Source organism: Sceloporus occidentalis, unplaced genomic scaffold (genome assembly GCF_023333645.1).
Source record: "Sceloporus occidentalis isolate IW3139 unplaced genomic scaffold, rSceOcc1.0.p SCAF_124, whole genome shotgun sequence".
Lineage (NCBI taxonomy): Eukaryota > Metazoa > Chordata > Lepidosauria > Squamata > Phrynosomatidae > Sceloporus > Sceloporus occidentalis.
In genome coordinates, this window is record NW_028317104.1 from 1,395,472 (window position 1) to 1,525,953 (window position 130,482).

Consider the following 130,482-nt stretch of genomic DNA (forward strand, 5'->3'; position numbering starts at 1 on the left):
GAAGATGCCTCCACTTAAAATTAAGAGGGTAGCAGAGGCATAATTAAGCACACATCCACCAAGCAAGCCAAGAGAACTGCTTTTCCCACGCAAATCTAGTAGTGTCACCACTGCAAAGGTGCCAGTATATAACCTCATGCTGATGAGTCCCATTAAGGATGAAACAGCTGTCCGTGAAGGGAGGTCTGGCTTCTGCACCTCTCTCCCTAGCTTTGTTTAAAGGCTGTCTAGTACAGCATACATTTGTTCCAAGGAGTCCAAGTGTAAATTTGATATAGAGGTAAAAGGTGATCATTGTTGACCTTATTTGCTATTTTAAAGTATATTTTTCCATTATTTTCAGTTAGAGTATAGGTTTGTAACAGTAGTAACCCATATAATATATATTTCTGAAAACCCTGACCAAAGCCATTTCTTTTGGATTGGTTACTACTTTTTGCACAGGTTATTTCAAAATGTATTCAGCTGCCTCCTTCAGATTGCAATGGTACTCCTACACATGTATTGTTTATTGTATAATTATTTAAATCTACAGAGTGCTCTACATTACATGCTCATAGCACACAGTATATGGCAGGGTAGGCGCACAAAATAAAATGGGTTAAATGACCATACGCTATAACAGGGCCGTCCAACCTGCGGCCCTCCAGCTGCTGCTGTACTACATCTCCCATAATGGCTCTTTCAGCTAAGGGGCTGGCTGAGGAGGATGGGAGATGTAGTCCTGCAGCAGCTGGTTGGACGCCCCTGCACTATAAGATTAAAAAAAAACAAAAAAAAACACGTGCTGGCATAGTGGGAAGGCTGGTCCAAAGGGCTGGCTTTTTATGAAAAATGTTTGAACCAACTTGAGGAGGCAGGAACACAGCGTTGTCATATAATGTCGTAAAAGCGAGGCTCTGAGCAACGTTTTCACTGTTTAAGCCTCTACAGAAAGTACATTTGCTAGCCATTATGTAGAAGAATGTCCGCGCTGCATTATTTTGAATTTTCTGTTTCAAGATTTATTTCTTTTTTTGGATAAACCTATGTTGTGTTTGCAATTCTTTGCTCATATTTACCAATATTAGTGGAGGGTATTGTATGTGGCTGGTCCATCACAAACAGTGGCACTTACCTCTTACCTTGTATGCTCATTTAAGCAGGACTTTCCTTACCTTTTGCTAGTGTTGGTGAAAATTGTTATGCGCTATTTTTTATGTCCTGTTTACCTATTGTAGAGCACTGCAGAATATGTTGGTGCTTTATACATCAATAAATATTTAAGTTGGTACACTAAAACTGAAAACTGGGTAGTGGTGGTAGAACACTGTAAAAATGACAACCTACAAAGTACTCTCTGTAAATAAGGGTTCATTACGCTAGGTGATAAGTGAGAGATTTCTTTATAAAATTTGTTCTTACCCTACCTTTGATGGGTGGAGTTTCTCTCTCTCTCCAGAGAGTGCTGCCTAAGGATGCACTAGGAAACTTTACAGATACGATTTTACAATTTGATTGTACTAAAACGAATACATTTTATAATAAAGACAAATAAATCCTTTGTTCTATGTATGTGGTTTACCTGCTCCAGTGTGGCTATGTTGGTAGGACCACAAGAACACAGAACAGTTTTAGAATAATTTTAAATTATAATGAATACAGTTTCCCTATTTGTTGTAACAATTGCTCCTTTAATTTAAAAGTGTTTATGTATTCAGATTGAGATCATGATTAACTAGAGGGGTGGTAAAAGGTCACAAAAAGAAAAAGTAAAATTAATCTATTTAAAAATATCGGCGTCTGGGGGCTAAATACATTAGGGCTGCAACTAACGATTATTATAATAATCGATTAGTTGGCTGATTGTTTTTTTCGATTTTATTATTATCACAATGGCATTTCTCTAATCACCTTCCTATTTTACTATGACATAATAAAAGTTAGATTTTAAAGATAGAAAAACCCAAACGTAATATTTCTCAAACCAGGTTCTTGGGTTTTATTTCCTTTTATTTTCAAATCTGACCCCAGGCTTGCCACTATGCAACCAAATATGCCTTATACCCCCTGATATGCCACATCCCCTCCAGACTTGTTCCTCGTGCTCCAGACTCCCTGGTGTCTAGTCGGTGTCTAGCCGGTAAACATTCGCTTTTGCTGGAGCTTCTATGACTGAGCCCCAGAAGGTCACGTAACGCCGGTGCACCATCATAGAAGCCCCAGCGGAAGTGGAGGGCAGTGGCGGGAGATATCTGCGCACAACGCACAGACTTTCTGCCAGAGAGGAGGATCCAGATCCCCTGCAGCGTTGTGGAGAATGCTCTTCTCCAGCACTTGGTGAATGTACGCTCAATGCGTGCAGACAACCTCCGCTGCTGCTGGCCGGTACTTCCACCGGGCTTCTATGACGGAGCACCGGAAGGTCATGTCACGAAGGCGATCCATCGTAGAAGCCCCAGCGGAAGTGCCGGCAGCATCGGAGGTTGTATGCGCGCATCGCACAGACGCCTACCGGCTGCCGGAGAGGAGGATCCAGGTCCCTTGCAGCGCTGCAGGGGGATCTGGATTTTGGTGTTATAGTCCGACCTCTATTTGAGGTCTGATTATAAGACGAGGGTTATGTTTCAGAGCATTTGCTTATTTAATCTTTTATTAAATAAAATCGACTCAACTAATAAAACTATAATAAAAATCGTTGACAGAGTAGTTTTATTTATCATGACACCAGAATTGATACATTTCCTTTGTGTTTTCTGTCAATTTAACTCATTTTGTGAGGATTCAGAGTGGAAAATATATGAAAAGATAGTTTTTTTTATTTTTCTCTAGTTTTTACTGAAGTTATCTGTGACGGACCGACCACGGACCTCAGGTTGTCCCTCTCCGCCAAGAGCGACTTCTCCACGCAATCCGTAGGCAATATCCCCAAGCAAAGTAAAGGGATATCTAGTACCCAAATAACCAGGCAAGACTAGTCTTTAGGTACAACAAGAGGAGAACTGATTTATTTTAGACACAGACGGCTGGATATATCCAGCAAAACACACATTAACATAAAACAAGATACTGGGATACAAACCGCCCCCTTAATCTGCCTCCCAGAGACAACAGGGGCAGTAACGGGATTAACAATACAAAAGGATACAGACGCGACTAAAATAAGGAATACACATTGACTTGATTAGATCATCTCCCAGCCCTTAGTGTGCTGTGGGTAAACAGTTAGGAAATAATAAAATAAATTTTTATTAATAACACACAAAAGGGCTTCATGTCACTGGAAAACATTAACTGAGGGGTAGGGTGATTCTAGGCACCATCACAGTCCCAAAATGCAGGAACTCCAAATCTGTTTCCGAGCTCCATAGTCTTTAGAGTTTCTTATGACTTGGATAACGTGGCACTCCTTACCAGGGCGCATAGTCTGTAGTAAGGAGGCTGGCACTCCACTCCAGGAGCCCATGGCACAGAGGCTTCTGTGACATTATCATTCTAAAATTTCAGCTAATCGTGTAATTATGGTATAAAAATAAACCCTTTTCTCTTCTTGAAGAAAACAATATGGGTACACTATTTACAGGGAAGGGGAATAATAGCTAAACTAACATATAGAAAAAAATAGCACAATTGCTCTTGGGCTTAAGGTACCAAAATCCCTGGAACTGAAGGGTTTAAAAGGCAAAGCAGAAGCAGTATTAGGGTCCAAACTGGGTAACTATAAAAACCAGTTATGCCCAAACAAGGTATCAAAAGATGCAGTACAAAAAATAAAAGCCACAGTTCAAGCATATGGCCAGGAACCAATCAAATAATAACTCAACTGCAACTAGGGATACATGGCAGGGTCGATGCTGCAGCAAGGGAGACTGTGAGGAAAACTGTTAAATAAAGGCCGCTGAAGATGGTCACAGATCTCCCTGGAACCTGAAGAAGAATGATAGGGGACTTGGGGAAACAAGAATTTTAGTGACCACGGAGCTTCCTGGTGGTGACATGGGCAGGAGAGCGATCTGGCTTTTATTTTTCCTATCTGTGAGAGAGTCACATCACAAAGCCAAAGTTTATTGAACTGTTTTGATTGGTTCTACTTGGTCTGCCTCATTACGAGGCAGATATTTTGTGTTGGACAGTATCATTCATCCACTTGTGGTGTCTATTTTTTTTATTTAGCACAATGGACCCTCCCAATCCGCAGTACACAAAGAGTTTGATATGCTGGAAAAAGCGAGTTCGTTTAGAATTTATGCGTCTTCAGCAGCTAAAACGTTTTCAGGCAAATTCAGCAGCCACGGTAAGTTTACTAGGTGTTTTTTTATGATTAACTGGTTGGTAAGGTAGTCTTTGCTTTGGTCTTGTGTAACTTAATTCAACGTAAGTCTAACTTTTTTTTCTTTGACAGAATGTATCCAGAAAGGGAGTATACATATGGTGGTGGCCACAGGGGAGCAAGAACCTTAGATTTCAAAGTGTTAATGGAGGTTTAAAACCCTGGTCTAAATTTTTGTGCTGAAAGCTTTTTTTTTTTTTTTTAAATATTATGTGAAATTCAAAAATAGTTATTTTATTTTTTACACATCATTCTATCAGTCTATTTCCCATCTAGCAGGCTAGTGTGCCTTGGCGGGGAGGAATGCTAGGAAAGAATATATTGGGGAATGTCATCTTCTGGTAAAATTAGATTGGTAAATTAAATGCTGCTAATTTAAATATGAGCATCAACTAAGTAAAATACTCATTTATTTGATCCCTCAGAAGAAACAAAATCTCAGTTTAAATGTATTAAACTCAAAAGGATTTCTCTTGCTTACGTGTGATTTTAATATTTTTTGTCAGACTCAGTATATAGAAAATTTCTCAAAAGTTCAGGAAAGGATAAAGCTTTTAAATGAAGATTGGCAGAAGCTAAAGGTGCAACCGGTTCCAGTGATGACGCCTTCACATGGACACCCTTTTTTAAAAAAGGTAAACCTTTCTGTTTTTCTATTTAAGCGGAAATGCAAATTGTATCTTTTTTTATTTTTTTTATTTTTTTGTAGTGATGTGCCTGGTTTGTTTGTCCTTTTTATTATTTTATTGATCGACTAGGAAAGTGTGCTATTTGTCTTCAATACCCTATGGCTAATAAGTCCAATCCCAAGCAAACCTTTTTATTTTTATTTGGTCTCAGTTCCTCAATACATGTGCTTTAAGAATCAAAAATGCTGTTCACTGGAATAGGTAATTTGTGTTTAAAAAGTGTGCTTTGCCGCATTTGATTTAGTTTATTCACTTAAAAGTATACTGCACAAGCCAAACATAATTGTGCAAATTTGGGTTTATTTTGGGAACAGAGGTAGGTATTAGGTGTCCTTTTGACTCTTATACCTCCATATTTAATCTTATAGCCCTATGAAAAATATTAATATGCCTAAATTGTTACTGTCCTCAATAAAGAAAAACTTGTTTGTCTAACTAATCCCCTTTCACAGTGAAATGGGTAGTGCTCTTAAATACACAATTTTTTGTTATTTTTTTTTTACTTGTATCTGAATCAATGCACAGACATGGGGGGGGGGTGCCCTATCAGTGCTTTCTGCCTAAGCAGCAGGGCTCAGAGTGAACTCTTGCAAATGTCAACCATTGTGGCATGCTTAGAGTTGCCCCTTTGACCATTTTCTAGAATTCAAATGCTGCCTTTACTGTGTGTGAAGGGTATGGATTATACATATTGTTGGGTACAATTTCTCAGGGTGTCCTGCAGAGTGCCATCAAACAGTGACAGGGAGACACAGTGTAATAACCTGTAGAACATTGATAGACTGAGAAGATATATTTAACTGAAAGGGTCTGCTATATGAAAATGAAAATACTTGACATATTTTAATTCACTAAGATGTTTGCACCAAGACAAAACATTTTTATTGCACATATGAAAACACGCCTTTTTAGTTTAGTCAGTGAGATTATTTTTTTTCTTTCATCTAATTTGATTTACTAAATTATTACCATTTATGCTTTATTTTTTCTCCACAGTGCACTATGGAAAGTACATTTCCTGGTTTTCCTTTCCAGAGTATATACATGAGGTCTCTGAACACTGTGGCTCTAGTTCCCATCATGTACTCATGGTCTCCCTTGCAGCAAAACTTCATGGTATGTTAATTTAAAGGGAGCTGTTTCCATTATGGCTTTCAGCTAACCTTATTAATTCCAGTTTCACTTGTGCTTTGTGTATGCCAGTTGTAATATTTGGGGTGTTATTTATTTTAAAAGTTCACCTCATGAAAGCTGAAATCTGTGGTAGAATGTGACAAAACCACAGAATTAAATTTAATTTATGATATTTACCTTCCTACTCCTTACATTTCCTTCATAAAGCCTAAACCAATTAAAAACTGCAACTTATCAGTAGGTGAAAGAAAACATGAGGAAGAATACACAAGTACATCAAAAGAACAAGAATAAACATATCTTAATACCGAAGCTGAATTTTTAATACAAATGTACATGTTGTTTAACCAGTAAGCAATATTACATGGATTTGTTTGGCGTATTGAACTTTGAACTCTGGAATGTAGGATATGGGGAGCGCTGAACTGCAAATATAAATCAGCACTAGACAAATTACACAACAACCCCAAGTATGACAGTTGTGCCGCATATTTGTGGGGTCTTATCCCCATAAATGTGTTTACATTCATCTCCCTTAGTAATTCCCTCTCAACCATCATGTCTCCACCACCTTGCATGAATTTCTCTTCAACCTTATCACTAGCACTAAGGATTTTAAGGACTCTTTCTCTTTCTTTACTAGACACATAAGAAGTAGATCAATACCTTATAAGCTTGCAGTCTATTCTCTGTACACATTCTACAGCAGCTGTTATATATTTATTGTATGAAGTAAAGGTTTCATAAATACTTCAAATAATTAACTTATGGTTAAAGGAAGTTCTACACACCAGTATTTAAGACGTTAAATCATCGCACACATCGCTCTTAGGATGTTGCAGCTCCAGTCTCCAGATATGCGCGGTCACGTTATTTGACCCTATGGCCAGCCATACAGAAGATCTTCTAGACCGCTACAATGCAGGCAGTAACTTTTCAATATCCTGGTAAGCCAGGCCTGTCCTGTATATGGAAAAGTCACAAATCTGCTTTATACCACATCACTGATATTTTGAAAGATGTCTTATAAAGTGCTGAAAAAACAGTATAATCCATCCTCAAAATGCTTCATCAGTCTCCTCCCCTTAGTTGTATACAGGCCCGGACTGGGACAAAAATAGGCCCGGGCATTTAAGACTGAGCAGCCCATTTTTATTTTTTTTTTGTAAAAGCCCACCCTTCATGTACCATCTTTGAATTTCCCCAAATCACTTAAACATTCATGATAGACACAAACACTTACTCACTCATTCACACAAATCATTAACACATACTCATTAATGCAGTCTCACAAATCATTCAAGCAATTCATCCACACATGAATTCATTAATTCTCATACGCATTCACACACTTCATCCACAAATTTATTCATTCATTCTCATAAGCATTCACACTACCCCTCTCCCCATCCCCTTCTTATCTGCCCCTTCTAACTATGTTCCCCCTTCCCCATTTCTCAATATGTACCCCCTTTCACTATCTATTCCCTCTCCCCCCTCTGCCCCTTCTCACCGCATCCCCCTTTCTTACCCTACTTACCTTGTTGCCGGAGTAAGCAGCAACTGCGACCGGGTCCGCCACTCTAGGAGGCCAGGCAGCCCCCACCAGGGCTGGCCTTAGGGGGTGCGCGGCCGCACAGTGCTTAAATTAAAACATCGGGTTTTTGTTTTTTTTTTTTTTTTAACTTTATTTAACATCCTCCATGTTAAATAAAGTTAAACAAACTTTATTTAACATGAAGGATGTTAAATAAAGTAAACAAAAAAACCCCAAAACCCCGATGTTTTAATTTAAGCCCTGTGCGGCCGCGCACCCCTAAAGCCGGCCCTGGTTGGGGCTGCCCGGCTCCCTAGAGTGGCGGACCCGGTCGCAGTTGCTGCGGGCTTAAGGGGCAGGTGCTGACTGGGCCTATTTTAAGGTAGGGGCCTGGAGCTGCAGCTCCATCAGCTCCTACGTCAATCCAGCCTTGGGCCGCCCGGCCCGGTGTGCCCGATGGCCAGTCCGGGCCTGGTTGTATAATGGTCATCCTCGCATGTTAATTTTAGCCCCTCCAGTTCGTTTTTTATTGGGATTTCTCTTTGTGGTTTTAGTATTATAATGGTGATTACTGTAGTAATATCAAGCTCAAATCCAGCAATAAGACAACTGCATTTTGTTTCTTGCATAGGTGGAAGATGAGACTGTCCTATGCAACATACCCTACATGGGAGATGAGGTGAAAGAGGAGGATGAAACTTTTATTGAGGAACTTATTAATAATTATGATGGAAAAGTACATGGGGAAGAAGGTAGATTCCTTAATTTATTTATTAATGTACTTCTAATATCCCTTCATGTATTTCTGGCTCTGTTAATTACTAAAAATAGGGAAGCTGTCTTTATTTCAGCATGCACTTGCCTACAGTTGTGAATGATGAGATCACTTTAGAGAATAAGTGATTCTGTGTGTGTAATCAGTATATTTAGTAATAACAATAAAAAGTAAACGCCTGCAGTGTTTGTTACGTTCATGTGCAATAAACAACATAAAAACATAGTAAAATATTAACTGTTCAAAAGAAAATATGCAAAAGGCTTTTAAAGCACCTATCATAGAAAACTATGTTGAACATATATACACTAGATGGACAAAAGTATTGGGATATCTGACTATTACACCCACAGGAACTTTGAAATTGCATTCTTAATACATAGACATTAATATGTAGTTGCCCCTCATCCCTTTGTAGCTATAACAGATTCCACCCTTCTGGGAAGGCTTTCCACAAAATGTTTGTGTTTCTCTGGGAATTTTTGTACATTCATCCAGTTATAGCATTTGTGAGGGCAGACACTGCTTTTGAATAAGAAGGCCTGGCTCACAATCTCCGTTCCAGTTCATTACAAAGGTGTTCAATGGGGGTTGAGGTCAGATCTCCGTGCGGGCCAGTCAAGTTCTTCCATGCCAAATTGATCCAATCATGTCTTTATGGACCATGCTTTGTGCACTGGGGCGAAGTCATACTGGAATAGAAAAGGGCCCATTACCTGTGCTTTTAACCCTTCCTCTGCCTCTTTAGGTAAATACATTTTTATTGTTTTCAGGAGAGAAATGATGGGAAAGGGATGGGGAAGACAAAATAAAAGATAAGGGGGAATAAGGGGATTCGACAAATAGAAAAAGGGATAAAAGGGAAACAAATGGAAGGATAACATTTCCACTGAACAATCGGTTGACAAGTTACAGCAAAACAGAACAACATATTTGATCTGTGTTTGATCCCTAACCTCTGCCTCTTTAATGTCAAGTTTGTGCCTTCATAATCAACGCAGTGTGGAGGTGACAGAACTTTTAAGATCTTTTAGTTACGGGAGGCGTGGCTGGCCTGGCGAGGAAGATGGCCACATAACCCTGTAGCTCCGTACCACCCGCTCTATAAAATCGGCGAAAGCACCTTTATACTCCTGCGATGGGCAGAATCAAGAGGGTTCCTGCGGACCCGACGACTCCGGGACCCAGTACCAGACCTCAACCTCCGTCTTTGAGGGAGTACTTTGATCCTCCCAGACGGTTCTCCGGACCCTACCTCCAGGGACTGGCGGCGCATTTTCTCTTCCCTCCCCACGAAAGGTGACTTCAGCCTCCTTGTCTCGGAGGTGAAGCACACGGTCCGTACGGAAGTTACGGCCTTACGCACTGACATGGCACGCCTGGACACGAGGCTCACGGCTACCGAGACTAGGGCGCGGGAAGTGGATCACCGGCTTACCTTGATCACTTTTACTCCGCTAAACTGGCCGATTTATTCTACCGTCTGGAAGATCTCGACAACCGCGGCCGCAGATCAAACATCCGGGTGCGGGGTTCGCCTGAAGGTGAACGCCCTGAAGACCTCCAGGAGGTATTGAATAAGCTCTTCTTGATGATCCTTGGTCTCCCGGTGGACCCCAGTAGGTAACCCATTAAGTTCGATCGCGCACACAGGGCGCTAAGATACAGCGGTGGCCCGGGCGATCCTCCCAGAGACGTCATTTGTTGCCTCCATAACTACACGGAGAAAGAGGACATTATGCTGAAGGCACGCTCCCGCAGATCCTGGGACTTCGAGGGCTATCAGGTCCTGTCCCGCTACACCCTACAGGCCAGACCTGCCCTTCGTCCGCTTACCACTGCGCTCCAAGACCATAAAATCGTCTGTAGATAGGGCCATCCCTTTGCCCTGCCACGCTACGCTCCCCTGATGATGTGCCATCCTTCCTGCAAGCCCTGGACCTACCCGAGGTAGAAGTGAGCGACTGGCTCAACGACAACGCCGGTACCTCTGGACCGCGCCAGCAACGACACCGAGCCCCCGCGACCCAGAGGAGTTCGTTCCCACGTGTACCGGAGAGTTGCCGAAGAGGACGCCCGCGCTCAACCCCTGGAGGGGTGAATGTTTCTTTTGACCTGCACCGTGTGTAATGCATTTTACTTCAGTTTGCCCGCAAGACTGTACAGCCGGGCCACATAGAGACTTGGACACTCTCCACCGCACAGCGCTTGGGGTTCACGTGAGACATTCGTCTGTTTGTTTATTTTTGCGATTTTGTTTTTTTGTTTTTTACACTCCCATACTTATATACATATTTATTTTTCTGCCTCCCACTGCTACTTGTTAGGCTCCTGAACCTAGGTCGCCCCATACGCCACTAGGCTCCCATGCAGCCCACCTGACTGTCTCTGCGTTGCCTTCCCGCACTCTACGCTCATGCGTAAGCGCTGCAGGGCCATCAATCTTTTTGGTCCCGTGACCTACCACATTGCACCACACATGCACATACACACCCCCCCTTTTTTTTTCGCACCCGCCTCCTCTGTCACCCTGTTCACTAACAGCTCCCCTATCTGCTCCAATATGGCATATGCTGCCTTCTCATGCCCTCCACCTGTGCGTGACGACCTTGTGTAGGCACAACTGCCATGTGGCACAACACCGGCGGTCTTCTTGGTCCCCCGTGGACGCCTCAGTCTGCCTCGGCTTAGCCCGGATGTCGGCCTCTCACAACATGCATTACATCCATACGAGTACCCCCGGAGCTGTGTGTTTGGGGGTGAATTATTTACTTTTTTTTTCTCCCTCTCACACACTATATCCCCCTGCGTTGGGGTAGTTCATTAATCTCTGTGACCGTTATGTATGCTGATCCGTGCCTTAATGTTGGTTAATTATACCTGCCTACAAGTTGTTTTACAAGGTGCTCACCTTTCGTTTTGTTGCACTTGAGTGGGTGGTCGGATGCTGTCGTTACTTCGTCGTTTCCAGACACCTCCTGTCGTTTGGTTTCGCTTAACGCACTCTCCTCCGCCTGCTCGCCTTTCAGCCCCTACAGGACCTGGTGTCGTACCCCATCTACCGGGGATCCCGCACTCTATATTTGGAGTGTGGAACTGCCTCCGGCGATTGACACACATCCCCTTCCTACCCCTCCCCCTAGTGCCCGTCCCGGTGTCCCCCTAATTCGAGGTTTTCCCCTCTTCCACCTCTCCCACCCCGTTCACGTTCATCATGACGGCTTACCAGCCCTCTCCGCTCACGTTCTACTCAGCCAACGCCTCAGCCTTAACTTGCCCGAAAAATGCTCTAGAGCTCTCCCTGAGTTTAAACAGCACAGGGCCTCCGTAGTGATGTTGCAAGAGACCCACTTTAAAGCAGGGCAGGCCCCCAGTCTCAGAGATACTTACTATCTATTGGGTTTCTTCAGCAATAACGCGGAAGCCAAGACTAAGGGTACGGCTATTCTCATAGCCCGCACGGTCCCTTTCTTAGTCAAAGACACCTTACTAGACCACTCTGGCCGTTATACGTTCGTTAAGGGTTCCATCGCAGAGGTCATGTACACCTTTTGCCAGCACGTACCTTCCTAATACTGGCCAGGACGTGGCTCTCTGGTCCATTGCCTCCTCCCTTTCCGACTTCCAGGAGGGTATCCTGGTTGTAGGGGGTGATATGAACGCCCCTCTGCACCCCTTGACGGACACGTCGACCGGCAATAGTAGCTTACCTGATAACTGTTTACATTCCATTCGGGGCACCCTAGCAAAACTCCTAATCGACTGCTGGCGTTCCTTGTACCCTACGACGCGTGACTATACGTTTTTCTCGCCACCACACAATCATTACTCCAGACTTGACTATTTATTCCTCTCTCACGTTCACTTGGACTTACTGCCGATGACCTGGTCGGATCATTCCCCGATGCTTATGACTATGGCGTCCCCGCTGTATAAGGCACGGGAATGGACATGGAGACTGAACGACTCCTTCTTGACTGATGAGTCCCTGGTGGCCCAGATTGAGACGGAGCTAGGAAGTTATTTTCAAGACGACACGCAGGAGATGTCCCCTCTGGTGTTGTGGGAGGCCCACAAGTGCGTGATACGCGGTTTCTCATCCGAAAGGGTGCAGAAAGGAAGAAAGCATGTTCGAGGGAAATCAACCAATTGACTTCGCAGATAATGCACCTTGAAACTCTCCATAAACACTCATTGTTGCCGGACTCTTACCGTGCCTGCTGGCTGCGCGAGGTCAACTTTCTGATATGCTAAACTCTCGCTTTAGGCGGGCTTCCCTCTACAGCCAACGTTTCTTCAACGAGCATGGCAACAAATGTGGCAAATTACTTGCCAGGATGTTACGCTCCCAGCACCGCAGATCGCACGTACATAATATTAGCCAGGTCTCCCCTTTCCCCGCCCAGATTACCGAGGCCTTCCATTCCTACTACACATAGCTATACAATATACGTACGTCCGATCCCCAGGGCACTCAGCCTGCTGCACGAGATCGGTTACGCCAATACCTTGACAGACACGTTCGTCGCAAACTCAACCCTGACCAGGCTTCTACTTTGGAGGACCCCTTGTCCGAAGCCGAACTGTCGTTAGCACTGAAATCTAGCCAGCGGGGCAAATGTCCGGGTCCAGACAGCCTGCCCCTTGGATATTATAAGACATTTTCGAAAAAGCTGTTCCCCTATTTTGTGCGGGCTCTAAATTCTATTCGGGAGGGTCTCCGCTTGCCACCCCAGGCCATGGAAGCGATGATCATGGTGATTCCCAAAGAGGGCAAGGACCAGAGTTTATGCCAAAGCTACCGGCCGTTTTCGTTACTTAACGCCGATCTAAAACTTTTTGCAAAGATGATGGCCCTTAGGCTTGGCCGGTTCCTACCTCATCTGGTACACTCAGATCAGGCGGGATTCATCCCCCGCCGTGAGGCCCGTGACAATACTGTTAAGATTCTCAACATCATCCATAGAGCTAAGAAGGAGGCACGACAGGTAATGCTCCTGTCCACTGATGCTGAAAAAGCATTCGACAGGCTGGACTGGTCCTTCTTACGGGCTACCCTGGAGCACCAAGGCTTGGGCCCTTATATGTTGACATGGATTGATGCTTTATATTCATCACCCACCGCCCGCGTCCGAGTTAATGGCGTCTTATCGCGACCAGTGACGATACGGAACGGCACCAGACAGGGTTGTCCCCTCTCGTCGATTCTGTTTGTCCTATCTCTCGAGCCCTTCCTAGAGGCCATAAGGTCCAATGTAGACACACAGGGATTTTGTGCAGGGGAGGTGCACCACAAAGTGGCGGCCTACGCAGATGACCTCCTTTTTGTAATTACCAATCCAAGAGTTACATTGCCGAACATTATGCATGAATTTTAATTATACGGAGATCCCTCCAACCTTAAGATCAACTATTCCAAGTCTGAGACCCTTAATATATCCATTCCGCTCATACAGACCTCGTTGCTTAGATCCATTTTCTCCTTCAAGTGGTGCTCGACCCAGATGCGCTACTTAGGGGCTGACTGCTGACCTGTCACAGGTCTACCGCGCTAATTTTGCCCCGCTACTCACCGCCCTGTCCGCTGACCTCCATAAATGGTCTCCCCTCTATATTTCCTGAATGGGTCGGGTAAACGCGGTTAAGTTGAATCTGCTCCAAACATTACCGACCCGAGTCCCGGGGCTTTCTTTGCTCAGCTTCACTCACTCATCACCAAATTTATCTGGGGCAATAAGAGCCCGAGACAGTAATTTACACAGCTTACACGCTCAAAGGGCCGGGGCCAGGCTGTCCATTTGTTGCGCATAATTGAATGGAACATCACGGGCCCTCACGCTAAGCCCTGGGTCGAGCTGGAACTGGGGGACTCTAGGGGACGAGTGCTCCACGCTTTATGGGGCCCCAGAGCTGGCTGCGGCGTGACACAGCACCCTTTACTTTCCGCTAGCTTGGTGGTGTGGAGAGGCTCGGGGCGTCGGGCCCAGCTCTTTACGTCGCCATCCCCCATGCTTCCCCTCTCGCGGAATCCGGACTTTATACCGGGACGGGATTGGAGACGCCTGGAGTTTCTGGGCGCCCCTCTCCCTGTCCACTTGCATGCTCTCCTTGGGGAACAGGGGGTTCTGCCTTTAACGGCCCTCCACGCTCCTCCTTTACCCTCCTGGCGGGACCGCTTCACGTACCACCAGATAACCCACTACGTTGCCACTCTCCCCAACCAGCGCTGTCTATACAGGGACCTCACGAACTTTGAGCACTTGTGCGCCCGTGACCGCTCGCCAGAGAGGGCCATCTCCTTGCTTTACGCTATGTTATTGACACCATCTTCCGACTCCAGACCCCCCTTCTGTTCGACTTGGAAATCTTCTTGTACGACACAACTCTCAGACGCGGACTGGACTAAGATCTTTACCCTCACGCATAAGAGCTCTCGGGTGACTAAATATCAGGAGACGAATTACAAGATCCTTTCCCTTTGGTACCGTACACCCCAGAGACTTCATACTATGTTCCCGAACATTTCGGATCTTTGCTGGAGGTGTGGTGGTGACGTGGGCACTATGCTCCACTGCCCGGTGATCCAGGTGTTCTGGAAAGAGATTTATCGTGTACTGTTGGAGCTCCCTGACTCCCCCCCGCCCTTCCAAGCGTTGTCAATGCTCCTGCACCATACTGCACTGTCTATTCCGCAGTACAAGCGGTCTGTTGCTAGACACCTGCTCGATGCTGCCCGACACCTCATACCCTTATGTTGGAGAGATGTTCACCCCCCCACGTTGCAGGCATGGATGTCTAGGGTTGAGGAGATCCGAGTGGTTGAGGACCTCTCCGCATCCACCATTAAACTCAGGGATGCCTATACGACTACCTGGTATTATTGGCTCTCATACGTGGGTAGACTCCCCCCTTAATTGTCTCGCCCCCCCCTATATCTGGACTGGTGGAGACCGCCAGATCCTCTACTTGCCCTTTCGAGGTTTATGGCTTGCCATTGTTTGTCCCGCTATGTTATTCTGTGTCTGTAAACTCCTCACTGTCTATTGTATGGCTACACTACACTACACTACGACTATTTGGAGATATTGTTTTCCATGTTCTGTACATGCGCATTGATGAAGGTGATATCCCTCCCCTCTTTCCTTCTGTATCCCTCCCCCCCCCTCTTTCCTTCTGTATCCCTCCCCCCCATTATAAAATAAAACCAAATAAACATTTGATTTGGAAAAAAAAAGATCTTTTAGTTAGGCCTCTAAATTGGGCTATCTCTTCTGAGGATCAGGCCCCTGTGGGCTTGGGGTACAGATTGGGCACCGGGGGGCACACAAGCTGGGGACCAACCAGTGCAGGTTGGGTCCCACTAGTTTAGATTGTAGGGCTCAGCTCAGCAGCCCTTGTGAGGAGGTTGGGGCTCAGTTGATCCTGTGATGGGCATTACCTTACTTATAAGCTACCGATGAGCCGTGCTGAAACATTCACATCACACAAATCAGGTTCAGCCACCCTGATGATCTCAAAAACTCTGAAATGCACACTTTAACCCCTTAAGCACCAATGGGTTGTCCTTAAACCCATTAAAAACAATGCATTGTGAGCCTGTACATGCACGGTCTTTGTCATGAAGGGGTTAACAACATTGATACAAACATATGTTTGACACCACAATGATGCACGCTCAAGCATACATACAACTATCAGCCATAACTTACACACGCTACTCAACTAGGCAAAACACTCTTAAACACATATTATTGCCAGCCACACTGGATTATCATTTGCAACCACATAGATGCCTACACGAGAGGGAGAAGGAGAGGAAGGGAGATTAGTGTGTGTACTGTACTGTTTGAGTCAATGTGTATGTATGTGCATGTATAGTGCTAGAGTTAGTCTATTTGTGTGTATGGTCATGGCCAAAAGTTGTGAAAATTACAAATATTAATTTTCACAAAGTCTGATACCTCAGTTTAGATGATGGCGATTAGGATATACCCGCCACGTCAAGGCACACTCTCGATAGGGTGAGAACCTACTCTCACCTCCTAAATAGTGGGCACACAAAGCAGTTTATACTGCTACCAAAACCTTATTAATGTGTTGGGGGAGGTGCAATTAAGCCTCCTCCCAATGAACCCCTGGACAGCAAGCTGCAAGTAGACTGATGAGGAGCCAACAACCTCAAATATGTTCAAACAGGGAAAAGATAAAAGGAGCCAACAACCTCAAATATGTTCAAACAGGGAAAAGATAAAATGTTGGTGCGCTAAGCTAGTCTCAGGCTCAAATAATACTGTAGTTTGGGGTAGCCGTATTAGTCCAGTGTATAAGAATGCAAGAAAACAGAATGTTGCAGAATCTTGTAATACCTTTTTTATTGGACTAACAGTATTTAAAATAATAGACGAGCTTTCGGGAGTCCTCCCTTTATCAAGTCAAAAGCATTCGAGAAATGCTTTTGACTTGGTAAAGGGAGGACTCCCGAAAGCTCGTCTATTATTTTAAATACTGTTAGTCCAATAAAAAAGGTATTACAAGATTCTGCAACATTCTGTTTTTTTGCATGCTCAAATAATACAAATGTATAATACGAGTCCTACCAAACAGGTGCAAATACAGTGTATTGGCTGTACAATGTATACAAAAACAAAAACTGTCTGCGCTTACCCTAATAAAGTTGACAGTTTTTGTTGTTTGTATACATTGTAAAGCCAATACACTGTATTTGCAGCATGGTTACTTGGTAGGCCTCGTATTATACATTTGTATTATTTGAGCCTGAGACTAGCTTAGCGCACCAACATTTTTTCTTTTCCCAATTAGGATATATTCCAGAATGTTATGAAGAGTGATCAGATGAATTGCAATTAATTGCAAAGTCCCTCTTTGCCATGAAAATGAACTTAAAACCCCAAAAATGAACTAAACCCCAAAAGGATCAGCTGACATCATGTCAGTGATTCTCTCATTAACACAGTGTTGCTGTGGACAATGCTGGAAATCACTCTTGTTATGGTGATTGAGTTAGAATAACAGACTGGAAGCTTTAAAATGAGGAGGATGGTGCTTGAAATCCTTGTTCTTCCTCTGTTAACCATGATTACCTGCAAGGAAACATGTGCTGTCATCATTGCTTTGCACAACAAGGACTTCACCGGCAAGGATATTGGTGCTAGTACGATTGCACCTAAATCAAGCATTTATCGGATCGTCAAGAACTTCAAGGGAAGAGGTTCAATTGTTGTGACAAATGCGTCAGGGCACCCAAGAAAGTCAAGCAAGCACCAGGACCGTCTCCTAAAGTTGATTCAGCTGCGGGATCGGGGCGCCACCAGAATTTGCTCAGGAATGGCAGCAGACAGGTGTGAGTGCACGCACGGTGAGGCAAAGACTTTTGGAGAAAAACATAAGGGACAGACTGATATTCTGCAAAAGGTACAGGGATTGGACTGTTGAGGACTGGGTTGAAGTCATTTTCTCTGATGAATCAATGGGCTCACTCAAGAACGCAGTCATGAATAAAGAATGGTACTAACACATTCCTTCAAGAGCAACTTCTCCCAACCATCCAAGAACCATTTGGTGACGAACAATGCCTTTTCCAGCATGATGGAGCGCCTTGCCATAAGGCAAAAGTTATTACTGAGTGGCTTGGGGAACAAAACATAGAAATTTTGGGCCCGTGGCCAGGAAACTCCCCAGGACTTAATCCGATTGAGAATTTGTGGTCAATCCTCAAGAGGCAGGTGGACAAACAAAAACCCACAAATTCTGACAAACTCCAAGCATTGATTATGTAAGAATGGGCTGCCATCAGTCAGGATGTGGCCCAGAAGTTGACAGCATGACAGGGTCGGATTGCAGAGGTCTTGAAGAAGAAGGGTCAACACAGCAAATATTGACTCTTTGCATAAACTTAATGTAATTGTCAATAAAAGCCTTTGACACTTATGAAAGAAATATTTTGGTATACCGTAGTAATATCTGACAAAAATATCTAAGAAGACTGAAGCAGCAAACCTTGTGAAAGTGACGGCAGATAAGAACCATTCGGCCCATCCAGTATGCCATGGGCCTTAGTAAACTGGCCTTATCCTATATCTATCTTAGCCTTATACCTATCCAATGCATGCTCAAATGTCTTCACTGTATTAACATCTACCACTTCTGTTGGAAGGCTATTGCATGCATCCACTACCTTTTCAGTAAAGTAATATTTTCTGATGTTACTTTTAAACCTTTGCCGCTCTAGCTGAAGACTATGTACTCTTTTTGTCATAGTATTTCTCCTTTTAAATAAACTCTCTTCCTTTATCGTGTTGATTCCCTTTAAGTATTTAAATGCTTCTATGATATCCTCCCTGTCACATTTTTCTTCCAGGCTATATGTATTAAGATCCTTTACCCTTTCCTGGTAAGTTCTATCCTGTTATCCATGAACCATTTTAATAGCCCTTCTATGAACTTTCTCCAACATATCTATATCCTTCTGGAGATACAGTCTCCAGTACTATACACAATACTCCAAGTGTTTTTGTGGGGTGTATGTGATTGTATGGCGGCGGACGCCCGTTTTAAAAGTGTTTAGGAGGCGATCAACGATCAACTCCTAAACTTCAATGGTGTTGCTGAAATGCCTCGATCAGGAGGCATTCAGCGACACCAAACACTTACTCCAGGACGGGCTGTGACCGCTCCGGAGAGTGGTCACAACCGCCACTGCAAGTGATCCGCCATCCGCTCCAGACCCTCTAGAGAACTCTGGCTCCACTTGCAGGTTGAATACAGGTACTGCATTCAACCATGCAAGTCAATGGAACCCAGCTTTCTAATCACAGTGTGATTTGTAAAAAAATAAAAATAAAAAATAATAATAATTAGAAAAAAATAGTTTAAAAAAAAAAACAACAGTAAAATACCAGCATTTAAAATACCCTGGCGTGTCTAGTTTTCAAAATTATATGGTTTTATTGGGCACACTGGTATGGCCCGGCTCAAATTGAAAAATGTGCATGCCCCAAATGTGCCCCCCCCCCCAAACAGCCAGGCAAAATCATTCATGTGAGGTATCGCTGTACTCAGGAGATGTTGCTGAACACATATTGGGGTGTGACGTATACCAAAACCTGTTTATTCATACCTGAAGTAAAATGTGTGTGAAAAAAAATGCTAAAAAGACTACCACAAAGTTTGACAAAGACTGGTGGTAGAATTAGTCCATGGAAAGAGTTAAAATACCAGCATTTGAAATACCCTGGGGTGTCTAGTTCTCAAAAATATATGATTTGATGGGGTAAATTGCATTGGCTGGCTTCAAAGATACCCGAAATGGCACATGGGGGGAAGAATTACCAGATTTGGAAAAAATGGCTTTGAAATAGCAAAACGCTACCTGTACCTATAACGTGTAGAAAAAAGCAAATAAACATAAAAACATTGGGTATTTCTAAACTCAGGACAAATAGTAGAATCTATTTAGCAGGTTTTTTCATTACCTGTTATAGATGAGTAAAAGATTTTTCAACTAAGAGTTAGAAACATTAAGTTCTACTTACCGAGAGCTTCTTTTCCCTGCCAATCCCTGGTGACACTGATGAGAGACTCCTCCTCCGTACCTGAGATAGGGCAGGACTCAAAAGGTTAAAAGGCCCCTCCCCTCCTAGCACCCTCAGTGAATACCAAAGACAACACAGAACTGCTGCAAAAAACATTTATTGAAAGGAATGGAGGGAACCAAACGTGTCACCAGGGATTGGCAGGGAAAAGAAGCTCTCGGTAAGTAGAACTTAATGTTTCCCTGCCATCCCAGGTGACACTGATGAGAGATATACCAAAGAAGAAGGGTGGGAAACAAAGAACCTCAGGGGGAAAGAACAGCCCCAAGAACCGTACGACCGAACAGCGCATCCTCCTGCGCCATCTGATCGAGTCTATAATGTCGTATAAAAGTACTTAGAGTTCCCCACGTAGCTGTCTTGCAGATGTGTTCAGGCGAGACGAGACATCGTTCAGCCCATGAAGTGGAAACTGCGCGGGTAGAGTGGGCACGAATCCCGGGAGGGGGAACCCTGCCAGCTGCGGTATAAGCCAAGCTGATAGTTGACACAATCCATTTTTGCCATTGTACGCTTAGAAATGCTAAGACCTCTACTGGGACCAGAAGAGGCTATAAACAAACTAGAAGATTTGCGCAGAGGCTGCGTACGTTCTAGATAAATTGAAAGACATCTTTTTAAGTCCAAAGTATGCAGCGCTTCTTCCTCCGCCGATTGAGGGGACGAGAAGAACGTAGGCAACACAATTTCTTGGTCCCTGTGAAAAGCCGTCTGAACTTTGGGTGAGAATTCTGGGGGCAAAGCGAGGATGACCTTATCCGGAAAAACCCGCAGGAACGGTTCCTTTATCGAAAGGGCCTGGAGTTCACTAATACGCCTCGCAGAGGTAATGGCCACCAGGAAGGCCGTCTTCAGAGACAACAGGTGTAGGGAAACTGATTGAAGAGGCTCAAAAGGTGGTAACATGAGCCTGCGAAGGACCAGGTTCAGGTCCCAGGGCACCATCTTGGAGACAGGGCGAGGACGAATACGCACCATAGCCTTGGAAAAACGCCTGATGACTGGAACAGAAATCAAGTTGAAGCCAAGTAAAGCACTGATGGCAGCAATCTGGACCTTGATGGTAGAAGGCTGAAGTCCATGGTCAAACCCCATTTGTAAAAATTCCAGAATGGCAGCCGGAGAACTGTCTGAAGGATGAATTTTCCTGGATCCACACCAGCTACAAAACTTCTTCCACACTTTAATGTATCTGAAGGATGTGACCTTCTTACGACTGCGAAGAAGAGTTTCCGTAACTGACTCAGAGAAGCCTCGAGACCTCAGAATTCTCCGTTCAACCTCCAAGCCGTCAGCTGAAAAACCGCAGGATTTGGATGAAGGAACTGACCCTTGTGAAGCAGGTCTTTCCAAGCCGGGAGCCGTAGGGGCGGTGCGTAGCTGAGTGCGACTAAGCCCGCGTACCAGACACGTTTGGGCCAGTCTGGGGCTACTAGTATAACAGACGCCCGGTCGGCCTTGATCTTCTGCAGAACCTTGGATATTAGAGGAAATGGAGGGAAAACATAGGCGAGGCTGAAACTCCAAGTTTGGGCGAAGGCATCCACCGCCAGTGGCTGGTCCTGAGGATTGAGAGAAAAGAATGCTGGAACTTGAGCATTGTCCCTGGAGGCCATAAGATCTATTTCGGGCATTCCCCACCATTGGACAATCATGTGGAAGGCTGCAGGATGCAAAGCCCATTCGTTGTTTTGAACGGAAGTCCTGCTCAGAAAGTCGGCTTGGGAATTCAAAGACCCCTGTAGGTGAACCGCGGACAGAGTCATTCGACGTGATTCTGCCCAAAAGGAAATCCTGAGAGCTAGGCGCAGCAGGCGAGGACTTCTCGTACCACCCTGCTTGTTGATGTAGGCGACCACCGCCCGATTGTCGGAACGAAGCAGGATGTTCTTGCCGAAGAGCCGCTTTTCCCAGTGATGTAGGGCATTCTCCACCGCCAGCAGCTCCAGGCAGTTTGAGGGAAGGAGCTGAGTGGCAGGCGACCAGAGACCTTGAACAAAGCTGTCCCGATAAGTGGCTCCCCAGCCTGTTCTGCTCGCGTCTGTGGTAAGGAGCTCCTTGGATGACCAGGCCCATCGTCTTCCCGAGGCCAGAGTGTCTCGCAGGAGCCACCAGGAGAGGGATGCCTTGACATGCGGAGGAAGACGAACCAGTCTGTCCAGGGCGAATGGGTTCTCCTCCAGCAGATGAAGAATATGGTTCTGAAGGACCCTCATGTGAGCCAGGGCCCAGGGAACTGCATACCTTGCTGAAGTCATCTTGCCAAGAAGAGACATACATAGCCTTAGTGGAGTCTTGCGTGCAGAAAGTACCTTGCAGGTTAGGGAATAAATACCGCTGATCTTGCTTGAAGGAAGAAAAGCCTTTCCCTCGCAGGAATCCAGGCGAAGGCCGAGGAACACCAATTGTTGAGCAGGAACTAAGTTGGACTTTTCCCAATTTAGAATCCAGCCGAGATCCTGAAGCGTATGGACCACCCAGGAAAGGTGAGACTGAAGGAGAGCTGCTGAATGAGTGTGAATCAGCCAATCGTCCAGGTAAGGGATGACCGAAATGCCCTGGCGTCTGAAATGGGCCACCACCACTGCAAGGAGTTTTGTAAATACTCTGGGGGCTGGAGACAGTCCAAATGGAAGGGCCTGAAATTGAAAATGTCTGATTCTTGAACCCCAAAGAATAGCTATCCGCAGAAACCGTTGATGGGAGGGGTGCATAGGGACATGAAGATACGCATCCTTTAGGTCTATGGAGACCATGAAGTCTTGAAGGTTTAGAGAGTCCAGGGCCGATCGTACGGTCTCCATCTTGAACCTTATGAAACGAAGGTGACGGTTCAGGAAACGCAGGTCTATAATGAGACGAAACCCCTTTGGTGTTTTTGGAACCAAAAAGACACGAGAATAAATCCCTTGACCCTGTTCCTGCAGGGGCACGGGAATAAGGACTTCTGTATCTACAAACCGTTGGACGGCAGACAACAGGAATCCCCGCTGTTCCAGGTTCTGAGGAAGGTGGGAAATCAAAAACTGGTCTGCAGGCTTGCTCTCGAACTGTAGTCGATAACCCTGGGATATGATGGATCTCACCCAGGAATCTTGGGTGATGAAGAACCAATAGTCTATGAAATGCCGAAGTCTTCCTCCCACCGGGATGCCTGCCGAGTCATGCAAAACCTTTGGGGTCCTGGGCCGCTTTGGGGAAGGCGAACCTGTCATGTCTACCCCTTTCACAATGAAATCTGCCCCGGAAGGCATGTTCCCTTGCAGGACGAGAGAAACCGGAACCATAGCCCCTGGACTGGCCTGGAAAGTATGGACGAAAGGACTGCCGCCTCCTGGCAGCAGTTCTGCGTTGTGGCATCCAATGTTTATCACCAGTCGTCTTCTCAAGCAGGGACTCCAGCTCCTCGCCAAACAGAGACCCTCCTTTAAAAGGGATATTAAGCAGTCTGTTCTTTGAGGCATTGTCAGCCCCCCAGGCTTTAAGCCATAAGGCCCGTCTGGCCGCCACCGAAAGTGCAGAGGCCCTGGCTGACATCCTGACATTTTCAATTGAGGCATCGCAGAGAAAATCCACAGCCAACTTGATAGCAGCAATGTTCTTGAGGATAGTCTCTCTAGGCGTCTTTGCTGCAACGTCTTCCTCGATCTGTGACAGCCAGATTTTTACAGCTCGAGACACTGAGGCAGATGCTATGCCAGGTTTAAAAGCAGCAGTGGAAGCTTCAAAAGATTTCTTAACGGCCGCTTCAGCCTTCTTTTCCATTAGATCCGAGAAATGAGAGCCATCCTCCAGCGGCAAGGCAGTCTTTCTGGAAACTTTCATCACCGCGGTGTCAACCAGCGGGGTTGCACAAAATTTGGCAAAGTCCTCCTCAAACGGAAAAAGGCGTTTCACCCGCCTGGACAGGTTAACTCTCCTCTCTGGATGGTTCCATTCCTGCTTAATGATGTTGGATAAGGCAGGGTGCACAGGAAAAGCAGGTGACTGCTTGGAGAAGCCGGAAAAGAAGTGATCCCTTTTAGGTGTCGCTGTATCCTCCAAGTTCATGGCAGACTTAACAGCAGAAACGAGAGTATCGATTTCTTCCACCGGGAACAAAAAGGAGCTTTCCTCCCGGATTTCACCTTCCTCTGAAGAATACTCCTCCAGCTCCAGCTCGGAGTCAGAGAACTGCTGGTAACCCAGGAGAGATGGTTCCCGTACTGCCGGAAGATGGGAAGGAGCAGGAACTGACTGACGAAAGGCAGAAAAGGTGGACTGCATCTCTTCCTTAAGCCAGGCTAAAAACTCTCTCCCACCAGAGGCTTCAGAATCCGCCACGGACTTTAAACAGGCGGAACAGAGCTTTTTCTTAGCATCCTGAAGAGGCCTGTGACAACCAGAACACTGCGCATGCTTAGTTTTAGCTAAAGCCTTTTTAGGCCGCTCCTCAACAGAGGGAGGCTCAGAATTATCTGGAGCAGACATAATCAGACAGAATGCAACAGCACTGTTAGAAAAATATATAACAATCCATTCTCAACTCACCATACCGCTTAAATAGCTCCAAACCAGGCTGCAAGCTGCAACAGCAGCAAATTTGGCGCCAAAATTTTGAATCTGAATGAAAACGAGGCTAGGAACGCCTACCGGACATGCCTAGCAATCCTAGCCGGAAGAAGCAGAGACGCCATCTTGAAAAATGCCGAGACGCCGGACCGCGGCGTCTAGGAATGCAGAAGGCACCGGCAGAAGAGAAAACAGCGGGAGCTGAGGGAAGGAAGCCGGACGGACCACCACACAGCCGAGGTGAGTATGCGCCGGGCAGCGCGGCACCAGCCATCCGGCTACGGTGCAGAAAATACCCCCACCCGAGGGGGCTTAGCCCTAGGGAGAACCGGCTCAACCTAGAGCCGAATAAAAACAACAAACGGGAGACGAGTCCTCCCTACCTGATGTAGGGCAGGAAAAAACACTGAGGGTGCTAGGAGGGGAGGGGCCTTTTAACCTTTTGAGTCCTGCCCTATCTCAGGTACGGAGGAGGAGTCTCTCATCAGTGTCACCTGGGATGGCAGGGAAAAAGTCATTTTTTTCTAAATGTTTCACCATATGTTATACTTTTTTTAATAGTAAATAATATGATACAATCAAAACAATGTCATTTAACCCCTTCGCGACCTTTGCCGGTTCAGGACCGTCATAACAAGAAGGTCACTAAATGACCTTTGACGGTCCTGAACCGTCAAAAAATTAAATAAGCTTAGAAAGTGATCAAGGATCACTTTCTTCGCTTAAACGGCCTTGCTGCAATGCCTCGATGTCGAGGCATTCAGCAAGGCCGAGATCGGCATCGGAGGCCATGTCTGGCCCCTCCCCGGGGCGTCAACAGCCGCCATACATTGTATGGCGGCGGACGCCCGTTTTAAAAGCGTTTAGTTGATCGCCTCCTAAACTTAAATGGTGTCGCTGGAATGCCTCGATCAGGAGGCATCCAGCGACACCAAACACTTACCTCTGGGTGGGCTGTGACCGCTACGGAGAGCGGTCACAGCCGCCGCTGCCGGTGATCTTCGCCATCAAGCAAGATGGCGGCGGCCCGGGAAATAAAACAATAAAGACGAAAAAGTTCGCTAGAGGGTCTCCAGACCCTCTAGAGAACTGGCTCCACTTGCTGGTTGAATACAGGTACTGCATTCAACCATGCAAGTCAATGGAGCCCAGCTTTCTAATCACTATGTGATTAGTAAAATATTCAAAAAAAATAAAAATAAAAAATGGAAAAAAAAATTTAAAAAAAATGTGCTAACATTTAAAAATAATTATGCAGTGATGTCACTAGATGAACCATCCAGTACCAGCAAAATGTGTAAAAAAAAATATAAAAAAAGTATTAAAAAAATAAAATTAAATTAAAAAATAAAAGTTTATTATTTTGAGCAAGTGCTAAAATTTCTCAAAAATCTCAACAAAGAGTTAAAATAAAAGCACTTCAAATACCCAAGGGGTGTCTAATATATAAAAAAAATGGCTGATGGGGTAAATTGGAGTGGCCTAGCTCAAAGATAGGGCATAGGTACAGACTGACCAAAATGGAGAAAAAAAGCGCACTTCCCAAATGTGGCATTTTAAATCTGAAACAACCCGACAAACCCATGCATGTCGGGTATCGCTGCACTCAGGAGATGTTCCTGAACACACATTGGCGTGTTGTTTGACAGTGGCATATACCAGGACCTGTATATCTATAACTAAAGTACAATTTGTGTGAAAAAAAAAAAAAAAAATTACTATTACAAAGTTTGACAAAGTGTAGTTCTATAATTGGTGCATGGAAAGGGTTAAAATAACCGCATTTGGAATACCCTGGGGTGTCTAGTTTTCAAAAATATATGGTTTGAATGGGTTAAATTGAGTTAACCGGCTTCAAAGATATTCCAAAGAGGAGAGGGAGGCACGATGACCAAATGACCACCTGAATTACGCATGCCCCAAAAGTAGCCTTTTACCAGCAAACAATCTGACAAACCCATGCATGTGGGGTATCGCTGTACTCAGGAGATGTTGCTGAACACATATTGGGGTGTTGTTTGACAGTGACATATACCAGCACCTGTATATCTATAACTAAAGTACAATTTGTGTGGGAAAAAAAATTACTATTCCAAAGTTTGACAAAGTGTAGTTCTATAATTGGTGCATGGAAAGGGTTAAAATAACAGCATTTGGAATACCCTGGGGTGTCTAGTTTTCAAAAATATATGGTTTGAATGGGTTAAATTGAGTTAACCGGCTTCAAAGATGTTCCAAAGAGGAGATGGAGGCAGACTGACCAGATTTGTTAAAAAAGATTTGGAAATCATAAAACGCTGCTTGTACTTATTGCCCTATAACTTACAAAAAACAGCAAAAAAACATAAAAACATTGGGTATTTCTAAACTCAGGACAAGTAGTAGAATCTATTTAGCTAGTTTTTTTACTTGCTTTTTTAGGTGAGTAAAAGATTTTTCAAATAAAAGTCATAAAATGTGTTTTTTTTTCAATTTTGCACCATGTTTTTTTTATTTTTTTTATAGTAAATAAGATGATACGATCAAAATAATGGTATCTGAAGAAAGCCCATCTTGTCCTGAAAAAAACAATATATAACTTATGTGGGTACACTAAATGGAGGAGAAAATTACAGCTGAACACAAGCACCACAAAAGTGTCAAAACAGCCTCGGTCCCACAGGGTACAAAACGAAAAATGAGCCCGGTCCTTAAGGGGTTAAAGAAAGCCCTTCTTGTCCTGAAAAAACAATGTATAACTTGTGTGGGTTCAGTAAACAGGAAAGAAGAAAATTACAGCTAAACACGAGCAGCGCAGAAACGTTAAAACGGCCATTGTCACGAATGGTACAAAAAATAAAATCAGCCTTTGTCACGAAGGGGTTAAAGATAATCCCTTTAGGGAGTTAAGAAGATCTGCACTCTGGGCACAACCAGCTGCTTTGGTTTTCCAGTTCTCGGTTTCCACTACTGTTACAAGTCCATGGATCTTATTCCCTAAACTGGGAGCATTTGTAGACATGACCTTTTAGCATGTCATTTAACACTGTCATTCTCAAAACTTTTGCCCACGACTGTATAGTGTTTGTCAGCGTGTATGTGTAACACACAATAGTGTTAGAGTCAGAGTGTATTATGTGTGTGTGTGTGTGTGTATATATATATATATATATATATATATATATATATATATATATATATATATATATATATATAGTGACAAAAGTTATTCTACCTTTTGGTACCTTGTCCTGGAATCAGTGTTTTACACAGTCTTTCAAGTTTCAGAGACAGTCCACACACACCGCGTAAATTATCATTATTTATTGTTCTATATAGCACCATCATATTCTGTAGTGCTGTCTGAGTAGACAGGACATAACAAACAGTATATAACATAACAATTTGACTTTGAAAAAAACGTTACTCATTATAAATTCATGCTTCACACCTACAACTCTGCCCTCTCTCTCGCCAAACAGCTCTACTTCTCCACTCTCATATCCTCTCTTTCTTGCAACCCACGACGCCTTTTTTCTACTTTCAACTCCCTTCTCTGTCCCTCCACACCCACACCACAAACCTCTCTCACTGCCCAAGATCTTGCTACCTACTTCAAAGAGAAGATCGAGACTATTAGAAAAGACCTCTCTTCCTTACAACTCCCTCCTACACCACTCACCACCACCCTCTCTACTCCTACTATACTAACTGCCTTTTCCCCTACAACCAAAGAAGAGATAGCCACTCTTCTTTCTTCCTCTCACCCAACAACCTGTCCCCTTGACCCCATCCCTTCACACCTCACAAAGTCTCTATGTCCATCCCTTGGTCCATCACTTACCCACCTATTCAATCTTTCTCTATCATCTGGATCTGTACCATCTGCCTTCAAGCATGCGCTAATCACACCAATTCTAAAGAATCCTTCCTCAGACCCCGTCTGTTTGACTAACTACCGCCCTATCTCTCTGCTTCCTTTTACCTCTAAGCTGCTTGAACGGATTGTGTACAATCGCCTCACTAACTTCCTCTCCTCTAATTCCCTCCTTGACCCTCTACAGTCTGGTTTCAAACCTCTTCACTCTACTGAAACAGCTCTAACAAAAGTCTCCAATGACTTGCTCTCTGCCAAAGCTAAAGGTCACTACTCTATTCTAATTCTACTGGATCTCTCTGCTGCTTTCGATACTGTTGATCACCACCTTCTTCTTGACTCACTTGCTTCTATGGGCATTCGAGATACAGCTCTCTCCTGGATCTCCTCATATCTGTCTAACCGTTCCTTCTCTGTCAACTTCTCAGGCAACACATCTTCGCCCCTTCCACTTTCGGTTGGTGTCCCCCAAGGTTCAGTCCTTGGCCCTCTGCTGTTCTCTCTTTATACTTCCTCTCTTGGCAAACTAATCAACTCATTTGGCCTCCAGTATCATCTATATGCAGATGATACCCAAATCTACCTGTCTTCTCCTGATCTCTCTCCATCTCTCATGTCCCGGATCACCAGCTGCTTGTCTACTATTTCTTCATGGATGTCACAACACTACCTGAAACTTAATCTTTCTAAAACGGAACTCATTATCTTCCCTCCCTCCATCTCCACTCCACTACCTGAATTCTCTATCACCATTAACAACACAACAATCTCTCCTACTAACCAGGCCCGATGCCTTGGGGTCATCCTTGACTCAAACCTCTCCTTCATCCCTCACATTCAGTCCCTCGCCAGATCCTGCCGCCTGCACCTAAAAAACATCTCTCGTATCCGCCCATTCCTCACCCAAGAATCCACAAAAACTCTGGTTCATTCACTTATCATTTCCCGTCTTGACTACTGCAACACTCTTCTGGTTGGCATTCCACTGTCTCGACTCTCTCCACTACAGTCTATCCTTAATGCCGCTGCTAGGCTCATCTTCCTTGCACGTCGCTCCTCTTCTGCTTCCCCCCTCTGTGAAACCCTCCACTGGCTTCCGATTACCTTTAGAATTAAATTTAAGATCCTGGTACTGACATATAAGGCCATCCACAATACCGCTCCTCCGTACATTTCTGACCTCATTAGCAAATACTCTCCTACTCGATCCCTACGTTCCTCCCATGGGCTAAGGCTCTCCTCCTCACTCATCACCTCTTCCTTTTCCCGTCTACAAGATTTCACTCGAGCTGCCCCATATCTCTGGAATCTGCTCCCAAGGAACCTTCAGAATTCACCCTCCCTCCCGACATTCAAGAAACATCTAAAAACCCACTTCTTCAGAGAAGCATACCATCTTAGCTGCTAGAACATCCTTGTCATTGATACCCCCACAATACCTCTCACCCTTTCTCTATGCCTTATGTTTATCACCCCATTTTCCCTCTAGATTGTAAGCTTGCGAGCAGGGCTCTCTCCACCAAATGTATCGGTTTGTCTTAGTCTGTCAATTCTTGTCTTGTCATATCCCTTGAATTTATGTATTGTATTAAGCGCTGCGTAAACTGTTGGCGCTATATAAATAAAAGATGATAATAATAATAATAATAATAAAAGGAGGGCTTTGCTCAAATGAGCTTACACTCTAAAGGGCATTAGGGTGTATTACACAATAGGGTAAACAAATGGGTAAAGAAAAAATGGCTTTGGTTTATCATTGCTCCAGAATTAGGCAAATTACAACACTGTATATTAAAAACAAATTTCTTGCTCTATTGAGCACCAACTAAGCTAAATGAAATGCTGATTGGGTTGGATATGCCCCAACAAATTACCAGCTTTTTCTCAGTAGCAACTCCTCACAGGATGCAAACTCTGTCTTCCTTCTTGGCAGGGTACTTTACAACACATGTAATTAATTAGCTATTGCAGGTGAGATAAAACAGGGTGCTGAACTCCGAAACCAGATACCTCATATGTAGTCTCCCAGCAACCTCAAAAATGTGGAATGGAGAACTAGCTTAACCTACTCTCAAAGTGCCTCACCCCAAGGCCCACAAACTATACTAAACTATATAAAGTACAATATCTGCATTACAGTTATATATTATCCTCGGCCTAATATTCTGCATTACATTAAGTAGAAACCTTGCAGAATATGGGGAGATACATCAATCCCCTTCACCACAATTCCTTGGATTGTCATAATATTCATACAAACATATTGTGGAGGCATTATGAAATGCTCATCTATATCCACTAGAACACTTGCTTTTCCAACAGAACGATTGGGATTCTGGGAAGGCATATGCAAACAACAATGATCAACTTTTTTGTCTTTACGTCCACTTTAGAAATGGATCCCTTTAGGGCAAACGTCTGTTGTACTAGACAGTTTTTAATCCCTTGGCGACAATTGACATGCCTGACATGTCCTGACTTTAAACAATCGCTTTCTTCTCCCAAATGGTGCTGTTGTAGTGCCTTAATGTTGAGGCATTCAGCAACACCGAGATCTGCTGCGGGGCCCCCATTTATTCACTCCATGGAGTTAAATAAGGTGCCGCCCGCCTGTTGAAGAAGTCAAGGCATTCGGCACAACTGAAAACCCACCCCAGGGCACACTGTTACCATTCTGGCACCTCCCGAGAACGCTGAGGTTGAATTCTGCAGGTTGAATTCGGGTACTGCATTCAAACATGCAAGTCAGTGGAGCCCACTGGAGCCCAGTCCTAAAATGTGCTCTATATCTTCACAAAAATCCTTGCATGGAAAGATTTAGGATACTGGCGTTAAAAATATCCATGGGGTATGCGGTTTCCAAAAATGTATGATTTAATGGGGTAAATCAAATATGGGGTGGGTCCAAAGATGTCCCCAGTAGGACATGGGCACAGGCTGACCAGATATCAAAACAAACATATGCATGGAGTGTTTAATGGGGTAAATTGAATTTCCCCAGATGTCTCAAAAACACATGGGGGCAGGACAGTGGCGTCGCTACATTGGGGCAAGTGGGGGAAATTGCCCCCCCTAGGTTAATCCTTGCCCCCCCCTGTTGCCCCCCTGCCGAATTCGGAAAAAAGTCGCAATGCAAGTCGCAACTAGCAACCGCTCGGCGCCCCCCATTCTCCTCCACGAGGCCTCTACCTCCGTCGCGGTGCCGGCATTTCATCCTGAGCGCCGAAATATGTCGTCATATTTCGGCGCTCAGCAGTGAAGCAGCGGCCACCGCAGCAGAGAACGAAGGTAGAAGCCTCGTGCTCCCGTCGCTGGACCTAAAGGTGAGAGAACTACAAAGGGGGAGGGTAGATAGTGAGTAGGGAGAGGGGTAAGAAAGTGATAAGGGAGGGAGAGGGGGTTAGAAAGTGATAAGGGAGGGAGAGGGGGTTAGAAAGTGATAAGGGAGGGAGAGGGGGTTAGAAAGTGATAAGGGAGGGAGAGGGGGTTAGAAAGTAAAAAGGCAGGGGCGTCCAACATGCGGCCCTCGAGGTACGGCCCGCGTAAGATCGCCAGCCAGTGCAACCGATCTTACGCGGGCTGTACCTCGAGCATGTACTGGCTGACTTGGCATGATAGGAGTGTGATTGCTAACAGCAATCAAAGTCCCATCATGCCTAGGTTCCAGCACTTACACATCCGACCAGTAAATGCTGGAACCTAGGCATGATGGGACTGTGATTGCTGTTAGCAATCACACTCCTATCATGCCAAGTCAGCCAGTACATGCTGAAACCTAGCTAGCTGCCCCCCTTCTGTATTGATGCTGCCAGCAGTATGGGGTCTGCACATCACTTACAGCCACCCTGTACCAGCATGTACTGGCTAACTTGGCATGATAGGAGTGTGATTGCTAACAGCAATCACAGTCCCATCATGCCTAGGTTCCAGCATTTACTGGTTGGATGTGTAACTGCTGGAACCTAGGCATGATGGGACTTTGATTGCTGTTAGCAATCACACTCCTATCATGCCAAGTCAGCCAGTACATGCTGAAACCTAGCTAGCTGCCCCCCTTGTGTATTGATGCTGCTAGCAGTATGGGGTCTACACATCACTTACAGCCACCCTGTACCAGCATGTACTGGCTGACTTGGCATGATAGGAGTGTGATTGCTAACAGCAAGCACAGTCCCATCATGCCTAGGTACCAGCATTTACTGGTTACCTGGGTATGATAGGAGTGTGATTGCAGTGTGGACGCCAGGGCTGGCTTTGGGGTATGCAACCTGTGATCTATCCGTGTAATTTAGGGGGTTTTAAATATACCTTTTTAATTACGTGTTTTTTTGTGAATTCCAATTGATCTATACCTGCAAAGCTGGGGTTGTGTGTTATTCTGTAGATCCATATCTGCTATGCTATGTTTCCATACATTATTTATGTATACCTGCAAATACAGGGTTAATATGTCTTATTCAGTTGATTAATACCTGCAATGCTGTTTCCATGTATTTATTTGATCTATACCTGCAATGCTACATTTCATATACTATTGTATACCTGCAAATACAGGATTTGTATGTCTGATTCTGTTTATTTGAGATCACAAGTGAATTTCAGTTGATCTATACATGCAAAGCTTGGTTTGTGTGTTAATGTATTGATCTATACCTACTATCGGCAACTGGAGTAGGGCTGCAACTAACGATTATTTTAATAATCGATTAGTTGGCCGATTATTTTTTCGATTAATCGGATAAAAAAAACAATATTCAAATTTTTAGTTTATTTAAAATAATTTAATGAACTGGATGTTAAAAAACAACTTAAAATTTACATTAACATTCTTATTTTGTTATGATGTAATAAAAAACCAATATTTTCAAAGTACAAAAACCCAAACACAATATTTATGAAACAAAATAACCCCAAACATTCTGAAAAGAGGTGGACTATTACTGTTCAAGAAACTTTGCACCCAGCACTTTGCACCCAGCCCTGGCACTTTGCACCCAGCACTTTGCCCCACCCCTGGCACTTTGCACCCAGCACTTTGCACCCAGCCCTGGCACTTTGCACCCAGCACTCAGCACTTTGCCCCACCCCTGGCACTTTGCACCCGGCACTTTGCACCCAGCCCTGGCACTTTGCACTCAGCACTTTGCCCCAGCCCTGGCACTTTGCACCCAGCACTTTGCACTCAGCACTTTGCACCCAGCCCTGGCACTTTGCACCCAGAACTTTGCACCCAGCCCTGGCACTTTGCACCCAGCACTTTGCCCCGTGCCCCTGCACCCAGTCTCCAACTCTGCCCTGCACCCAGCCCTGCCCCCACATTCTGACCTGCCCCCACACTCACACCCTGCACCCACTCTGCCCTGCACCCACACTCACACCCTGCCCTGCATCCACACCCCCACTCTGCCCTGCACCCCCACCCCCACTCTGCCCTGCACCCAGTCTCCTGCCCTGCCCCCACACTCACACCCTGCCCTGCATCCCCACTCTGCCCTGCCCCCCCACCCCCACTCTGCCATGAAACCCCACCCCCACCCCCGCGAATCGCTCTGTGCGAACGGAGCCACTCGCCCAGAGCGAACCGCTCTGTGCGAACGGAGCCACTCGCACAGAGCGAACCGCTCTGTGCGAACGGAGCCACTCGCACAGAGCGATTCGCACAGACGTGAAGAATACTTACCTCCGGAACGCGTCACATCCGTCACGCAGTGCAGAGCGTGTAGCGGAAGCAGGGAACGCTCGCGGAGGTAAGTAAAAGGAGCCAACAACGAATCGATCACTCGATTAATCGATAACGGAAATCGTCGACAACGATTTCCGTTATCGATTATTATCGATTTTATCGATTCGTTGTTTCAGCCCTAAACTGGAGCTAATGTTAATATATATGGGCAGCAGGGGCATCAATACACAAGGGGCAAAAACACTAAGGGGGGTATAAACGACAATGCAGTGTGAAAAATCCATCCTGATGTAGACGTCTGTGACGTAGATTGTGTCCTGCTGTTTGTGTGTTTTTGGTTATCAGTGTAGCAGAGCCTGTCCTCGGTGTGTGTGTATAGGTGTTGGTGTGGCAGAGCCTGTCCTGGTGTGTGTTTGGGTGTTGGTGTGGCAGAGCTTGTCCTGGTGTGTGTGTTCGGTTGTCAGTGTGTCAGAGCCTGTCCTGGTGTGTGTGTGTGTGTTTGAATGTGGGTGTGGCAGAGCCTGTCCTGATGTGTGTGGGTGTCTGTGTGGCAGAGCCTGTCCTGGTGTGTGTGTGTGTTTGGTTGTTGGTGTGGCAGAGCCTGTCCTGGTGTGTGTCTCTGGGTGTCGGTGTGACAGAGCCTGTCCTGTTGTGTGTGTCTGGGTGTTGGTGTGACAGAGCCTGTCCTGGTGTGTGTGTCTGTGTCACAGAGCCTGTCCTGGTGTGTGTGTCTGGGTGTTGATGTGGCAGAGCCTGTCCTGGTGTGTGTGGGTGTCGGTGTGACAGAGCCTGTCCTGGTGTGTGTGTCTGGGTGTCGGTGTGACAGAGCCTGTCCTGGTGTGTGTGTTCAGTTGTCAGTGTGGCAGAGCCTGTCCTGGTGTGTGTGTTTGGTTGTCGGTGTGGCAGAGCCTGTCCTGGTGTGTGTGTCTGGGTGTCGGTGTGACAGAGCCTGTGTTGGTGTGTGTGTTTGGTCATCTGTTTCCTGGCACTTTAACTTACAGTAGGAATTATTTAATTTATATTTATCCAGAGATAATATATGCCCTCCTGAAATTGTAGTGACTTCAGGGGACAAAACGTTACAAGGCCCTGAAATCATTTAGTGGAAAAGTTATTTATTGTGTTATAATATTTATTTCAAGGATTAGTCGCACTCAGTTGAGGCTTCAGGCTTCCTATGTTGAATGATCAAGTATTATTTTAGCCCAATAACAAAAATATAATTCCATAGCACATTACTTTTGGAAATTATTAATGCCCCCCCAGTTTGACTGTGGTATCTTGTGTGCCCCCCCTATATATTGTTTCTAGAGTCGCCACTGGGGCAGGATGACCACATGTCAAAATTCCAATTTGGAAAATGCACACTTCCCAAATGTGGTCTTTTTGCCCCCCAAAAACACAAACAAACAAAATGAGATTGGAGGTCCGAAATTTCTATCACCTCTAACGGAGGCACTCGGAGAACGGTAACAAACACACGCACACATTGATGCCGGGCGAACTACCCGTCCCACGACTATTTGTTTCCGAATTACATCCGCGGCCTGCTGGGGACGCCTTTGTGACGGGACCGACCTGTACCCCGACTGGGTACTCCCGCCAAACGTTGCTTCCTCCTGACGGGACACCAACAAGTAACCCCTTCAGCACCGGGCAGAACCAGCGTTGTAGATAGAAGGAGGGACGTCGCTGCACCGAAGCCGCATTGGCACTGTGGCTATCCGAAGCTTAGCTACACAGTGTGGCTACAGCCCACCCCAAACATCAGGCAACACTCATGTTGAGGTGAAAGCAGGACTCATTTATTAAAACCAAAGACAGAGCTATATATACACAAGTAAGAAAAGGGGCAAGACAAATATCACATGATCTAATTACCATGGCAGGAAGGAAGTAATTAGATCAAATCCTGCAACACAATATCCGGGGGGAAGGACAGAATGACATGAGACGTAAATAATTACATTAATTGGGGACGTAGACGTGGAATGACGATAGACATGTAATTGGCTTAAGACAGACAATGGCCAGGACACAGGGATAACAGGAGCTCACAGGATTAACAGCTACCTGTTATGTAATGGATAATTAGGTATGCAGCAGTGACACCAAGTCATACCTACAGGGGGTCTTAAGACAAGGGCTAACTCACACAATAACAGGGGAAACACTTCACACCTATACCATTAACAATGTACAGATAATCAGCCTTCTTCCTACCACAGGATGTCCAGCTGACGTTACAGTTCTGAGACTCTGAGTGCTAAAACATGGGGTACATCAGCAGACTGAACCCCTGTATCCACACACAGAAGTCTCTACAAGGCCTGGGCCCATAGTCGATAGGGAGGAGGCTGGCTCTCAGGCCTCTCCAGGGACCCCAGTGATGGAGGGTTCTGTCACACTTCTCCCCCTTCCAAATAGGACTGACACAGGAGGAAACCCCAAACGGGTTGACTCCGTAGTCAGTTAATTCACTTGGCCCATCAATGCCCTCCCGAAACTGGTGCCCCAAATAATCTGCCCCTCCAAGAGCAGTATTCCCCCGCCCCACCTCTGACTCTCCAGAAAAATACAACTGCCGCTGGAGAGAAGTGCCTACAGCACCTTCTCTCTGGAATCTTCCCAGTCGCTGGGGAGTGATGATGCCTGCATCTTCTCCCTGGGGCTCCTGTTGTCGCTGTGGTGATGGGTTGGCAGCGCCATCTCCCAGGTCATCTGCCCGCCACTGGGGAGGAGGGAAGACACCCTCGGCTCCCTGAACTGGGATCTGTGGCTGGGAAGGGAGGACAGGTTCCTCCACTTCCGAATCTGTGAGCTGCTGCTGGGGAGACTGGCCGTCTGCGCCATCTCCTGTGCACTCACTTGACCGCTGGGGAGTGATGCCACCTGCACCCCCTCCTTGATGCTCCTTCTGCTGCTGGGAACATGGGCCGGCTGTGCCGTCTCCCGGGTCATCCGTCAGCCGCTGGGGAGGAGGGACGACACCCTCGGCTCCATCGATTGGGATCTGCCGCTGGGGAGATGAGCCGGCTGCGCCGTCTTCCAGTTCATCTGTCAGCCGCTGGGGAGGAGGGACGACACTCTCAGCTCCCTCAACTGGGATCTGCCGCTGGGGAGGGAGAACAGGTTCCTCCGCTCCCAGAGTTGTGAGCTGCCACTGGGGAGACTGGCCGGCTCCACCATCTCCTGGACACTCGCCCACCCGCTGGGGAGTGATGCCGCCTGCATCCCCTCCCTGGTTCTCCATCTGCCGCTGGGGAGATGACCCGACTGCGCTGTCTCCCGGGTTATCCAACAGCCGCTGGGGAGGAGGGACAGCACCCTCCACTCCCTCGTGCTCCTGCTGCCGCTGGGGATGTGGGCTAGCTACCGCATCTCCCTGGATTCCTGTTGTTGTTCCAGATACGGGGCAGAGGCCAGGGGCTCCCCACCCTGTTGTCGGCGCTTCAGCTGGGGGTTGTGGATCTGAGCGAACTACCCAGCATTCGGAGGACCCCGGTGGGAAGACCGCAGCCTCATCCCCCCATCCTGGGTTAACATCCTCGGATGAATAATCGACAAAATCCATGGACACTGGGGCATACTGGTGAACACGGTCAAACAGTTTTTTATATGCTTTTTCCAGTTCCCACTCCTGTGTAGTTAAAAAGTCAAAATCACCTCTCAGTGCACCTGGGAGGTCCAATTCCCTGAAATCTCGGATGTCCATAATCCGCCACTCCACTGTACTGCCGAAATCCAGGTCCTCCTGAAGACTATCCCATAACAATCCTAGGCCGCCAAAGTCATAGCCCTCCGTGGGCTCTGTACCTTCCAGGCACCAACCCGCCTCGGCTGCATACCATCGTAACGCCCTGTATCCGTCATCCCACATCATCTCGGTTTGGACCAGCCCGTCTAACTCGGACACCCATTCCTCCCTGGGCTGCTTTCCCAGCAACGGCATTCGTGCCTCCAGCTGGAACCAGTAAATGTCCTCGCTGGTTGGGAGGCACTTACCCAAGTATTCCTGTTCCCATCGCAGAGTCTCCCACCAGAGTTGCCGACGGATATGATCCCTCCACCGCAGCTCGTCCTCAGCGGATACAGGTCCATCGGGTTGGGCCCATGCCTCCTGCATACGCCGTCTGAACTCCAGTTCCATAGCTGAGGATCCTGGCGTTGCTCCTTCTCTGCCCGAAGGGTGACCAATCCTGGTGCTTTGGATGTCCCCGCTCCGGTGTGAAAGAGGAAACTTCCGGCCCCGGAAATCAGACCATAACAAATTTCTTTAAGGAAGCATCCCACCGCTTGCCACCAATGTGACGGGACCGACCTGTACCCCGACTGGGTACTCCCGCCAAACGTTGCTTCCTCCTGACGGGACACCAACAAGTAACCCCTTCAGCACCGGGCAGAACCAGCGTTGTAGATAGAAGGAGGGACGTCGCTGCACCGAAGCCGCATTGGCACTGTGGCTATCCGAAGCTTAGCTACACAGTGTGGCTACAGCCCACCCCAAACATCAGGCAACACTCATGTTGAGGTGAAAGCAGGACTCATTTATTAAAACCAAAGACAGAGCTATATATACACAAGTAAGAAAAGGGGCAAGACAAATATCACATGATCTAATTACCATGGCAGGAAGGAAGTAATTAGATCAAATCCTGCAACACAATATCCGGGGGGAAGGACAGAATGACATGAGACGTAAATAATTACATTAATTGGGGACGTAGACGTGGAATGACGATAGACATGTAATTGGCTTAAGACAGACAATGGCCAGGACACAGGGATAACAGGAGCTCACAGGATTAACAGCTACCTGTTATGTAATGGATAATTAGGTATGCAGCAGTGACACCAAGTCATACCTACAGGGGGTCTTAAGACAAGGGCTAACTCACACAATAACAGGGGAAACACTTCACACCTATACCATTAACAATGTACAGATAATCAGCCTTCTTCCTACCACAGGATGTCCAGCTGACGTTACAGTTCTGAGACTCTGAGTGCTAAAACATGGGGTACATCAGCAGACTGAACCCCTGTATCCACACACAGAAGTCTCTACAAGGCCTGGGCCCATAGTCGATAGGGAGGAGGCTGGCTCTCAGGCCTCTCCAGGGACCCCAGTGATGGAGGGTTCTGTCACAGCCTTATCTAAACAGATTGCTCTTACTATTACATATCAGAGGGATACTACGGCTGGGACTTTGAACTTTGCGGCCTTTATGTATGCAAAACTATTCATGGGCCATACTGATTAACGCTTTTACTTTACTCAAACCACCATACTATAGAGAAGCATCACTCAGTCATTCAATGACGGGTCAGGCACGTCACGCAAAAACGGTCAGGTGACGACCTATGATGTACCTGGCACATTATTTCATTAAACAGGCTTAGAAAGTGATCTACAATCACTTTCTTTGCTTAAACTGTGTAATGCCTCTGTCTAGGTATTCAGCAACACCGAGATCGGCATCAGGGGCCATGTCTAGCCCCTCCCCGGGGCGTTAACATCCGTCATACACTGTATGGCGGCGGACGCTCGTTTTCAATGGTGTCGCTGAAATGCCTCAATGACAAGGCATTCAGCGACACCGAACACTTTGGGACCGAGGCTCTTTTAACACTTTTGCGGTGCTCGTGTTTAGATGTAATTTTCTCCTCACTCGTTTAGTGTACTCACACAAGTTATATATTGTTTTTTTGTTATATATTGTCAGATGCCATTATCTTATTTCCTAAAAAAAAAAAAAATGATGATGGGAAAAAAAAACAACTCACTTTTATTTGAAAAATCTTTTACTCATCCAAAAAAGCTAATGAAAGAACCTGCTAAATAGATTTTACTATTTGTCCTGAGTTTGTCCTGAGTTTAGAAATACCCAATGTTTTTGTTTTGCTTTTTTCTGTTATTGGGCAATAAGTACAAGTAGCGTTTTGCTATTTTAAAACCATTTTTCTGGTCATTCTGCCCCATCTGCTAATTCGGGTATCATTGAAGCCGGACAATGCAATTTACCCCATCAAACTATATATTTTTGAAAACTAGACACCTCAAGGTATTTCAAATGCTGGTATTTTAACCCTTTCCATGCACTAATTCTACTACCACCCTTTGTCAAACTTTGTGGTAGTAATTTATTTTGTGGTTATTTTTTTATCACAAAAATTGAGCTTCATGTATGGATTTACAGCTCCTGGTATACGTCACTTTCAAACAACACCCCAATATGTGTTCAGCAATATCTCCCGAGTACAGTGATACCCCCATGCAGGGGTTTGTCGGGTTGCTTGGGAAGTAAAACGCCACATTTAGGAAGTGCGCATTTTTTTAACTTGTAACATTTACATCTGGTCCTACTGCCATAGTAAGGCCATCTTTGAAGCCGGCTAATTTAACTTACCCCATAAAACCATATATTTAAAAAAATTAGACACCCCAAGGTATTACCAATGCTAGTATCTTAACCCTTTCCATGCATGATATTCTACCACCAGCCTTTGTTTGTGGTAGTAATTTTTTTAAAAAATTTTTCACACAAATTGTACTTCAGGTATAAATTTATAGCTCCAGGTATATGTCACTATCAAATAACACCTCTATGTGTTCAGCAATATCTCCCGAATACAGTGATACCACCCATGCATGGGTTTGTCTGGTGTTTGGGGGGCTAAAAGGCCACATTTGGGAAGTGCGCTTTTTGCCCCCATTTTGGTCAGTCTGTGCCAATGCCCTATTTTTTTACCCGGCCACTCCAATTTACCCCATCAAACCATTCATTTTTTTAAAGTTAGACACCCCTTCGGTATTTGAAATGCTTTTACTTTTTTATGTCAAAATTTTTGGGAAGATACAGCGTTTATTTTTGCACTTTTTCTTTTTGGACTTTTTTTTTACATTTTGCTGGAACTGGATGGTTCCGCTGATGCATAATTATTTTTAAGTGTTACCACTTTTTATTTTTTGTGTAGCTTTTTTTTTTTTTCCATATTTGTTTTTATTATTTTTAAAATATTTTACTAATCGCATTGTGATTAGAAAGCTGGGCTCCATTGACTTGCATGGTTGAATGGAGTATTCAATCTGCAAATGGAGCCAGCGTTCTCTGGCAAACTTTTCGCCGCCATCTTGCGAGTAGCAAAATCACTCGCAGTGGTGGTTGTGACAGCTCTCCGGATGTAACTACGGGGTACTTACCTTCCGTCCGCCCGAACCGCCGTCCCTCTGAAGTCCCTCGACACCAGCAGCTGACGCCAGGATTCCCCGACGCCGACCACATGGTCTCTGGCTCTGTCAGGCGCCCACGCGTGGCCAATATAAGGAATCGGACACGTACAGCCTCTTAAAGGAACATGTCACCTATGCGTTCCAAGCTTCCTCTTCATCCTGGGTGGGAAATTAAATCTGTATGACTATTTAAACCTGGCAGTTATGTTAGATCAGTGCCTATGATAGTGCCTTGTGCATTTTGGTTGTACTTGAATAAACTCCTGTGATTTTGGCTCTGACCCTGGCATGTATTGACGTTCCTGTCTGTCTCCTGCGTTTGACTCGGCTTGCTATTCGACTATCCTGTTCTCACATATCCCTGATCTCTGCTTTGTGTAACGACTACGTCCCCAGTGTATTTATTCTGCCCGTTTACTCGGCTAATGTCCTGATCCGCTCCAGAACCCCGGTTGATGTTACCAAGTTCCTGCACTGCTGTTCTTCTAGCCGTGACACCGGAGCAGTCACAGCGTGTCCTGGGGTGAGTGTTCGGTGTTGCTGGATGCCTCGTTATTGAGGAATTTCAGCAACACCATTGCCACTCACCAACACTCTTTTAAAACGGGCGTCCCGGGAGGGGCCAGATGTGGCCCCTGATGCTGATCTCGAAGAAAGTGATCGTAGATCAGTTTCTAAGCTTGTTTAATGAAACGACGTGCCAGACACGTCATTGGTGGTCACCTGACCGTTTTTGCGTGACATGCCTGGCTCGTCAATGGACGTTAAGGGGTTAACATAACATTGACATTAACATGTGTCATTGTATCTCATTATCACAATGGCATTTCTCACCTTCCTTTTTTACTGACATACTAATACAAACTATATTTAAAAAGGAACCCAAACACAATATTTCTCAAGCTAGGTTTTATTACCTAAAAAGTTTTACTAGTAAATATTCACATGTAAACTATTTTTTCATATTTCATAAAAGTATTGAGAAAAATACATTTTTTATTTCCTTTTATTTGCCAACCTGCCCCCAGTTATGCACATCTGCCCCACGTCTTGCTACTCTGCCCCTCTATATGCCTTATACGCCCAGATATGCCACTCCACCCCCAGATATGCCTTATACCCCTAGATTTGCCACACTGCCCCCCTGATATGCCTTATAACCACAGCTATGCCTTATGCTCCCTATATGCCACTGTGACCCCTGATATGCCTTATACCCCCTATATGCCACTCTGCCCCCCAGATATACCTTATACCTCCAGATATGCCACATGCACCGCTGATATGCCACTCTGCCCCCCCCAGACTTGCCCCCCATGCTCCAGACTCCCTGGTGTCTAGTGGGTGAACGTCTGCGCGATGCACGTATATAAACCTCTGCTGACATGTCTGTACACATCGCACAAACGCCCACCGGCTGCCAGAGAGGAAGATCCAGGTCCCTTGCAGCGCTGCGAGGGATCCTCCTCTCTGGAAGCCGATGAACGTCTGTGCAGTGCACGTAGATAACCTACACTGCTGCCGGCACTTCCGCTGGGGCTTCTGTGGTTGAGTGCCGGCGTGACGTGACCTTCACACAAAAACCCCAGCGGAAATGCCATCAGCAGCGGAGGTTGTCTGTGCGATGCGTGCAGACATCCACCGGCTGCTAGAGAGGAGGAACCAGGCCCCCTGCAGTGCTGCGGGGGATGTGGATCTTAGTGTTGGAGGTCATATTATAAGATGAGGGGTATTTTTCAGAGCATTTGCTCTGAAAAAACCCTCATCTTATATTCGATAAAATCTATGCAACTAATCGATAATGAAAATAGTTGGCAACGATTTTCATCATCGATTATTTTCACTTTACCAATCCCTGACACAATGTCCTTCTCTTTGAAGCCCAGACTAATCCCCCAACGTTTAAAGGTAGTCTTATGGAATGTGAACAGCATATCTAATCCTGTTAAAAGGTCTAAAGTTCTTAAACACTTGAGTTATTTAGGGGCTCAGACAGCCCTGCTCCAAGAGACATGCTCAGAAATGGGGGAACACAGTAAACTTCGGAGGGGTTGGGTGCAGGAGGTAGTGGGCGTGTCGTGATCAAATGGGGGTAGGAGTGTGTATATTTTATTCCACAGTCATCTTGATCTTTCCATATCAAAAGTAACAACAGACCCAGAGGGACGATATGTAATGGTATTATGTAATATCCGTGGTAAACAATTACCAATCTGTAATGTCTACACTCCTAATCACTAACAACTGCACTGCATTACCACTATAGTTTTAATTGGAGCTATTATTTGAGGGGTTAATGTAGTAATGTTGATGCATAATTAAGTCTTATTTATTATTATTTGCTTGTTTTGTTAGGTAATCAATGCATTGGGCAATATAGCATATACTGCCAGCACTCCTACATGCAATGTTAGTTTTCTTATTATTCTTCTTATTAAAATATTTAATTTCCTTTACATTTGTTTTTAATTATTTTGAGAGGTATTTTAACAGCTACATTAACATTTCTGTTCATTTTGCTTTCAGAGATGGATGTGCCTTCTGCCATCCTGACAAATCCACGTTTACATGACCGTGAGCGAGTGTTCAGGTATGGCCACTCCTTTTCTGCCGGAAGAAACAGCACCATGAAAACAGGTACAAAAATCTCTCTCAAAGATTAAGGCCTGTGCAACTGTAGCAAACATTATTAGCCAGGGTCTTGGGTATTGGAAGAAATCTGATATTATTTAGCTGTGTGTATAATATTTAGACCTGCTAAGGAACAGATTGTTGTTATTATGTCCTGATAACCATAGAATTAAAAAAGGGTGTGCTTTCTTTTTCACATGACTGTATATAATATAGTATAATATATATATATATATATATGTGTGTGTAAAATAGCCTATAGTGGGTCGAGGGAGAGGAGACAAAGGAAGTCCCTGAGGGCAGATCTGAAAGGAGACAAGCGCAAGCGCATTTTTGGTTTTGAGCTAATAGTCAAACTATGTGATCCAGGTGGCAGTATATGCCTGCATTCTTCCAGAGAAAGAGTGTATCATCTCCTCCACAATCCTAACCTTTTCCACTTTATTAACCCCTTGATGACAATTGACATGCCAGTCATGACTTTAAACACCCAAACAGTTTTGGTGTAATGTTGCGATGTCAAGGCATTGAGCAACACTGAGATCGGCAGCAGGATGTCAGTGCCCGCCATACATTGGGTCTCTCTAGGTACTGCATTCAACCATGCAAGTCAAAGGAGCCCAGCTTTCTAATCACTGTGATTAGTAAAATAAATTAAAAAAAAAAACTAATAAAAAAAATTGATAACATGTAAAAAAAAAACAAAATAAACTCCCCACTGATGTCATCAGGGGAACCTTCCAGTTCCAACAAAATCTTTAAAAAAAAAATAATATATATATATATATATATATATATAAATGTGTATGTGTCACGTACAAGTAGTTTGGAGACACCGTGGTCAGGTAGGACTCCTGGACAGAACAGTTCAGACAAGCCGAGGTCAGGATTCCAGAGAACAGGATAGCCGGTATACGTAGCCGAGGTCAGGATTAAGGAGATCAGGATAAACGATAAACAAGCCGAGGTCAGGATACAGGATAACAACGAAGTCAGGCAAGCCGAGGTCAAACACAGGAATCAAGCAGGTAAACGCTATCTGGGTGCTAGCAGAAGGCATAGACGACCATCAGAAGGCAAGGTGAAACTGGTCTGAGGGGTTTAAATGGAGAACCGCGGAGGAAGTCAGAATCTCCCATCAGCCCCTCATGACATCACTTCCGGTGTCTGTGACTCGCGGCCATCTTGTGGATGGCGTAATCTCCCTTCATAAATTCCCGCAGTATGCGAGTTCGCCACTAGAGGTCACGCCCGCGCAGCAGCAGGATGCCATGTACCAGGAGGTCTGCCTCTCCTGCGCGGTACTTCAGAGGAAGGCAGTGGAAGCGGCCTTGCGGTGGAGGGGGGTCTCCCTCTCCCTCGTGGCGGCTGCTGCGGAGGTGGCTGTGCAGTGGAGGGGGGTCTCCCTCTCCTTCGTGGTGGCTGCTGCGGAGGTGACCGTGCGGTGGAGGGGGGTCTCCCTCTCCCACGTGTCGGCTGCTGCGGAGGTGGCCGTGCGGTGGAGGGGGGTCTCCCTCTCCTGCGTGGCGGCTGCTGCGGCAACATGGGGGCCGAGGGCAGGTGAGTAAAAGTACCCCCTCTCAAAAGGGCGACCACCTGGGCGAGAAGGGCGTCTAGCGTGAAATGCGCGTATCAAACGCGGAACAGAGTCGTGCCGCTGGTATCCAGGAACGCTCCTCAGGACCGAGACCTCTCCATTGCACCAAATACTGTAGGCTGCCTTGCTGCCGCCGGGAATCGAGGATGACCTGAGGAGTGCGCCCCTCCGAAGCCCTCCTGGCAGTCTCAGCCGTGGAACGTGCACCTCGGGTAAACTGGTTGCAGACCAGAGGTTTCAATAGCGAGGCGTGAAATACCCGAGGAATGCGAACCGTTCTGGGTAGCGAGAGCTCGTAAACCACTGGATTAATCCGACGTAAAACCGGAAATGGCCCAATAAACCATGGAGCCAGCTTCATGGAAGGGACCCGGAGTCTCAGGAACCGCGTAGACAGCCAAACCCTATCGCCAGGCCGATACGAGGGGTTGGGAGAACGTTTCTTGTTGGCCTGACGTTGCTGGAGCTGAGCGGTGCGTTCCAGTGCAGAGTGAACCGAAGCCCAGGTAGCACGGATGGAAGCAAGCCTCTCTTCCAGATCCGGAACAGGAGAGACTGTGGATGGAGACCATACAGGCAAAAAAACGGAGAGATCCTGGTAGACTCCTGGAGCGCGTTATTCCGTGCGAATTCTGCGAACGGCAGCAGATTGACCCAATTATCCTGATGGTCATTGATGAAGAGACGCAGGTACTGCTCCAGGTGTTGATTCGCTCTCTCCACTAGACCGTTCGTCTGAGGGTGATAAGCCGAGGAGAAGGCCAAAGTGATTCCCAAGGACTTAGTAAATTCGCGCCGGAACCTTGCTACGAATTGGGTGCCTCTGTCCGACACGATTTCAGATGGCACTCCGTGGAGCCGAACAATCTCTCGGATGAAGATATCAGCCAAGGTGGAGGCGTTGGGTAACTTTCGTAGTGGAATGAAGTGCGCCATCTTCGAGAAACGGTCCACCACCACGAGGATCACAGTATGTCCCCTGGACGGAGGCAACTCAACAATAAAGTCCATGGCCACATGAGTCCAGGGAACCGAGGGACAAGGAAGAGGTCGAAGGAGACCTGCAGGACGAGTACGAGAGGACTTGTTTGCTGCGCACCTAGTACAGGACTGGACGAAAGCTGTAACGTCCCTGCCCCAGTGAGGCCACCAAAAGGTCCGAGAAAGTAAGTCCTTGGTGCGCGCCACACCCGCATGTCCCGAGGTTCTGGCCCCATGAAGCGTGCGTAGGATAGGGAGCCGCAAACTGGGAGGAACATACAATCTCCCTGGAGGCAAGGATTCCGGAGCTTGACCTTGAGAGCGGGTGATGCGATCCAGCAGGGGAGCATAACCCCGCAACCGAATGACGGCAACGACCTTGGTAGAGGGGACAATGGGTTCAGGCGCTCTATTCTCCTCGTCTGGTCGTGTATACATGCGGGATAGCGCGTCCGCTTTAGCGTTCTTTGAACCGGGACGGTAAGTCAGCACAAAGGGAAAGCGGGAGAGGAAGAGAGCCCACCTGGCCTGACGAGGGTTGAGACACTTGGCCGACTCCATATATTGGAGATTCTTATGATCCGTCAGGATCAACGTTGGTACAGAAGCCCCCTCCAGCAGGTGACGCCACTCCTCCAAGGCCAGGATAACCGCCAACAGTTCCTTGTTCCCGACATCGTAATTCCGTTCAGCTGCGGAAAAGTGCCTGGAGAAGTAGCCACACGGATGCAGTGGTCCGCTGTAAGAAGCCCGTTGGGAGAGTATAGCTCCAACTCCCGATTCAGAAGCATCCACCTCCAGAACAAACGGCAGAAGAGGATTGGGATGCCGTAACACCGGGGCTGTCGTGAACTTCTCTTTGAGAAGAGCAAACGCAGAGATGGCCTCGGAGGACCACTCTGAGACATTGGCCCCTTTCTTGGTTAAGTCTGTGAGAGGTGCAACAATCCTTGAGTAATTACGGATGAAGCGTCTGTAGTAGTTGGCGAAACCAAGGAAGCGCTGAAGTGCCTTGAGGCCTATAGGCCGTGGCCAGTCCTTAATCGCCAGTACCTTAGATGGGTCCATATCGAACCCCTCAGGAGTGATAACGTATCCCAGGAAAGTCACTTTGCGGGTCTCAAAGACGCACTTGTCCAATTTGGCAAACAGGCCGTGATGTCGCAGACGACTCAATACTTGACGCACCTGTTCGCGATGGGTGGGTAAGTCCGCAGAGTAAATGAGGATGTCGTCCAGATAAACAACGACAAATTGTTGAAGGAAGTCCCGAAGACAGTCGTTGATAAACTCCTGAAACACTGCCGGAGCATTGCACAGACCGAACGGCATGACTAGGTACTCGTAGTGTCCGGAACGTGTATTGAATGCTGTTCTCCATTCATGGCCGGCACGGATACGAACCAAGTTATAGGCCCCACGAAGATCCAACTTTGTAAAGATCTGGGCCCCACGTAACCTATCGAAGAGTTCGGAGATGAGGGGAATAGGATACGAATTGCGTCTCGTAATCCTATTCAGGCCCCTATAGTCGATACATGGCCTCAGCTCCCCGTTCTTCTTCTTGACAAAAAAAACCCCAGCGCCCGCAGGGGAGGTTGACCGACGGATGAAACCCCGCTTCAGATTCTCCATGGCCTTAGTCTCAGGAACAGACAAGGGATAGACTCGGCCTCTGGGTGGCATGGTACCCGGAAGGAGATCAATGGGACAATCGTAAGGTCTGTGCGGGGGCAACTTTTCAGCCTCCTTCTTGTCAAACACATCCGCAAAGTCTCGGTATTGACTGGGAAGGGCTGTCGCGACAATCTCCGACGTAGTAGACACCATGGCCAGTCTAATGGGTTCGGTGCAGTGCTTCCCACAGGTTCGACTCCATGAAGTGATCTCTCCAGCTGACCAATCGATGGTAGGGTTGTGCGTCTGCAACCACGGAAAACCCAAAACGACTGGAGTAGAGGGAGAGCAGATAACTAAGAACTGAAGTCTCTCGTTATGAAGCATGCCTACGGAGAGCGTCACCGGAATAGTAGTCTGTGTCACCTGGGCAGGATGAAGTGGTCTGCCGTCAATGGCCTCAAGTCTTACCGGCATCTCCTTAGGCATAGTGGGAATAAGCTGCTGTTCACAAAAACGGGCATCGATAAAGTTCTCTGCAGCTCCTGAATCCAAAAAAGCCTCTGTGCAAACGGAACCCTCAGACCATGATACCCGAATCGGAACAGTCATCCAAGTACTGCTGGAAACAGAGGACAGACCCAGCACACCCAAAGCAGGTCCTCTCTCACGTGCCTTCAGACTGTCCCGTTGCGCCTGACGCTCGCGGAGACGAAGATCAATCTGTGTCACGTATGAAATTACAGAGTCTAGGTCGGAGGGAAGATTTCGAGCAGCCAACTCGTCTTTCAAAGTCTCTGATAATCCATTCAAAAAGGCTGCAATCAGTGCCTCGCCAGTCCAGTTCACCTCCGCCATAAGGGTGCGACATTCAATAGCATAGTCCATCAGAGAACGAACCCCTTGACAAATGTTAAAGAGAGAGCATGAAGCGGTTGCCCTCCTGCCTGGAATGTCGAATACGGAGCGTAGAGCAGACACAAATTCTGAGTAGGAACGAACTCCTGGAGTGTTCCTCTCCCATAAGGGAGATGCCCATGCCAGAGCCTTGTCGGTGAGGAGCGAAATTATGTAGCCAACCTTAGCCCGGTCAGAAGCAAATGCGTAAGGAGAAAGTTCGAAATGTATCTCACACTGATTGAGAAACCCCCGACATGAAGCAGGATCTCCTCCGTAACGTTGTGGCGGTGGAAGATTCATCAGAGCATGAAACACAGGAACTGGAGCTGGAGACGGAACTGGTGGGGGTGCTACTGCTGGAGGAAGCACCTGTAGTCCGGGATCAGTGCGCTGTAGAAGAGTCTGGAACGCCTGGGCAAACTGATCCAGACGGTGATCCATCTCATCCAGACGATCCTCACAGGAACCTTGAAGTCCCACTGAAGCGGGTCTCATGATGGCCTTCTGATTCTGTCACGTACAAGTAGTTTGGAGACACCGTGGTCAGGTAGGACTCCTGGACAGAACAGTTCAGACAAGCCGAGGTCAGGATTCCAGAGAACAGGATAGCCGGTATACGTAGCCGAGGTCAGGATTAAGGAGATCAGGATAAACGATAAACAAGCCGAGGTCAGGATACAGGATAACAACGAAGTCAGGCAAGCCGAGGTCAAACACAGGAATCAAGCAGGTAAACGCTATCTGGGTGCTAGCACAAGGCATAGACGACCATCAGAAGGCAAGGTGAAACTGGTCTGAGGGGTTTAAATGGAGAACCGCGGAGGAAGTCAATCTCCCATCAGCCCCTCATGACATCACTTCCGGTGTCTGTGACTCGCGGCCATCTTGTGGATGGCGTAATCTCCCTTCATAAATTCCCGCAGTATGCGAGTTCGCCACTAGAGGTCGTGCCCGCGCAGCAGCAGGATGCCGTGTACCAGGAGGTCTGCCTCTCCTGCGCGGTACTTCAGAGCAAGGCAGTGGAAGCGGCCTTGCGGTGGAGGGGGGGTCTCCCTCGTGGCGGCTGCTGCGGAGGTGGCTGTGCAGTGGAGGGGGGTCTCCCTCTCCTTCGTGGTGGCTGCTGCGGAGGTGACCGTGCGGTGGAGGGGGGTCTCCCTCTCCCACGTGTCGGCTGCTGCGGAGGTGGCCGTGTGGTGGAGGGGGGTCTCCCTCTCCTGCGTGGCGGCTGCTGCGACAACATGGGGGCCGAGGGCAGGTGAGTAACAGTATGTATATATATTAAAAAAAAGTTTGTTTTATCAGAAAGTCCCAAAGTTAGCGCTATAGCTTTACAAATAATTATCTTGTGGAAAGACTTAAAATACTGGCATGTTAAATGTCTAGTTTTAAAAAAATTTATGATTTGATTCAAAGATGTCCCAAAAATAGGACATGGGCACAGATTGACAAGATGTCCAAATGCCAAACAATGCACACCTCTCAAAAGTGTCCTTTTACCTCCCAAATAACCTGACAAACCCATGTGTGGTATCACTGTACCATGTACAATACAAGAGATATTGCTTAACACATATTGGGGTGTTGTTTGACAGTGACATGTACCAGGAGTGGTAAATTCATACCTGAAGTACACTACCATGAAAGGGCAAAAGAGAAAACCAGGGGCTATGGGCTCAGAGTAAATCAAATTAAACAACTCAATAAAACTGGAGAGCAGTCACAAGCGCCACTGTGAGAGATTTTGAGTCTTGCAAGATGGCGGCATCCTAAAAAAACAAACAAACAGAAAAACAGGTTTCAAAAAGGGTCTCTTGGTCTACTGCAAACTTTGATAAAGGTTGGTGGTACAATGTGTGTATGGAAAGAGTTAAAATAGAATCATTTGAAATACCCTGGGGTGTCTAGGTTTCAAAAGTATATGAGTTGATGGGGTAAATTACACTGACCGGCTTCAAAGTGCACACTTCCAAATGTGGCCTTTTAGTCCCCAAACAAACCAACAAGCCCATGCATGGGGGGTATCAGTGTACTCAGGAGATGTTGTTGAACACATATTGGGATGGTGTTTGACAATGGTATATACCAAAATTAAATGTGTGTAGAAAAAAACACAAAACAATTACTATCACAAACTTTGACTAGGCTTGGTAGAATTAGTGACTGAAAAGGGTGAAAATACCAGCATTTGAAATACCCTGGGGTGTCTAGTCTTGAAATATATGTGGTTTGATGGGATACATTGAATTGGCCGGTTTCAAAGATGTCCCAAATAGCACATTAGGGCAGATTTACTAGATTTGCCATCCAGTTCTACAAAAGATGTAGAAAAAAATATAAAAAAGAAGAGAATGTTTACCAGATTTGAAAGAAAATAGTCTTGAAATAGCAAGATGGCTGGTAGAATTAGTGACTGAAAGGGGTTAAAATACCAGCATTTGAAATACCCTGGGATGTCTAGTTTACAAACATAGCATATTGGCCTGATTATTCGCCGCACCCTTGTTTGGTGCTGGTTTAAAGAAAAAATGCACATTATTGGAATGTTAAAACAGTATTCTCCCTAATGAACAGGAATACACGTATTTTAACATTTTTGGTATCTATTATGCACTTAGTCATGTTGTTGACAGGATATGTTATATACCAGGGGCGTCCAAGTTTTTTCTGCAGTGGGCCACTTCATCAGAATTGTATACGTGCGCGGGCTGCACTAATTTTTCACTGTGAGAAAATATGGCCTTTAATAAGATATGCAGATTAAAATAAATTAAATGACACAAAACTTTTACTTTTCCTCTCACTGATTTCTGGGCCTAGAAAGTTTTGTGACTACAAATGCAGGATTCTGTATAAGTAAAAATAAAATAGTTCTATTTATTTTAGGGATGCACTTAAATGAAAATTCTGGACCAAAACCGAAAATTCAGGGTTCACTTAGCCGAAACTGAAAATGACCCCCCCACACACACACTTTTAAATAAAAGTAAGTTACACACCAAAATTGCACAAAAAATTATATATTATGATTGCTAACAGCAATCTCAGGCATACCCAGATTCCAGCATGTACTGGTTGGCTGGGCATTGTATTTTTTGTCCAATTTTAGTGTGTAACCACACTTTTATTAAAAGTACCACACCACAATTGGACAAAAAAAAATCAACAATATGACTTGGCATGATAGGAGTGTGATTGCTAACAGCAAACACACTCTTTTTATACCCAGGCAACCAGTAAATGCTGGAACCTAGGCATGATGGGACTGTGATTGCTGTTAGCAATCACACTCCTATCACCCCAAGTCAGCCAGTACATGCTGGTACAGGGTGGCTGTAAGTGCAGACCCCATACTGCTGGCAGCATCAATACACAAGGGGGACAGCTAGCCAGGTTTCAGCATGTACTGGCTGACTTGGCATGATAGGAGTGTGATTGCTAACAGCAAACACACTCTTTTTATACCCAGCCAACCAGTAAATGCTGGAACCTAGGCATGATGGGACTGTGATTGCTGTTAGCAATCACACTCCTATCATCCCGAGTCAGCCAGTACATGCTGGTACAGGGTGGCTGTAAGTGCAGACCCCATACGGCTGGCAGCATCAATACACAAGGGGGCAGCTAGCCAGGTTTCAGCATGTACTGGCTGACTTGGCATGATAGGAGTGGGATTGTTAACAGCAATCACAGTCCCATCATGCCTAGGTTCCAGCACTTACACATCCATGCTATCACACACACACAAATTCATTCACAGATTCATTCCCTCAATCAGGCATACTCATTCAAACACCCTCCCCCACCCCCTTACCTGCACTACAGCTCTCTCAATGCCGATCACAGACTTCAGCAGGGGGCGTGGCCTCTCTCGTTCTCCCCACAGAGGAGGCAGGACTGGAGCAGAGAATAGCCCCTCCACAAGTAAGCAGCAGGGCTCTTGTGATCCTGGCTGCCGATCTCACGCGGGCCGCACCTCGAGGTCCCGTGGGCCGCATCTTGGACGCCCCTGTTATATACAGATAGAAATTTTGAAAACCAATAGTCATTTTAAGGTTCCCCCTTAATTCATAATGTACCTTACCTATAGATATGCCACTCTGCCCCCTAGATATGCCTTATACTCTCCCTTTATGCCGCTCTGCCCCCTAGATATGCCACTATTCCCCCAGGTATGCTTTATGCCCCTCAGATAAGCCATTCTGTCCCCCGCCACAGACTTACCAATGCATCCCCAGACTGGTGTCTAGTGGGGGCAGCCGGTGGATGTCTGCGCGATGTGCGTAGACAACCTCTGCTGCTGGCCGGCACTTCCGCTGGGGCTTCTATGGTGGAGCACCGGAAGGTCATGTCACGCCAGCGCACCGTTATAGAAGCCCCGGCAGAAGTTCCGGCAGCAGTGGGGTTTGTCTCCATTGCGCAGACGTCCACCATCTGCCAGAGAGGAGGCTCTAGGTGCCCGCAGCAGGGCCAGTTGAAAAAGGCTGTACCCCTACATTTAGGCATGTGGATGTAGTCAAGACAACTTGCTGAAATTCAAACCGAGCATCAGAATGGGGAAGAAAGGGGATTTAAGTGACTTTGAACATGGCATGGTTGTTGGTGCCAGACGGGCTGGTCTGAGTATTTCAGAAACTGCTGATCTACTGGGATTTTCACATCAGCGGTCAGAGTAGAATGGGCAGACTGGTTCGAGGCAACAGTAACTCAAATAACCACTTGTTACAGCCAAGGTATGCAGAATACCATCTCTGAACGCACAACACATCAGAACTTGGAGCAGATGGGCTACAGCAGCAACCACACCGGGTGCCACTCCTGTCAGCTAAGAACAGAAAATTGAGGCTACAATTCGCACAGGCTCACCAAAATTGGACACTGGAAGAACGTTGCCTGGTCTGATGATTCTTGATTCCAGCTGCGACATTCAGATGGCAGGATCAGACTTTGGCGTAAACAACATGAAAGCATGGATCCATCCTGCCTTGTATCAACAGTTCTGGTTGATGGTAGTGTAATGGTGTGTCATTTTCTTGACACACTTTGGGCACCTTAGTACCAATTGGAAATCGTTTAAATGTGACAGCAAACCTGAGTATTGATTCTGACCTTGTCCACCCCTTTATGACCACAGTGTACCCATCTTCTTATGGCTACTTCAAGCAAGATAATGCACCATGTCACAAAGCTCACATCATCTCAAACTGGTTTCTTGAACTTGACAATGAGTTCAATGGCCTCCACAGTCACCAGATCTCAATCCAGTAGAGCACCTTTGGGATGTAGTGGAATGGGAGATTCGCATCATGGATGTACAGCCGACAAATCAGCAGCAACTGCGTGATGTCATCACGTCCCTATGGACCAAAATCTCTGAGAAATGTTTCCAGCACCTTGTAGGAAGTATGCCATGAGGAATGAAGGCAGTTCTGAAGGCGAAAGGGGGTCCAACTCGGTACTACCAAGGTGTACCTAATAAAGTGGCCAGTGACTGTATATATATATACATATCTCACATACACACTGATTCACATCTACACACCGTCACATACCCATAAATATTTCATATATATATATATATATCTCATATACACCGATTCACATATACTATGATATATTAATTATTAAGAAGCCTTGGAAACCATGTTGATTTTCCCGGATCGAAGCTGCCCGGGACCCAGGATTTAAAGTTCCATTACAGGACTGTCCTGGGCAATCCAGGACATGTGGTCACCCTAGTGCAGAGGTATTATGCTTTTGGCTGTGGATGTTTGATTAAGGAAAAATTATAATCTGAAATGAATAGAGGGTAGTTATGAAGTACCATTGCATCATGGATAAGGGGGGGTTGCGGATTTCCAGAAGGGCTGAATGAGTGGACAACTCCAGCAAATGTTGAGCTAAGTGCCTACTTCCCCAGTGTGCCACCAGCTCCCAGGATCAACCTGCTTGGTGTGCGGTACCACAAAGTTGAAGCCTTATAGGAATTTTCCTTTATCTTAGATGCAATTAAGCCCCTCTGAAAATGAGCGGTATAACATATCCTCCCATTCTTCCATGAGCAACTAAGGCGATTTGAAGCCACGCCCCAAAGCATTTTATAAATCAGATCCCCCTTCCTGGGCAAGGATTCTCGGAAGTGGGTTATCTGCTTATACCTGAATAGCTCTATCCTTGTGCAAACACCACCCAGCCTCGCTTGTAACAGTGGACTCACAGCCTCAATGTCAGGGAAGGGATCCTAACCATAGGTGACATTACGAGTAACTCATGGCCCAGCCACACGGAAAGTCGTTATTATCCAACAAGGATAACAGCGGTGAGAGGAAGGAGGACAGCCATTCACCCATGCCTCTGCACAACCAGACCCTCACTGTGGCCTCAACCAGTAGGTGCAGGCTCGACAATCGGCCCAGCAATTATGTCCAAAGATATATGCCAGCCTGCAGGGTCAAGTGACGTCTGAGAATGTTCCAGGGTGATCCATAACGTTGGAGGAAGGCCATAGACCCACTCCAAGACCCGCAAAAGACGTGCCTGCGAAACTCAGGGAGAGCCATTACACCCTTTTCTTTGGGGCCAATTTACAAAGTCTGAAACAGGTACAGTATTCTGGGAAGAATATTAATTTTAACCACAATAATTCTACCCTGCCAGGGAATTTGTGGCGTGGCCCACGCTCTCAGTTTGCAGCATGGTGAAGAGGGACAACCAGTAAAATTTCATACAATTCACACGTCTACAGCATAGGAAAGCCCACTTATCTGTCCTACCTCTTGCCATTATTGTTATTTTATACATAATTCACTGACAGAACAGTATTTTATGCATATGTGTTTAAAATGTTAAGCATTGTCATATATGTCATGCTGGATAAGACTACTCTATGCTCTTGTGTGAATTATAGTTCTCTCATTCCAGTATACAGTCCTCAGTATATATTCAGTTTGCAGTCCTCAGGTGCAGATTTTCATTGCGGTTTCTGATGGGTTTTGTTGCATGTCTCTCCAGTGCATTTCATTATTTCAGGTATACAAAGCTTCTGCAACACTAAAAATCAAGTAAATTACTCAACCCCCTCCAAAAAAATACCCCAAAGGAAAAATGCATTAAAATATTGTTATTGCAGCTAAAACTCTACTTTTACTAGACTAGTTAAATGGCTTTTCTTATAGGTCTCCTCAAGATCAGAAAGAATGATTTAATTGAAATAAAGGGTTAACCCTAAACCCTAATATCGCTGAATATAAAATAACTTAAGTATAACACCTAATTGATATTACTTCATTAATCAGACTGTAAAATAAATGTGTGTTACTGTTTAAGGGCAATATCTAGATGAAAGAAAAATATGAGTAAAGAAACAAGCCATAACAAAACAAAAAAGTTTCACTGAACAGCTTAACACAAGAAATCCCTCTTGATAACCCAATTCCATATCTAAAAAAAAAAACAAAAAAAAAAAACAGTGTGCAGAAATAAAGAGTACTTATAAGCTGGGGCTCGGTAAAACAAGCTAGCAAAGCACTCCACAAATTATAGTAACTGTCAATGCTGGGCTTATAAACTATAAAAAGATGCTAAAAATATATGTTTTGTGTTCACTTTCCTGGTTTAACACTAATCCCTGAAAGAGCCAACTACTAAATTTGCATTAGCCAGTTTTTCTTAATGTTATTATCATTTACTCTTTCTAGTTCCACATGTTTTATATGCCCACATTTTGATGTGTATTTCTATTGCTAGAGCTCTGTCAGGTTGTCTTATAGAACACTTAGCCAGGTCGTTTTAAAAAGTGCTGGCATTGAGTAAATTTATCAGAACAAATGCACAATGAAACAGTTGTGACATGAATATCACCTGCTGCTTGGAATAGGTCCTTAGACATAGCAAAGCTTAAAGAAGTTTGAAGTTGTTTTGCTGACCACTTCAAACACCAATGGTAGTCTAATCTGTATTCACAGTCGTGGCATAATATACCCCATTCTAGTGTCAAATGGCCTATGTGTCATTGGAACGGCTCTATAGCTCAATAAATTCTGTAAGTTACAGAGTGTAACTGTTATGGAAGGCTGTTGGTCGTTATTGGGTTTTTTAACAATGGATTGATTACTCTTTGATATACTTAAGGTCTGCATACATATCATGAAAAGTGTAAGTATGTAAATATAAATAAATGTGTTTAAGAGAACTTGGAAAGAGTGTTTGATGACTAGTATATACATTTGAAAAATGCATAATGTGTATTTTATGCGCAATGCTTATTTATATGTACTGCCTGTTTTTAACCCCTTGATGACAATTGCCGGTCCGGGCACGTCACGGAAATTCATGTCGATAACGACAAATGACGTGCCAGGACCGGCACGTCATTAAACGGGTGCAGAAAGCGATCTATTTTCGCTTTCTGCCCCGAAACGGCGTTGCTGTAATGCCTCGACCTCGAGGCATTCAGCAACGCCATTATCGGCACAAAGGGGCCATCTCTGCAAGATGGCGGCGGTCCAGGAAAATTCAATAAAGAAAAACAATAAAGTCTAAAAAGTTCGCTAGACGGTCTCCAGACCCTCTAGAGAACTCTGGCTCCACTTGCAGGTTGAATATAGGTACTGCATTCAACCATGCAAGCCAATGGAGCTCAGCTTTCTAATCACAGTGTGATTAGAAAAAATAAATTAAAAATAAAATAAAATTAATAATAATTAGAAAAAAAATAGTAAAAAACCAGTAAAATGTAAAAATAATTTCCCACTGATGTCACTATCAGGGGAACCTTCAAGTTGAAAAAAAATGTTAAAAAAATTAAAAAAAAGGCAAAAAAAAAAATATATATATTTTTTAGTTTTCAAAAATATATGACTTGATGGGGTAAATTGCATTGGCCGGCTTCAAAGATACCCGAAATGGCACATGGGGGGAAGAATTACCAGATTTGGAAAAAATGGCTTTGAAATAGCAAAACGCTACCTGTACTTATTGCTCCATAACGTGCAGAAAAAAGCAAAAAAACATAAAAACATTGTGTATTTCTAAACTCAGGACAAATAGTAGAATCTATTTAGCAAGTTTTTTTATTACCTTTTTATAGATGAGTAAAAGATTTTTCAACTAAAAGTTAGAAAGTCATTTTTTTCTAAATTTTTCACCATATTTTATACTTTTTTTAATAGTAAATAATATGATACAATCAAAACAATGTCATCTAAAGAAAGCCCTTCTTGTCCTGAAAACAATATCTAATGTGTGTGGGTTCAGTAAACGGGAAAGAAGAAAATTACAGCTAAACACGAGCAGCGCAGAAATGTTAAAACGGCCGTTGTCACGAAGGGTACAAAAAGTAAAATCAGCCTTTGTCACGAAGGGGTTAAGGAAATAGAATGGTGTGTATGTGAATACTAATCTAGTGCTTTGTGCAGGTTCTGGTCTCCTGGATGATGCATCTTTCCTGGAGTTGATGGAAGCTCTTCTTCAGTATGCAGATGAAGAAGACATTGAGCAGAATGACCCTGTGGAGTGCAAGGAGGAGGAAGCGAAGGGGGATGGGCCTATGACACGAAAGAGGAAACGAATTGCAGCAGAAGGTAGGCATTTTGTTAATTGTCAAAGGCTCATCCTACCTACGGTGGTCATGAATAAATGAAAAATTAAGTCTCCTTTGTAACAAACCATATCTGCTTTTTGTAATGTTTTCTGTAAGCCATCTGTGAATATACTGCTGGCTGGTTTGTTATGTTGTTTTTTTACTATTATTATTATTTTGACATCGTAAAACTAACTGCAGTATAGCCCTAAGTGTATTGAGTTGTATATTGTAGTGTCGTATACAAGTCCAAGATATCAGAGGTTCCTGCTTGAGGTGTACATGAAAAATTATGCAGTGCTAAATAGTGTAATTGATCCTCTGTTTGCTTTCTACCCCACTTTCTACCCCAGATGAGTCACAGACAAGCCTGGGCAGTAACTCTACCCTCTTAACAGTACCACAAGAAATGGAAAGAGAAGGGGAGGATAGGTCTACAGCTCAAAGCAAAACACGAGGTGAGCTCCAGTTTACACTGATAAAGACAAATGAGCACACAAAGTTTTTGCTAGTGTGATATGTCACAAAGATCTGAGTAACTTTGACAAGGGCCAAATTGTGATGGCTAGATGACTGGGTCAGAGCATCTCCAAAACCCTAGCGCTTATGGGCAGTTCCTGGTCTGCAGTGGTCAGTACCTATCAAAAGTAATCAAGTAAATACATTTAGTGTCGAGCTCATAATACATAAATAAATAAATTAAACCAAAACGAAACTAAGCTAAATAGAGATAATAAAAATTGGGATAAGGATCATTCAGACAACTTTCCTGATACAGTGTGCACGGTCCTCCGGTTCTTGGCAAGTATCTTTCCAAGCATATGCAAAATCATAGATAACAAAAAATACAAATAGGAAATAGTGAAAATGTATGATGAAAAAGGAAGATAAAGTGTATATATAGACTATTGCCTTAGAAAGAGAGCTAGTCCTGCTCCCTACGTAGTAAAGTGTTCTTATTAGAAGATTCAGTTGGAGAATAATTGGCAGGAACAGATATGCTTTGAACAGAAAAGCAGGATAGAAGTGCAATAAAAGTGTGTAGTTTTTTCAGGAAAATACCGTATTTGCTTGATTATAAGACGACCCCCAAAAATTTGAATATTAATTCAGGAAAAAAAGAGCCTGAATATAAGACTACCCTATAAGAAAAATATTTTACTAGTAAATATTAATTCACATGTAAACTATTTTTTCAAATTTAATAAAAACTATTTACTTTTATTAGCCAACCTGCCCCCAGTTATGCACATCTGCCCCCGAGATATGCCTTATACCCCTTATATGCCACTCTGCCTCCCTGATATTCCTTTTAACCCCCTATATGCCACTCCGCCTCCAGGAAGCCCTTATACCCCCCAAATGCCCTAATACCCCCATATAAGTTTTGCTTAACTTTTTCCCTCCCATTTTCTAGAGTGTAATTAGTTAAGGGTGGGGTTTATAATCAATTAACTGTGTTGCTCTGTATAAAGAAAGTGGTTAAACCCACAGAGCTTACTCATAGCAATTGACTTGCTTTCTGTAAGTGACCAGTTTGTGCACCACAGCAGTTAGTGCAGAGGCGTATCTAGTGAAAATAGCGCCTATGGCAAGCACTGAAATTGCGCCCCTGTCCAAACTTCCACACATTAATTCACACTCTTTACTACCCCCTCTCCCTCCCTTGTCACTTTCTAACCCATTTCCCTACTACCCTCTTCCTCTCCCCCTTTGTAGTTCTCTCACCTTGAGGTCCAGCGACGGGAGTCTTCCCGCACTGCTGCGGTGCCTGCTGCTTCACTGCTGAGCGCCGTAATATGACGTCATATTTCGGCGCTCAGCAGTGAAGCAGCGGGCACCAACGAGCGGCTTTTAAACGCTGTCTTTTTTTTTTTTAATGCGGGGGAGAATGAGGGGCGCCAAGCCGTTGCTAGGCGTCCCTCTCTCTCCTCCGCATCAACAAAAAAAAAAAAGACAGCAAGATACCACAGTCAAACTGGGGGGCATTCATAATTTCCAAAAGTAATGTGCTAAGGAATTATACTTTTGTTATTGGGCTAAAATAATACTTGATCATTCAACATGGGAAGCCTGAAGCCACAATTGAGTGCGACTAATCCTTGAAATAAATATTATAACACAATAAATAACTTTTCCACTAAATTATTTCAGGGCCTTGAACGTTTTGTCCCCTGAAGTCACTACAACTTCAGGAGGGCATTTTATCTCTGGATAAATATAAATTAAATAATTCCTACTGTAAGTTAAGTTCCAGGAAACAGATGACCAAACACACACACCAACACAGGCTCTGTCACACCGACAACCAAACACACACACACACCAGGACAGGCTCTGCCACACAGACACCCACACACATCAGGACAGGCTCTGCCACACCCACATCCAAACACACACACACCAGGACAGGCTCTGCCACACAGACACCCACACACACACCCTAGGACAGGCTCTGCCACACTGACAACCGAACACACACACCAGGACAGGCTCTGCCACACCCAAACACACAACTAAGACAGGCTCTGCCACCCTGACAACCGAACACACACACCAGGACAGGCTCTGCCACACCAACACCTATACACACACACACACACACCCGAGGACAGGCTCTGCTACACTGATAACCAAAAACACACAAACAGCAGGACACAATCTACGTCACAGACATCTACATCAGGATGGATTTTTCACACTGCATTGTCGTTTATACCCCCCTTAGTGTTTTTGCCCCTTGTGTATTGATGCCCCTGCTGCCCATAAATATTAATATTAGCCCCAGTTGCCCATAGCAGGTATAGATTGTGAACGAAACCCTCCATCACTGGGGTCCCTGGAGAGGCCTGAGAGCCAGCCTCCTCCCTATCGACTATGGGCCCAGGCCTTGTAGAGACTTCTGTGTGTGGATACAGGGGTTCAGTTTCTGCTGATGTTCCCCATGTTTTAGCACTTGTCTTAAGACCCCCTGTAGGTATGACTAGGTGTCACTGCTGCATACCTAATTATCAATTACATAACAGGTAGCTGTTAATCCTGTGAGCTCCTGTTATCCCTGTGTCCTGGCCATTGTCTGTCTTAAGCCAATTATATGTCTATCGTCATTCCACGTCTACGTCCCCAATTAATGTAATTATTTATGTCTCATGTCATTCTGTCCTTCCCCCGGATATTGTGCTGCAGGATTTGATCTAATTACTTCCTTCCTGCCATGGTAATTAGATCATGTGATATTTGTCTTGCCCCTTTTCTTACTTGTGTATATATAGCTCTGTCTTTGGTTTTACTAAATGAGTCCTGTTTTCACCTCAACATGAGTGTTGCCTGATGTTTGGGGTGGGCTGTAGCCTCGCTGTGTAGCTAAGCTTCGGATAGCCACAGTGCCAATGCAGCTACGGCGCAGCGACGTCCCGCCTTCTATCTACAACACTGGTTCTGCCCGGCGCTGAAGGGGTTACTTGTTGGTGTCCCGTCAGGAGGAAGCAACGTTTGGCGGGAGTACCCAGTCGGGGTACAGGTCGGTCCCGTCACATAGATCAACACATTAACACACAAACCAAGATTTGCATGTATAGATCAACTGAAATTCACTTGTGATCTCAGCACTGAAGGTATATATCAAATAAACAGAATCAGACATACAAATCCTGTATTTGCAGGTATACAATAGTATATGAAATGTAGCACTGCAGGTATAGATCAAAAAAATACACGGAAACAGCATTGCAGGTATTAATCAACTGAATAAGACATACAAACACTGTATTTGCAGGTATACATAAATAATGTATGGAAATATATAGATATGGATCTACAGAATAACGCAAAAACCCAGCTTTGCAGGTATAGATCAATTGGAATTCACATCAAAACACGTCATTAAAAGGTATATTTAAAATCCCCTAAATTACAGGCACAGATCACAGGTTGCACACCCCAAAGCCAGCCCTGGCGTCCACACTGCCCACACAGCAATCACACTCCAATGCTGGTACCTAGGCATGATGGGACTGTGCTTGCTGTGATTGCTGTTAGCAATCACACTCCTATCATGCCAGGTCAGCCAGTACATGCTGGTACAGGGTGGCTGTAAGTGATGTGTAGAGCCCATACTGCTGGCAGCATCAATACACAAGGGGAGCAGCTAGCTAGGTTTCAGCATGTACTAGCTGACTTGGCATGATAGGAGTGTGATTGCTAAGAGCAATCAAAGTCCCATCATGGCCAGGTCCCAGCACTTACACATCCAACCAGTAAATGCTGGAACCTAGACATGATGGGACTGTGATTGCTGTTAGCAATCACACTCCTATCATGCCAAGTCAGCCAGTACATGCTGGTACAGGGTGGCTGTAAGTGATGTGCAGACCCCATACTGCTGGCAGCATCAATACACAAGGGGGCAGCTAGCTAGGTTTCAGCATGTACTGGCTGACTTGGCATGATAGGAGTGTGATTGCTAACAGCAATCACAGTCCCATCATGCCTAGGTTCCAGCACTTACACATCCATGCTATCACACATACACTCATTCATTCATATACTCATTCATTCACAGATTAACTCCCTCAGTCACGGCCTCCCTTGCATTCTCTGGTACTGCACAGAGGAAGCAGGACCGGAGCAGAGTCATGTGATGTCACGTGAACTCTGCTAGGTTCCGCTTCCTCTATGCAGTACAGAAGACCCTCCCACAGGTAAGTAGCAGGGCTCGAAGTGCGGCCCGCGTAAGATCGGTTGCCCTGGCGTCCGATCTTACATGGGCCGCACCCTCTCTCTCCTCTGCATAAAAAAACCCAAAACAGACGGGATTTAAAGTCGCATTGTCGGATTAACCGAGGGGGGGCAAGGATTAACCTAGGGTTTGCTGTCTCCCGGTGCCCGGGTTCGGCATGTTGCAGACAGAGTGGATAGACAGGGCTGGCGAGGATACAGCTGTCTTGGTGCACATTGGCACCAATGACATAGTAAGAGGAAGATGGAGTGTCCTAAAAGGGGATTTAGGGAGTAAGATTAAAAAAAGGACCTCCAAGGTAGTATTCTCGGAGATACTACCTGTGCCATGCGCTACACCAGAAAGGCAGCGGGAGATTAGGCAGCTAAATGCATGGCTGAAGTCTTGGTGTAAGAAGGAGGGCTTTGGATTCTTAGAGCACTGGGCTGATTTTGCTTTGGGGTACAATCTCTATAGTTGTGATGGATTGCACCTAAATGCAAGAGGGTCCAATGTGCTTGGGGAGAGAATGGCTAGACGGTTGGAGGAGATTTTAATCTAGGAATTGGGGGGCTAGACAGTATAGACAATACCGGGCTAGACAGTATCGAAAGGGAAGGCGATTTACTTAGCAACCAGGTGGGTGGATCTGGGGGCTTGGTCTATACAGATATTAGGGAGAAGCATATATTTTGACCCCCCAAGCAAGAACAGAAAGGGATTGCAGCATCAGTGTTAAATGACAAGCTAAAGGTCATGTCTACAAATGCTCGCAGTTTAGGGAATAAGATCCATGAACTTGTAACAGTTGTGGCAACTGAGAATGTTGATATAGTGGATGTTACTGAGACATGGTATATTGAGAAAAATTACTGGGACATATCAATACCGGGGTACTCTTTATATAGAAAAGACAGACAGGGCAAGAAAGGGGGAGGGGTGGCCCTATATGTTAAAAATTACATAAAATCTAACTTAATACAAATTGGTGAGGAGAATATAGAGTCGGTTTGGGTTACAGTACAATTTGGCAAAAGTAAAGTAACTCACGTAGGTGTGATTTATAGACCCCCAGGACAAGTAGAAGAACTAGATAATCTACTAGTGGAGGAAATAGCTAATATAATCATGGGTGACTTTAATCTCCCTGAGAGACTTTTAATCTCCCTGAGGTGACTTTAATCTCCCTAGCAGGTTGTACCCGGAGTGCGGATATTCTAAACGCCCTACTGGGATTATCTTTAAAACAAGTAGTTGAGGAACCAACTCGTAAGGAGGCCGTATTGGATTTAGTGTTCACATATGGGGATTTGTTAACAGATATTTCTGTAGGTGAAATTTTGGGATCTAGTGATCATCAGTCTGTGTGGTTTAATAAAAAAACAGTGACACACCACACAAAAACAAAAGTTTTTTTAGATTTTAGAAAAGCTGACTTTTCTAAAATGAGAATATGTGTAGAGGAGTCATTATCAGACTGGGACAATTTAAATGGAGAAATGGGATTATGTAAAAACTGTATTATTGAAGATAACAGAAAATTGTATTAGGCTGGTCAGTAAGAGTAAAAAAATTAAAGAAACCGCTGTGGCAGGGGCGTACCTAGAGTATTTGGCACCTGGGGCAGATCCTGTATGTGGCACCCCCCCCCCCCCACACACACACACACACTTTAAAACTGCATAGCTTCTACCGTTATATACCGGCGCAGACACTGAAGGTGGTACAGCATAACACTTACTGTTATTATATACTGAGGCAGACATTGATGGTGGTACAGCATAACACTTATCACTATATACTGAGGCAGAAATTGACGGTGGTACAGCATAACACCTATCACTATATACTGAGTGAGGCAGACATTGACGGTTGTACAGCATAACACCTACCACTATATACTGAGGCAGACAATGACGATGGTACAGCATAACACCTATCACTATATACTGAGGCACACATTGACGGTGGTACAGCGTAATCCCTATCACTATACATTGAGCCAGACATTGACAATAGTGCAGCATATACTAAGCCAAACATTGATGTGGTGTAGGCCTACCACTTCATTAGTAGTAGGGATGCACCGAAACGAATTCTGGACTGAAACGGAAAATGCAGCATTTACCTGGCCGAAACCGAATATGACCCCCCCCCACACCATAAAAAAAAAATCTAACACTTTTATTTAAAGTAAGTAACACACCAAAATAGGACAAAACAATTAAATAACAATATTAATATATATATATATATATATATGATTGTTAACAGCAATCACATTCCTATCATGCCCAGGCATACCCAGATTCCAGGATGTACTCGCAGACTTGGCATGATAGGAGTATGATTGCCCTATCTACCCCTTCTCACTCCCTTTTGTCCTACCTACCCCTTCTCACTCCCTTTTGTCCTACCTACCCCTTCTCACTCCCTTCTCCCTATCTACCCCCTCCTAATTATCTACCCTCTGCCCCCTTTGAAGTTCACTTACCTTTCAGGAGTCCTGCGGTGGGGGTGCAAGGCCTCTGTCTCCCAGCTCCGCCACTGTATGGAACAGTATAGAGTGATGGGAGTTATGATGTACTAGAGCATAATTATATAATGAAAAATACATTGGAAATGGTACAGCATAACACCCATCACTCTCACACACTTACCAATCCGCACATATACCAATCCGCACATTTACCAATCCACACATGTACCAATCCACACACATATACCAATCCACACACATATACCAATCCACACACATATACCAATCCACACACATATACCAATCCACATACATATACCAATCCACACATACATACCAATCCACACACACACCAATCCACACACACACCAATCCACACACACACCAATCCACACACACACCAATCCACACACACACCAATCCACACACACACCAATCCACACACACACCAATCCACACATACACCAATCCACACACATACACCAATCCACACACATACACCAATCCACACACATACCAATCCACACATACCGATCCACACACATACCGATCCACACACATACCGATCCACACACATACCGATCCACACACATACCGATCCACACACACATACACCAATCCAGACATATACCAATCCACATATATACCAATCCACACACATACCAATCCACACATACCAATCCACACATACCAATCCACACATACCAATCCACACATACCAATCCACACATATACCAATCCACATATATACCAATCCACATATATACCAATCCACTCTCACTCACTGAATGCTTTCCTACCTTTCCTCTTTTCTCCTTACAGCTTCTTTTCCTCCTCTTCGCTCCTCTTCTTCAGTTCTTCTGTCTTCTTCCGGTTCAATGGGCACGGCTTCAGTGTTGTGCGCCGGGTCTGACAACAAACCCTGGCGCACAGCAGCGGTTGCCGCGCGGATCGCAAGGGAGCGGTATCGGAGGTCTTTAACAGACCTCCGGCGCCCTTGAGTGATTTTAAGCTGGGTTCAAGGGTTGACCCCGGCTTAAAATCACTCAAGGGAGCCGGAGGTCTGTTAAAGACCTCCGATGCCGCTCCCTTGAGAGCCTGCTCCTCCAGCGGCGGACATTACTGTCCGTCTCTGGAGGGGTGCTGGACCGCCCCCGCTAGGTACGCTACTGCGCTGTGGTACTCTGCAGAAGTGGCCAAAATCGTAAAAGAAGTTAGCCTTTAGTAGATACAAAAATACCCAAAGTGAGGACGATAGACAGATCTATAAAATTAGTTATAAGAGCTGCCAAATCACATGCAGAAGAGCGAATTGCCCTGTCAGTAAAAAAAAAAGGGAGATAAAACATTTTTTAGATATATAAATGAAAAAAAGAAAGTAAAACAAGGATTAGTTAGATTAAAAACAAAAGGAATGTATGTAGAAGTGGATAAAGGTTTAGCTGACTGCCTCAATGAATATTTCTGTTCAGCTTTTACAAATGAGAATGAGGGAATGGGACCTCAGTTGGGGAAAAAAGACTGAATCATTTGAAATATGTGAGTTTATCGAGGCGGAGGTTCTACTTCAGTTGTCTAAGGTAAAGACAAATAAGTCGATGGGGCCTGATGGGATACACCCCAAGTTATTAAAAGAGCTTGGGTGAGTACTAGCAAAACTGTTAACTGATATATTTAACGAGAGTCGTCCCAGGGGATTGGAAAGTAGCGAATGTTGTGCCCATTCCCCAAAAACTCAGTAGGGAGGAGACAGGCAACTACAGGCCAGTTAGTCTTACATCTGTAGTGGGGAAATTAATGGAAACAATGTTAAAGGAAAGGATTGTTGAACATCTGAAGTCACATGGGTTTCAAGATCAAAAACAACCTGAGTTTTCCTCAGGAAGATCATGCCAAACGAATCTTATTGATTTTTTTGATTGGGTGACTAAAGTAATTGATCAAGGTGGTGCAGTAGACATTGTGTATCTGGATTTCAGTAAGGCTTTTGACACTGTGCCACATAGAAGATTTATAAATAAACTGCAATCTCTGAGTTTAGATCCCAATGTTGTTGAATGGATTAAGGAGTGGCTCAGTGACAGACAACAGAGGGTTGTAGTCAATGACTTATATTAAGAACAAGGTCTTGTTACCAGTGGGATACCTCAGGGATCTATACTTGGACCCATTCTCTTTAATATTTTTATTAGTGAAATTGCAGATGGTCTTGATGGAAAGGTATGTCTATTTGCTGACGACACAAAAATTTGCAACAGGGTTGCTGTTCCTGGAGGAAGAAGCCAAATGGCAAATTTAGGTAAACTGGAAAAATGGTCAGAGCTGTGGCAACTGGCATTTAATGTGGATAAATGCAAAGTAATGCACCTGGGGCATAAAAACCCAAGGGCAGGGTACAGAATATTTGATACTGCCCTAACCTCAACGTGTGAGGAAAGGGATTTAGGGGTAATTATTTCTGAGGATTTAAAGGTAGGTAGACAATGCAGTAGAGCAGCCGGTAATGCTTGGTTGTATAGCAAGAGGTATTAGCAGTAGAAAGAGGGAAGTGCTCATGCCGTTGTACAGATCACTGGTGAGACCTCACATGGAGTATTGTGTACAGTACTGAAGACCGTATCTCCAGAAGGATATAAAAATGTTGGAGAAAGTTCAGAGAAGGGCTACTAAAATGGTTTATGGATTACAGGCTAAACCTTACCAGGACAGGTTAAAGGATCTTAACCTATATAGTCTGAAAGAAAGACATGACAGGGGGGATATGATAGAAACATTTAAATACTTAAAGGGAATCAACAGGATAAAGGAAGAGAGTTTATTTAAAAGGAGAAATACTACCACAACAAGAGGACATCAGAAAATACTACTTTACGGAAAGGGTAGTGGACGCATGGAATAGCCTTCCAACAGAAGTGGTAGATGTTAATACAGTAAAGGCATTTAAGCAAGCATGGGATAGGCGTAAGGCCAAGCTAGATATAGGATTAGGGCAGGTACTAAAGGAAAGTACTCAGAGGTTGGGCAGACTGGATGGGCCTACTGGTTCTTATCTGCCATCACTTTCTATGTTTCTGTTGTTAATTTCTCTTCTAAATGATTGATTTTAACAACGAGATCTTTTATTTCTGTTTTTAATTCATTTTTAATTTCTGTGCAGTTCCTTTTAATTTCTTGCGTGAGTGTCAATGCTTGATTCTCAAAGCATTTTTGGAGGAAATTCTCTGTTATAAAGTTAACCTCTAGTGGGTCAGCACTCCCTTGAGTACTTGTTGTTTCAGAGTCTGATATGTTTGGCTCATCCATTGATAGTTTAAATCTAGTTTGGGATGGGCTGTAATAATCTGACTCCCGTTTTCCAGATTTGTCATTTTTTAGTCCTAGTCCTAATCCTAGAGGGTATCCCTCTGGAATCAAGTTATTAAATGTTATTGGGGGTTAATTGGTAAGAACTAGTCAGTTTGCACCAATTACCTCTTCTGACAGGTCTCCTCCACTTTTGGCCTGTATAAACTACTCTTTCACCAACTCCTCTTTGTTTGCACAGTCTAGTATTATTAAATATATGTCTGTTTGTGACAAGAGAAAGAAAGAGAAAATAAACTTATCTGAGTTATCGTTCGGCACCTTAGGGATCCCTCACTAAAAACTCCACTGCAGAGAAGAGGGTCAGCACGCAAAGCCTACACCTCACCGTCACCTCTAAGCCTGAGATGATCCAGGCTTGCTGCCTCCAGACAGGTCTCCGTTCCGCAAAACAACAGGCACGCTACTTTGCCTTCTTGCTCCACGAACTCCAACCAACGCCAGCAGCAGACTGATTCCCCCTCCGAGCACTCACTCCATTCAGCACACCTCCTCCTGACGTTCACATGTTCACATCATCCCACTTTCTATGTTTCTATATACCACTTTCACCCTCCCCCAACTTACCAGTGCCTTCCTAGACTTCCTTGATGTTTAGTGGTGGCAGCCGGTGAAGGTCTGCACAAAATGGGCACAGACAACCTCAGGTGCTGGTGCCGGCACTTCCGCAAGGGCTTCTATGAATGAGCACCGGAAAGTTATGTGACGCCATCGCTCCGTCTTAGAAGCCCAGGCAGCAGCGTAGTTTGTTGGGGACATCGCGTAGACCTCCACCGGCTGGCGGAGAGGAGGATCCAGGTCCCCTGCAGCGCTGCGGGGGATCTGTATCTTAGTCTTATAGTCAGACCTCTGTTTTCGGAGCATTTGCTCTGGGGAAAAAAAAACCTAGTCTTATAATCGAGCAAATACTGTAAGTCATAAAAAGTAATAAATAGAAGAAAAAGATGAACTCTTGCCTGGTATAGGAAGCTAGATCCCGCTTCCTCGGTGTTAAGGGTTCTGTCACGGGTGATTTAACGACCTCTGGTTCAGGGCCGCTACGCAAAAAACGGTCTATTAATGACCTTTGACGGTCCTGAACCATCATTAAATTAAATAAGCTTAGAAAGTGATCAACGGTCACTTTCCTCGCTTAAACGGCGTTGCTGTAATGCCTCCATGTCGAGGCATTCAGTAACGCCGAGATCGGCCTCCCCGGGGCCTCAGCATCCGCCATACACTGTACGCCCCTTTTAAAAGAGTTTAGGAGGCGATCAATGATGCTGTCGCCGAAATGCCTCGATAGCAAGGCATTCAGCGACACCAAAAACCCACCCCAAGACGCGTCGTCGTGACCGCTCTGGAGAGCGGTCACAACCGCCACTGTGAGTGATTCTGCCACTTGCAATGAAGTTGAAAAGAATCCTTACGAGAGTCTCTCCAGACCCTCCTGAGAATCCCGCTCCACTTGCAGGTTGAATATAGGTACTGCATTCAACCATGCAAGTCAATGCAACCTAGCTTTCTAATCACAATGTGATTAGTAAAATATTCAAAAAATAATAATGCAGTGATGTCACCAGAGGAACCACCCAGTACCAGCAACATGTAAAAAAACAAAAAAGAATAAAATAACTAAAATAAAAAATAAAGTTCATTATTTTGAGCAAGTGCTAAAATTAGTGCTTTATCTTCTCAAAAATCTCAACATAGAAAGAGTTGAAATATTTCAAATACCCAAGGGGTGTGATGGGGTAAATGGAGAAAAAAACGCACTTCCCAAATGTGGCATATTAAATCTGAAACAACCCGACAAACCCATGCATGTGGCGTATCACCGCACTCGGGAGATGTTGCTGAACACATATTGGGGTGTTTGATAGTGACGCATACCAGGAGCTATGAATTTATTCCTGAAGTACAATTTGTGTGAAAAAATACAAAAATAAATTACTACCACAAACTTTGGCAAAAGGCAGGTAGTAGAATCTCATGCATAAAAGGGTTAAAATACCAGCATTTGAAATACTTTGGAGTGTCTAGTTTTCAAAAATACTGTATTTGCTCGATTATAAGACAAGGTTTTTTCAGAGCAAATGCTCTGGACGGGGTCATCTTATAATCAGACCTCAATGAGACTAAGATCCAGATCCCCCGCTGCACTGCAGGGGACCTGCCTCCCATTTAACACCCCCCCCCCCAAACTTACCGGTGCTTCTGACTCCCCGGTCATGTAGCAGCAGGGGTTGTATGCATCCATCGCGCAGACCTTCCCCGGCTATCTTATGCCTCCCATTTAACACCCCCCCCCCCAAACTTACCGGTGCTTCTGACTCCCCGGTCATGTAGCAGCAGGGGTTGTATGCATCCATCGCGCAGACCTTCCCCGGCTGTCAGAGATCAGAGTTCCCCGCACCGGTGCGTATAGGGGTATAAGGCATTTCTGGAGGCAGAGTGGCACATAGGGGGTTAAAAGGCATATCATGGGGCACAGTGGCATATAGGGGGTATAAGGCATTCTCTGGGGCAGATGTGCATAACTGGGGGGGCAGGTTGGAAAATTAAAGGAAATAAAAACAAAATATTTTTCTAAATAAAAAAAAAAATAGTTTATATAGTTTAATTTTTTTTCTTTTTTTCCTAAATTAATATTCAGATTTTGGGGGATCGCCTTATAATCGGGCAAATACGGTATATGGTTTGATGGGGTAAATTGAAGTAGCCAGCTTCAAAGATGTTCCAAAGAGGAGATAGAGGCAGAATGACCAAATGACCACCTGAATAACGCATGTCCCAAAAGTAGCCTTTTACCAGCCAAACAATCTTACAAACCTATGCACAGGGGTTATCACCATACTCAGGAGATGTTGCTGGACACATATTGGGGTGTTGTTTGACAGTGACATATACCAGGACCTTTATATTTATAACTAAATTACAATTTGTGATAAAAAAAAATAAAAAAAATTACTATTACAAAGTTTGACAAAGTGTGGTTGTATAATTAGAGCATGGAAAGGGTTAAACTACCAGCATTTGAAATACCCTGGGATGTCTAGTTTTCAAAATTATATGGTTTGATGGGATAAATTGAAGTAGCCGGCTTCAAAGATGTTCCAAAGAAGAGATAGATGCAGAATGACCAGATTTGGGAAAAAAGGTTTGGAAATCATAAAACGCTACTTGTACTTATAGCCCTTTAACTTACAAAAAAACAGCAAAAAAAACCATAAAAACATTGGGTATTTCTTAACTCAGGACAAATAGTAGAATCTATTTAGCTAGTTTTTTTTACTTTCTTTTGTAGGTGAGTAAAATATATTTCAAAGAAAAGTCATAAAATGTGTTTTTTTTCAAATTTTCGCCATGTTTTATTTTTTTTTATAGTAAATAAGATGATATGATCAAAATAAATCTGAAGAAAGCCCATCTTGTCCTGAAAAAAAACAATATGTAACGTGTGTGGGTACACTAAATGGGTGAGGGGAAAATTACAGCTGAACACAAGCACCGCAAAAGTATTTAAACAGCCTCGGTCCCAAAGGGTACAAAAAGAAAAAATAAGCCCAGTCCTTAAGGGGTTAATTGTTTGGCAGCTATTCAGCAACATACAACGGTATTGTAATGGACAAACATCAGCCAGGGAAGGATGGATGTGCTGAGTATTAGTTTAAAAGCTAATTTTTTAATAAATACATTTAAAAAAAAAAATCAGTTTATACGTAGAAATAATATATATATATATATATATATATATATATATATATATATATATACCGTATCGGCCGCACTTTGACCTATTTTTTGGCATTTTTAGCGCAGGGATGTACAGTTTGTATTGCCTGATGCCTGGGACATGCAGTTCCGGGCTCCGGGCAGGTGTTTTTTTTTCTTCTTCATTTATCCCTGCAGCGGTGCAGGGGACCTGGATCCTGCTCTGCGGCAGCCGTGGAAGTCTGCGCGATGCACATAGAAAACCTCCGCTGCGGACACTTCCGCCGGGGCTTCTATGGTAAAGCACCGGTGTGACATAACCTTACGGTGCCCCACCATAGAAGGTTGTCTAGGTGTATCACGCAGGCGTTCACCCCCCGCTAGACACCAGGGAGTCTGGGGGTGCATTGGTAACTCAGGACTTCTAGGAAGCAGAGTGGCATATCAGGGGGCATAGTGGCATTTCTATATAAAGCATATCTGGGGGTCATAAAGCATATCAGGGGTCATAAAGCATATCTGGGGGGGGCAGAGTGGCATATCAGGGGATATGAAGTATATCTGGGTCACAGAGTGGCATATCTGGGGGCAGAGGGGCATATCTATAAGTAAGGTGCATTATGAATTAAGGGGGGGGCTTAAAATGGCTATTGGTTTTCTGTTTGTATATAACATATGCTGACAAACTGTATAATAGATACCAAAATGTTAAAATACATGTATGCCTGTTTATGAAATAAAATACCATTCCACTAATGTGTATTTTTTCCTTAAAAATATTTTTTTCTTTAAAATTGCACCAAACTTTGGGGGTGCGGTCTATATTCGAGCCAATACGGTATATAAAAAGTTTTGCAGTTTTCTGTCCAGAAACAGTCTATAGGATGGTAAGCAGTACTGACCGTCCATGTTTTACCGGCAGGGGGTCCATTTGGTTCAGTATAATGTAATTCTGTATGCGCACTGACAAGTTTTGCCTGTAATTCGGCTTCTTCAGAGTGCGATGATAGTCAGCAGTATTTCCCTCCCTTTATCAGCGGATGCCCATTTTAAAAGGCAATCAACGATGTTTCTCCATTACAATTTTAAACAATTAAATCACCCGTGACTAGAGCCTTATCACCTAGGGAGCGAGATTTAGCTTCCTATACCAGGCAATAGTCCATTTATTTCTTCTATTTTATTATTTTCCTGAAAGTACTACACACTTTTATTGCATAACTTTTATATCCTGCTTTTCTGTTCAAAGTATATCTCTTCCTGCCGATTATCTCCAACTGGACCTCTGTTTCTAAGGCAAGAGTCCATTCATACACATGTTTTTCTTTTTCATGATACATTTTCTCTATTCCTATGAGAAACGTATTGCATTATTTTTTTAATTTATATTCTGTTATTTTGGAACAGAGGACAGTACACATTGCATCAGGAAAGTGGTGTGAATGATCTTTATCCCCATCACTATTTAGCTTGTTTTCATTTTGTATTTAATATCTTTATATATTCTGAGCTCTGAACTAGGTAATGTTATTTACCTCTTGATTGCTTTTTTATCTATATACACATATTTTGGGATGTGGTTTAAGTGCCGTGTAGCCTTTATTTTACGTTTAATGGAATTCCTTTCTTTACTGTAATCACATTTTATAGATGTTGTTGTGTGCTTCACACAATATCTATAAAATTATTTACTATATTACCTATCAAAAGTGGTCCAAGGTAGGAAATGCAATGAAACCGGCGACAGGGTCATGGGTGGCCAAGGCTCGTTGATGCATGTGGTGGGGGGGTTGGTCCCTGTGGTTAAATCCAACAGACTAGTTGCTGTAGCTGAAGTTGCTGTAGCTGAAGTTAATGTGTCCCAACACAGTGCATCCCAGTTTATGTATGGGGCTGTGTAGCCTCAAACCAGTCAAGGGGCACATGCTGCCCCCTGTCCACTGCCGAAACGCCTACAATGGGCACGTGAGCATAAGAAGTGGATCACCGAGCATTTAAAGAAGGTGGCCTGGTCTGATGAACCACATTTTCTTTTACATCACAAGCATGGCCAGTTGCATGTGCTTTGCTTACCCGGAGAACACATGGCACCAGAATGCATCCATGGAGGCCCCACCTTGGAACTTACGGGACTTAAAATGATCTGCTGCTAACGTTTTGGTGCCAGATACCAAAGCACACCTTTAGAGGTCTAGTTGAGTCCATGCCTCGACGGGTCAGGGCTGTGATCAAAGGCAGGTGGTCATAATGTTATTGCTTATCAGTGTGTGTGTACGTATGTATGTATGTGTGAGTATATGTGTGTATATATATATATATATATATATATATATATACATACATACACACACTAATAAGCAATAACATTATGACCTCCTGCCTAATATTGTGTGATTCACTTCTGAGCTTTCTTACTTAAAAAATAAAAACCTAGACGGAAATGACCTTACTTAAAAAAGAAGTTGCTGAGTCTTCATCTATTCTTTGTTCATTGTTAGAAGTGATTTTTGCATCATCTCTTGGTGTCTATGTTCAGTGGGATCTTCATTCAAAAGGTGTTCTCATTTAAGATATTTAGTAATCAATCACTGCCTTCCTCAAGAACAACAACATTAGGCAATAAGTGTTCATGTATCCTTTTTGACACCTGAAATGACATGTTCTTGCTATTTCAAAGGTAGTCTGCTGCCAGTACTCAACTTGCTCATTATCTGCCTAGCATCTGTATGTAAACAGCTTTCTTATCTGCATGGCAGATACCATGTCCTTCTGAGTTACTGAATCCTGGGAACCACAGGCATTTTTAACATTACAAATAGGTCGATTCGTTGCATCTGTGATAATGCCCTCCAATCTTTTTGGGACACCAGAAAAAGATATTGGTAAAAGAACATGCGCAATGGTTTGTCCAGCCTCAATGTAGCTGTTTTAGGGACTGTGAAAGTTTTGCATGCATCAAGTTGCATTATGTCTCAATAGCAGTGCACTGTGCTGTTTTAAAACACCTGTCGGGAAGAGCCTTTGCACATGACACAGGAGTGAAAAAATACCCAGTGACAGTCATATAATCTGTGCTTTTACCTTTTGCCTACATGTTGGTTGTCAACTGAATCTTTTTCCAAGTACATCAACCACTTGATTGTACAATTTTGGGGGAAACTGCATTTTGGTATCTGCCAACTGGGAACAAGAGGCTCATTGAACTCAAAGTACAGTTACTTCCACAAACATTACAACCATCTGCAGCTGCATCTTTGGCCAAACATAGTAGCAGGGAAAAATTAAATGTATGTACAATTGACTTATTGGCTAATAAAGCATACCTTTATCTTTGTAATAAGGTGCAATCAAGTTAAACCACCACAATTATAAACAAAGGCAGTTTGTATTTTGTAAAAGTAGTAAGTTTTTATAATAGGTTAAGAATTGTGTTTCATGCAATCACTCAATTCATGATTTTTCTTGAGCTAAAAGCAAGGGCATTCAATCTGAATCATCCTCATTTTTCCTACCTTGCTGATATATTTGTTCCATTTCAGACAAGAGCCTCTGCAAAAGCCACATGCCAAATGATCTGATCTTTAGTGCTGTATCTGCTGTATTTCCAGAACGAGGTTTTCCAGAGGAAGTAAAAGAAAGGTATTGGTTTCAATCTAAAGCAGTATTTGCTGTAAGCTTCCCGTAACACTTTTTTGCATGTTTAATATGTAATAACTGTGCATCATTATAAGGCAAATAACCTGGTAATTACTAGAGAGAGGCGTTGGCAAAACAACAAATCTTTCAGTTAATTCAATTCACAAATACATGTCACTTGAGAGTTTATGTAAAAGTTGACAACTGTAGTCAGCATAAGGTATCAGATTAACAGTTACTGATTGTAATCGACCTTGCAACTCCAAACCATTTTGACGGCTTCAACTGTTTGGAACACTGGCACATAAGTTTAAGAGAGTTTCTTTGCTAGAAAACCGGGGGTATATTTTAATGACTCTTAATAGTTGCAGTAGTTTGGTGTTCATATGCCATATTTATCTAGTAACTACTGTAGATATAAATTACGTGTGTTATAATAGGAAGGATTAACGGAAATGAACCAACTCATTTTTTATTTTTTTTTACTGCATCTGTATAGCATTTGGCATTTCTCTGCTTTTGGACAAGTTCAAGAAAAGCCCACACTTTCCAATTCCTCTGTGAACTTGAAAAAAGAAATCCAGTTGCTTTACCAGTTATTTTTCTTATTGTTTTCAAGGTACAGGGAGTTGACAGAAGCTTCAGATCCCAATGCTCTACCACCTCAATGCACTCCTAACATTGATGGCCCTTGTGCCAAATCTGTGCAGAGGGAACAATCACTGCACTCCTTCCACACACTTTTTTGCCGACGGTGTTTTAAATATGACTGCTTCCTACATCGTAAGTTGGGTTTTGGGTCTTTCAAATGGCAGGAACTGTAATGTGTTTGAAAATAAAGCTATATATAACATTTAATACAGTAGATTTTATAGCAATAATGTTTTTTAAAGCAATAATAATACTTAAGGCATCCAAAGTAAATACTGTTCTTCTTTCTGTCTACTGACATACAAAAAATGTATACTTTTCAACTTCAAATTAGGGGCGACATTTTGACCCATTCTTTCTAAAGCTGACTTGAGGTAGGCCCAGAAGGGGCTGAAATATTTGCCTGGTTTGGTGGCAGCGGCTGTGCCCCACCGCGTGTCCCCCGAATAGAAACAGTTTGCAGTTGAGAAGGGAGGAGAGAAAAGGACGCCGAGCGGTGCTCAGGAATACATTTTCAGCAACCGCTCGGAGCCCCTTACTCTCCTACGCGAGGCCTCTGCTTTGGTCGCGATGCCGGCATTTCATGCTAAGTGCCGGAATACGATATCCGTCGCTCAGCAGTGAAGCAGTGCGCAACGCGGCAGAGGCCTCACGCTCCCACCGCAGGACCTCTATAAGGTAAGTGAACTACAAAGGAGGGTAGTAAGAATTTTTAAATAAATAATAATCCATAATCAGTATGGATTAATGTGTGTGTGAATTGGGTGAATGAGTGAGAGTATGAATTAATGTGTGGATGAATTTAGGGCTGCAACTAACGATTATTTTCATAATCGATTAGTTGGCCGATTATTTTTTCGATTAATCGATTAATCGGATAAAAAAAATGAATGTAAATTTTTCATTTATTTAAAATAATGTAATAAACAAATTATATTAAATACAAACAGCATAATAAAAAAAACTTTGATAAAATGCATTTCTTGCCTTTATTTCGCAACCAGCCCCCCCCAATTTATGCACGTTTGAGCCCAGGCTTGCCACGCTGCCTCCCAGACATGCCACGCTGCCCCCTACATATACCACTCCACGCTGCCCCCCACATATACCACTCCACGCTGCCCCCCACATATACCACTCCACGCTGCCCCCCACATATACCGCTCCACGCTGCCTCCCACATATACCGCTCCACTCTGCCTCCCACATATGCCACTCCACGCTGCCTCCCACATATGCCACTCCACGCTGCCTCCCACATATGCCACTCCACGCTGCCTCCCACATATGCCACTCCACGCTGCCTCCCACATATGCCACTCCACGCTGCCTCCCACATATGCCACTCCACGCTGCCTCCCACATATGCCACTGTGCCTGATACACCTTATACCCCGATACACCACTCCATCCTCCCCAGACATGCCACACTGCCCTCCCCACATATGCCACTCCACTCTACCCCCAGATACGCCACTCCACTCTACCCCCAGATATGCCACTGTGGCCCCAGATCTGCCTTATACACCCTGATACACCACTCTGTCCTCCCCAGACATGCTACACTGCCCTCCCCACATATGCCTTATATACCCTATATGCCTTATACCCCCAGATATGTCACTCCGTCCTCCCCAGATATGCCTTATACCCCCCAGATATCTCATAGTCCCCTCATAGAGTCACAGACCATACTTTTATAAATAAGTACTGGGTTAATCTTCACTGCCCCCAGGATTTAGATTCCCCTTAGTTTGCCCCCCTTTATCTCTAACTGCACCTTAAGTTAACTTTAATAAAGTAATACAATTAACCCTCAGTCCTCATCATTAAATTAACCCTAAACACCCCATTAACCATAACTGCCCCTAAATTAACCCTAAAGACCCCATCAACCACAACATCCCCTAAATTAACCCTAAAGACCCCATCAACCACAACAGCCCCTAAATTAACCCTAAACATACCATTAACCAAAACTGCCTCAAATTAACCCCAAACACCCCATTAACCACAGCTGCTCCTAAATTAACCCTAAACACACCATTAACCATAGCTGTCCCTAAATTAACCCTAAACACCCCATTAACCATAACTGCCCCTAAATTAACCCTAAACACCCCATTAACCATAACTGCCCCTAAATTAACCCTAAACACCCCATTAACCATAACTGCCCCTAAATTAACTCCCACCTCCCCTAACTTTCAGTAGCCCAAATATTAATTTTATACTTACAGTTAGATGAGTGTCACAGCCATGTGGTTCTGGCCTTCTGGGAGAAGGAAGGGGGCGGGGCCAGTTGTCACAGTGATTACAGGGAGGGACTGGTAAGTAGGAGCTGCTGCTGTGAGTCACTGAAACGGTTTATATAATGAGGGGTATTTTTCAGAGCGTTTGCTCTGAAAAAACCCTCATTTAATAATCGATAAAAATTGATTCAACTAATCGATAATGAAATTCGTTGGCAACGATTTTCATTATCGATTATTATCGATTTTATCGAATTCGTTGTTGCAGCCCTAGATGAATTGTATGAATGAGTGAGAGAATCAATGAATTTGTGAGAATGCAATAATGAATATGTGTACGTGATTTTTGTGAAAGAGTGAGAGAAATTATTGTGTGAATGAATTATGTGAATGGAAGTGTGAATTAGTTAGTGACTGTAAAAGATGGCACAAGCAGGGTGTTTAAGCCTTGGGGACCAAGATGGCACAGGCAGGATGTTTATGGGACAAAGATGGCACAGGCAGAGTGTTTATGGGACAAAGATGGCACAGGTAGTGTGTTTATGGGGCAAAGATGGCACAGGTATGCATGCTTGAGTCCGTTTTACATGCATTCTTTAGTTAGTGGAGAGTTCTGTATCCTTTAACTCTGCCCTAGGCTGCTTCTACTGAAACTAGGAAGTGTAAGCGGGAGACACACTTCCTGCACATGCTCAGTATTACCACAATAAAGTATGTGGGAGTAGCAGCAGGTAGTTGCACCCACTACAATGTTAGCGCTACTGACCATGTGCAACAAGTGTACATATAAATTTATCTTGCTTCCAGTAGCTGCAGTTGTGGCCAAAGCAAAACAATCACGAAATTGACTCAGACAGGGATTGAGTATACCTTTAAAGAACAAATGTATTTGTATATTTGTGTGGTTATAGAGTTAGTTAAGTAATCACTAGTGTCATTCACTGAAGCATGTGTTGGCAGGAGAATTGTTTTAACACCCTGAATTTACTATACTTTATATAGTGTTATCCCTGCCACATTACCATACCTGGGAATTCCCAGGGTTTGACCTGGTTTTGAGTCTGAGCTGACTCTTTCCTAGTGTACACTGCTGTGATCATATATAAGACTCCCAGTTAGTGCTTTCGCTCCCAGTATGTTATGCTTGCTATCCCTGCCTGAATGTAGACAACTCAAGTAAGTGTATCTTCAAATAATGACAAGTTAAGCTTTACATGAGTTCCAGTATTAGAGCAATTTGGGTAACACATTTGGCGAGTCACTACATAGAATCTTCATGATGAGCTGTTAAAGGGTTAATAATTTGAGCCGAGGCTCAGCTGATTTAGAAAGTTCCTGGGTATGCACATTGCTCTTCTTATTCTCATGGCAACTCTTTTCCTTGAATAAACCCTACTGGGTATAGAAGACATTTGCTCACTAAACAGCAATACTTCATGCAAGTACCTTTGGGAGTGGAATATATATTTAGATGCTGTTATTTCAATGTTTCTTAAAATAAATAAAAACATATGGGTTTTTCCTATGAAATTGTGTTTTTATTTAGCCTTTCATGCAAGTCCTAATGTTTACCGAAGGCGGAATCGAGAAATCAAAATAGAGACAGAACCTTGTGGAGCTCACTGCTTCTTGTGGCTGGTGAGTATATAATATGCATCAGTATATTGTAAAATAATACTCTCTACTAAAGTAAATATACCCAATTTGTGATTGTTCTTTTTTAACATCTTTTGTGGTTTCAGTGTGGTTTATTTATCAACATGATAGTTTGCATGTGGTTGTAAGGGGATATATGACAACCATAATAACCATAATAAATGAACACATAATAAATATTTTTTTTAATAATAAAGAAAACCCATTACAACGTGTGACGGAACCCTCCATCACTGGGGCCACTGGAGAGGCATGAGAGCTAGCCTCCGTCCATATTGACTATGGCCCCTGGCTTTGTAGAAACTTGTGTAGCTACCCCCAGCAGGATATCATCTCATCACCTCCTGAGGGGGTTTTCTCTGGCAGACAGCCAGGATCTGCAACCAGGGAGTAACCACCATTGTTTTACTTTAACCCCTTCAGTAACGGGACATACCTGGTACTTCCTGGTTAACAGTTGCTGGTAGACCGGGACGTACCAGGTACGTCTCCTCCAAAAAACGCCCCCACATCACCACAATCGCGGTGATCGTGGGGGCGCTGCTGCTGCTGTCTGCCCAGGACTCCTGGGCAGACAGCACAGCCTGTCTAAGCCCGCCCCCAAGCCTACGATCGCTCCCACGGAGTGATTTTGTAGGCAGAGACAGAAAAATCTGCAATCGCGGTTTCAGCTGCCACAGGCAGCTTCAGGGAAGGGGGGGGTGTTGAATGGGTCACCACACAAGTCCAACACCCCCCTGCTGCCTGATCGCTCCATGAGAGCGGCATTGAAGGGGTTAATTCCCGTTTTGTAGGGGGCTCTGCTGCTGGTGGTCTGCCTGGAAGCCCAGGCAGACCAGCAACAGCAAAAACGACCCCCCAGAAGTCCTCTGTGGAGATTGTGTCCCAGCTGCCAGAGGCAGCTTCAGGGACAGGGAGACAGGGTTCTTTGGTCTCATGTGGAGACCAGACCCCCCCACCCTTCCTCAGTTAACCCCTACCCCACCTCTTCCTCAATTAACCCCTTCAATGCTGCGATTGTGTATGACCCCCATCGCAGCATTGCAGGGGTTAATATTAGTCCCCACAAGCTTGTGGGGGCTAAATATCAGTCAATGCTGTGCTTCAATGGAGCATCAGCATTGAAAGAGTTAAAAAAAAATGTAAAAAATAATAATAATAATAATTAAAAAAATTAATAAAATAATAATAATAATAAAAAAAAAAAATAACAGCACTGACCTGAAAGTCCAGGGTGCTTCCAGGTCAAATGCTGGGCTGGGCTGATCAGATCGCTCCTGGCCAATAGGAGTGATCGGATCATTATGGCAGCCCATGGATGACCCTGCTCTACAAAGAGAGAGGGGTCATCTAGGGTAATAATGAAAAAACACAAATTATTAATAAATGAAATAATCATAATTATTACCTGATCACTTGTCGGTGACATTTTAAGTCGCTGATTATTGATCGGTCTCCCTGATTGATGTCAGCGGCCTAAACCTGTCACTTACAAGTAATCTGATAAAAAAAAATATTTTAAAAAATGTAAATGCACATGTTCCAGTTTTGCCCTGATAGCTTCCTCAAAAAGTGCTTGAACCATGCATGTGAGGTCTTGTTGGAATCAGGGGATCTTGGTGAACAAAATTTGGTGTTTTCTTCCACTGTTGCACTTATGGTGTGCAAGAAATTCAGTGCAACATTGAAATGTATGCGTTAAAAACGCAATAAAATAATTTCCCTGTGAAGTTTGGCAGACATAAGTGAAGAAATGGCTAGCTGAAAACTGTCAAAACTACCCTAGTTGAACACCTTGACTTGTCTACTGTTCATAAATATATACTTTTATGGGGTAATTTACAGTGGGGGGCTTCCAAAATGTCCCAAATGGTATATGGGCCCAGGAAACCAATTTCTGAAAATTCCAAATGTGAAAACGAAAATGCGCATGTTCCAGTTTTGCCCTCATAGCTTCCTCAAAAAATGCATGAACCATGCATGTGAGGCCTTGTTGGAACCGGGGGATGTTGGTGAACACAATTTTTCTGCAGTTGCACATATTCTATACAAGGTGACCCTAGTTGTACACCTTGACTTATCTACTTTTCATAAACATATAATTTTGGGGGGATAATCAGTATCTGTGACAACTATTGCAGTTATTAGACTACCATGCCAAATTTGAAAAAAATTACATTTCAAAAACGTGATGCATGCCTTGCAATATTTGCCTTATACTGGTCAAAATAGATAAAAATCCTGGCCATGTTGGGTGGTTTCCAAATCAGGACAACTTAATGAATATATTTGGGATAATTTTTTCCCATTGGTTCAATGTGTGTACAATTTGTATGTATAAAAAAATGCGTTTTTTTTCATTTTTTCCCCACTTTTTCCAGTTTATTTCAAACAAAACAATGTACTACCCAGCTTAATATGGTTTCAAATGAAAGCCCTACTTGTGCTGAAAAAAACAATATATGATTTGTGTGGGTGCACCAATTGATAAGAGAGAAATTACAGTTGAAGAAAGACATGGCAAAAACACAAAAACGGCTCCGGTCCTTTAGCGACACATTAGTATCAAAATCCCGGTCCTGAAGGGGTTAATATCAGACATCCTCCCCCATAGTAACAGATAGTGGAGGTTGGGACCATATTGTATTGTTGATCCTGTTACTGCCTCTGTTGTTTCTGGGATGCAGATTAACCCCTTCGTGACAAAGGCCGTTTTAACATTTCTGCGCTGCTCATGTTTAGCTGTAATTTTCTTCTTTCCTGTTTACTGAACCCACACAAGTTATATATTGTTTTTTTCAGGACAAGAAGGGCTTTCTTTAGATGACATTGTTTTGATTGTATGATATTATTTACTATTAAAAAAGTATAAAATATGGTGAAAAGTTTAGAAAAAAAATGACTTTTTCTAACTTTTAGTTGAAAAATCTTTTAAGGTAATGAAAAAACCTGCTAATTGGCTTGGAACTCTCTTTATATTTCATGGGTGGGACGGATTAACGTTCTCAAAATGAATGTGCTCCCCAGAGTGTTGTACTTATTGCAAGCTTTACCCATTCGGATACCCCGTGTTTTTTTTTTCGTCGCTTAGGACGCTGTTTATCTCCTTCATCTGGGCGGGTAAATCCCTGCGGTTGGCGATCTCTTTGCTACAAAAACCTAAGGCTGAGGGTGGTTTGGGTTTACCTTGTCTTCACACCTACTATACTGCTTGCCATCTACTACGAACATTGGAATGGTGTCACCACCCGCCCCATAAATCGTGGATTGCTCTGGAGGCAGCCGCTGCCTCCGTCCCTATTCGTGTTCTGCCGTGGTTAGATCCGGGTGTTGCTCGACGTGTGGCTGGGGATAATCCTTTTGTATTGGCTTCCCTCGCGGTTTTGCATGTTGCACATCGTAAACGCCATTTAACTTCGTATCCCTCGCCTCTAACCCCCATCCGCTATAACCCAGACTTTCCCCCGGGCATGAGTGGTGGGGCCTTTCTATTGCTGCGTCCAGGGGAATCTATGCCGTTGAGTGCTTACATGAGCGGGCGCATGCTCCGCTCTTTCTCTGCCGTGTTCCAGGGGGTCGCTCCATCTGCCCTCCACTCCCTCCAATACCTTCAACTGCGGAACTTTGTTAATTCAATCCCGCAAAAACACAACCTCTCACGACAGTTAACGCCTTTTGAGATGCTGCATGGCCGGGATGCTCTCCTGCCACATGGGATCTCGCTTTTATATGGGATTCTTACTCGGGTGGTGGATGACTCCTTGCCCGCGTTCACTGGGAAGTGGGAACGTGATTTAAGGGTCTCGTTATCTAAAGCAGACTGGGAAAAAAATCTTTCAGTTGACTCATGTATGCTCCATGAATACTAAGACACAGGAGCTTTCCTACAAATTTCTCACCATGTGGTACCGTACGCCGGCTCGCCTGGACGCTATCTTTCCCGATCACCCGAACGTGTGCTGGCGTTGTGGTCAACCGGGTGGCTCGATTCTGCACATTTGGTGGGAATGTCCCCTTATTGTTCCTTTTTGGAGGGAGATTAGTGATACCATCCGTCTTCTCACTGATTCCCCGCCGCCTTTTCAGCCTGTGTCTTACCTACTACACCATACCTCTGCCTCGATTGCTACGTACAAAAAATCCGTAGTGCCACACTTACTCAATGAGGCTAAAGCCTTGATTCCCCTGTATTGGAGTCAGATGTCGCCACCCTCCTTTAGGGAATGGGTGTCGAGGGTGGAGAATACGTGGGTCCTTGAGGACTTAGTGGCTGGACACATGGGTCGAGAGGCACAACATGGGAAGAAATGGTTCTACTGGTCTCGTTTTGTGGCTGGGGCCCCTACATGAATGGGTGTAGTTTGATTTTTATGTTTTCTGCTGCGCTCTGGGGCGCATCCGGCGCCTTACCAAGCCATGTATCTTGTTATGTTACTACTCTGCTGTGTACTTTCTACCATGTCCTGTATTTTATTGTTGCTCTTTTATTGTTTTTTTGTTCCTTCTGTACTATGCCTGGTCCTGCTGCGTCAGCCCCCCCCCTTTTTTTCTGTATATCCCTCCCTTCCCCCTTTATAGACAAAATCAATAAAATTTTTGATTTACAAAAAGAAAAAACCTGCTAAATAGATTCTACTATTTGTCCTGAGTTTAGAAATACCCAATGCTTTTATGTTTTTCTACACGTTATGGGGCAATAATTACAAGTAGCGTTTTGCTATTTCAAAGCCATTGTGACGGAAGCCTCCATCACTGGGGCCACTGGAGAAGCCTGACTGCCAGCCTCCTCCCTATTGACTATGGGCCCTGGGTTTGTAAAGACTTCTGTGGCTACCCCCAGCAGTATCATCTCATCACTGGCTGAGAGGATTATCTCCGGCAGACAGCCAGGATCTGAAACCACGGAGTGACCACCATTCTTTGATGTTTAATGTTGTATAAATCAGTCTTCGTTTGGTTTTACCCTACACTGAGTCTCGGCTAGTGACTGGGGAACCGGGGAAAGTGTGTTGTCCCAGGCTAAGGGAGCACAAGACAGCGGAGGCAGTCGGTCGGACTAGCCAGCTCCGTGACATTGGTGGCAAGCGGCGGGATTGCTTCTTAGTCCGAGGGACACTTACTTTCTACCGGGATTAACCGACAGGACGGCAGACTTCGGTCGCCTTGACAAGGACATGGATGTGGTATCAGAATTCCAGGGGCTGCTGCGGATCATCCTCTCCTGCTACACCACTGCTTTGCCTACAGAACAATACCAGAACCTGAGGCAAGTGGTTCGACGGTCAGTATGGCAGAGGGCTGTTATACGCCGGGGTCAGTGTCTTCCAAGCTCCGAACAAAAGATTAGAGACCAGCGGGAACTACGGATGTCATTCCTGGGACAGCAACCCCAGGAGCAATGGGTATCCGAATTGGACAAGTTGGTCCAACAGGAGGTAGAGCTGGAAGATCACTATAGGGCTCTGCAGTGGTATACAGAGCAAGCATATTGGGGAACTGCGAAAGATTGTTCTCCAGAGGGCTATGACTTTGGTGGCCCTGGATTATTATGGGATAGTCTTCAGCAGGATCCGGACTTCGGCAGCACAGCGAAGTGGCGGATTGAGGACATCCGGGATTTCAGGGAGTGGGACCTCCCAGATGCGCTAGGACTTAAAGGTGATTTAGACTTTTTAATTACGCAGGAGTGGGAACTGGAGAAGGCGTATAAAAAACTGTTCGAACGCGTTCAACAGAATGCCCCAGTGTCCAGGGATTGTGTGGATTTTGTGGATGTTATTGAGTGGTCACCTGAGGATGTTGACCCAGGCGGGGTGGATGGGACTGCGGTCTCCACCCCTGAGTCAGAGGGATACTGGGCAGCTAATCCAGATCCGATACTGGAGCTGTGCGACTGTGCTCCACAACCAGATCCAGAGATTGTGGATCTAACTGATTTTACATCTGAGGATGTTAACCCAAGAGGGGTGGATAACACTGCGGTCTCCACACCAGGGGCCTCAGAATGCTGGGCAGTCTGCCCAGATCTCTTAGTCCCAGCTGAAGAGCTGGCAACAGGGCAGAGCGCTGCTGGCTTCTGCCCCACATCTGCAATGACTACAGGGATCCAGGGAGATGTGGCAGCCAGCCCTTCTCCCCAGCGGCAGCTCACGTGTCCGGGAGCGGAGGAACTTGTTTTTCCTCCCCAGCGGCAGTGGGAGGAACCGAGAGATGTGACAGCAGGTCCATCTTCCCAGCGGCAGCTCACATGTCCGGGAGCAGAGGAACCGGCCCTCCCTCCCCAGCGGCAGGCCGACCCACAAGATTCCCTAACCCCAGCTGAAGTGCTGGCAACCAGGCAGAGCATCGCTGGCCTCTGCCCAGCACCTACCAAAGCTGCAGGAGTTCAGGGAGATACAGCGGCCGACCCGCCCCCCCAGCAGCAGAACCTAACTCCAGGACCGGATCAACCGGAACTCCCTCCTCAACGGCAACAGGAGCACCAGGGAGGGGATGCAGGAGGCATCCCTCCCCAGCGGTACCCGGGAGATGGCGCAGCCGGCCCATCTCCCCAGCAGCAGCAGGAGCATCAATTTTGGGAGGGAATTAATGGGCCAAATAAACTGACTGACTACGGAGTCAACCCGTTTGGGGTCTCATCCTATGTCAGTCCAATTCGAAGGGGGGAGAATTGTGACGGAAGCCTCCATCACTGGGGCCACTGGAGAAGCCTGACTGCCAGCCTCCTCCCTATTGACTATGGGCCCTGGGTTTGTAAAGACTTCTGTGGCTACCCCCAGCAGTATCATCTCATCACTGGCTGAGAGGATTATCTCCGGCAGACAGCCAGGATCTGAAACCACGGAGTGACCACCATTCTTTGATGTTTAATGTTGTATAAATCAGTCTTCGTTTGGTTTTACCCTACACTGAGTCTCGGCTAGTGACTGGGGAACCGGGGAAAGTGTGTTGTCCCAGGCTAAGGGAGCACAAGACAGCGGAGGCAGTCGGTCGGATCTGGTAATTTTTCCCCCCATGTGCCATTTCGGGTATCTTTGAAGCCGGCCAATGCAATTTACCCCATCAAATCATATATTTTTGAAAACTAGACACCCCAGGGTATTTCAAATGCTAGTATTTTAACTCTTTCCATGCACCATATCTACCACCAGTCTTTGTCAAACTTTGTGGTAGTCATTTTTTTGCATTTGTTTTTTCACACGCATTTTACTTCAGGTATGAATAAACAGGTTCTGGTATATGTCACTGTCATAAAACACCCCAATATTTGTTCAGCAACATCTCCTCCTAAGTACAGCGATACCTCACATGAATGATTTTGGCTGGCTGTTTGGGGGTAAAAGGGCCACATTTGGGGCATGCGCATTTTCAATGTTTAACTTTGGCGTTTGGCGATCAACTGCCCATGCCCTATTTGGTACATCTTTGAGCCGGGCCATTTCAGTGTGCCCAATAAAGCCATATATTTTTGAAAACTAGACACCCCAGGGTATTTTAAATGCTGGTATTTTAACTCTTTGCATGCACATATTTTACCACCAGCATTTTTTCAAAGTTGCAGTAGTATTTTTTTGTGTGTATTTTTCCCCCACACACCTACTTTATGTATGAATTTACAGCTCCTGGTATATGCCGCTGTCACACGACACCCCAAGTAGACACCCCATGGGCATTTAATATGCCAGTATTTTAACTCTTTCCATGCGAGCTAATGTGCTAATTTTAGGACTTGCTCACAAAAATATATTTTTTACCTTTTTTTTTTTTACATTATTTTTCAACTTGAAGGTTCCCCTGATAGTGACATCAGTGGTAAATTATTTTTACATTTAACTGGTTTTTTAACTATTTTTTTCTAATTATCATTAACAACACCGTTTGGGTGCAGAAAGCGTACGTAGATCGCTTTCTGCACCCGTTTAAAGTCATGACGGTCCTGGCACGTCAATTGTTGTTAACCATTTGTTTTCCGGTGACGTGCCCGGACCGTCAATTGTCATCAAGGGGTTAAGGGGGTGGTTTGTATCCCAGTATCTTGTTTTATGTTAATGTGTGTTTTGCTGGATATATCCAGCCGTCTGTGTCTAAAATAAATCAGTTATTCCTATTTTTGTACCTAAAGACTAGTCTTGCCTGGTTATTTGGGTACCGGATGGCGGGATCCCTTTACTTTGCTTGGGGATATTGCCTACGGATTGCGGGGAATTATTGTCCTGAAGGGAGAAGCAGCTCTTGGCGGAGAAAGACAACCTGAGGTCCCTAGATGGTCCGTCGCAACTGGTGGCAGCGGTGGGATCCGACTTCTTCAGGACTGTCATTGAGACCAGCCTAGTCTGAGGGAAACTTTCTTTCCCCTGGGGTCTATCTCCAGGAAGGAGAATGGAATTCAGCTATGCAGAGCTGACCCAGAAGAATTGTACCTTGCTGAAGCTCTGGAGGGAGGTTCCCCACTTGGAAATTAAGTACATGGGGAAAAGCCTCCCAACCTTCGAGGAAAGGTTTTGGCTCCAGCCGAAGTTGCTGATATGGCTTCTGGGGAAGCAGCCCAAAGAGGAATGGGTGGCCGAGCTGAAGGTGCTGGTCCAGACAGAGCTGAGGTTGGAAGATGGATATCGGGCTCTGCGGTGGTACGCAGTACAGCTGTGTCTGGGGCTGGAGGATAAAGGTCCTACAGAGGGCTATGGCTTTGGCATCCCGGGATTATTATTGGATAGTATAGAAAAGGATCCCGACTTCGGTAGTGCATCAGAGTGTCAGGGGGAAGACCTCCAGGAGCGAAGGGCGGAGGGTATCCCATATGTGCCCGAGCTGTGGGCTGACCTGGATTATTTGGTCACACAAGAATGGGAACTGAAACAGGCAGTGACCATGAGGATGGTCACTGAGGATGTTGACCCAGGAGGGGTGGATGTGACTGTGGTCTCCACCCCTGAGTCACAAGGATACTGGACAGCTAACCCAGATCCGATGTGACTGAATACCACAACCAGATCCAGAGATTGTGGATTTAATTGATTTTACATCTGAGGATGCTGGTTCGGGAGGGCATGCAATTGGCTTCCCTTCCCAGCGAAAGGAAGAACGTTTTCTGGGTGTAGTGGATGGGACTGCGGTCTCCACCAGCACCCGCCCAGCAGAAGAGTTGCCAGTGGGGCAGAGTGTCGCTGGGCTCTGCCTGCTGCCTTCTCTGTTTCCTGAGCCAGCCCACAGCAACCTTGTAAGGTCCAGTCAGGCAGCCCCAATGACTGTGGTAGTGGATGGGACTGCAGTCTCCACACCTGGGTCCCCGGAATGGTGGGCTGTTGGCCCAGAGCCCCAACCACCAGCTGAAGCGCTGACAACAGGGCAGAACGCTGCTGGCCCCTGCCTCGCACCTGCAACCGTTACTATGATCCAGAGAGATGCGTCATCCCAGCAGCAGCTGGAGCACCAGGGAGTGAGTACCCGGGAGATGGCGCAGCCGACCAGTCTCTCCATTGACAGCTCACAAGTTCAGGTAGATTCTGACAAGCCAGAAACAAAGTTACATGTCTTTTTCATTTTGTCTACAGTTGTTTGATGGACTTGATCAATGCATTTATGTAGCTTCAATCCTGCTCTCAAGGTCTTCCATTTCTCCAAGCATGTCAGATGCAGTTCAGAAGCCTCATGATCAAGCACCCTTGGGTTCAGTTTCCACCACACTTGAAACCCAGTGACAAAACTGGAAGTTCTGGTTGTGTCTTCATTAAGAGCAAAAAGTCTGCAGCAAAAACAAAACAAACTTTCTTTTGAAGGAGAGTACACCATCCACGTTCAAAGAACTTTCTCACCATTTGGCAGAGCTTTGTAGAACCATGATGTGGTCAGCTGTCGACTCGTCCCTTTTGATTTCTCTCCTTGCCTTTGAACCACACTGAAAGGCCCATCCCTATTTTGGAAAGGTTCACTTCCCCTTTTAATGAGGTCCACTCTTAAATTATCTGGAACTGGGACTGGCCAAGCAGCAACATCAGAATAAACTCCTCTTCCTGTTCTTCCTCTTCTTCCTGTTCTTCCTCTTCAGAAAAGTCTTCCTGGTGCAAACTTTTGCTGGCATCTCCCTCCTCCTCCTCCTCCTCCTCCAATTCTTGTATATTTTTATAAAAACCTTGAGAAGATACTTCTGGTGTTTCACTAGATTGAATGTCTTCAGTACCTTCTCCTACTTCGGTAGATGTTGAGGGTACCACATATTTTAAAATCGATCCGGACATTGCCTCAGCTGACTTTTCTCTCTCTTTCTTCATTTTTCGTTGCTGAAACCCACTTGGTCGATTTCTCTTCATATTTGGTATTTTCTGAAAAAAATCATAATATATTTCTGTTGTAGGGTCATTCAAGGGGATCTGTCCTATATTTCTCCTACATAGATTTATTTTAACTAATAACGTTTCTAAGAAGACCTAACAAATGAGTGACAAACATTACAAATTAAGTACTGGCTAAGCAGCTAAAGACAATATAAACTAAAAAATTCTGATATTATAATCAGGAGTCACCATAACATTCTTTTTTCATTTAAGCATTTGCATATATAGTGGTCTTGCCATGTCTACTCATGATTATATTTACCATATGAACCAGACACTGACTGTGGTATAGCATGACACCTATCACTCTATACTGAGACAGACATTGACGGTGGTGCAGCTTAACTAATTTCATTATATATTGAGGCAAACATTACAGTGAAACAGCATAACTCCTATCACTATACACTGAGCCAGATACTACAGTGGAACAGCATAACACCTTTCACTATAACTGAGCCAGATATTGATGGTGGTACAGCATAACCGCTATCTTTATATACTGAGCTAGACACTTATAGTAGTACAGCATAACTATCATTATACATTGAGGCAGACATTGACAGTTTTGTAGCACAACTGCTATCATTATATACTGAGGCACGCGCTGACAGTGGTACAACATAACTGTTACCATTATATACTGAGGCACGCAATGACGGTGGTACAACATAACTGTTATTATATACTGAGGCACACATTGCCGGTGGTACAGGATAACACCTATCACTTTATACTGAGCATGTCTAAGGCATACATTATATATATATATATATATATATATATATATATATTATATATATATATATTATATATATGTATGCCTTAGACATGCATTTTTAACTACATAATATGCACTTATCTCTTTGAAGTAAAGACCGTGATTGAAATATGATTTCAAAATAACAGCTGAACTGGTAGTTATTTTTTATTCTTTAATATTAGACCCTGCTGCCAATATATACTAATATTAGTCCCTGCTGCCGATATATATAAATATTAGCCCCTGCAGCCAATATATATATATAAATATTAGCACCTGCAGCCAATATTTATTGAAAATAGCCCCTGCTGCCAATATATATATAAATATTTGCCCCTGCTGCCAATATACACATACATTTTAGATCCTGTTGCCAATTGAACCCGACCCAAGAATTTCCTTGGGCCACGCTCCCTAGCATGCAATCACTCCCTCCACTACCACACAAAAAAAAATATTTGCCACACTGACTGCAGATCAGGGGAAGACTGTGAGAGTCAGTACAGCCTTCCCTCCTTCTGACTGCACCGTGACATTGAGAGGTCCTCTCCCTGTAATCATCCCCAGAGTCCCTTTGTCCCCTCATTCACTAAACCACACCTCTCTTTTAATTACTCCCTGTAGTTCAGGTATAGATCAAATAAACACATGGAAACAGCATGTGCAACCCTGTATTTGCAGGTATACATAAATAACATAGCATTGCAGGTATAAATCAACAGAACACACAAACCCAGCATTGCAGGTATAGATCAACTGGAAATCACATGTAAACTCAGCACTGAAGGTATAGATCAAATAAATAACACATGGAAACAGCACCCCAAGTATTGATCAACTGAATTTGACATACAAATCCTGTATTTGCTGGTAAACATAAATAATGTATAGAAACATAGCATAGCAGATATAGACCAACACATTAACACACAAACCCAGCTTTGCAGGTATTGATGAATTGGAATTCACATAAAAACTCAGCATTAAAGTTCTAGATAAAACACCCTAAATTACAGGCATAGATCACAGATTGAACGCCCCAAAGCCAGCATCCACATTGCACACATAGAACCTGACCAGCACCCAAATTACACACACATAGGACGTGCCAACTTTGCCCCCAAACAGCCCAGCATGAGTTAGCATTGTTCCCAAACAGCCGAGTGTACGCCATCTTTGTCCCATAAACACACTACCTGTGCCATCTTTGTCCCATAAACACCCTGCCTGTGCCATTTTTGTCACATAAACACCCTGCTTATACCATCTTTGTCTTTTTAACAAATCAACTATACACCTATGATTAACACAAACTCTTTTACAGTCACTCACTAATTCACTTTCATTCACACAATTCATTCACACAATCATTTATTCTTTCACACAAATTATTTACACATATTCATTGATGCATTCTCACAAATTCATTAATTCTCTCACTCATTCACACAATTAATCCACACATCTGACAACAAACCCCTGCGCACAGCAGCAGTTGCCGCGCAGATCACAAGGGAGCGGTATCGGAGGTCTGTTAAAGATCCTTGAAGCGGCTTAAAATCACTCAAGGGAGCCGGAGGTCTGTTAAAGACCTCCGATACCGCTCCCTTGCGAGCCTGCTCCTCCAGTGGCGGACATTACTGTCCGTCTCTGGAGGGGTGCCGGCCAGTTGGCACCCCCCTGATGAGCGGCACCTGGTGCAGACCGCCCCCCCCGCTAGGTACGCTACTGACTGCAGACATTTATCCCAGCCAAACCTTGTAACTGGTTTTGGCCAGTAACAGATAGTGAAGGTTGGGACCTTATTGTATTGTTAATCCCTTTACTGCCCTTGTTGTCTCTGGGATGCTACCCGATAGCGATATCCCTTTACTTTGCTTGGGGATATTGCCTACGGATTGCAGGGAATTATTGTCCTGAAGGGAGAAGTCGCTCTTGGCAGAGAGGGAAAACCTGAGGTCCCTGGACGGTCTGTCACACAATGTATTTATATTTTGGATAAACAGGCCATGGCCTTTTATTTTGCTCTACATACTATTTACAAAATGCATGAATTCGTAAACATAATTCAAACAAACTTTAACTAATCCCGAGCTAAACGTAATCAACTAATTTACACAAATAACACAAATGGATATTAAAAGCCATCTGTGGCCTATCCCATAAAAGTCATGGCTTCTTCCACCATACTTTGTAGATTTTAAAATATCATAACCAATGTTCCATCTAATTCTTCTTAGTTGGCGTGTGCGCTCTCTAAAAAAGCTATGTGCGCGCGCACAAGCGCACAGCTTAGAGGGAACACTGATCATAACTGATATCTGATATATTCTATCTCTCCTGTAAAAACCTTCACAACCTCCCTCTAGATCCTAGTGCCTAAAACTTAAAACCCCTTAAATAGCCATACATATCTGCATAGACTTATTTAGCTTTTGCCTAACCTTATCTAGCGCTCTCAATTCTAAAGCCTAGGTACTATTTCATATCATATGATTACTTCAGATAACTTCAGAACAAACTCTTTAAATAGCAACAAAAACTTGATTGATTTGACTTGCCCCAAGTCATTGCCACTGCAATGGATAATAATCGCATTAGGCCATGAAAAATTATATAGGTTTTTACCACATATCCTTATTTCTGCTCTCTTCTGAGGCCAGAAAATAAAGCAATGTCCAACAACGTTTGAATGACAACCTAAAAGCAAAAATTAGCCTCTACAAAAGGTTAGGCATAACATAAATCAGATTCCTGTCTCCCAAATCTTTTAATATTTGATTTATTTAAACCTAATCGTGTAGCTTCTGTTGCCGCCCCAATCCTGAAAAAAATGAGTTGAATAATTTGCTTTCTCCAAACCAAGAGCCAATAAGCATTTTTTAAGCACACTTCTGAAGTGAAAATTTGTGAAAGGCAGAATAGATCCATGCATCAACCAATTTCCTGTAATCTTGGGACGCAGTGCCATAAAAGCCTCTGCCATTTTATTGGGACATCCACCTTACGCAATTCTATCCAACAGCCTCTTTAGATAATCTACAGAACAATCTTAAATTTTCACCACAAACCATGTCTTCCACCTGCAGACTTAAGCCACGCTTTATTAAACCATTTGCGCGCATATTTGTTCCAACATATCTTCTCCAAAACCTTCATTAGCTTGTGCAGTAAATCATAAGAGATAGGCAAGAGATACAACCATATCCTCCTAAAATTTGTATAATTAAGAAATCTTTAAACATATGTTGCTCACCTGACAATTTAAAGAAAAAAGATTGTGAAAAACCTTTTTTTATGAAATCTAAAACAAATTCTGAGGTCAATGTTACTATTCAGCTCTTCCACACCCCTAATATTCGTAAAGTATGACCACAACTTCCGTGCTTTTCTATAGGTTCTATAGGTTATCCCAAGTACCTTTAGAGGGAAACACTATTAAAACACTAATCTGGGTGAAGTCAATTCCCAAAGGCTCTGCAGAACTGCCAACCTTGTTCTCTCCAGGTTAAAAAGGCATATCTGGGAGGCAGAGTGGCATAAGGCATATTCGAGAAGGGTGAACAGAGGCAGCCGAAAACCCAACTCACGTAACTCTCTTCTCCATGCTAAATCATGTCCTCCCCATCATTTATCTAAAGGTATTCCTAAGGGACCGTTTATATGCCTAAACAGGATATGCAATATGGAGGAGGCATACCAAAGATAAGCTAAAGATCTTATTAAGAGGTTATCCACTAAGTGTCATCTTGAAAGCCAAAAGGGGACAGTTGACCATATAAACCAAGTGGACTTGTTATCAACACTCCAAAATTAAAGGCAGATCTTGACCACGCTCTACATGTATTACTAATTACTGTGCTGAGTTTGAGGCAATTTGTCACAGTGAAGAAATACTTACCCGTGCTGAGTGCTTATCCCTATTTGGAAACCATTCTAAAGAAGGCATGTAATTTCTCAGCCAAAAGGGCTAAAACACTTGGGTTTAGAATCTCCCCAAGTATGTTTATGACCCAAACCATGGGCAAGCCTTCTCCCTGGCTGAGCGCTATAGGCCATTTTAAATGCTGGCACAGGATCTGCATGTGCTACAAAAATCTTAGCGTTGGTAAGTGGTTCTCATCTACTATTGCGGGAGTTTCTTTTCCAGGTTTTTTTTATTATTGCACAGAATTAAATGTGTATATTCTGTCAGTGGGTAACTATAACATATATCTTGTGTCCCCCTGCTTTGTCTGTGTTCCAGTAATATTATACTACTTACAGTATGTGTGAGAGGGAGATTAAGAAAATTAAATAAAAAAACTGACCGGGCAAGTCAGGGTGTTTTTTATTTACCGTTTGTTTACATCTGTGGTTTTATGTACAATTTTATGTTTTGTACTTGGCGTAGCATGTGGCTTACTTAATTGCTGAATGATTGTAGCTGGTTGCTGGTTGCACGCCTCTAGCCTTTAAAAACCTAGGCTCATGGGAAGGCGGTATGCCTATGATTAAGTTCTACTTGGATGAAACTAGGGCTGCAACTAACGATTATTTTCATAATCGATTAGTTGGCCGATTATTTTTTCGATTAATCGATTAATCGGATAAAAAAATGAATGTACATTTTTCATTTATTTAAAATAATTTAATAAACAAATTATGTTAAATACAAACGCAGAATAAAAAAAAACAAACTGATAAAATGCATTTCTTGTCTTTATTTCCCAACCAGCCCCCCCAATTTATGCACATTTGAGCACAGGCTTGCCACGCTGCCTCCCAGACATGCCACTCCACGCTGCCTCCCACATATACCACTCCACGCTGCCTCCCACATATACCACTCCACGCTGCCTCCCACATATGCCACGCTGCCTCCCACATATGCCACGCTGCCTCCCACATGCACATTTGAGCCCAGGCTTGCCACGCTGCCTCCCAGACATGCCACGCTGCCTCCCAGACATGCCACGCTGCCTCCCAGACATGCCACTCCACGCTGCCTCCCACATATGCCACGCTGCCTCCCACATATACCACTCCACGCTGCCTCCCACATATTCCACTCCATGCTGCCTCCCACATATACCACGCTGCCTCCCACATATTCCACTCCACGCTGCCTCTCACATATTCCACTCCACTCTACCCCCACATATGCCACTGTGCCTGATACACCTTATACCCCCTGATACACCACTCCATCCTCCCCAGACATGCCACACTGCCTCCCAGACATGCTACGCTGCCCTCCCCACATATGCCTTATATATCGTATATGCCTTATACCCCCAGATATGTCACTCCATCCTCCCCAGATATGCCTTATACCCCCGGATATCTCATAGTCCCCTCAGAGTCACAGACCTGTTCGCATCACACTGACACCATACTTTTATAAATAAGTACTGGGTTAATCTTCACTGCCCCCAGGATTTAGATTCCCCTTAGTCTGCCCCCCTTTACCTCTAACTGCGCCTTAAGTTAACTTTATTAAATTAATTAAATTAACCCTCAGTCCTCATCATTAAATTAACACTAAACACCCCATTAACCATAACTACCCCTAAATTAACTCTAAATACCCCATCAAACACAACTACCCTAAATTAACCCTAAACACCCCATTAACCACAGCATCCCCTAAATTAACCCTAAAGACCCCCATCAACCACAACAGCCCCTAAATTAACCCTAAACACCCCATTAACCACAACTGCCTCAAATTAACCCCAAACACCCCATTAACCACAGCTGCTCCTATATTAACCCTAAACACCCCATTGACCATAGCTGCCCCTAAATTAACCCTAAACACCCCATTAACCATAGCTGCCCCTAAATTAACCCTAAACACCCCATTAACCATAGCTGCCCCTAAACACCCTATTAACCATAGCTGCCCCTAAACACCCCATTAACCATAACTGCCTCAAATTAACCCCAAACACCCCATTAACCACAGCTGCTCCTATATTAACCCTAAACACCCCATTAACCATAGCTGCCCCTAAATTAACCCTAAACACCCCATTAACCATAGCTGCCCCTAAATTAACCCTAAACAGCCCATTAACCATAGCTGCCCCTAAACAGCCCATTAACCATAGCTGCCCCTAAACACCCCATTAACCATAACTTCCCCTAAATTAACCCTAAACACCCCATTAACCATAACTGCCCCTAAATTAAACCCCACCTCCCCTAACTTTCAGCAGCCCAAATATTAATTTTATACTTACAGTTAGATGAGTTTCACAGCCATGTGGTTCTGGCCTTCTGGGAGAAGGAAGGGGGCGGGGCCAGCTGTCACAGTGATTACAGGGAGGGACTGGTAAGTAGGAGCTGCTGCTGTGAGTCACTGAAACGGTTTATATAATGAGGGGTATTTTTCAGAGCGTTTGCTCTGAAAAACCCCTCATTTTATAATCGATAAAAAAATTGGCAACGATTTTCATTATCAATTATTATCGATTTTATCGATTAGTTGTTGCAGCCCTAGATGAAACACTTCAGGCTGCTCTCTGGAAATCCTTATCTGCTCCCATTCTTTATTGTGTTTTTACTTTTGAGCTAATAAAAGCTGTCTTAACTTGAAGAATTTCGGCTTTTCTCTCTTCCATGAACACCAAATTGCTGAATCTCTGGCATTGCTATTTCTTTTATTATGTGTTCCGTAGAACGGACAGGCTGTGGGACCTGTGCTTGGAGCTTGACAGGAGTAAACGGTCTGCATTAGTGTTTTCTTTCCCTCCTTGAATGTTTTCCCTCCTCAAATTATTAGTTAAAATATGTTGATATTCTAAAAAGAAATGTGGCTAGCAACTGAATGTTTGTTTCCACAAGAGTAGCGATTCCGCAGTCACAATACACCAGGCTAGTGGTGCATCAAATGTTCATTCATCAGTGAGTTGTCTGATGTCTATTGTTCTAGGATGGGGCCAAAGAGTATGCTATGATGAACAATCCTAGATCCAAGTGCTTAGGAAGACGCAGAAGGAAAAACACTTCAGTCAGTGCATCCTGTGCAAGTACTTCATCATCCACAGTTTCAGAAACAAGAGAAGGTGATAGTGATAGGGAAACCAGCAACGAATGCGCTTCCAGTTCTTCAGGTAAGGGGAGGATGCACATGGAATCTTGTGTGTTTGTTTATGAGAATATATTAATTGCCATCCTTGGGAACTTCCCAGAAGTAGCTCTTTACCTGGAGACTCCAGCTATGTTTATTGCATATGCTTGTCAGGAAATCAAAGCTACGAAGCAACATTTTGATATTTAATAACTCTAGATGTTAGATATATAAAAATTAAAATACACTTATGCCAAGATGGACATGTCCATATGCCCCCAATGTTACAAGATATGCAACTTGCACATTCCATTTACAGACTGTTAAGATTTTTTTAGATCTGTTCGGTGCAGGATAAAAGCAGCATTAACTCATACAGGTAAATCTTGAGCAAACATCAATGATTTTGTATGCTTGGGCCTAGAAACTGTGTAAGAATCACTTACATAAGAAAGAGCTGTGTCTATTATGCTATTGACACAATTCTAAAATTCAGTGCTACCTCAAGGAAACTGATTTTTTTTAAATGTTTTATTTATCCTTACATTAGAGGCAAATTCACGTTGCCAGACCCCAACCAGGCAAAGGCAGAGCAGTGTAAGTGGTGAACTTCCAGATGTATCTGAACCCAGTGAACCTGTAGAATGGTCTGGAGCAGAGGAATCTCTCTTCAGAGTCTTCCATGGAACGTTTTTCAACAACTTCTGTTTAATAGCCCGCCTGATGGGCACCAAGACATGCAAACAGGTAAAAGCATGTTTCAACAGTATGTTACACAGACATTGATTAATATTCCATTAACTCCATTCCACTTTTCATCCTTAAACCATGAGTGTTATATATAATATTAAATGAATATAAAATGTAATATACTAAACAAAGTAAAAAGTGCTTATTTTAAAAATCAGATGATTAGTATCACTTTATTTTTGCAAATAAAACTTTCTTTGAAGTGATGTTCATCTGAACAAAAAAAATAATTTAATAATCAATGATGTGCCTGGCATGTCATGGCATTAAATAAGCTTGGAAAGCAAACAATGATGCTGCTCTAATGGTTCGATGTCAAGGTATTCAGCAATACGAAAACTTCAGCAAAACCTCCCGGGAGGTTTAAAAGAGGTTAAGAGGCGATCAATGATATTGAGGCATTCAGGGACACGGAAAATCTACCCCAGGACACACTGTTTGCTCTCGAGAGCCCCCACAAGCGCCATTGCGAGATATTTTGTCTATTGCAAAATGGCGGCACCCATTGAAAAAGTCAATGGAGCCCAGTTTTCTAAGCACAATGTGATTAGTAAAATTTATTAAGAAAAATAAATAAAGTTAAAAAAATAAATGTGGTAACATGTAAAAATAATTCTTAACTGATATCACCATCAGGGGTACCATCCAGTTCTAACAAAATGTAAAAAAAAATGTCCAAAAAATATAAAAAAATAGGTGAAAAAGTTTCCCAGATTTGAAACAAAAAGGTCTTGAAATAGCAAACCGATATTTGTACTGAACTCAGGATAAATATTAGACTCTATTTAGCAGTTTTTTTCATTAACTTTTGAGACAAGTAAAAGATTTTTCAAGTAAAAGTCTAAAAAGGACTTTTTCTTTGAATTTTTCACCATATTTTATTATTTCTGTTATAGGATGATATAATAAAAATGCTATCAAAAGATAACTACTGCATTTCATGTCCTGAAGAAAACAATATATTACTTGTGTAGGTACACTAAACAGAGAGAAGAAAATTACAACTAAACGCAAGCACCACAAAAATGTTTAAATAGCCACGGTCATAAAAGGTATATAAAGAATAAAGTGCTTGGGTTAGGTATATACTGCTTCTGAGCAATGTTCCCTCTAATTTTTCTTGGGTGGTGTGCGCAGAAAATTTCTGTTGTGCAAGATTTTTCCCAGAGCCAATATTTTGTGTGCACAATATGCTTCTATAGTCCATATAAAGTGAAATTGGTGGAGCTGAAAAAAAATCACATTGCAAGGGGGTGGAGCTATATATTTCCAACCCTTTTGACTCCATGGTCTATTTTAAAGGTGAAATTCTCACTGCAAAAGTTAATTATGAGCAAATCACGAGCAGGGTCACCGGGCTGCGTAAAGGATAAATATATATATTTTTTTATTGGGAAAAACTGCATAGCTTCTGTCGTTAGGCAACCATTGACAGGGGTACAGCATAACACCTATCACTATATACTGAGGCACACATTGACGGTGTTGCAGCATAATTGCTATCATTATATACTGAGGCAAATATTGACAGTGGTGCAGCATAACTGTTATTATATAATGAGGCACACATTGACGGTGGGGCAGCATAACACCTATCACTATATACTGAGGCACAGCACAACACCTATCACTATACATTGAGCCAGACATTGCCAATAATGCAGCATAACCCCTATCACTATATACTAAGCCAAACATTGATGTGGTGTAGGCCTACCACCACTTCAGTGTCTGGCTTAGTATATAGGGATGCACCGAAATGAAAATTCTGGACCAAAAATTCAGCATTCACTTGACCGAAACTGAAAATGACCCCCCCCCTTTAAAAAAAAACACTATAGTAAAAATAACACCCCAACGATATATATATATATAATTGCTAACAGCAATCACACTCCTATCATGCCCAGGCAGCCAGTACATGCTGGAACCTGGGCATCATATTAATGTGATTACAGCCTCCCTATGCCATGCTATCCCCCCCCTTACACATCCATGCTATCACACACACACTCATTCACAAACATTCAGCATAAACTACAGCATAACACCTATCATGCTCACACACTTACTAATCCACTCTCACTTAATGTTTTCCTACCTTTCCTCTGTTAGTTACTTTTCCTCCTCCTCTTCGTTCTTCCTCTTGCCTCTTCTTCTTCTGTGTCCTGTCCTTCCGGTGCAGTAAAGACGGTGAGCGTGGCTTCAGTTCTGTGCGCCGGGATATGACATCAAATCCCGACGCACAGCATCAGTTGCCGCGCGCATTGCTCCCTTGATTGATTTTTAAGCCGGTTGGAGGGAGATCCTTGATCTCCCCAACTGAGCTTGCTCCTCCAGCGGCGGACATTACTGTCCGTCTCTGCAGGAGTGCCAGCGTCACCCTGGACGGACTGCCCGCCCCCCCCAGCTCCCCGTTCGGTACTGTGCGCACAATTTTACGACGTGTGCGCTCTCTTGAAAAGTTATGTGTGCACGCACATCTTAGAGGGAACACTGCTTCTGAGTAGAAGTTAGTTGATAAAGACAGTTGCCCATTTATGCTACCAGTCAAACCTCTAGTTTGGAGACAACGCCAAAAATTATTATCTTTATATCCTATTCATTGATAAATATTGGTGTCAAGAGTAGAGTTATACGCCTCCACCCGCTGCCCCCACTAGACACCAGGGAGCCTGAAGAAATCAAGGCTGGATATCTTCCAAAACCTTGAGATGGTGCTGCCGTAGGTAAAATGTGAGTCCAGAAGTTGTTAGGTGTTAGGCGTTAGGCCCAAAACCAAACGCGGCAAAAATGAAACCGAAAATTTGGACAATTCAGATTTTCTTTGCCATGCACAAGTCAGGGGAGGCCTGGCATCTTTGACCACCGAGTAACTAACATGAGCACTAGCAAACACTCTTACAGTAGCACAAGCACTTGCTCTGACACAAACTCACTGTATTGCACCTCTACTTAGTCTATTACACCTTCTCACTCCAGACTTTGCCGTGAGCTCTTCCTAATAGTTTGCATACTGTGCAAGTCGCCATGCTTTTACTAAAAGGTTACATGACCCCACTGAGTTGCTGCCACCCTGAGAGGGCCTGTTTAAGTTGGACCAGCCCTGTTTGAAGAATATGGACTGCCCCTACATGGGAACTGTCAGCGTTTCACCTAAACCACAGCTTCCCTGGGTCACTCTGTCCTATCCCTGCCCTATCCCTCTATTTTTCATATAGTTCTAAGCTATCTGGGGCTAACCCGCACATCATGTGGTTAACCATGCCCATGTGCACAGCTAGTCCTGCCCCTCGAAAAGCCACTCTCACCAAAGCGAGAGTGCTCCAAGTAGCCTGACCTGAAAAGTTTTTTTCAGTTAAACCCTACTGTGAAGGTCATAATGCACCATTCATCTAGGTAGAAAGCGTTAGTAAGAAGGAAGGGTCTTCTATCCCAGGTGTTTAAGGAGTAGCTCTATAGAAATGAGAGCTGAATAGCGAAAGTGAGAGTGGAGTTTGTGTGCTGTCCATATAAGTTATGTCTATTTGCTTCCTGTTTGATATTTTTTTATGTGTCCTTTAAAGGTTTTCCAGTTTGCTGTAAACGACTCAATGATTCTTAAGGTACCTGCAAAGGAATTAATGAGCACAGCACAGAAGAAGAAGAGAAAACATAGGTAATATATCAAACAATTTGCCCTGCTACTAAAAATAGGAATATATAAGTATAATTTGAATTAATAGATGTTTAATAATGCCTGTCTCAAAAGAACACACAAAAATAAATGTACCTTGCATCACTTTTTAAAGCGTAATAGGTTAAACATTTACATTGAAGCTGCATTAGAGAGTCATGTTGTCCATGTTTCCGTGATGAAACCTTTCCATTTGCAGGAGCTGGAAAAAACATGGGGCACATGAAATGAAGTTCTGAAAACAAAAACACCTTTTACTTGCTAAGGCTTTTGCTTCTTTTTCATACTGCAGGTTGTGGGCTGCTCACTGTAGAAAGATTCAGCTAAAGAAAGGTAAGAGTCATCATTTGTCTCTACTTTCTAGTAAATACAAGTGAAACTTATTTACTGATTGCAGCTGAGCATCTAGATTGGCCTACGTTTTACAGGTGTTCTTGTAGAAAGCTTTGCTTTTTTGTGTGTTTATATGTGTGTGTGTAAGGAAGTTTTAATTTACTGAACTGAGGGTAGATAAATGGAATAGCCTCCTAGCACAAGTTTTAAAGGGTTAGTACAGTGAGGTAATTTAAACATGTATGGGATTGAGGAAAAAATATATTTGATGCTATTCTTTATCTTAATTGCTAGATAATTCTGCTAATCAAGTGTACAACTACCAGCCATGCGATCACCCAGATCATCCTTGTGACAGCACATGTCCTTGCATTATGACACAAAACTTCTGTGAAAAGTTCTGTCAGTGTAACCCAGACTGTGAGTAACCACTAATATATATATTGTTTTTCTCAACAGAGCGACATATACAGCCAGGTGCATCTTTATTGCTCTATTGTAAATCAGAATTGCACTCAAAATTTAGAAAATACAACAAATAGCAATAAGTGTGATATTGAGTTTGATCCTGTAGTCAATAAAGTAGGGCTGAAACAACTAATCGATAAAATCAACGATTTTCATTATCGATTAATCGAATCGATTTTTATCGATTATAAAAATTATAATCCGACCTCAAACAGAGATCGGATTATAACACTAGAATCCAGATCCCCGCAACGCTGCAGGGGACCTGGATTCCCCTCACTGTCGGCCGGTCTCTCACTTCCGTCTCTCTCCCCCTCCAATACACCCCTCTGACTCCTCCCCCCTCCCATACATCACTCTGCCTCTCTACCCGGCTCCGTTACTGACTTCATAGAAGCCTAAGCGTAAGTGAAGGGGAGTAACGGAGCCGGGTAGAGAGGCAGAGCAGTGAATGGGAGGGGGGAGGAGTCAGAGGGGTGTATGGGAGCCACCCTCCAATACACCACTCTGGCTCCTCCCCCTCCCATACACCACTCTGGCTCCTCCCCCTCCCATACGGCACTCTGGGAGGGGGAGGAGTATGGGAGGGGGGGAGGAGGCAGAGTGGAGTATGGGAGGGGCGAGGAGGCAGAGTGGAGTATGGGAGGGGGAGGAGCCAGAGTGGTGTATGGGAGGGGGAGGAGGCAAAGTGATGTATGGGAGGAGGCAGAGTGGTGTATGGGAGGGGGAGGAGCCAGAGTGGAGTATGGGAGGAGGCAAAGTGATGTATGGGAGGGGGAGGAGGCAGAGTGGAGTATGGGAGGGGGGAGGAGCCAGAGTGGAGTATGGGAGGGGGAGGAGCCAGAGTGGTGTATTGGAGGGGGAGGAGCCAGAGTGGTGTATGGGTGAGTTATAGTGGTGTATGGGGGTATTATGAATTTCAGGGCATATAGGGGGTATAAGGCATATCGATATTAGGCATATCAGGTGGGCATAAAACATATCTGGGGGTAAAAGGTATATCAGGGGGCTCAGCTGCATATCACTGGCATATAAGAGGTATAAGGCATATATGGGGCAGAGTGGCAAGCTGGGGGTCAGATGTGCATAACCGGGGGCAGTTTGGTAAATTAAAAAAATTTAAACAAGGCTTTTTTCTCATAGTTTTTATTAAATATGAAAAATAGTTAACATATGAATTAATATTTACTAATAACTTTGTATTAAAACCTAGTTTGAGAAACACTGTGTTTGGGTTCTTGTAGCTCTTATTATGTCAGTAAAATAAGAAGGTGAATAGAGAGAGGCCATTGCAATAAAGAGATGAAAGTGTAAATTGTACGTTTTTTATTACATTATTTTAAATTGAAATTTTTTTTCATTTTTTTATCCGATTAATCGATTAATCGAAAAAATAATCGGCCAACTAATCGATTATTAAAACAATCGTTAGTTGCAGCCCTACAATAAAGTAACCGCCAAGCACTACAACAATGAGCAAAATGTATCCCACAAGGTTAACACTCAAAGGCATACACAAAACAACCAAATAATGAAAGCCAATATAAATTTACTAGATAACATGCCACAAAATAAATAGTACAAATACAGATTACATACCAGGGAATGACAGATACAGACAGTAGAGGCTGACACCCCATGAGATCCCCCAATGTTTTGGCTATAAGCCTTTGTCAAAGGTAAGATCTGGGTAGGTGAATATGGTAGGTAGAATTTTGTGTTATATGTAGAAAATTAGATTGAACGGCAAACTTCCCAATGTTGTAACACGCACCTCCTATACTCCATGAGGCATAAACATTACCTTTATATCTCCTCCAAATGATAAAAGAAATGCAGAGTATAAAATGTAACCTTTATTTTTCTCCAAGCAATAATTACAAATACATTAGTTATGGTGGCTCAAATATGCCTATTGCCTCACCCGTTTCATACTAAGAGGTGCTTAACAGTAACTAATTTCTTCTAGAAAACTGGTGGAAACCTGATCCAGTTTAATATTGTGTTGTAATTAGTGTGCAGTCCTGCTTTTATTGCAAAATGATCTACAATTACATTTAAAATGTTTATAAATATTGTTATTTAAGTGGCAAATTGTATTAAAACTAGAAGAGTGTAGAATGTCTAAAGCCTGTACAGTACTTATTAGTATAATATCGGGTTGACATAGAGAAACATAAACTGCCTGTTTCACAAAAGTGCTTGAAGTGAAGTGTTTCCCTAGAAACTCTGTTTACTTAGATGTAGTTACCAGTTAAATCATTCATTTGAAGGTCAAAACAGATTTCCTGGATGCAGATGCAAGACCCAATGCAACACAAAGCAGTGCCCCTGTTACCTGGCAGTGAGAGAATGTGATCCGGATCTGTGTCTCACATGTGGGGCATCTGAACACTGGGACTCCAAGGTTGTGTCCTGCAAGAACTGCAGCATTCAGAGAGGCCTAAAGAAGGTGAACATGCATGTGTAGCATACACAAACACATACATACTTTGGTTATAATATGCACCTTTTGTATTTTATGTATGCATGTAAAGTTTCAAGAAAGATTTTGTACCTTTTTAGAATTTTCACCTGTTCTTTGACAGAGAGGAACTCACACCTCATTTATTGTCTTTCATGTTATTGGTTATCAACATCAGTTGTAAGTTCATTTTCATATCCGTGGGGGTAAAACATATACAAGTATTGCAATATACCATTGGGGTCATGGTAGCTGACAATGGCCTTTTCATACCTACGAAGATACTCCGTCAAAAATCAGCTGTTTCCAGGTACAGTAGTCATTTACAACATTAACAATGCCTACAAACTACTTCTGATCCATTTGATGTTATTTTAACGAAAAAAAAAAGTTTTTCTTTCACAGACAAGGACATTTCTTAGTAACCCAAACTTTTGAACGTTAGTGTCTGAATATGTGTGTGTATACAGTTAGATCCGGAAATATTTGAACACTGACACAAACTTTCATACGCAGTCCCCTTATTTCAGGGGCTCAAATGTAATTGGACAGATCAATACAATCATAAATTTGCAGGAAATGACTGCTTGAAGTCACCACATGCTGGGTTTCCTTTGTAATGCTTTGCCAGGCCTTTACTATAGCTGTCTTCAGTTGTTGTTTGTTTGTGGGTGTTTCTGCCTTATGTTTACTCTTCAGCAGGTGAAATGCATACTTGATCGGGTTGAGATTAGGTGATTTAGGCCATTGCAGAATATTTCACTCCTGGGTTTAGTTCGTAGTATGTTTTGGGTTATTGTCCATGCCACGGTAACCCTCTGAGGACACATGGCGGTGTGTTTGAGTTTGGGAGGGGGCGCTGGAGGATTCCTGGGGAGACTCCTTACTTGCCTTCCCCGTCCCCTCTTATGTCAAAGTAACCCTTTGTTCATTGGGGGCACAGGGTGAACGGAAAACCTGTCTGGTCTGCCGTAACCAGACTCCCATGAGTCCCTCGGGATCACCCCATAATAGTGACTATTTGTCTGGTGGGCATTGCTGGCCATAGAACTGTATTGCGGAGGCAAGCTGTCTTGTGATTGATGAGATTATACCCCTAATCCTATCATCTGTTGTGTATAAATATCTGTGCTGTCTTCAGTACATCTGCTCTGTTTTATCCCTACACTAAGTCTCGGCTAGTGCTTGGGGCAATGTGAAGGGTTAATCCCTTGAGCAACTGAGCATTCACGGCAAGGAGGATTCCTACGGCAGAGCCACTCATTCCGAGTACGTGTATCCGTCACATTTGGTGGTAGATGTGGGATTTCCTCATCCTCGTATGAGTTAAAGCTGATGGAAAGGCACTACTAGCTCAAGCATTGGGACATTTCCTTTCCACTGGGATTGATGGACAGGTTGGCAGCCTTCGGTCGCCTTGACAGGGACATGGACGTGGCAGCAGAGTTTCAGGGGCTGCTGTGGGTCATCCTCTCGTGCTACACCACTGCTCTGCCTACAGAACTATACGGAACTGACACAACAGATTTGAGGGTCACTATGGGAGTTGGCACTCCCGGAGGCTGTTGTACGCCGGGGCCAGTGTTTTACAAGCTACGGACATAGGATTAGAGACCACTGGGAGCTAAGGATGTAATTCCTAGGACAGTAACCCCAGGAGCAGTGGGTATCCAAATTGGACAAGCTGGTCCAACAAGAGGTAGAGCTGCACAATCGATAACAGGCTCTGTGGTGGCATGCAGAGCAAGCATATTTGGGGACTGTAACAGAATGATCTCCAGAGGGGTATGATTTTGACGGTGCTGGATTGTTGTGGGAGAGCCTTACCGTTTTTTTTTAAATTTGTCAGCGAAGGGGACTCTGCTCTGGAAGATGTTGGGTAATACAGAGAAGCTATGCTTGGTCTCAGAGAAGTCCCAGAGCTGAGACCTGATCTGGACTATCTGGTCATGAAAGAATGGCAGGTGGAAAGCGCATACCGAGAGCTGCTAGCCCTCTGGAGACCATTCTGTCCTCAGAGCCAGAGGATATTACAGCACAAGCAGGAGCACTGGCATCAGGGCAGAGTACCGCTGGTCTCTGCAACGGCCCCACATCATACGGCCCTGCCGCCCCAGCTGAAGCGCTGATGTAGGGGCAGCAGGCCCATCTCCCTTGCTACAACTGGAGCACCAGGGAGAAAGGATGCATGCGGCATTACTCCCCAGGGGTTGAGTGAGGTCCCAGGAGATGGCACAGCCAGCCCATGTCCCCAGCAGGAGCACCAGGGAGGAGATGCAGGTGGCATCCTTCCCCAGCGGCTGAGTGCATTCTCAAGCGACAGATATGTACATCAGGAGAGGCAGAGGATGGACTGGTGAACACTACCCTTATAGGGGCAATTGGGCTCGGAAACCAATTGGGACTGGATGGACTGACTAACTTCGGAGTCAACTCATCTCGGGTCTCCTCCTGTGTTAGAATCCTTGTGAAGGGGAAGAAATGTCACGGTAACCCCCTGATGCTGAGGACACATGGCAGTATATTTGAGTTTGGGAGGGGGCACTGGTGGATTCCTGAGGAGACTCCTTACCTGCCTGCCCAGTCCCCTCTTATGTCAAAGTAACCCAGTGCTTATTGGGGGCACAGGGTGAACGGAAAACCCTGTTTGGTCTGCCATAACCAGACTCCCATGAACTAGCCGGCTATGGGGGCTGTACAAGCCAGAAAAAGCTTGATGCGCCTTACCGAAATCTAGCAGCAAATTCATGGAACTATATGGCGGCTAGAAGCCGCAGCGATACACGCCCACGATTGGAACTGCGTAGCTACAGACACCCTTTATCCCACCACATTGCTGTTTTGCGGTTACATTAAGCTTGCAGTGGGCAACAGTAGGCCCGGGGTTTACCCAGCTGCAGCTATGGAACTCTTGCCCGGCTACTGCACAAATTCTTGACGTCGCTCCCTCGGGATAGTGACTCTTTGTCGGGTGGATATTGCTGGCCATAGAACTGTATGGTGTCGCTGAGCTGTCTGGTGGTTGATGAGATTATACCCCTAATCCTGTCATGTATTGTGTATAAAGGTCTGTGCGTTCTTCAATAAACTGAGTTCTGTTTTACCCCTACACTAAGTCTCGGCTAGTGCTTGGGGGAATATGAAGGGTTAATCCCCTGAACAATTGAGCATTCACTGCAAGGAGGATTTCTACAGCGGAGCTACTCAGTCCGAGTATGTTCTCCGTCACAGTCCATCTGTAAAGTAAAGCACTGTCCCAATCAACTTTGCTGAATTAAAATGAATCTGAGCAGACCATATATCCCTATACGCTTCAGAATTAATCTGACTAAGCACTAGTGACCCAGTCCCGTTGGAAACCATGCATGCCTATGCCATCACACTGCCTCCACAGTGTTTTACAGATGGTGTGGTATTCTTTGGATCATGAGCCATTCCAAGCCTTCGCCATACTTTTCTTCCCATCACTCTGGCACAGGTTGATTTCAGTTCACCTAATGCTGTTCCAGAACTGGTCTAAAACTGTCTAAACTGGTTTTGTTCTTATGAAGTTTTCTCTTTATGGTAGACATTGAAAATGTTATGTGTTGCAGAGCTCAGCAGTGCATTCTTTTGTTCTCAAAATGAACTGTTGATTTGACCACTGCTAATGTTTCTGGCTATCTCTCTGATGGATTGTTTGTTTTTGCAGCCTAAGGATAGGCTGCAAAAAATAAACAGGCAGTTTCACTTGCATTGAGAGCTCCTTTGACTGCATGTTGTAGCTTCACAGCAACAGCTTTCAAATGTGAATGTCATACTCCAGACCTTTACATGCTTAATTCATGAAAAATAATGACGGAATAGCCCACACCCGTCCATTAAACAGCTTTTAAGTCAATTGTCCAATAACTTTTGGTCCCTTGAAAACGAAAAACTGTAATTTATAAACCCTCCCTCAAAGTTGGATGTGAGCTGAGAGACTACACTTTATCATTATTTAACTGTAACGAGTTTATTTTGGTAAACAGCCGAAAAAACGAAACTTGTGTTGGTGTCAAAATATTTCCGGACCTAAGTGTATGTATATATATATGTAATCCAAAGTAATCCTGCATACAGTCTCAGGAGAATTGACTCTTACCTGGATGCATCTTTAAGCCAAGGTCCATATACAAGAAAGTAAACAAGCACACCAAGGATTTTCAGTGAGCTTTATTTGCTTTTAGTGGTTATCATAACAGAAACTTGACGTTTCAGCCCCTGTCTGAGGATTTTATCAAGAGAGTCTCTCTAATCAAGAGAGTCTCCCTAACCAAGAGAGTCTGTATAACCCCTAACCCTGACTCTTGTCTCAGTGAAAGCCTAGCCATTAGCCAGGGATGCAAAATATTCCTCTGTAAAGATTAATACATATTGATCTACAATTAACTGGTTGTTACAGGCCACCGGTAAAACACAATATATGCAAATCTTCCCTGTGTGACTGATGTAATAAATCCCTGTTCTTACAAACTAGGTAATTCTGGTAATGTTTTCCTAGTCTGAGTGTTACCTGGGAATTGTATTTTTGCATGGAAATTAATTGATAAATTGCTCAGAATCCAGAGGCATTTTCCATGAGTTTCTGCCCCCTTCCTTTTAGGAGATGTTTGGCCAAACACATCTCCTGCTGAAACTGTACATGTGTGCACATACGAGCAGAGGGTCTCATTAGGATTGCGTGTGTATGTGTGTGGTAAAGAGCAAACCAACACTGTAGCTGGCTGCAGTTTAGTACTTCACACATGTACATGTAATCCTAATGAAACCCTCTGCTTGTATGTTCATTTGGAAATTCCATTTATTTCAAATGTAGTACTTTGCTGCCCAGTGATTTGCAGCATTGAGCAGCCAAATTGGTGGGGATCTTGGAGGGAAAGTTATGCTGCAACTTTGGAAGAATAAAGGTTATTTTTTCCATGTATAAAGAATGCACATAATACTTACTAAGAGCTTTTCTATGCCTTTATGTTTGGTGAAGCTGTTGGAACAGTAGACTCCCCATTGTGTTCTGATAAAGGAGATACTAAATAATCCACAATTTTATTATTTTTGTGTTCTTTAGCACCTGCTCTTGGCACCATCAGATGTTGCTGGCTGGGGAACCTTTATTAAAGAGTCTGTCCAGAAGAATGAATTTATCTCTGAGTATTGTGGAGAGGTCAGTTGGCTTATCGTACTCATATCCGTTTTACCCATTAGTATCACAAGGGAATCCAGCTTCCATTCTTGCTGCCACTGCATGAACCTGGCCATATGTCTGGCTGATGACACTGACGGAACAGTGTAGCAGTGTTTGGTGCCATTACAGCAGACATCGTAGAGGGTGTCAGCCCATGCAGTGAAGACCCTTGCATGGTCTGTACAGACCCTGTTGGGACCTCTAATGATGTCTGACAGCCTCTGCTGCTGTCTGTCAGTCTCCCCTGCCATCTTCCAGCCTTCGCTGCTGTCTGCTAGCCTCTGCCTGCTATCTGCCAGCCTCCCCCTCCCATTGGCCTGCTTCTGTCAGCCAGTTCCCCAGCCAACTGCGGTCTGCAAGTGCTATTCCTGGGGATGGTGCCTAGAATGAAGCCTAAAGCTGTTGCAGACTGCCGTTTACAATCAGGTGCTTCAGTACTGGCCTGTCCCACTCAGGGTTCTGAGCCTGAACCTGTCTCTGCACAGAGACTCTCACCTAATCCATTACCCGCACTTATTACAGTAAGGGAGCAAAATATAAAAAAACGCTATATGTTTGGGTATTATTATACTCTGGGGATGATGTTAAACATATATAACATATTTATCAGCGCATTACACGCACTGGTGTATAACAAGGAAATTTGGGTGAAAAAGTTTAAATAATAAAAAACACACACTAACACACTCAGAGACACACACAGACTAATTTTATATATTGCCAATCCAGACTACCTACATTTTGGGAGATCTGGTACGGCTCCTCTTTATCTTCCAGCGTTTTAATTTTTGTGCTGATGCCGGGGCCGGAGTGACGTCATCACCCAGCTCCCGGCATCAGAGAGGGCGCGGGAGAGAGCTGTGCAGGGGAAGATTGTGCAGCTCTAGGATTTATCGGCGTCTAACACGCAGCTAGGGTTTCAGCTTCATATTTTAGTTAAAAAAGTGCGTGCTATATGCCGATAGCACTTATTCTGTGGAAAAGGGCCTAAGCAAATATCATGCAAAACAAATTTGAGACAACCTATGTTTTAGCTTTTATTGGCCTCTTAAGTGGGATACAGTTGGTATGTTCATGTATTAAATGTGATATTACTTTTTAAAGACATATCTATAAACATTGTTCAGGACTTTTCTAATGAATGACAAATTTACATAGTATTCTTGAAGAAGCAAGAATTATCTTTAAAGTGCACCCATAATTTTCATAAAGCTGTCTGTATTTTACAAATTACTTTTCCTGCAGTGATTGACTCTGAGCTAGATCATTTAAATAAGGCTTTAACTAGATCCCTTGCACTACGTTGTGTGGAAAGAGAATGCCTTTTACAAGAGTATTGGCTTACACTGTCAAATCATCAGCTTTGAGGAAGCAGGCACAGACAAGGATGGGATTTGGCTATGCTGTTTTCTGCTAGGTGGCAATCATTTTTAATCTTCAATGGATTAAAATTGACAACAAATATGAGTGCAAATCGAGTCTGTATATACCTCATCAATAGTTGTCTTCTTACTTTATTTGCAGTGGTTAATGTATGTCTTAATATTTAAATGTGAACTGGTAAAAGATCAGAGTGTACAATATAGCTAACAGTTAGAGTTCATAATTAAACTTCAACAGACCACGTGGTAAACAATTTACCGACCTTTGTAAGATTGAAATATGCAAAATGAATTAGATGGAAACAAGTTCATAGTTTATTATCATTTAATAAAACGCAAAGCGAATAAGCAGAAGAAAAAAAGTCAAATCAAAATCTGGTGTGACCACCCTTTGCCTTCAAAACAGCATCAGTTCTTCTAGGTACACTAGCACACAGTTTGATTAACCAATTATACCAAACAGGTGCTATTTAATAAAGAATGAGTGTTTGCGGGCAATAGTGAAGCATGGTGGATGTTCCTTGCAATGCTGAAAAAGTACATCCAAATACTTATCCATCATGCAATACTATCAGGGAGGCATCAGATTGGCCCAAATTTATTATGCAGCATGACAATCTCCAAAAACATACAGCCAAAGTCATTAAGAACCTTTTTCATTGTAAAGAAGAACAAGGGGTCCTGGAAGCGATGGTATGGCCCCCACAGAGCCCTGATCTCAACATCATCAAGTCTGTCTGGATTACATGACAAGAGAGAAATAAATGAGGCTGCCTAAATCCACAGAAGAACCGTGGTTAGTTTTCCAAGATGTTTGAAACAACCTACCTGGCAAGTTCATTAAAAGACCATAAAAGAAAGTATGGTCACACCAAAAATTGATTTGATTTTTCTTCTGCTCAAGCACTATGGATTTTGTTAATTGATAAAAAAAAATGTAATACATATAAAGTACCGTATTTGCTCGATTATAAGACAAGGTTTTTGCTCTGAAAAATACAGGGGACCTGGATCCTCCTGTGTTATGCCCCCCCCCCAACTTAACGGTGCATCTGAGTCCCCCGGTGCTTAGTCCGGGCAGCGTGTAGAGCTCTACCCAATTCGCGCAGACAACTTCCGCTGCAGCCGCCCGGACTAAGCACCGGGGACTCAGAAGCACCGGTAAGTTTGGAGGAGGGAGGGGGAGGGGGTGTTAAATGGGGGCATAAGGCATTTCTGGAGGCAGAGTGCTCTGTGAAATGCCTTTTAACCCCCTTAATGCCACTCTGCCTCCAGAAATGCCTTTTAACCCTCTATATGCCACTCTGCCTCCTGAAATGCCTTATACCTCCTTATATGCCACTCTGCCCCATAATATGCCTTTTAACCCCCTAAATGCCAGAGTGGCATATAGGGGTATAAGGAAATTCTGGAGGCAGAGTGGCACATATGGGGTCAAAAGGCATATCATGGGGCACAGTGGCATATTGAGGGTTAAAAGGCGTATCATGGGGCACAGTGGCATTTAGAGGGTTAAAAGGCATATCATGGGGCACAGTGTCATATAGGGGGTATAAGGCATTTGTGGGGCAGAGTGGCAAGCCTGGGGGCAGATGTGCATAACTGGGGGGGCAGGTTGTAAAAAAAAAAAGGAAATAAAAACAAAATATTTTTCTCAATCATAGCTTTTATTAACAAACAATTGTTCACAAAGTTTACATGAATTAACATTTACTAGTAAAACTTTTTTCCTATAGGGTCGTCTTATATTCAGGCTTTTTCTTTTTTTCCTAAATTAATATTCAGATTTTGGGGGGTCGTCTTATAATCGAGCAAATACGGTATTAACATATTTTGTTAATACAAAGTAACATTGTTACTTGACAGCATTTGTCCATACCTGCCTAAAACTTTTGCACATACTGAATATGTAATATTTATTTCCCTCAGCTAATTTCCCAGGATGAAGCTGATCGGAGGGGAAAGGTTTATGACAGATACATGTCAAGTTTTCTGTTCAATCTCAACAATGGCAAGTTAACCACTCTCATGCAAGCTTCTTAGTGATTGTATTAAAATACATCATTGAATTAAAAATATATTATTGCAAGGATTGTGAAACATCTTTTTGAGTTCAGGCTATTTAATACAGTATGTTCCTTTAAGTATTATGGATTTTCAAATAGGTGTTGGCCATTTAGGGCCATGCTACAATGATCATTTGTGTTTAATGTAATTCTTGATAAATCACAAAGTTTTTGTTATAACTAGTATTTTAACTATTTTTCATGTGAGTTGTTAAGTACACATGTGCTATGCAGTTCTGATCTTTTTGTAAATTTGTTTGTTTACTAGCAGAAATGACAGTAGGTTTGTACACCCTTTATTTGTAGAATATTTTATTTTGAGGAAAGCTGAATAAATTGAGTTTAGGAGGCCCCTGAAACCCTCTCATTGTTATATAGTAAGGCTGAAAAATGTTGGTTGATAGCAACCTAGTCCAACCGAGTCCAACCGAGTCCAAGGGTGGTCAGGATAAAATTTGTAAATTCCACAGTACCTGTGCTTACAACCTCCTTAGATTGCATTCCAGACACTACTATCCTAATTGTAGCTTTCACTTAAAGATGCACTCCAGTATCACAGGCAGGGGAAAACAATACACATTAAAATAATTGAAGTACTCTAATATAGATTTACTAAAGTTACAAAAATGACCTTATAGAGAAGCTGTAGTGGCACACCTCCTCAGAGGTCTAAGATTTCTCTCCATTGATTGGCTCTGTAAATCCCCCATACATTTGCAATGAGGATCACACAGTAATTTAAAGGGACTACTAAGATATAAAATGCATTAAAGTGCATATGATGGCCGGTCAAGGTGCACGTAAGGTGGTCAAATAGGGACCCCGGTATATATATATGTGCCTGGTGGCAAAGTCACCTGTTTGGCTTCTGTTGTAGAATGACTAAATAAAATGTAACCGCATGGTTTTCATAAATGATATTATATGTTCCCTATTAATTATATACTCCTCCTTTGTACTCTGAGAACCTTTAGAATTTAAAATCTGTCAACTGAACTACTTAAGAAGAAGTAACCTAGATTGTCCCGAAAGCTTGCAACCTATTAAACTTCAGTTAGCCAATGAAGATATCAACTTTAACAAATTTGCCATTTTACAAAGGTATCAGAATTGAGTGAATGCATCTCATTTTCTATTCTGTGAACAGATTTTGTTGTCGACGCTACTCGTAAAGGAAACAAAATTCGTTTTGCAAATCACTCAGTGAATCCTAATTGTTATGCTAAAGGTAAGTGACACATTAATTTTAATCAGTTACCAGCAATTGGCCAAGACCAATAAAGAACATTCATGTATTTTTGTCGTTACTGTATTTTTATATTTATTCTGACAATGTGCCTCTGCTCTGCAGTGTTTCTGAGTGCAACTCACTAAAGAGTCCCTTATCTCTGCCCTTTTAGGCTTGCTGGATTATGTGCAATAAACATTGAAACATGTTTTTGCCTTGTTGAAGCTTGTAGTAGAAACCAAAATAAGGATTACTGTCTCTTAAACCCCTTAACGACAATCCACGTACATGTACGGGGTTGCCGTGCAACGAGATAATGACAATGCCCGTACATGTACGGGCTGCAGTTAAATAGCTGCATCGCCGTGATTGCGGCGTTTTGAGCGCGATCGGCAGCTTTGCAGCATCCACGGAAGCCTCCCAAGTGAGGCTGACCGTGGATCCGAGGAGGAAAGCCCTCCCCGGAAGAAAAATGGCTAAAACAGCTTAGGAAGCGATCGGAATCACTTCCTAAGCATAAACGGTGTTGCTGACGTGCCTCGATATCGAGGCATGTCAGCAACACTACCCCCCTACCCTGATCGCCTTGTGATTGCTCTGAGGAGCAACCACAAGTGCCATCCTGTAAATGACGTTGCCGTCATTCACAGGATGGCATCAACAATAGATATGAGTTCATAGAGGGTCTATCCAGACCCTCTTGAGAACTCTCGAGCTCCGCCTGCAGGTTGAATGCAGGTACTGCATCCAACCATGCAAGGTCAATGGAGCCCAGCTCACTAATGAGTGATTAGTAAAAAAAATAAAAAAAAAAATTGTTGGGTATCACTGCGCTCAGGAGAGGTTACTGAACACATATTGGGGTGTTGTTTGACACAGACATATACCAGGAGCGGTAAATTTATACCTGAAGTACAACATGTGTGAAAAAAATAAAAAAAAATGTACTACCATAAAAGTTTCACAAAGGCTGGTGGTAAAATTAGTGCATGAAAAGGGTTAAAATACCAGCATTTCAAATACCTTGGGGTGTCTAGTTTTTAAAAATATATGACTTGATGGGGTAAATTGCATTGGCCGGCTTCAAAGATACCCGAAATGGCAGATGGGGGAAGAATTACCAGATTTGGAAAAAAGGTTTTGAAATAGCAAAACGCTACCTGTACTTATTGCCCTATAACGTGCAGAAAAAAGCAAAAAAAAATTAAAAACATTGGGTATTTCTAAACTCAGGACAGATAGTAGAATCTATTTAGCAGGTTTTTTCATTCGTTTTTGCAGATGAGTAAAAGTTTTTTGTTTAAAAAGTGAGAAAAAGTAATTTTGTAACAAAAAATCCCCATATTTTATGATTTTTTTTATAGTAAATTAGATGATATGATAAAATGAATGGTATCTAAAGAAAGCCCTGTTTGTCCTGAAAAAAACAATATATAATATGTGTGGGAGCACAAAATGAGAAAGAAGAAAATCACAGCTAAACAGCAACACCGAAAAATTTTAAAATAGCCATTGTCCCACAATATACTACGAGTAAGAACCCCTATTGTCCTTAAGGGGTTAACCCCTTCAGGACCAGGGTTTTTTTTTTGTTTTTTTTAACGTTTTTGTGCTTTTGCTATGACTTTATTCAACTCTGATTCCCACACATGTTATGGTTTTCAGCACAAGTAGGGCTTTCTTTTGAAATAATAATTATATACAGTATCTCACAAAAGTGAGTACACCCCTCACATTTTTGTAAATATTTTATTATATCTTTTTATGTCACAACACTGAAGAAATGACACTTGGCTACATGTCATATGTTGACATGGAAAGATATAATAAAATATTTACAGAAATGTGAGCAGTATGAAAAATATCTTAAAATGTGGGGATAATTATGTAAAAAAAGTGTATTTAGGTATTTGTCCTGTTTTTGGAAACACCACATGTGCCTGGTATTTTAATTTATTTTGGTACTTATAGGGTTAAATATGAATGGCGCGCTGTTTCTAAGCAATATATTTTTTTAAATGTGGTATGCTGGCAATAGTGGCTAGAAAAAGAAAAACTGCTAAGCAAAAGTATATATTTTTTTGAAAGTTGACATCCCAAAGTATTTTACTAGGGGCATTTCAACACTTGATTTAACCATTTTAGTGCCAGCCTGTCCTAAACATTGCAGTAAAATGTAATTTTTTTCCATTTTTAACAAACAGTATTTCAGTAAATTTTTTCCCTGGGTACGTGAAATTACTGAAACAACTTTGTATTCAGAAACACCCCTGAGTACAGGAATATCCCGTGTACATGGGTAGGGTATGTCTCTTTGGCATTGCGGATTTGGCAACATGCGTACAGTTTTCAAACATGAAATTTTTACACATCAGTTTGCTGGATCCTACACAGTAGAGGTCCCATATTTCATTTTAACTCCCTAAAACTATATATTTTCCAAAAACTAAACGGCTCAGGGAATCTAGTTAGGTGCATATTGGCCTGTCCACACCGGAAAGAAAACATTTTTCACATCCACTTTGCAGTTTTACTATGTTTATTTTTCTGAGTGGATATGTGAAAGAACAAAATAGGTCTTGATTTGTGTTCAGTAACACTCCCCGAGTACAGCAATACCCCACATGCATAGATAAGTCGTGTTTCTCAGATATTGTGGAGTCAAAACTGGAACATGCACATTCCAATTTGCAAACTTTTTTAAATTTATTTTTTTGATCAGATCACTGACAAGTGGCAAGTTTAGTTTTTTTCATTATTACCTTAGATGACCCTTCTCTCTTTCTAGAGAAAAATATAGAGAACGTGAGAGAAAATGAGATTGTGGGCACTGGGCAATGAATTTCTTTCCTGAAATAAAAAAAGGCCCTTACGTTTTTGGCTCACCTGAATAGGCAAGAAACAAAGTTAGTTGCCAGAAAAATAATTTGCCAAATGCAAATGGAAAAATGTGTCCGAATCAGTTGTGGTCCATTTGCACATCTCAACTTCGTACAGCAACAAATAAACAGATATGGGAAAGGCTGAACTTGATGGACACGTCTTTTTTCAGCCTATCTAACTATGTAACTATATATCCATGATGGGGGAATGTAGTGTTTAAAGAGTGAGTGCACTTGTGCCCTACCACTGACAGGTAACAGCAAATCCTTTTAACTGTACTCACCATCAGCCCCATTGGCTCACACAAGAGTTCCAGGAGGGTCCAATGAAACCTTTCCACACATTTACAAAAAACAGCTAGCAGAAGCTAACTGAGCTGCATCCCAGGCAAGTCCTCTTTTTTTTATTTGTGGCCAGAAAAGAAATGCATAATAAAGTACTTTAATACATATTCTTTGTTGTTGGGGCTGTATAAAGACTGTTCATTTAAAAGGAAAAAAGTAAGAAAAATTATAAGAAAAAAACCACACATCATACACCTTTCATATATAATAAAAATCCTGCAGTCTCCAACAGCCTCTTCATAAAAAATAATGTAGTGTGCAAATTCTGAGCCTTTATTCTCTAGAACATACAAAATGTGCATTTTGGGTATTACTGTGTTAAGGGATGTTGCTGCATACATAATACTACCAATGTTTGGAAAACAAAATTACAGCTTACATAAAGTGATGATCACCTTCTAATATTCACCTATTAATGGCAAAGATAGATGTAAATCCCAGGCATATTAGCTGTTTCCAAGCATCATGACAAATGAATATATTTTGTTTTTTTCCATTTGCATTTGGTGTATACTACTAAGGAATTTGTTCAGTTTTCTCCCACTTTTTTAATGTGTATTTATTTCTTGAAATGGTCCAAATCAATCTGTCCTTTTTATTTCCATGTCCTTAAACTGTTGTTTTAGTGGTCATGGTGAATGGAGACCATCGCATTGGTATATTTGCCAAAAGAGCAATCCAGGCTGGTGAAGAATTATTCTTTGACTACAGGTAAGGCTTCAATTACCAGCAGCCTATGCAGAGGTTATTAATGTAGGCTTGGACACAGGTTCTGGTGTGATGGTTGTACATCTTTTCTGCACCAAGGTTAGTCATTGTTTATAACTGTCATAGTGTGCAAAATGCTTAGGTTTTGACATTGCTGTTTTTCTTGCACTTCTATTTACAGATACAGCCAGGCTGATGCTTTGAAATATGTTGGCATTGAGAGAGAAACCGACTTAACCTGACGCCTTGGTGGCTTCCTAAGCCTTGTTATTGTGACAATATTGTGTATGTTTCCACTGGATGTGTCTGTGTTTGACCAAATAGTCACGTTTACTTTAATGTCTTTGACAAGTACAGTGCATCATAATTTGATAGTGTCGTCTTCCAATGCATTTGTGAGCATCTGAAGTAAAGAAAATATTTTATATGAATACCTTTACATTTCCTTACACACTGTTTGAAACAAACTCAGTTGTTAAACAACTTTCCCCAACTTTAGCCTTCCTACATGCTATTTAACTTTATAGATGAATAAGTAGAATGAACATGGCAAATATCAGTTTAAGGTGCCTAGGGGGCAAAGAAGTGCACAACATACCCTATATAGGGACTCTTGCACTGTAGGAATGCTATATTGATTATAGATTTCATATAATTATTATAGAGATAACCCTGTCAAGGTTTATCAAATCTTTGTACTCTGAAACTGTAATTCATGATACAATACAAATAGCTTTGCGTTAGATAATTGACTTCTATCAATTTTGTTTTTATCTTGGTGGAAAAATTTAAGCAATATATTTTCCCTGCATAACTTTAAGGGTGACTGGTTAAAGTCCCAATAAAGGTACATGAGAGTTTCCATCTGAACACACAGTGGAGATAACTGTTTACTGTGACCAATCAATTAGCACACACATGTATGTTATTATACATGGTAGCCATGCAATAGCCATTAGTGTTTCGGTGATGAGTTCTCAGTGTTTCCTTTGTGATATCTGACTAGTCATTTCTCATTAGTACATATATTAAGAGTACAAAGAGCTCAGGTGGCAGTACAAATGGTTAGGGGTTTCACTATAAAGAAATGGCATCCATCTTTGTTGTTTATGCAGTTCATATCGAGTCTTTGGGCTATCTGTTAATATTGCTGCTGCTAGTGAATGTTAACATTTAAAATGTGTGCATATTCGAGAAACTTCTAATTGATAATAAAATGAAAAAAACGACTAATTAGGGCTGGACTGGTGATGGTGTCTTACGGTTTTATACTCAGTGTGGCCACTGGATGGATATGCATGTTCATACACTATCAGCCCCTGACTCTAATACTGTGTATGTAATTTACCCATACTTGCAACATTTAACGTGCTGGTTATGCTTGTTTCTGTGTAAAGGGGACAACCATGTTTGAAACCTAACTGTTTAATAGTATGACATTTTTTCTTTCCCTTCTTATGCTAATAATTAAATCCTTCTCATTAACTGCATTATGCTATAATACAGTTTGCGTTATCTTCCATTTTATTCTGATATATAATGTTGTACATTGATTTACTATGAATGGTGAATCGCTACAGAAGTTGCTTAATTGAGTTGGAGAAAGTTATGTGTCCAACCTTTTCAAAATATGCTTAGTCGGTAGCCTAATTGCAGTTTATTTAATCACAGGCTTGGATGCACATCAGTGCCTAATACCAAGAATTTGGAACCCACACAGTTATTTTCTAATATTTCTGAACCTTTTTAAATTGAGCATTTATACCTCTATCTGTCCTGTCGTAGAAAATGTTGTGAATGTCGAGTATGTAAAGTAACATGGTATGTACGTATTAAATATATACCTGTATGTTTGCAGTAATATGCATGGTTATATAACCATTTGATGTATAAAAAGCAATATGGAATATCTATGATAAGAAATATGTATTTGTATTTTGAAAGCTATCGTTTAATCTGTATAATCTTGTATGAATGTTATCTGTGTATCTGTAAAACAGCTATACTGTTTGTAATAATTGAACGGACGCTCCTACTGCAGGCTTCAAGCAGAAGTCTTAGGACATTCAAAAAACAAAAAGCTTGTATTTTAATATTTCTACTTATAATGTAGTAATGTATTGTATTGTGATATCTGTATACAACTGTTACTAGTAAGTTATTTGTTATCCTTAGTCTACGCAAGTTAATTAAAATGACTTCACCAGTGTGTGTGTGTGCGAAATTATGTATACTCAAGTCTAAGGTATGATGCTTGCAGATTAAAACAGAAAACAATGTTGTACTTTGTGTATACCACTGAAAGTAGAGAATTTATCACAGATACCATAGCTATGTGTTCGTGTTGCTTAACAGTAGAGAGGAACTTGAAATATATTTCCATCATGGACATCAATACCATTACGAATCTTTAATGGCAGCTTCAGCAGAATCATCATTATCTCACATTGAGCACTGTTCTTCTACAAGTTAACTACAAAAATTATGTGATTTATGGTTACAGCATATACACAAATTAATTACATTCTTGTTACATAGTTTTATGAACTTGGAAATCTTGCTTGCACTTTTTTTGGTACCAGTTTTATTTCAGCATAGCTTGAATGCTACCTAGATTAAACAAAGGCGAGGTTTTTTAAAAAATGTATTCCAACACTTGCAGTTCGGTTGCATGTGCTAAAGGATGTCTGGCAGTAAATGAAAAGATTCTGGTTTTAGTTAAAATAAATACAATGTTTAACAAATAAGTAAATGTTACTGGACCATTGCACCTCAATGCTGTCCCATATGATTTCCCAGTGATCACACCTTTTAAACCATCATATAGATTATTTTCCACCATGCGTTTGTAATTGCCATTATATCATAAACTTAGTGATAAATTATTGAGAAAGTATTTTAGTAAATAACACCGAAAATGATGAATATTAATGACTATAATGTAAAATATGGCAAGTTTAAAGAAGACAATACATTTTTTTTAAATAAACAGTTGGCCTGATTTGTGGACTACAACATCCATGACTCAAGCCACAATTATGTGGTTTATCAGAACTGGAACCCACAAAAAACTTGCAACAAATGTGCAAAAAAGGTGGCATAACTGGGGGAAAAATATATTATGGATTGTGTAATTGTGGCATGTAACCCTCATTTTATGTATGTCTGCCCTGTAATATGTTGTCACGTACATGTACAGTGGATATAAAAAGTCTGCACACCCCTGTTAAAATACCAGGTTCTTGTGATGTTAAAGAATGAGACAAAGATAAATCATGTCAGAACTTTTTCCACCTTTAACATGACCTATAATGAGAACAATTCAATTGCAAAACAAACTGAAATCTTTGAGAGGTGAAAAAACTCACAATAACCTGGTTACATAAGTGTGCACACCCTTAAACTAATACTTTGTTGAAGCACCTTTTGATTTTATTACAGCAATTAGTCTTTTTGGGTAGGAGTCTATTAGCATGGCACATCTTGACGTGGCAATATTTGCCCTCTCTTCTTTGCAAAAGCGCTCCAAATCTGTCAGATTACGAGGACATCTCCTGTGCACAGCCCTCTTCAGATCATCCCACAGATGTTCAGGTCCGGGCTCTGGCTGGACCATTCCAAAACGTTAATCTTCTTCTGGTGAAGCCATGCTTTTGTGGATTTGGATGTGTGCCACCACCATGCTTCACTGTGGGTATGGTGTTCTTTGGGTGATGTGCAGTGTTGTTTTTGTGCCAAACATACCTTTTGGAATTATGGCCAAAAAAAAATCAACCTTGGTTTCATCAGATCATAACACATTTTCTCACGTGCTTTTGGAGGACTTGATGTTTGTTTTTGCAAATTTCAGCCAGGCTTGGATGTTTTTCTTTATAAGAAAAGGCCTCTCTCTTGCCACCCTACCCCATTCATATGAAGAATACAGGAGATTGTTGTAGCACACAGCCAGTACTTGCCAGAAATTCCTGCAGTTCCTTCAATGTTGCAGTAGGCCTCTTGTAAGCCTCCCTGACCAGTTTTCTTCTTGTCTTTTCATCAATTTTGGAGGGATGTACAGTTCTTGGTAATGTCTCTGTTGTGCCATATTTTCTCCACTTGATGACTGTCTTCACTGTGTCCCATGGTATATCTAATGAGATCTCTCTGATGCTTTGGAAGCTCTCTGCGGAATATGGCTTCTCCTATGAGATGCAACTAAGCACATTTTAGGTTAATCCTACTAGAACAGCTGAACTTTATTTCTGATTAATCAGAGTCACTTTACATGATGGCAGGTGTGTGATGACTTCTATTTAACATTAGTTTGAATGTGATTAGTTAATTCTGAACACAGCCTCAGTTATAAGAAGGTGTGCACACTTGTGCAAAGATTTCAGTTTGTTTTGCAATTGAATTGTTCAAGTTATAAGTCACATTAAAGGTGGAAAAAGTTCTGACATGATTTATTTTTGTCTCATTCTTAAACATCACAAGAGCCTGGCATTTTAACAGGGGTGTGTAGACTTTTTATATCCACTGTTTCTAGGTAAATATATTTGATACAGTTACTAAGTGGGAAGAGTTGTTTTTTTTAAGAAAAAATATTTAGGATTCATTTTTATTTTATTTGCATATAATAGACATTTTTACCATTATGTGATATTTGCCTTACTTTAGGTTAAGCAATTATTCTTAAATCAAACTTGTGTCACTAACAGAACATTAAAGGCAACATATAGCATTGAGGGTAGATTTTTATCAGGGACAGTGTCAAATGCCTTCCTGAAATCTAGATAGGCTGTTGGTCATTTGTCTGTTGTTTTAGTTACCTCAGAACACTTAGAAGTAAAACGGTCATTCTCAGTTATCTTGTTTAAACATATGCCCCTCCCAGCCAGAGCGTAGGACAAATGTGGAGGTGACATCCTCTGATGGTATCAGACATCTTTTGGCATTTAGCTGTGTATTACTGAAAAAGGGACTCAATTTGCAGCCTTTTCTGCAGCCCCTGGGGCTATTTGTGTGAAGCTGCCTGTTGCACAGAATAAAGCTGGCCTCTTCTGCAATATGTGGCCTCCGTACTGCAGTGTTGCAAGCTAAAGAAGGCTTCCGTGTTCCAAGGGAAGGGTCTGAAGAGGGCCAGAGGATTGTAGAGATTGTAGAGGTGAGTATTCACAATACAGCTCCATCTAAGTAAAATTATTTATAAGCACATAAAATAAACTATTATGTATTGCATAACAATGCTTTATTTAAAAAAAACACAAAAGCACAAAATTATGATTATGTAATAAATCTTATTAAATACCTCAGTGGTGCAAGCACGTCCTAGGTGCAAATATCAGGAACACACATGTCATAATTTATCATAGATAATGTGATGCATTAAATAAGAGTAATTATCTTGCATCCCTTCATGTATACAGTAGACTTATAGTGTTGTGGGAAAAAAGCATTTCCCCATTTCCAGTTTCTTCGATTTCTGCATATATGTCACAATGAAATGTTTCAGCTCATCAAGCTAATTTTAACTCATTAACCGACACTGCCAGGCACTTCACAGAAAAACAGTTAACGACCAATGACGTGCCTGGCACACCATAGGTTATTAAGGGGGTAACATGTTGAGACATTTAATTGCGACAAATATGAAAATAAAACAGAAGAAACTGAAAGAAACTTAAGTGAGCTGAGAATGAGACCAAGGTCGCTTTCTTTGGTCAAACCTTGTTGCTGTAATGCCTCAATAATGAGGCATCCAGCAACACAGAAAAACCACCTCAGGAAGAACAAGCACCATAGCATGAGGTGTTGCCTCTCGCAAGATGGTGGTGCCCACTAAAAAATAAACAAGTTCCCAATGTGGTAATATGTAAAAACAATTCTCCAGTGATGTCACCGTCGGGGGGGGGGGGGGGGCCGCCCAGTTCCAACAAAAAGTAAAAAAAGTCCAAAGATATAAAAAAATTAAGTTTTTTTATGAGAAAAGTCCTTGCATCAAAATAGTTAAAATAAATGCATTTGAAATACCCACGAGATGTCTAGTTTTAAAAAAATTTGATAGTATAAAATAAATTGACTGGGTTCAAAGATGTCTCAAATTGAACATGGGCACAGACTGACCAGATGTCAAAAAAAAAAAAAAAGCGCACCTCCCAAATGTGGCCTTTCAGCCCCCAAACAACCAGGCAAACCTATGCATGAGTGGTATTACTGTACCTAGGAGAGGTTGCTCAACACATATCCGGGATATTGGTCATCACTGACATATAACAAGCTATAAATTCATACCTAGAGTACAATGTGTGTGTGAAAAAAACACACAAAATTACTACCAGAAATGTAGACAAATTCTGGTAGTAGAACAATACATGGTTTGCTGGAGGTAAGTAAAAGTCCACAAAGGAACCAAAACTAACGTGTCGAGATGCAGGTCTCCGTTAAGGTCAGTTTTCACAATTTCACGTTAAGCTATTTCACAATGCAAAAATGGTGAAATTCCCTGCTGAGCAAAAAGAGCACAAAGGCATGCATCATATTTGCTAAAAACATCTTAATGACCTCCAAGACTTTTGGAATAATAAAACTGGAAGACATGGATCCTGTTAACTGTAGTAAAGCTAACACAACATTCCACAATAAGAACATACCGTATTTGCTCAATTATAAGACGACCCCCCAAAATCTAAATATTAATTTAGGGAAAAAAGAAAAAGCCTCAATATAAGTCTACCCTATAGGAAAAACGTTTTACTAGTAAATATTAATTCATGTAAACTATTTTTTTCATATTTAAGAAAAGCTATGATTGAGAAAAAAATTTTTTTTATTTCCTTTTTATTTGCCAACCTGCCCCCCGCCCCAGTTATGCACATCTGCCCCCAGGCCTATATGCCACTCTGCCCCATGATGTGCCTTTTAACCCTCTATATGCCACTCTGCCTCCAGAAATGCCTTATACCCTCCTATATGCCACTGTGCCCCTTGATATGCCTTTTAACCCCCTATATGCCCCTCTGCCCCATGATATACCTTATATCCCTATATGCCACTCATATCATGGGGCAGAATAGCATATAGGGGGTTACAAGACATTTCTGGATATATATATATAATTGCTAACAGCAATCACACTCCTATCAAGCCCAGTCAGCCAGTACATGCTGGAACCTGGAGATGATAGGAGTGTGATTACACATCCATGCTATCACACACACACTCATTCACAAACATTTAAATACTCCCTTAATCACACATACTTGCTCATAAATTGTCCCCCACCCCTTACCTGAACTGCACATCTCTCACTCGCAGACTTCTGCAGGGGCCCGGCTTCTTCCCTCTGCAACTTCTCTTGTCCCCCCCAGAGGAAGGAGGGGGGCAGGCATGTGACGACTCTGCTGGGTTCCTGTTCTCGTGGCTAGTACAAGAGATGCTGCTCACGACCAAAGCACCGGTAAGCAGCCTGGCCCCAGCGGACATTTTTTTTCAGCTATTTGAGGTCTGATTAGAAGACAACCTCGATTATAAGACGAAGGGGTATTTTTCAGAGCATTTGCTCTCAAAAAAACCTTGTCTTATAATCGAGCAAATACGATAATACCAACAATGAAACACGGTGGTGGTGTGATGATCTGGGGGTGCTGTGCAATAAATTGTGAAGAAGAAGGTCCAACCATCAGTTTGTCACCTAAAACTCAAGCACAGTTATGCAGCAGGACAATGATCAGAAGCAGACAAACAAGTCCACCTCTAAAAACACAAAATGAAGGTGACCTATTCAAAGTCCTAGGTTGAATCTGATTGAGATGCTGTAGCATGACCTTAAAATGGCAGCTCACGTGTAAAGTGCTAGTTATCACAAATGTTTTATCGCAGTTGTCACCACCAATTGTGACAAAACCAGTTATTAGGTTTGGGGTGCAATTCTTTTTTCCCATGAGTAATATAGGTTTTGATGGGCTATTTACCTTTAAAAAATGATCATTTAAATGCTGCGTTTTGTGTGAATTCTCTGTCTTATATTAAAGTTAGTTCAATGATCTGAAACATTTAAATGTGACAAATAAGCAAAAACTGAAGAAATTGGGAAGGGGGAAGAACTTTTTCAATGCACTGTATAACTGCAATTTAATCTAGGTAACCAATGAAGACTGATTGAAACAAAATGCCAATTTTGTTTCCCTCTCAAATGGCCAAAACCAATGAAAATGTGTATTAAATAGAAAGAAATAATATAAATAAATAAATATAAAATTAGAGTATTGCGCATTTCTTGAGGTGCATAGTATTAAGGTTTTACAGAAAATTAGCAACATATTTGACTACTATAGACACTGATGAACCAGACCAACCTACTTAAACATGAGTAAGTTTAATGAGAATGGATCATTTTTGCCAGAAATCAACAACTAATCTCTTCTGAATTTACGGATTTTTTTTATTTAGAATATTTCAAGCAAAATTTAGTATTAGGGGTAATAGAGCTCTTTGAAGACACCAGTCCACTCCAACCACAACCCCCATGCTTGTGTCTACTATGTAGGCAACACTTGCTCATTATGAGGTAAAATGTTTTTCACATGCTACTTCTCTTATGGTTTAAGTATAGAAACAATACAACAGTTACATTTGGGAAAATGTCATACTGACTTAAATTTACAATGGTAATAATGCTGCTCTCTACAATATCCACTTTCCCTGTATCCCTCTATTGAGGCTAGAGAGAAATAAATACCAACTGGCTTGAAACAAGTAAAAACTATATTATGTCTTGGATTGATGATGCTGCAATAATATCAAACACAGCACCAATAATTTAAGTAGCAATGCTAAAAAATATTTTTTGCATCATAGTTGTGTGCCATGTGAAGTCTACACTACCAATGCATTCTTATATATCTCATATATATATATAAAGCTACATGATGTAGTTTGTAGGAATTTATAAGTATACTCAAAATAACTCTTTTATGGCAGTGTCATTTAAGAAAGTAAAATGCCAGGTTTGGACAGCAGCCATTTAAGTGAGCCAGGACTAAGCTTGTAACAATGTTTTTCTTTTGGCTCTTTATGGTGTAACACCTATGTCTTCATTGAACTTGTCACCATCAAAAGTACAGAATCCACCTCTTAATTCTCAGAATCATGCAACCATTCTTAACATTCTAAGACCATTAATATATTGGGAATACTGATAAGGGTTGGATTTAAATTCCAGGCTCCCCATTACATCCTTATAAATTACTGTTATGTATGAAATCTACACCCTAATAACAATAGTTTTCTCCAAAATGAATACAAGGAATGTATTTCTAAACAGTGAGCAAAATTTAGATCAACCCCCAACTGTGTCAGGCACATGCTTCTACTTCTTGTGCAAAACATTTGCATTCAGATAAGGCTGTGTTTGAAGTGGTGTAATTATTTTTAAAACCACTTTAGAGCGCTCATTTCATACAGCTTCCAGTACAAATCATAGACCACTCAAGCTTGTAAGTACAATCTCTGAGACATATGATACATTTAATAAGAATAAATGGACAGAACAAACCTGCTACCTGATGATGCTACTATCCCCATGATGGATTACATAGTCATTTTAAGACGTCTTGTGGCTTAATACCATTGGTGGTAAAAATATATATACGTAGGAGCTCAGAACACAGTTAATTATTCGTATCCTCTGAAGTAGATGATCTCAAGTGCAACCCCATA

The 130,482-nt window shown here is 43.2% G+C and overlaps 1 protein-coding gene across 1 annotated transcript; it reads left to right on the top strand.

The window, feature by feature from the left end:
* Positions 1-4,153: 4,153 nt before the first annotated feature.
* On the top strand, positions 4,154-121,028 carry LOC149282010 (histone-lysine N-methyltransferase EZH1-like). Its single transcript, XM_089498681.1, has 20 exons — positions 4,154-4,273; positions 4,816-4,944; positions 5,995-6,114; positions 8,301-8,421; positions 58,508-58,684; positions 63,691-63,693; positions 76,475-76,574; positions 77,191-77,354; positions 81,021-81,112; positions 99,144-99,324; positions 99,832-100,028; positions 103,598-103,689; positions 104,000-104,040; positions 104,335-104,460; positions 106,782-106,960; positions 112,059-112,154; positions 115,487-115,568; positions 116,771-116,851; positions 120,705-120,789; positions 120,968-121,028. The coding sequence occupies exons 1-20, from the start codon at positions 4,157-4,159 to the stop codon at positions 121,026-121,028; spliced, it is 2,244 nt and encodes a 747-aa protein (XP_089354807.1). The 5' UTR covers positions 4,154-4,156.
* The last annotated feature ends 9,454 nt before the right edge of the window (positions 121,029-130,482 follow it).

Bases quoted from the DNA above. Each gene is read 5' to 3' on its own strand.
- LOC149282010 (XM_089498681.1), top strand. From the start codon at position 4,157: ATGGACCCTCCCAATCCGCAGTACACAAAGAGTTTGATATGCTGGAAA. The intron at 8,422-58,507 runs GTAGATTCCTTA...ATACTAATCTAG, and splicing joins AAAAGTACATGGGGAAGAAG to TGCTTTGTGCAGGTTCTGGT. The intron at 103,690-103,999 runs GTAATATATCAA...TTCATACTGCAG, and splicing joins AAGAAGAAGAGAAAACATAG to GTTGTGGGCTGCTCACTGTA.